This window comes from Sciurus vulgaris, assembly GCF_902686455.1.
Source record: "Sciurus vulgaris genome assembly, chromosome: 5".
Lineage (NCBI taxonomy): Eukaryota > Metazoa > Chordata > Mammalia > Rodentia > Sciuridae > Sciurus > Sciurus vulgaris.
In genome coordinates this window covers 76,379,139-76,514,142 of record NC_136465.1, presented here as the reverse complement: position 1 = coordinate 76,514,142, position 135,004 = coordinate 76,379,139, and the positions used below count along the sequence as shown (strand labels likewise).

Sequence of the window (135,004 nt, the reverse complement as noted above, 5' to 3'; positions counted from 1 at the left end):
GTTTTCTCAGAAATTTCTTTGATGAGCTTCTCTTTTCCCAAGTCAGTTTATAAAGGATTATAGAGATTGAGGGGAAGTTAATATATTACCCTGACATCATCCTGGAGTTCAGTAAATGCTCTTCTGAATGAGTGGATACGTAAAAGGTTAAATGACCTTGCAGCCGAAAATAAACATCAGAAAATCTGGGTCCTCTTCGCTGTTCAGGCTCTACAAACTTGTGTAAGGGCTTTATTCTATGCAATCTTGGTCCGGGAAGAGGGGACCCAGACACCCCTCCTGCCTACCCAATAAGGCTCTTGCAATTACCAAATGAGTTAATTTGAACTATACAGTATACAAAGGGCACGAAATATGACTTGTTCAGTTCACTTGCTAATCCTACAATATCTTGTCCTGAGTGTCATACAGAATGTTCTTTAAAGCACATCCTTAGCTAGGTGTAGTGGCGCACGCCTGTAATCCCCAGGACTGAGCCAGGGGAATCACAAGTTTAAGGCCAGCATCAGCAATCTTAGCTAGGCCCTAAGCAACTTAGACCCTGTCTCAAAACAAAAAATAAAAAGGGGTTGGGGATATGACTCTGTGGTGAAGTGCCCCCGAGTTCACTCCATGGTGCCCAAAATAAATAAATAAAACACATCCTCCACCCCTTACAGAACAATCTATTCAAAGACAGAAAATGCCACTAGAAAGCCCTCTTCAGCTTCCTCCATTCATGATCATGCTACAAACTCTTACGTATTTTATTCTATGGCTTATTAAACTTTTCTCAAACTACTCTGTTCTATTACAAAATAACATGAAATCAAAAAGATTGCCTTCGTTTAATATTTGAATTGCCCGAAAAGACTGCATACACAATATTACAACTTGACTATATTTCACCTTTAGATAGTAAAGGTTTTTTGTCTTCTGTTTAAATATACACTACATAATTTATTTAAATTATAGGTACATATAATTACATTATATTTATAATGTGCAGGCATTAAAGCTAAGCACATAGCTGGAAGCAGTGGTGCAGTCCTGTATTCCCAGTAACTGAGGAGTCTGAAGCAAGATGATTCCAGATTTGAGGCCCAGACTCAGCAGCTTAAGAAAATAAAATTTTAAAGAGTAGAGGATGTAGCTCAGTGGTAGAGTGATTGCCTAGAAAGTGTGAGGCCCTAGATTTGATCCCCAGTACCACACACACACAAAAAAATCAAGCTAAATATTTTATAGGTGTTATCACATTTGATTCTTCTGGCAATCCCATAAGCCAATATAATTATACCTTTTACGGGTGTGAAAAACTATGACTTAGAGATATTAACTGTGTCTAAATTCACATAATTAATTCACATAAGTCACACATAGTTCACATAATTAAGAGTAGTGTTTTATATCAAGACTTACACTTAAATCCAATGTGACTCTTAACCTCTATTTCATTGTCCTGAACTGTGAGAAATAAAAGTCATCCTCAGCCAGGTGTGATGGCCAACACCTATAACTCCAGAGAGTAGAGAGGCTGAGGCAGGATGATCACAAGTTCGGACGACCTCAGCAACTTAGTGACACCCTGTCTCAAAAAATTTTTGAAAAGGACTAGGGAAGTAGCTCAGTCATTGAGCTACTGCTGGGTTCAATCCCAATACTACACACACACAAAATAAATAAATAAATAAATCTTGAAAAGAGTAATTGTATTTAATTCTGGATGTAAAATAGGAGTTGTTTTATTTTTATATTTTCCTAATTTAGGTATTTTGCAAAGACTTTTTTTTTTTTTTTTAAGCATTGAGGATTGAACCCAAGGGGGCTTAATCACTGAGCTATATCCCCAACCCTTTTTATTTTTTATTTTAAGACAGGATCTCACTAAGTTGCTTAGGGCCTTGTTAAGTTGCTGAGACTGGCATCGAACTTTTGATTCTCTTGCCTCAGCTTGCCCAGTTTCTGAGATCACAGGCATGTGCCATCATACCCATTTAGACATAATTTTAATGAACCACTTTTGTATATACTGAATGTATTCCAATAAGAAAATCGAGTTTAAAAAACTTGTCTAATATGATCATATAGTTGTTTTTTAAAATATATATGTATGTGTATATTTTTAGGATGGATAAAGATAAGAACTTGAAGGTTACTTTAACTTCAGTTTTTACTAATCTGTAATTAGTGTTTTTAATGGGTTTGCTTATGTAATTTTTAAAATAAAAATTTAGAAACCTGATAATCTTGGTTCGTTTTACCCTAAAGACAGAAGGAAAGATTTGCATTCATTTTTTTTCCTTTAATTTCTAGTAAGGAAGGTGATAAAAAGCCACTGAAATATGCAAAAAAAAAAAAAAAATGTAAGGATCTACCATTCTTTATTACAGAGCATATTATATAATTATTTTGAGTATTAGTCCACTTTGACCAAAACTCTTCATACCATCTGTGACTAACATGCCACAGTACACACTTTGGAAGTGTTTTTAAAAGACCAGTGTGCTATTTGAAATATAATATGGTGGATAAGATTCGTGCATTCAGATCTCAGCTTTGACCCTTGATAACTGAGATAACTTGGGTAAATCACTGCTTTGCGAACTGCTTTGTGACTCGGTTTCTGCATCAATAAAATGGGGATAATCATGGTATCTACTTTTTAGTGCTCATAGTGACTTCACACATGTAATGCACTTAGATAAATGTTTGAAGGAAGGGAATCCTAGAAATTAAAAGACACGTAAAAGACACCAACAAATTGTAATATATATATGTGGACCAAGAGAAATGTGCATCAAATGCAATATCTGGACTTTTTGGGAGAGCCTGATTAGAACAAAGCAACTGGATGAAATATGAGACAACTAGTGAAATTTCAATACTGACTTGATAATATCAAAAATTATCATACTTTAGATGCATTTTTTTAAAAGTTGTTTGTTTTTTTTTTTTTTTTTTTTTTTGACAACAAGGATTGAACTCAGGGGCGCTTAACCACCAAGCTACATCCCCAGCCCTTTTTTGTATTTTGTTTAGAGACAGTGTCTCACTGAGTTGCTTAGGGGCTCCATAAGTTGCAGAGGCTGGTTTTGAACTTTCGATCCTCCTGTCTCAGCCTCCCAAGCTGCTGAGATTACAGGTGGGCTCTACCATGGTCACCTAAGAATCTTAATTTTTAAAAATATGCATATGAGAGCATATAGGCTTGAAATTTGCTTCAGGATAATTTGTGGAGAAAAGTAGAGATGATAAAAAAATTGGCCAAATATTGCTTATTACAATACTTTTTTTTAAGAAAAATAGTATTCTATGTTTGAGTTTGAAAATTTACAAGACAGACCAATTTAAGAAAAAAATGTTACAAATCCTGGAACATAATAAGGGCTATCAAAGTGTTTACTATTATTATAGGCTTTCTATGTATAAAAATTATCTTAATGTTTGTTTGCACCCACTACATTGTTTTCTTTTACATGACTTTTATTACTCATACCAAACTTAGAAAACAAGGGATTATCATCCTTATTTTATAAAGAAGACTGGATCCGATCCAAGACCACAAGGACCTGAAGTATACCACCATCACTCTTCCAGCTTCCTGGGAAATTGGTAACTGAATTTACTTACAAACGATTTATTTATGATATTTTAAGCTTATATTTACAAATCAGAAAAATTCTGCCACTTCAAAAGGTGATCACAGGGGAAAAGACAATAACAGAAGCGATTAAACCATAAAGGAAAAGTTCACTGCATAATTTATATTTCCTTTACATAGTTTATTCTTTAAAACTTTCTACATAAATTTTATATCCTCCACCCAATCTGATTAATTCCCTCAAATATAAGACTAGCACCAAGGTTCAGAGACTGGAGAATGAGTGACCCCGTGGGAAGCACCATTGGTAGCAGGAGGCCCTCACATCCGGGAGGCCCAGCCACCCAGCTGGTCTGTTCCACCTTAAGAAGCTTTAGCCTCTCCCCAAACCGAACAGGCACTCAGCTCCTCCCACCCCCGTGTCAGCCCGGGCCCGGGAACGTGGAGAAGGAAGGAGAGGCGTGCTGAATGGAAAGATTGGCGCCAAAGGCTGCAGGATCCCTGCTTCCCCTTACTCTACCCCGCCGAAGAGCAGCGTGTGAACCACGCGCCACTGGGATTGGGATTTTCTCCGGAGGATTTAAGGGATGGGGATGAGTTCTACTGAAACGCGGGCGGGCTGGAATGTGAGCCATGGGGCCCATCTTGGGGTGGGGTCGGGCATATGATATAAACGGTTCTGTACGGCAGCCATCGTTAGCAAGAAGTTGTAACTTCACTGGTTCGGGACGCACCTCTTGGAATCATCTATAAAAGAAGGGGCAAGTTTTCCATTCTCCTCCCCAATTCCCCATCATCATTTTAATTGGTTGGCTTTAGGATGGGCTGGGCCCAAGTTTGCTCGTTGATTGGCTACGTAGGCAATCTATCACAGGACGTCTCAAAAGAGGAGCGGCCATTTGGGGAGGAAGTGGAGATTATTTTGGTACCTCCTACCCTAACTGCTGATTGGTTGAGGTTTGCAGTGATGTAAAACTAGGGAATGAGTATGTCCCCTCAAGAGAAAGTCCTATTGGCCATTCTCTCAGGGACGAAGTCTAGGGTGGGACTGGGAAGAGTCAGCCCAACTCTGTTATTGTAGGGAAGGACCAAATTGATTGAAACACGGAAATGGGTTTAGAAGGAAACTAAAGGAAAATGAGGGAAATCCGCGGCACCTTCGTTGCCCGCAAACCAGGTCATTTCCTGTAGGGGATGGATAGTTTCCTGTTTACTTCTCCGAAGTCAGCCGTGTAAGCTGGCTTTTTGAAATATTTGTGGCAATTTAACCTTTATGAACTTTTGGTCCCAAGCTTCCCATTTATTTATGTTACCCAAGAGAATGAATGAGACAGCGGAAAAGAAAAACGGGGAGTTTATCCCTGTCTGTAGAAAAGGATGGGAAAACTGAGCCTCTAATTTAGAAAGCTTAAGATTGACCTTGGGTCGTGGTATCCAAGCAGATAGTTTACTGAAGCGTGACGGAGATACCAGACCTGGTTATAAAATGAAATTATAAGAACATTATAATGAAGACAATGCCCGAGGAAAGGGTCAATTTTCTTATACTTTGTAATTTTCTGACCTCTAAAGAATATAGCTACATCACTTAATTGCTAGTATAAATTGTAGGTTACAATGCCAATTAACTGCTGTCTGAACTATAATCTCATTGACTTAGTTCTTAGAAATATAGCGCTTAGGGAGATAAAGTCATCTTGAGTTACTGCTGCCTGGGGTGAAGGCCACTTCACAATAATACTCCCAGGTGTTTTACGGTCTTTGTTCTACACTTGTGAACTACTTATCGTAAATTCCCTGTGCATAAAGGTCTTTGGTTACTTAGGCCAAGAATTCAAGCCCACCAATGTTGTAATAGTTAAGAAATGTCAAATTTTCTATAAAAGCCCCAAGTAAACTGAGCTCCAGACAAAGAACTTAAGAGCACTAGTTCATCTGGGTCCACTGGAGTTATGCCAAAAAAGTGGAGATGTTAAAAATTTCAAGAATTTAAAAAAATATTTTAGTTGTAGATGGATACAATACCTTTATTTTATTTATTTATGTGGTGCTGAGAATCAAACCCAGTGCCTCATGCATACTAGGCGAGTGCTCTACCACTAAGCTACAACCCCAGCCCCTAAAATGTTCAAGAATTCTTAAGAAAAGTGTTTAAACTCTCTCTCCTTCCTGGTGCGGTGTCCTGAGTGGCTTTCCTCCACCACACTCTTCCTGCATGAGGTTCTGCCTCACCTTGGACCCAGAGCAATGAAGTTGGCCATCTATGGACGGAGATCACTGAAACGGAATGTACTGCAAAAGATCCCCAATTCCTCCACCCTCTGAAAGCATCTCACAGAAAATTCCTTCAGCCAACGAAATTTCTAATTCCAGAAAGCTCTCTTTTGTGGTCTTGCTCCCAGACTGGCAGATGTCACCAGGAAAAATATATCACCATATCCAACTTCTGGACTAACAAGTGAATTCCAGCCATCATGGCCCAAGTGGGGCTCAAAAAGATTCCCTTATCATGCCCCAGATTTTTACCCTCCTTATTATTTTTCTTACTAAAGCTACAGCTGGATCTCTTTTCTTTCTTTCTCCACAAAATGACTTTAAAATAGTCCTCACTTACTGTGTTTGTATCCCCATCTCTACTCCTTTTTGCCTCTCCCTACATTTATTTCTGTAGCCTATTATGTTTGTTTTGTTTTGTTTTTGGTACCTGGGATTGAACCCAGGAGTGCTTAACCACTGAGTCACATCACTTTTATTTTTTATTTTGAGACAGGGTCTCGCTAAGTTGCTTAGGACCTCACTAATTTGCTAAGGCTGAACTTGAACTTGTGATCCTCCTGCTTCAGCCTCCCCAGTCTCTGGAATTACTGGCATGCCACTACCAGGCCTGGCCTATTTTGTTCATTTTAAAGACCACCAATGTCCTCCCAATGGGTCCTTCTCCACCCATCCTATTGAATCAACAGTGTTTTTAGTGTTTTTGAAAGCCCCTTTTCTCTCTTGACTTCTGAGAACTTCTCTATCCCAATTTCTATCCTCACTTTCACCAATCTCTCACAATTTCACTAACTAGCTCTTCTTCCTTCAATCTTCTCTGGATGAGGTATTCTTTAGAGTTTTGTCTTCTGCCTCTACTTATTCTACAAGTGCTCATTCCTACTCTCACACATTAATAACTTCTTTCCTGGTCTCCATAAAAAAAATTTTTTTTAAGTTTTTAAGAGAAAAACCCACTTCATTCCTAGTATTGCTAAATAAGTCATGCAAAACACAAAAATGATTTTTAGGTTGACAATTGATACATTTATAGCACTGTCTCTTTTCATTATAAGACAAAACAAATGTCAGGGATGATGGGGGCCGGGGCATGGGAGTTGATAATGTAGAACCAAGCACCAAGTCTAAGAAAGGAAAAAAAAAAAATATTGTTCCCAGTAACAGATCCAAACCCTCAAACAAATAAAGAGGTGTGTGTTTGTTACTGGGGATGGAATAAACCCGGTGCTCTGCACATGCTAGGCAAGTACTTTACCACTGAGCTACACCCCCAGCCTAGGGGTGGTATCTTGACTGATGACAACACGAGATATTGAGTTAAATAGAACCTTGGGTTTTAGAAAAGTGCTCAGTTGGAGCCTGGCTGCTGGCCTTTTTTGAAACAATGGTAATCATGAGTTTGTTTCATCTATGGAGGCCCAAGAAGCAGCTACAAGACCTCAAAAAACCAGGGATGAAAGCAACATGTTACACTTCATTTGCTATTTATGGAAAAAGGAAAACAGGGAATGTAGGAGCATAGGAGGGACTGGTTGAGGCATGGGGGGACAATGTATTTATTGCTCAGTCAGGTATTATTTGTCAGGGTTGGTTGCACTAAACAAACTCCCTTAAGGAGAAAAAACTTTAATATAGGGACTTAAGTACTTACAATATCTTTGTAAGTACTGGGGAAACGGGATCTCTGCTACATTCCAAAAGTTGCTCTAAGAATGGAATTACTGAAGTTGCCCATGGGCATAGCTTCAGAAAGATGAAGCATGAAGACTATATGGCTAGTCTATGCTTGGCCAGACTATAGTCATATGCATAGTCAAAGCATAGCTATAGGGCTGGGGTTGCGGCTTAATGACAAAGCACTTGCCTACCATGTGAAAGGCACTGGGTTCAATTCTCAGCACGCATAAATAAATAAAATAAAGGTCCATTGCCAACTAAAAAAAAAAAAGGATAGCTATAATATGCTTTGAATTGAAGAGCACATCACCTTGCCTGTGATCCAGGAATCAAGGACCTACTGCTGCTAATGCTGCCTCAACAGCCTTCATTAACCATGAAACCAATAATTAGGCATTGCAACACTGCTACAGAAAAGCCAACAAGGCAGTCATGGTGGCATATGCCTGTAATCCCAGCAGTTAGGGAAGTTAAGGCTAGAGGATCGCAAATTCCAAACCAGCTTCAGCAACTTAGCAATACCCAGTACCAAAAAACAAGAAAAGCAAAGCTGGCCAGCAGGAGCAGCTGGTGTGGCCAGTAGACAGCCTGTCCTGACTTTCACTTTTCAAGTTTCTCCAGTGTGCAAATTATTGATAGATCATGATTTATAGCTAGAATCCTAGCTGTGAGAAAATCTGTGAAATATAGTTTTTGATTTTCCATCCTCTGCAGTACAGAAAGGCATATAAAAAGAAATTGGTGACTTCAGAAGAATTCTTGGGTAACAGACAAGAATAGATACTCTAGTACATGCTAAAAAGAGTTAAATATGTGCCTATCTTATTACAGGTCTATACCTATAATCCCAGCTACTAGGGAGGCTGAGGCAGGAGGATCACAAGTTCAAGGCTGGCCTCAGCAACTTAGAGAGACCCTTTCTCAAAATAAAAAACTAAAAAGGTCTGGGGATATAGCTCAGTGGTAGAGAGCCCCTGGATTCAATCTCTAGCAGCAACAACAACAGAAAGAGAACGTGGATCAACCATATCTACAAGTATATTTGGATCCACATTTTAAAATTTTTCTTGGTAGCAAGTACTGAGCCAGAAGCAGCAAGAGAATGAGGCAAAAGGACTAGGAAGAGGGCTGGGGATATAGCTCAGTTGGTAGAGTGCTCGCCTTGCAAGGCCCTGGGTTCAGTCCCCAGCACCGCAAAAAAAAAAAAAAAAGAACTAGGGAGATAACTCAATGGAAGAGTGTTTGTGGCATGCTTTAGGCCCTAGGTTCAACCCCCAGCACTGGAAAAAAAAAAAAGAAGGATGAAGCAAAAGTCTACACCAACTTTTTAATTTTATAAGCCAGCAGTGAAATAAGGGGGAACATAAAACTTATAATATTAGGATCCGGGAGCGACGGGTCGCGAAGCGCAAGGACGGGGTTGTGCCTCCTGCCCAGAGACTGCAGCCACGGAGCCGGGCTTGGGCCGACTTGGCCGGTCCCCTGTCGCGCCAGTTCCGCTCGGTGGGCGGAGGCCCCGCCCATGAGCCCGACTCAGATGCGCTCTTTTGTGAGGAAGGTGAGGACTCAGACTTGGAAGGTACACTATGGGGGATGTAGGAGGATATCTTTGACCTCCCTTCAAAAAAAGCAGATCTGAGGTTGTTGGCATGGAGCTGTAGATGAGGAACTTCTGAGCAAGGTGTGTCTGGGAACATCCACTCAGAAGTCCTGTGAAACACGCAGCTCGCTTTTGGAAGACATTCTTCATCTGACTGAGCACAGTGGAACACCTCCTGAGCATGAGCTGCACAAGTATTGGCAGGGTTTTACCAGCACCCACAATAGCTGCTTAGAGCAGATCACTCCAGAAGCGAGCAGAGACCTGTATTTCTGAAGAGCCGTGGAGTTCACATAGCGGAGAGGACCTTAACATGCAGGGAGGACGGGAAGGACTTCAGTGCCAACTCATATCTTTTTCAGCAAAGCCCCTCACAGTGGTTGGAAACCACTTGAGGACATCCAGGACAAGGAGGCCTTTAAAGTGGACAAAATGATTATGGCTGCAGATTATGTGGGAAAGTCTTTTGCCACCAACATATGCTGTTTGAGCACCAAAAAAACCACACTAGGGAAAGGCATTATGAATGTAGTGAATGTGGGAATCATATTTAAGTACAACTCCTGCCTTATTAAGCATCAGCGAAATCACACTGGAGAAAAGCCATGCAAATGTAGTGAATGTGGGAAAACCTTCAGTCTCAAATATGATGTTGTTGTACACCAGAAAATTCACACTAGAGAAAGGCCCTATGAATGCACTGAATGTGGGAAACCCTTCATTAGAAAGCCCCACCTTTTCAGCACCAGAAAATCCACATTGAAAGATTCTTTATGAAAAGCTCTGATCTCGTGGAGCACCAGAGAATTTCCAGGCCAAGGTCTTTTGAATGTACTCAGTGTGGGAAAGCTTTCATTACACAGTCCTACCTTATTAGTCACCAGAAAAATCCGTACTGGAGAAAGGCCTTACAGCACAGCCAATGCGGGAAATTCTTTGTGTAACGTGCTAAACTTATTAGACATCAGAAAGTTCACACTGGAGAACAGCCTTACTGTTGTTGTGAATGTGTCAAATTATTTATGTACAGCTCCAGATTTACTATTCATCAGAGAATACACAGTGGAGAAAGACTTTATGAATGCAGCCAGTGTGAAAAATTGTTTAGATACCGCTCCACCCTGATTAGACATCAGAAAGTTCATACTGGAGAAAGGCCTTATGAATGCAACAAATGCGGAAAATTCTTTTTAGACAGCTCCACACTTCTTATTCATCAGAGAGTTCACACTGGTGAAAAACTTTACAAATGCAGCAAGTGTGGGAAATTCTTTAGCTATCACTCCATACTTGATACACATCAGAGTTCACAGTGGGGAAAGGCCTTATGAGTATAGTGAATGTGGGAAATTATTTTACCACAACTCAAATCAAATTAGACACTGGAGAAATCACATTGGAGAAAAGCCTTATGACTATAACAAATGTGGGAAAGGTTTTAGCCAAAATTCCCACCTTGTTCAGCACCCAGAAGTTCACACTAAAGAAAAATATGAGTGCAATGTGGCAAAATCTTTATGAACAGTTCCACACCCGTTAGTTTTCAGAGAGTTCATCCTGGAGAAAAATCTTATGAGTGCAGTGAATGTCGAAAAGTCTTTAGATACAATTCAAGCCTCATTAAACATAGGAGAATTCACATGGGAGGAAGGCCTTAGGGCAGTGAATGTGGGAAGGGCTTCGACCAAAACTCTCACCTCATTCAGTACCAAAAAGTTCACACCAGATAAAGAACTTACAAGTAAATGTGGAAAGACATCAGACAAATATGCTCTGATTTACCATTGAGAACTAGTTTTTTTTTTAATTTCTAAAACGCCAATAACAAAATGTATCATCATTACAATGTTAAAGTTTACAGCTCAGTAATTGTTCACATTGTGCAATGAATGTCCAGAAGTCTTTTCGCCATACAAGATGAAAACTCTATATCCTTTTAACCACTCATTTTTCATTACACCCAGCCTCTAACAACCACCTCTCTGAACTTCATTAGTACTCTCTATAAGGAAAATTGTTTTTCTATTATTTTGTGCCTTATGTCTTCAAAATGATTCAAATTTCCTTTTTAAGGCTGAATGAAATCCCATTATAGGTATATATAAAAAAGAAAAACCAACTTATAATATATTGCCAGGCAAACACATGACCAACTGCAGTCTTCCATGACCACCATTTTAATGCACAAGGCCCCAGGTTCAATTCCCAGCACTGCAAAAAAAAAAAAAAATATATATATATATATATATATAATTACCATCATATCATAATTGTATTAAAAAATTACCAAAAAAGGTAAAAGATTATAGTATCAGAATTTAAGAATTGAATAAATTTAACATCAAGAAAATACTATTTTGTCTTTTGTGGGGGGTACTGGTGATTGAACTTGGGCACTTGACCACTGAGCCACATCCACAGCCCTATTTTGCTCTTTTTTTTTTTTTTTTTATTTAGAGATAGTGTCTCACTGAGTTGCTTAGGCCTCCTTTTTGCTGAGGCTGGCTTTGGTACTTGCAATCCTTCTGCCTCAGCCTCCCAAGTCACTGGGATTACTGGCTGTGCCACAGTGCCTTACTGTCCTTTCTTTCTTTTTTTAAATATTTTTTTTAGTTGTCAACGAATCTTTTATTTTCTTTCTTTATTTATATGTGGTGTTGAGGATCGAACCCCAGTGCCTCACACATGCCAGGCAAGTGCTCTACCACTGAGCCACATCTCCAGCCCTGGTCTTCCTTTCTTGATGAACACTTTATTCCAGTGTGGCAGGGCTCCAAGAACACTTCGCTTATTCCTAGCCCTGCTGAGGACTGGCTGAATAATCATGAACAAATTACTAGGCCTTCACTCATTGCTAATTAATATTAGTACTATGAATAAATATTAACATTTAAGTAGAAGGAAGAGCTGGGTATGGTGGTGTACATTTGTTATCTCAGCAATTCAGGAGGCTGACACAAATTGAAGGCCAGCCTGGACAACTTAGGAAGACCCTATAGCAAAATTTTAAAAAAGAAAAAAAATTAAAAGGGTTAGGAATGTAGCTCAGTGGTACAGCATCCCTGAAATCCCCACTACCTAAGAAGCTGGGGTGGGAGAAGAGGACTAGTGGGAGGTGAAAGGGGGAGAAGAAAAGAGTAAGGGGGAAAAGGAGGAGGAGGAAAAGAAGAAAGAAAAAAATATAGAAGATACTCGTTTTGGGCACTTTACAACTGAGATACATTCCCCATCCTTTATGTTTTGTTTTGTTTTTCAGACAGGGTCTCACCAAGTTGCTTAGGGGCTTGCTAAATTGCTGAGGCTGGCTTCAAACTTTTGATCCTCCTGACTCAGCCTCCGGAGTGACGGAGATTATAGGCATGTGCCTTTGGGGCCAAACCAGAAGGTAAGCATGTGGGCTGGGAATGTAGTTCAGTGGTACAGTGCTTGCTAGCATGCATGAGTGCCTTGGTTTGATTCCCCAGCAACATATGCACACAAAATAAATAAATAAAATATAAATGAGCATATAGTAAGAAAAAGTGTTAGTAGACAAATAAGAAAGGCATTACATTAGATCTCTTGGTTCCTTCTACAGCTTATAAACTCTACTTATGCCGGCTTTCTCTCTCTCTCTCTCTCTCTCTCTCTGAAACTGGGAATTGAATCAAGGGCCTTGAACATGCTAGGCAAGCACCCTACCACTGAGCTACACCCCTAGCCTCAGTGACCCAGATTTTACAAATGACTCCAGATCTTTCTTTTTCACATCACTCCTTTTGTTCAAAAGTATTCCATGAATGCAATATGTCAATAAAATATAATCCATATTATTCAACCTGGTATTCAAGGCCCTTCTCAGCCTGGTCCTATCTATATTTACTGCCATTCCTGCTCTGAAAAAAAACAAACTGGCACCACCTGATTAGGTGTCTTTGCTTTTGTAATTATTTCCCCTTATTTTATTTTGGCAAATATTCACAGAAATTATTAAGCTTTTTTTCTCTATTTTATTTTATTTTGTACTAGGGCTTGAACCTAGGGCCTTATGCAAAATAGGCCAGGGCTCTACCACAGTGCTACACCCCCAGCCTATTAAGCATCTTTTATGTGCCATACTTTGTGTTAGATTCTTCAACAAGTTTGAAGATGCATCTGGCTGAGCTTCTGCTAGGGTAACCAACCATCCCAAAGTTGCCTAGGACTATCCTGGATTTAGAACTAAAGGTTCTACCTCTAGGGAAAACCCTCGGTTAGTTCTTGGAAAACTGAGACAGCTGATAATGTACCTACTGCCCAGAAGAACTTTGTGAGGATCTTAAGATTTTTTTAACTCAGAAATTCTGTCTAGAACTATATTCTTTTTCCCAACCTTCTTCCAAGAAAAAATATTTTGGATTTCCCTAACAATTAACATAATTTCAAAGACCATTCCTATTCCCAAGGAATGACATTTATGTTTGTGCCACCTTCTAAATAACTATGAGCTCCAGGAAAACAGACATTTTTTTCTGGTCTCCACAGTGCCTATCAGTGCCTAATTAGTAATTATAAAATGATTATATGTTTAATTGAATTGAGAATGTATCCAAATTAACACTCATGCTTTTTTTTTTTTTTTTTTTTTCCCAGTACTTGGGATTGAACCCAGAGACCCAGAGATGCTCTACCACTGAGTTACATCTTCAGCCTTTTTACTTTTTTCTAAATTTTTTTTATTTTGAGACAGGGTGTCTCTAAGTTACTGAGGCTGGTCTCAAACTTGTGATCCTTCTGCCCTTGCTTCTGTAATCTCTGGGATTAGAGGTGTATGCCATCAAGCCCCACTAAGACTCCCCCCCCCTTTTTTGATTGGTGCATTATAATTACACATAATAATGGGATTCATTGTTATATATTCATACATGTATGTGATAAAACAATATAATTTTGTCAATTTCTTTAATTAGAAATCTTTCAAAAGCAGTACACATGGAGAGAAATGTTAAGTTGGCTGATAGCTTTTATAAAGTGAGCAGTATCCAAACCAAGTCACAGAACACATCCCAGAAGCCCTTGTGTCCCTTCCCAGTCACGATACCCTCTTATGGTCTGAGTCCACTTTCTGTTGCTGATAACATGACACTACAAACTGAGTAAGTTACAAAGAAAAAAAAAAGGTTTATTTTGGTTCACTATTCGGATGCAAGGTCAATGTGTCACATCTGGTAATGGTCTTTTTGCTGGCAGAGTCCTGAGGCAGCACATGGAAACAGGAAGAGTGTAAGAGACCTAGACAGATGGACTTTTTCGGTAGACCCCACTTCAGATAACCCATAACGCATTAGCCCATTAATCACATCAATGGATTAATTCATTCTTTTTTATTTTTTATTTATTTATTTATTTTTTTTTTTGCGATGCTGGGGATCGAACCCAGGGCCTTTAATTCATTCTTGAGGGTAGAGCCCTAATTACCCCTCAAAAGTCCCACCTGGTCCCACCACTTATAATGGGGATTAAATTTCAACAAGAATTTCAGAGGGGACAAACCGTATTCAAACCAACAGCAGGTAACCACAATCTATACTTAGGACAGAACAGATTGTTTTCGTCTGTTTTTGACCTTAACATAAATGGAATCATGAAATATGTTTTCTATTGCATGTTTCTTTCATATTTGTGAGATTTATTCATATAGTTGCACATGTCTTTAGCACATGCTGTCTCCTTACTATACAACATATTCCATTGTGTAAATATACCACAATGTATTTATTCATTCTCCTATCATTGGACATTTAGCTTATTTCTAATATGGAGCTAGGCAAATACTGCTTAGGTGAACATTCTAGTACCTATTTTTTTGGTGAGCATAGGCATACATTTCTGTTAAACATATGCCTAGGAGTAGAATTTTTGGGTAATAGGGTAGGTATATATTCTGCATTAATAAATATTACCAGTTTTCCAAAGTGATTATAACAGTTATTGCTTTATATCCCCGTTAACAATGTGTGAGAGTTCTGGATGCTTCACATTCTCTCGTTTGTCATTCATCTCCTTCCCCTCCCTCCCTCCAGCCTTTGTTTAGCCATTCTGATGGATTTGTACTGGTCTCCAAGGAGGTTCTAATTTGAAGTTCCCTGATGACTCATTCAGTTGCACACCTTTGCAGGTGTTCATTGTCCATGGGAAATCCTCTTTTGAGAAGTGCAGTGTAGATCTTTTTAAAAACTCAACTCATCAACTCTTTTCCTCACCATGAAAACATGGTGAGACTCGAGTGATTCTAAGTTAGGTCTGACATTATTTGTCTGGAGGAGAGCAACTTCTAAATCGCCTGTGTGTTCTACATATTGAGGCCCTGTTTTAGACACAGGGGTTGACCTTTATTACTTCTAACCCCCAAACTCCACAGTCCTTTACCGGAGGTAAAAAGACAATTGACTTTTTATTATAACTGCTGCCAGGCGTGGTGGCCCATGCTGAAGCAGGAGGATGGCAAGTTCAAGGCCAGCCTGGGCAACTTAGCCAGATACTGTCTCAAAAATGAAAAGGGATGGGGATGTAGTTCGCTCGGTGGCAAAGTGCCCCTAGGTTAAAACCTCCACACAGGGAAGGGAAGGGAAGGGAAGGGAAGGGAAGGGAAGGGAAGGGAGGGGAGGGAGGGAGGGGAGGGGGAGGGGAGGGGAGGGGAGGGGAGGGGAGGGGAGGGGGAGGGGAGGGGGGAGGGGGAGGGGAGGGGAGGGGGAGGGGGGGGGGGGGGAGGGGGGAAGAGGGAGGAGGGGAGGGAGAGAAGAAGAATGAAAGAAAGGAAAGAAAAAAGAAGAAAGAAAGAAGGAAAGAAAGAAAGAAAGAAAGAAAGAAAGAGAGAGAGAGAGAGAAAAGAAAGAAGGAAGAAAGAAAAAGTTACTGGAAGAACTACCTGGAAGCCCTCAGCCTCCTCAGCCGGACCGGCAGGGATATCTGGGGGCACCATCTCGGGGGCGTGGAGGCGCCGCGCCGCGCGGGTATCTCTTAAAGCAGAAATGTTAACACCCTCTTAACCGCGGCGGTAGGGATGGTGGGCCCAGAAGTGTTGCCGGGTAAAGGGCTCCCCGCTTCCGCCGCAGGAAGCCGCCTGAGGGGGCGTCCGGAGGAACCCCAGGCCGCGGCCGGCCGGGGCTGGTCAGTTGGCACTAGTGGAAGGTGAGAAGCAGGACTGGGGCCGGGGTGGCCGCGACCCGCCAACGGGGCGGGACCCCTGCTCAGAGGTGGGAGGGTGCGTGTCCTGCTGACGGAGAGAGCCGGGAGTCACGTTTTACCACCACATCAACGGATCAGTCAAGATAGAATGCTGGGCTTGGCGAGGCAGCGCGGGGGTCCTAACGGCTGCGCGGCGCGGCGGGCGGAAGCGCTGTCACTCCAGGTCGCGGCGGCCTGGGACTAGCGCGGAGGCTCGGGTGGCCGAGAGATGGGCGGTTGAGCAGAGCTTACCCGCGGTTGCCGGTAGGCATGGTCGTTACGCAGCGCTGCCCCTGGGATCTGCAGGAGGCCGGGAACGCGGATCCGAGCTGGGGTCGTGTAGAGGCGGAGGTTACGGGAGCAAGAGGCCCGCGGTTCTGCCGAAACTAGCAAGTAACCTCCTGGCATTGGGAGAATTATTTATTTACTGAGCACCTACTATGCTCCAGCACTGCTTAAGGCGCTGGGATCCCACAGTGAACAGGGTGGGCAAACACCCCGCCCTCCTGGACCTTACATTCAGGCAACAGACAAGAAAATGCATAGGTTTATAATAATATGACATACAGTGATCAGTCTTATTAAGAAAAGCATAATAGAACTGTGAAATAGAGGATTGTATGTTAAGGTGGGACTGGGGAAGAGGTCATTCAGAGAAAATCTTTCCAAGGACGTGTCCTTTCACCCAGATCTGAAGGAAATGAGGATGCCTTGGATGGTCCTAGCAGAAAGAATGGGAGAACTGAACTGTTGTTTAGCCTTGAAATTTGTCTACCTGGAGCTTAAATGTTATGTAGATGGAATTATCTTTGTAGGTTTTAGCAAAAGGAGAATTGACGTTTTCTTAGCAAATTTTGTAATATTCATTCATCTACCACCAGATTCATGCAGTACTTTATTCCTGAAGTGTGAGAGAAAGGTTGGAAGACCAACTGCCTTTGTTATTAGTTTGGCAAAATTAATTTTTAGTTCATTACATATACTAAATGTAGAATTTCCACTGGTTTACAGGAAGTCTTAATCTGAGTTCATTTTTGCAGATAAGTAAAAACCTCACTTTTTAAGAAAAGTGCATTTATTTTAATTAAAGTAATAGGGTTTTTTTGGGAGGGGCCGGGGGCTTTGTTTGTTTTCCCAAATAAGAATAACCTGAAGGCAAGAACTAGTGACAGGAAAGAAAAGAGATGGTTCTAGGAACTGAGAAAGGTAACAGGATATGAAAAGGAAAAAGTAGTAAGGATGATGTGAAATAACCAAAAGAACAATCTGTTCTCATTCTCCTCCTCCTCCTAATAAACTCAGGAAACAGTACTTGTGCTTCAACATTCCACATCTCAACTGATTTTCCAAAACTACCCATCCTAGTCAGGAGACTAGGTAGAAGATAAAACAGACGCAGACTTGATAACTAGTTAAGCAGAATCATAGCTCACTAGCAGTTTAAGCTAAGATAAAACTTTAAGGAGGCAGCTTGTTTCAAATATTTTTAACTTTATATGGCAAAGTAAGCCACATTAAAATCATGGAGTTTTATGGCAGCAAGGTCACCTACTCTAACCCTGTTCATTTTGTGATAGGAAAATTGTGCTAGTTTTTGACCAAGCAATGATTCAATATATAGAGTTGCTGTTTTCGCCATAATCAGCTGTTTTTCCCTTTTCTCTCCCTAGAACCTTTAAATTGATAAAAATCCCACCCCCAACTATTGAACAAATGAAAAGATCTTTGTTGAGGACCCCTGAATTGACTTAACCTAAGATACCATTAGAGTTGTATGAGATTTTGCCTTCCACAAGTATTTGTTGGAGTGTCCTTTGGCCAGGAGACTAAGTCATATCTTCTTCTCTCAGGGAGCCTAATTAGATAGAGTGAATAAATAACAAGCTAATTAAAATTTACAGGAAGTTCCACTTGAAGAGGATTGAAGGGAGAGGCAATTCTTAGTAGAACAGAGAGATGGAGAACAACTAACAGTGTGAGTATTAAGATATCAAATTGGTTTGTCTTGATAACACGTGGGACATACTTAAGTGTGGTTAAAAAGACTTATAGCCAACAGACTTTGTACATGTCTACGTTTTGAAAATTCAGTTAATTAGCATTTGCTATTTGTGGTGTTTTGTGCTTAAATATGTATTATCAGAACAATAAGAACACTCGTGTTCATCATTACGATTGCAAACAGGTTTCATTAAAAATTATACGCAACTGGTTTTGAGGAAATCTTGAACCATGGCATTATAGATATAAAGAGTAACTGAATACACTCAGTTATAACTATTCTTACTGAGTTGACTCTAGAGTGTGAGTCATATTATTTGCAAAACATTGGTATAAAGATCCACAAAAACAATTGAGTAAGATGTCAGTTTTTAGAATGGGATGGGAGTAGGATAGGCATCTTCTAATAGTTAAATTACATGTTTCCTAAATGCAGTGACTAGGGGTCATACTTGGAAACACTTCACATAAACTGCTTCTCTGGAAATTCACTAGTATCTTGAATGGCTTGCATCTCTGACTTTCAGATTGTTTTCTTTGTGGATATTTTAATGGTCATTCTTAGGAAGCAGAGCTGGAAGAAAGGAAGCATTTGTTCTTCTCTCACATTTTCCAGAAGATACGTTAAAAAGTCAACACATTTTATAAGGAGAAAAAAGAAAATCTACAGTATAACAGTCATATAGTAATGAAACCTCCCAGTCTTCAGTAGCCTGATGCATGAGAGGTACCTGACAATGAGCTTCAAGCCTCCAGCAGGCGTCTCAGGATGGGTTTTGCCCCACCTAAAGATCGGAGCTAGGGCTTCAAGGATTATCCAAGATGGCCGCTCTAGCTTCGAAATGTGGTGGCAAATGGGGAGCTGCAGCTCAGGGTGAGGACGTGGTCAGCTGGAGGTCCTGGAGGTGGGATGCGGTTGGTCAGGCAGGGGTCCTGGAGGTCCGGTGTGTTTGGTGTAGTTGTGGGATCCTGGATGCCGGTGCAATCAGTAGGTCTGGGGTCCTGGTGATAGGGTGCAGTCAGTTGGTCTGGGGGTCCTGGCGGCAGGGAGCAGTCAGTTGATGTGAGGGCCCCAGAGGCAGGGAGTGATGGATTGGGCTGAGGGATCCTGGAGACAGGGCTCTGTCAGACTGGCCAGCGGTCCTATGGGGCCTGGCTGTTGTCTCAAAATGGCAGCAGCCACGTGTAATCAAACCTGCAGGTACTGTGACAATGAACTTCCAGGCAACAGCAGGCAGCTGGTGCTCCACTGGTGGTCAGCGATCAGTTTGCTGACTGTTGTTGGACGATCGGGAGGTGAACCTCGTGCATTGGGTGATGGATAGGTGTAAGGCAGGCGATGGACCGGCCAGAGGCAGGCAAATGGTAGATGATAGGCGCCTGACAGTGAGCAATCTACACTCAAAAAAGGCGTCGATATGCTGGCAGACTGCAGGTCATCACAGCAGACAAATGGGGTAAACACTAGGGAATTGATATGCAGCAAAAACTGCTTCACTAAGAAACAGATATCCTCTGCTTGAAACTGGAGTTACCACGGAGCGACAAGAAACGCAGCCTCCCTCTAGTCTGCCATCTTGGATCCCCAAATAGTCAACACATTTTAAAAGGCAGTATATTTATAGCTTGGTGTGGTTGTGCACGTTTGTAATCCCAGCTACTCAGGAGGCTGAGACAGGAGGATCTAAATTTCAAGGTCATCCTGGGTTGCTTGATGAGACTCTGTCCCAAAATAAAAAATTAAAAGGGCTGTGGGTGTACCTCAGTGGTAGAGCACCACCTGTGGGTTCAATCCCTAGCATGTGTGTGTATGTGGGGGGGGGGTATTTATATGACAATTTTAAGATGATTTTGAAAAGATGTTAGAGGAAGCCCCATAAAAGCAAATATGGGACATAGGAATTAGTCAAAAAGTGATCTTTTTTTGTGTGTTCATTTTTTTACCAACCAGGAGTGAAGTCCCTGTATCTTCCACCCACTCCCGCTCCCCACCCAAGTCTCCCTGGTACAGATCCAGACTTATCCTATTTATTTAATTTAATAATTAATCATAGCTATTCTCTGTTATTTCTGGACTTCCTGATTATGCCAAATTTTTTATTATTAAGGTGTCACCTGTTATTGTTGCTTTATATTAAAAGATTTGTATGCCTGTGAATCTCTCAATAATACAGAAATCAAGGGTAGAAATATGGTGAGAATTAAGGATAAAGTTTAAAAGTGTTTGTTGATACTGTTATTAGCAATTTTACTTGACAAAACTGTTTTGACATAGCCAAGTACAACTGATTATAAAAATTTGTCCGATATCATTACTAATTAGACAGATCAAGGGATTCAGAATCAAGAGGAATGAGGAGATATAGCTATAATACATAGTATGAAAAAGATAACCTTATATCATTATTTACCCATTGGATTTTAGTTTAGGTTCAAGAGGGGATCAGGAAAGAATAGAGATTTAGGACTTTTTTTTTTTTTTGGTGGTAGTGGGGATCAAATCAGTGCCTACCACATGCTAGGCCAGCACTCTAGCACTCTACCACTGAGCTATATCCCTAACCCTTTTAATTTTTAATTTTGAGATAGGGTCTCTCAATGTTGTGGAGGCTGGCCTTGAACTTGTGATCATTATGACTCAGCCTGCTGAGTAACTGGGATTACAGACGTGGGCACTTCGCCCATTTTATAGGGATATAGATATAGAAAACAAAACTAAAGATTTTCAAACATCCTTATTTTCTAGCCCTATATAATTCCTCAGCTTCATATGTTAAGGAAGAACATGCAGGTAAATTGACTTATAAATATGATTTGTATAAATCATGATGGGAATCAGACATATTGTTCTTTTATTCAAGCATTCTTCCTCTAATAAAACAACTTATGAGATAATAAGTAGCATTTCTTTTCTGGAAAGATGTAGTAGTCTCGATGACTCATTTATTCATTTGAATTGCTCAGATGACTATTATATGACAAGCCTGAAACTGCCCTCATAGAATTATATTCTAATGAAGAAAATGACAAATTCTAAAAAAAATAAAGCAACACAAGGGAATAGAAAATAGAAGGGCTGGAGGGGAGGAATTTACTTATTCTACTGCGATCAAGGATAGACTCTTTAAGGTGAATTTGATAGGAAACCAGAATGATGATAAGGAGTTAGCCATAAGAAAATCTGGAGAATCTGTGTTGCATCCATAGGGAATGGCATATGTGAAGATCATAGAGGGGTTCTTTCAAAGTTGCAGAGACTGGCCTTGAACTGACAATCCTCCTGGTAATGATTTAGTAGTTTAGAGCAGGGGTCAGCACGCTCTGAGTAAACAGCCAGAAAAAAGTATCTTAGATTTTGTGGACCAAATGGTTTGGTTCACAACTATTCAGCAGCTCTATGTGATATTATTAAAGCAGCCATAGACATTACATAAATAAATTATCATGAAGTCTTACTTATATTAAAAAAGGCAGACGTGACAGCAAAACACAAGCCATAAAAGGAAAAATGAATAAAATGAGGCTTATCAAAATGAAAAGCTTTTGCTCTGCAAAAACCCTGTGGGAGCTGGGCACAGTACTACACACGTGTAATCCCAGGGATTCACCAGGCTGAGGCAGCCTTAGCAACCTAGCAGGACCCTAAGGAACTTAGCAAGACCGTGTCTCAAAAAATAAAAAGGACTGGGGATGTGGCTTAGTGGATAAGCACCTCAGAGTTCAATCCTTGGTACTAAAAAACAAAAACAAAAACACACGCAAAATAAAATGAACTTTTTATAGGGTCATCTGGAAAAGACAAGCAGCAGAGAGAATATTTGCAAACCACGTATCCCCAAAGGACTCATGTATAGAAAATATAAAGCATTCTCAAAATTCAACAGTAAACTGTAATCATACTAGTGTGGTACTGGCATAAGGATAGATGTATAAATCAGTAGAATCAAACAGTTCAGAAATAAACCCCCTGTGTTGTGATATTTATGGATTACTTGATTTCATGTTATTTCCCAACCCCCTGTGTTGATTTTTGACAAGAGTGTCAAGACCACTTAATGGGGAAAGAATAGTGTTTTCAAATGGTACAGGGGCAGATTGATTGGACCCTTACCTCACACTATATACAAAAGTTAATTAAAAATGAATCAGATATATAGATTAGGAGCTAAAAATCATAAAGCTATTAGGAAAAAATATAGATATAAATCTGTGATCTTGTATTAGGCAGTTTTTCCTTAAGAGAAAAAAGCCTGAGCATCAAATGGAAAAATAGATATACTGCACATAATCCCAATTAAAAACTTTTCTTCTTCCAAAGACACCATCAAGAAAGTGAAAAGACAACCCACAGAATAGGGGATAATTATATTAAATCATGTATCTGATAAAGTACTTGTATTTAGAATATATAAAGGACTATTACAATGTAATAAAAATACAAACAACTCAAAGAGCCGAGAATAGAGCTCACTGGTAGAACACTTGGCCGATATGCGCGAGGCCTGTGATTCAATACCTTAGCACCACTGGTGGGGGAAAGAGAAGGATAAAGGATCTGAGAACATGGTGTTTGGAAGAAGATATACAAATATCCAATAAACATGAATAGATGCTCAATGTTACTAGCTGACAAGGAAATGCAAAGTACAACTACTGCAAAATACCACTTCAAATTCACTAGATTTTCTATAATTGAAAAGTCAGACATTAACAATTGTTGGCAAGGATGTGGAGAAATTGATCCTGGTATGACGGTGCATTGCTATAATCCCAGCTACTCAGCAAACAGACCAGAAGATCACAAGTTCAAAGACTTAGTGAGATTGTCTCTAAATAAAAAATAAAAAGGGATGGGGTTGTAGCTCCATGGTTTATACCCCTAAATTCAATCCCTAGTACAAGGGAAAAAAAAAAAAAAAAAAGGTGGACTGAGGTTGTGACTTAGTGGTAGAGTGCTTGCCTAGCATGTGTGAGGCACTGGGTTCAATTCTCAGCACCACATATAAGTAAATGAATAAAAATAAAGATCTGTCAACATTTTAAAAAACTTAAAAAAAAAACCCAAAAAGACAAAAAACTTGGATTCAGGTGCTCATTGCAGGATCATTCATAAGATTGGAAATACCAAACATCCATCAACTTATAATCAGATAAGTAAAATGTGGTATATCCATACAATGAAATATTATTCAGCAATAAAAAATGAAGGAAGTACTGTTACAGCTACAACATGGTTGAACCTTGAAAATATTACTCTGGGTAAAAGAAGCCAGTGACTAAAGACTGCATATTAATGTGATTCCACTAATGTGAAATAGGCAAATGCATGAAGGTAAAAGGTAGAGGTGATTAAACAACTTCGAATATACTAAAATCCATTCCAGTATACACTTAGAGAATGAATTGTAGAGTATGTATAGTATGTGGGTTTATATCTCAAAAGAGCTGTTATTTTTTAAAAATCCTAAAAAATTTAAAAAATGATAGTCAAAAGACATGAGCGGACATCACCACTCTTGTAATCCCAGCTACTTGGAAGGATGAGACAGGAAGATCATAAATTCAAGGCCAGCCCAGGCAATTTAGTGAGACCCTATCTCAAACTTTTAAAAAATGGGATTAGTGATGCACTCAGTGGTAAAGCACATGGTAGTATGTGCAAGGCCCTGAATTCTAAAGGCTCAGGACAGCAAAAAATAAGACCACTTCAATGAAATGTCACTTTGTATTTTACCAGAATGACTAAATTAAAAATATCAATCACATCAATTGCAGGTGAGGCTACAGAGAAACTAGATCATTTATACATTAATATTGAAAATATAAAGTGGTACAGTCATCTTAGTAAACACTATGGCACTTTCTTATAAAAGTAAGCGTATGACTCAGCAATTGCATTCTTGGACATTTATCCCAGAGAAACAAAAACACAGTCATGGGCTAGGGATGAAGCTCAGTGGTGGAGTGCTTGCCTAGCATGTATGAGACCTTAGGTTTGATCCACAGTAACAGGGGAAGGCATATAAACCCAAACACAGTCATACAAAAACCAACGCATAACTGGGCATGGTGGCTTAAGCCTATAATCCCAGCAACCCAGGAGGCTGAGGCAGGAGGATCACATGTTTAAAGCCAACCTCAGCAAGTTAGCTAGGCCCTAAGCAGCTCAGTAAGAATGTATCTCAAAATGAAAAAGTGGGGGCATGCAGCTGGGAACGTAGCTTAATGGTTTAGGGCTCCTGGGTTCAATTTCTGCACCAAAAAAAAAAATGAATGTTCAAAGGTTTATTTGTCATAGCCCCAAACTCCCAAACTGTAAGCATCATAAAGTCCTTTAACAGGTGAATGGTTAAACAAACTGGATACATTCATACTATAAAATACTAAGAAAAAAAAGAAATGAACTATTTATAAACTTAACAACTTGAATAGATTCCAACAAATGTGCTGAATGAAAGGAGCTAATCTCAAATATTGTATTATCCCATTTGTATAATAATTGTAAAATGACAAAATTATAGAGACAAATGACAGATTAGTGGTTCCTTGTGATTGAGGTTCAGGGAGAGATGACTACTAGAGGAAACATGATGGATTCTTCTGATACAGCTGTTCTGTGTCTTGATTATGGCAATATGAATGTACACATGCGACAAAATTGCAAAGAACCAAACCAGGTTTGATGGCATATGCCTGTAATCCCAGCTATTCCCCTGGGGAGCCTAAGGCAGGAGGACTGCAAGTTCTAGGCCAACCTGGGCAACTTGGTAAGACACTGTCTATAAATAAAAATAGAGTGGAACACAGTTCAGCATTGGAGCACTTGCTGAACATGCATGAAACCCTGGGAAAATCCCCAGTAATGGGGTTGAAAAATTGCCGAGAACTAAATAACACTCAAATGAGTGCATATAAAACTGTTAATATCTGAATTTAAGATGGGTGGCTTACATCAATAACCATTTCCTGTTTGTGATATTGTACTGTTATGCAAGATGATGCCATCAGGGGAAACTAGGTGAATATATGAGATCTCTGTATTATTTGTTTTTCTACATGTGGATTCACAATCATCTTGAATTAAAAGGAAAAATAAAACTACGGGCTGCATTTGACCCATGCATTTGCCTGTTGGATTCAAAAACAGGAAGGAGGGATTGTGGTACAGCAAAAAGAGTAGGAAATTCTGTTGGAGAGACAGGCTTGAGTCAGATCACTTTGGGCCTAAAGTTTATGAAGAGCTGTTTTAAGTCTTTATTCTACATATGATAGAAGGTCACTCCAGAGGGTTTTTTTTTTTTAATTTTTTTTAAATGTTGATAGGCCTTTTCTTTTACTCATTTACTTATACGTGCTGCTGAGAATCGAACCCAGTGCCTCACACATGCCAGGCAAGCTCTCTACCACTGAACCGCAACTCCAGGTCCCACTCCAGAGGTTTGACCAAGGGAGAAATATGATCAAATTTATGTTTCTGAGAGATCACTTTTGCTGTTAGTTAGACAATGGACTTTATGGGAGCAAACAAAGGCAGAGAGATGAGTTATCTTATGATTCCAAAGTAGAGATTATGGTGAGTTGGGTGAGTAACAGGGCTAGTAGAAGCAGTTGGATTCAGAAGACCGGACTTGCTAATGAGTTGGGGAGGGAGTGAAGGGAATACAGAAATCAAAATCAGTTCCTGTTTTGGGGTTAAGCCATTGAGATGGGAAAATTGTGGGGAGAACCAGTTAGAGGGGAGAACTGGGGCAGGAGCCTGGAGTGCTCTTCAGTTTGAGATTCCTGTTAGCCATCCAGGTGTAGACATCAAGTCCGCAGGTCAGAGATAAGGTCCAGGTTGCAGACTTGGAGTTGATATGGATAATAATTAAAGCCATAGGCCTTGAGAAAAACCCACAGAGTGAGCGTCAAAGAAAGGTATTTTGAGGATTGCAGCTTGAGGACACAGCAGCATTTACAAATGCTGAGAAAAGACAGTGAGAAAGTAGAAACTAGAACCAGGCACAGTGGCACATGTCTTTAATTCCAGCTACTTAGGAAGCTGAGGCAGGAGGCTCAAAAAAAGTTCAAGGCCAACCTGGACAATTTAGCAAGACCCTGTACCAAAATAAAACAAACAAACAAAAAACAGGATGGGGATGTGGCTTAGTGGTAGAGCAACCCTGGGGTTCAATCCTCTGTACTGCAAAAAAAAAAAAAAAAAAAGAACCAGGACAGATTGGTGTATTAAAAGCCCAAAGCCAAGCAAACAAGCAAAAGAATTTACTGAAACACAGAGGGAGTGGTCAGTTTTGTCACATATAATTGGGTTGAGGAAAAACAGTAGAGAACTGACATTTTGGTAAGATGAAGTTTCTTGACCTTGACTGGAGTTTTCAAACAAAGGTATAGGACAGAAGACATAGGGCATAGATTAAACAGAGAAATATTTAAGGAAATGGAGAAATTTTACTTTAGAAGGGAACATGAGCTTAGTTCAGTAGTAGAGTACTTGCCTGTCATGCTTGAGACCTGGGCTCAATCCTGAGCACTGCAAAATAAATAAATAGAAGCACAGATACAGGGGTTCTCATCTTGAGCAGTGCATAAATCAAGAGAATTATTTTTTTAATGACCATGGAGGAATGTGTGCATTATTATTATTATTATTATTATTATTATTATTATTATTTTTAATGAACTCCTTGATACCCATCACCATGCCTAAAAAACAGCCTTGCCGGGCATAGTAGCTATAATCTCAGCTACTAGAAAGGCTGAAGCAGGAAGATCATAACCTCAGCAAAGTAGCTCAGTGGTAAGAGTACTTGCCTAGCATGCTCGAGGCCCTGGGTTCAATCCCCACTACCACTAAAAGAAATAGAATCTTATAGGATTTGAAGATTTCCCTAACTTTTTGACTATCCCAGAAGTATCCACTTTTCTGCAATGTGAGAGCGAATTGATTTGGGAAGTAAAGCTTTGCAGAGCAGTGCTTAGGGTTTGCTTGAGATTATATCCTAACTTTAGCTTGAAACTAGTTACCTCAGTATGGACTTTTCCCTAGCTATGTTTATTTAGTTAGTAAATACAGGCAAGCAGAATAAGTACGGCTGGATTTAACCAAGGGTTGAAATTTTATCATGGAATATAACAGGAGGGAAGGAGTGCCAGAGAATTTCAATTTTATGCAAGGGAGTGTTAGAGTTGATCAATCAGAAAATTTAAATTGGGTGAAGTGAAAAGTCAAAACAGCAGGAGAGTGATGAGGCATGAAAAATTGATAGGCTTGATAATTTAAAGACTCTGTCTTTTTTTTTTGTACCAGGGATTGAACCCAGGGTCACTTAACCACTGAGCCACATCCCCAGCCTTTTTAAATATTTTATTTAGAGACAGGGTCTCACTAAGTTGCTTAGGGCCTTGCTAAGTTGTTGAGGCTGGCTTTGAAATTGTGATCCTGAGCCACTGGGATTATAGGCATAGGCCATTATGCCCATTGAGACTGCTCTCTATCAAATTTTTGGAGAAGCCAGTGACTCCAGAGACTGAGACTAACCTAAGCAATTTAGCGAGATCCTGTCTCAAAATAAAAATAAAAAGAACTGAGTGTGTATTCGGTGGTAGTGGCCCTGGGTTCAATACCCAGTATCAAAAACAAAGAAAGAAATCTTGGGAGAGGAAGTGATGGTGGTCAGTGTGAGATGCAAAAAGTGGAGTTTTGGGAAGGGTACATTTTTATTAATGACCAGGGCTAGGATGTTGCCATGGAGATAAGATGATTGGAAATGAGTGGACAAGAAACTGAGAGGCCAGTGTATTGTATTGGAGGAACTGTCTCCAGGAATGATGATAGTAGGAGTGGTTTAAAACTGAGAGAATGGGTCAGGTTTTAAAATCTTCAGGAAATGAGGGGAAGTGAGCCAGGTGATCAGCACAATTGTAATATCCTGATGGCATGAACTTCAAAGGAGTTGAGTTTTTGAGGGACTAATGGATGAGAAACAGTTTCAGATAGGCAATGAGGAACTTCATAAGAGTGGCAAATGACATGCTGAACCTGCTCTCTAATGTTTTCAGATGAGTGAGCTACTTGAAAGTATGAAGAAGGAATTCATGGGGTAAGGGGCATTTTCAGTGAATTTTGAAAGAAAAAGAATTTTCAGGGAAATAAACTTGGAAAGATAATTACAGGCAGGGGAAATGCTGTTACCAAAGCAGGAGCTGTTGCGTCCTACCCACGTCCGGTGCTTTTGGGAATCCAACTCCAGAGCCTGTTGCTGTGGTGCTAGTACCATCTTTGGTATTGCAAGATCTATTTGGCAGTAGGCCGCCAGGTGGCGGTGTATATCTTTGTGGCACCCCTCTCAATACTGGCTGTATTGTGGTCCAAGAGAAAAAAATGAAAGAATTAGCCTAAAAATAGCTGAGGTGAGACATGTGCCAAGCGGATTGCTGTATTTCATTAGGTCTAGGAGGTAAAACCCTCTGGAGAAGACAGTAAATTTGAAAAAAATTTAGGGAATAGATCAGGGAAAAAGTAAAAGGAAAGGCAGTGCCTGGAGTCAGGGGTACATGGTGGGCTTTAAGTAGAGGCCAGCCTTACTCCTTCACATCCCTAGTTTGCTTTCCCAGAGGAACTCACAAGTCAGGGAATTAAAGACACCCGTGGAACTAGAGTCACGGAATTAGAATTTCCCTAACCCCCGTAAGAAAGATTCCCCGGAGAAGATATGTGCCAACTTGATCAGAGGCTCAAAGGAAAACAATCTCAATGTGAAGGACCAATTCGGATGCCCATGGAGACTGTGAGCATCACTACAAGAAAAACGTCTTGTGGCAAAAGTTCTAAGACTTGGAATGGTTTCCAGAGGAGAATCCACAAAGGACACTGACTAGCCCAGGTCTTCTGAGGTGGTTCAACAGGTCGCTTCCATTGGTATTGAACCAGGAGTTGAGGATGAAGTCATGAATGCAGATGCTTAAAATTAACTATTTTAATAAATCTTCTAATTGTTTAAAGAAGCAGCAGCAACAGCCAAAAGGAGGAACCAAAGAGAAAGGAAGAGACTTGTAATCTTGTGGTGTAGGGTGGGGCAGAAGCACCCAGGCATTACTGAAAAAAAAGCTAGGAGCAATAATTTTCAAACATTCTCCCCCCATTTATTCCTAAAATAACTGAAAAAATGTGTACCCCCTTTACACATTAAGTTGACATCTAGAAAAAAATCTTTTATGTTTAAATTGCTTCTAGGGATTAACTTCTGCTGTCTGGTATATAGAAGACATGCATTCAGGCCACTGCTAGCCTTTCCAGGGCTTTTGTGCAAATTGGGAAAAGGTGCTTCTGTAGGGAAAAAACAGGTTTTCTAGGGCTGGTGCCCTTATGCAAAGAAACAAGTGCCCCATTCTCTGGCTAAGGAGCAGCCCCTTACCAGTGTGTTATAAACTGTGTTTTTCCTCTTTCTATTCTAAGAACTACACAGAAAAGTTTCAGCCTCCACTTGTTCCCCAGTCGGTGCAGTCATACACAAAGGCATTGCAGACTTTTAATTTTTTTTCTTTAAACTTTGGAATACAGACTTAGTTTATTTAACTTACGGAAATACAAACAGAAGTGTCAGAGCCTTTGTTCATGGCCCATGAGCAGATCAGACTTCTAAAAATGTCAAGTCAGGTGCAGTAGTGCATACCTATAATCCTGGCTACTCAGGAGGCCGAGGCAGGAAGATTGCAAGTTTGAGGCCAGCCCTGGCAACTTAGTGAGACCCTGTCTCAAAATAAAAAGTACTCATGATGTAACTCAGTGGTAGAATGCCTCTGAGTCCAACCCTAGTGCCCCCCACCAAAAGAAATAAAGAATCTCTATGCCAACCATCTTACTCTTTTTTTTTTGTTGTTGTTGTTGTTGTTGTTGTTGTTGTTGTTCCAGGAGTGAGGATGCCAGCCTGGGCAACATGGGGAAATCCTGTCTCAAAATAAAGAATACAAAGGGCTGGGGATGTAGTCAGTGTGGTTGAGTGCCCCTAGCCTCAATACACAGTACTGCCCCCCACAAAAGTTTAAGATGGATTAGAGATAAACCTTTATTTTCCAAAGAAGAAGTAATTAAAAGAATAGAGAATAAAAAAGAGTAAACCAGGCACATTCTTAAGAAAACCAGTTTTAGGAAAGAAAACACATTAAAATCCAAAATGTGGAAAAGTCCTTCAATTAAAAACAGGTATGTCAAGGCATGGTGACCCACACCTGTAATCCCAGTGACTCAGGAGGCTGAGGCAGGAGGATTGCAAGTTTGAGGCCAACCTCAGCAATTTAGTGAGGCCCTAAGCAATTTAACAAGGCCCTATCTCAAAAATAAAGAATAAAAAGGGCTGGGGATGTGACTCAGTGGTTAAGCACCTCTGGGTTAAATCCCTGGGTCCCAAAACAAAACAGGTATGCAAATTTGAAGTCTGTTAGATTAAAAAAAAAAAACTGGTGTCCAAACTAGTCAGAATTTTACATGTCGTATTTTATACTAAAAAAAGTAAAATTTTGAACCCGATATAGCTAATTATAAATCTTAAATTATTAAGTTCATTTTATGCTGTGAGGCTGGTATATGAAGGAGTATTTGTGGATTGGAAAAAGTGATATTTAGGGTAACGGGCATCCCAACCTGATCAAGGAGAATATAAAGCAATAGGTAAATTATATGGCCTGCTTAAATTGCTTCTTACATTCCCAATATTGCTGATCCAGCCATTTGGGCACGGGGAATAGTCATCGGAAAACAAATAGAAACTGAAACTGACATAACTATCTTAAAAGGATATAAAGATGAATTGCCTAGTGTCCAGAGTGGGAGTCATGGAGTTCCCCTGGGAAGTGATGTAGTCATCTAAATGTTGCTTCACTGATTTCCCAAGCTACATATGAAGAGAAATACCTTCTGGAAAGTCTGCCTGTGGAATAAGCTGTTATAAGACCTCTGGTTCAAGGTTCTGTGCTGTGTGAGACTCGGGATAATAATAATTTAGTATTTTAAAGTTTTACAAAGAACTTTAAAATATATTATTTAATCCTTCCATTAGTACAATGCCTATTATCACTCTATGTATAAACCTTAAAGCACAACTTGGCCAAGGTCACACAGTTTGTAAAAGACTTTCCACTTTATAGTGAGTAATTTCTAACATTTGAAGTTGCCCAATGTAAATCCGGTATTTGTACTGAAAAAAGCTATTGTGTGACTAAACCATAATACTTTATAACTTTTTTCAATATCAGTAGCAGATTTCCTTTACTAATTGTTTTATCCGTTATTAAATATTATTATTTTCATAGCTAAGGCAGAGGGACATCAGGGGAAAAGGAACCAGAAGTATACTGGGTGACTAGAGTTTGACTTTTTATGGATACTCTACACATTGATAATTAAAAATTATCAGTAACATATTCCTTATTTTAAGAATTGTGTTAGGTATTTCCTTTACTTTATCTAATTTAATTAATCCTCCTAACAATCTGTGGGATGAAACAGAACTTTATCAACCTCTGTTTAAGATTGCTAGTCAAAAAAATTTTTTGGCATAGGTATATCCAAATCTTTCATGGGACATATTTATGCTTAAAAAAATAGCTGGATATGGTGGTACATGCCTTTAATCCCAGCTTCTTGGGAAAGTGGGGCCAGCCTGGGCAATTTAGCAAGACCTTGATTCAAAATAAAATAAAAAGATCTGGGGGTGTAGCTCAGAGGTAAAATGCTCCTGGGTTCAATCACAAGTGCTGCCCCCACAAATCATCTGAAATTCATCCGAAATTTAAATATAATTGAATATCCTGTTTGTTTTTTCTACATCTGGGAATCCTATCTGTTTTTTTTTTTTTTTTTTTTTTAATCCCTCATATTAAGAAGAAATTACTCCTCTTCCTCTCCTTAGGGGAAAAAAAAACAAAACTTCAAAACACATCACGAGCGCTTGGGATGTAGTAGTAGAGTGCTTGCCTAGCATGTGCCAGACCCTGGGTTCCATTCCCAGTACTGGGGAAAACACACACACATACTCTACAAACTTCCCTAATTAATGCTCTTTTGTTTTACTAATGTTTGGATGGTAAGAGGAGCTAAAAGAAGTTAAAAGTTGTTAATATTTTGAATAACTTTTACAGAAATCTACTGAAGGAACTGTATGAAATCCCAGAAATAGTCCAATCCCAAATTTATCTGTAAATCTCAAATCCTAATCCTAATTGTAAGTAGGATATATTTCTCTTTACAAATCCACCCTGTGAATAGATACATTGGTACTGTCTTGCAGTGAGCATGTAAAATGTCAGAGAACTGAAAAGGACCTTGGAGATCATCTAATCATCTAGAATGTAACTTTTTTTTTCTTTTTCTTTAAATTTTTTTTTTTTTTTTTTTTTTTTTTTTTACAGACTGCATTTTGATTCATTGTACACAAATGGGGTACAACTTTTCATTTCTATGGTTGTACACAATGTAGAGTCACACCATTCATGTATTCATACATATACATAGGGTAATACTATTTCATTCTACTATCTTTCAGTCCCCCACCCCATTTTTCTCTACACCATCCAAATAGAATGTAACTTTTAAATCTTAATCCTGAAGGGTTATCTGCAGAACATGTGAGGACTTTCTATACAGTGCTTTTTTTATCTATTGCCAGGAGATTGTCAACCTGCCTCATTTTTCCCCTATTGTTGCCTATGCCTCTCCCAGACACCTCTCCTTGTCTGAGTACACAACATTCCAAATATCTTTTGTTCTTAGGTCTTAAAGTCTTATCTGTGGCTCCATAGTGGCTGCGATAAACCCTCAGCAGGAGAGGGGAAAATGATATGGAACAATTAGAGATGAATAAAAAGAAACTGAGATTAGCTGAATATTTTCTAAAGACTTCCTCCTACAAGGAAGGCCACTAGCCCTTAGAAAAGCTGTTTTTCATGAGCAAATAGCACATTTTGGATACTTAGCAGTGGCTTTAAACCATAAGAATATAATATCTATGAATATACAGAGAATAGTGTCAAGAGGGTCCGATTGTGTAGAGCTTGATCAATAAATGTTTATTGAATGAATACCTCAAGGTCAGGTTTTGTTACTTTTTCTGCTTTGTTGTAGCTATGCCTTATTTTTCCCATCTGTATTGAAGAAAAGCAAAAGCAAACAAGAAATCATGAGATCTGTTTCTCTAGAAAATTTACTTAAGGGCTTGGGGATATAGGCTTAGTTGATAGGGTGCTTGCCTCACATGCACCAAGGCCCTGGGTTCAATCCCAAAAAAAGTTTACTTAAAAACAAAGTTTTGCATTAGGTATACTTTTTAAGTCCTTTTAATACTTGATATTCTGAACCTGCTGCCAGTATCTCATTCCTAATCATCATCATTTTTTAGTATAACAGCATCCTTACTTGTTTCTTCTTTGCACTCAGTGATCTTTCTACAACCTCATATCTGATCATGTTATTACTGATCTTAACCTTTTAACTTTTTGTGATATTCAGAACAAAGTCCATACTCCTTGACGTGGCATGCCTGTCATATTTGTTCACTTATAATAAGTCCCTCTCTACCTCTTTGTCTCTTCTCACTCCTTAGTCTTGTATGCTGCAGCCCAGCTGGAATTCTTGCAGGATCAAGACACACCACACCCTGTCCTTTGAGGTTTTGGTCTCACTGTACCAGAACCTAGAACACTATTTTCTCCTATCTCCCTTCATCTTACTTTGTCAGAGTAACTACTACTTAGTCTTCAGTGATTGCTCAATTTATATTCTCACAGAGCAAGTCTTTTTACACACTACCACACCCTTGCCTCTTGCTAGAACTGTGTCTCTCCCCAGCATCCCCAGCTGGACTGGAAGTCTGGTACTGCCAAACTTCATGGGGAGCACCATTCGCATACTCTGATGTATACATAATGAGACACAATCTGCAGTCTTAGCAGTGTCCCCACAGGAGTTTAGAAGTCCTATAAATCTGTGCTTCTGACTTTAATAATAGACTAATACCCTACAGTGACATTGCCTGTTGTCGTTCTCTTCCAACTGTAAACTTTATAATGCTAAGCCTTATATTGAACACTGAAAGAAAACAAAAGGAATCAAATATGTATACCATAGGATATGGTTAGTCCCATAATAGAGCTGGTTTGTTTTTTTTTTTTAAGTGTTGTATAAACACTCAAGAAAGCATACTTGGTTGTTTGTGAGAGTTCAAAAGAATAAAGGAATACTTGAACAGGCAGAAATGGTTAAAAAAGAAAAAAAAAAACTATATTTCAAGCAAGAAAAGGAGTGCAGACATAGTTTGGTGTGGCTAGTTAGGGAGAAGTAAATAAGGATAGAAACTAAGATTGTGTAAGGCCCTGAGTGCTATATTAATCAATATGAATTTTATTCTGTTGGCAGAAGTCATGGAAAACATTTAAGCACAGCAATTATATAATCCAATTTGTTTTAAATTCAGTGTGTTTTAAAATACATTTTACTCAATATTATTGAGCATACTTGTCTTCATTTTTGTCTTGTTTTGTTTGCAGTGCTGGGGATAGAACCCAGGGCCTCGCATATGCTAGCCATGCACTCTTCCACTAAATTATACTTCCAGCTATTTGTTTTGTTCTGTTTTGTTGTTTTTTTTTTTACTCTAGAAAAATGTATAAGTGAAAGACTTCTATAATCCCACTCACTAGAATTGGCCACTTTAATAGTTTGTTATATTGCTTCATATTTTCTTCCTGTACACATATGTGTTTCTCTATTGTTTACTTCTTTTTTTTCTGAGGTGAGGCGGGGTTGCATATAGGGGATTGAACTCAGGGACACTCAACCCTGAGCCACATCCCCAGCCCTATTTTCTATTTTATTTTGAGAAAAAGTCTCACTGAGTTGCTTAGCACCTCACTGTTGCTGAGGCTGTCTTTGTACTCTCAATCCTCCTGCCTCAGCCTCCTAAACCGCTGGGATTATAGGCATATGCCACCTCTCCCGACTTCTATAGTGTTATTTCTAATAATAAGATCTTTCTAAATATAACTTTTGACACCACTTTTTTTCCCCATTCCATTCTACCATCTTTGCCAACCCCTGCCCCCTTCCCTCCCCCATCCCCTCCCCTTATTCTCCTCTGCCCAATCTAAAGTTCCTCCATTCTTCCCTTACATGGCCACCCCTACCCGCCAGCATCCATTTATCAGAGAAAACATTTGGCCTTTGGATTTTGGGATTGGCTTGTCCCTCTTAGCATGATATTCTCCAACTCCATCCATTTACCTGCAAATGCCATAATTTTATTCTTCTTTAAGGCTGAGTAATAGTCCATTGTGTATATATGTATATATACCACAGTTTATCCATTCATCTATTGAAGGACATCTAGGTTGGTTTCACAATTTAGCTATTGTGTCACTGCCTTTTGTTTTTTAAAGGAATTGTGAGTATCTTATGTGTGGACAAATCACAAAAATATTATCATCCATAATAAGAATACATGCATATGTAAATATACTCTATTTTGCTAATATTAAACATAGAAATGGTATTCCATTTCATTTACAAGTTTGGACAAATTAAAAAGAATGATTACTATTCAGTTTTGCTGGGGATATAATGTAATTAGTGGGAATAAAAGTTAGTATTTTAGGAGACGGCAATTTAGCAATTTTTCAGAATTTAAAATACACATATCTTTGAATTTACCCATTCTATATATGCAGAATTTTCCTACAAAATTTATCAAACATTTATCCTTGAGGGATAAATAAATGTAAAAAGATGCTTATTGCAGCATTATTTATAACAGAAAAATGATCTAAATGGACAATAAATCATGGTGTCCCCTACCATATTGTGACCACTGTGCAGCATGTCTGTATACTCTAGGAATGTCCATGACTGTTGGGTGAAAAAAATAAATGCTGAAACGATATATGTACTTATATAATTCCATTTTTGTAAAATTATACATGTGTACAAGTGGAGTATGTATATGTATTCACCTGTAATTTATGTACGAAACATAGTATGTGTGCCCATACGTGTGTATTACATATACCCAAGTTTTTAACCATGGTTAAACTTGAAATAGAATTGTGATTCTGTGAAGGTCTTTAACTTTTTGATTTTTACATTGGTGTGGTTTTGATTTTTTTTTTTTTTTTTTTTTTTGGTACTGGAGATTGAACCGAGGGTTGCGTCCACTGAGCCATATCCCAGCCCTTTTTCACTTTGAAACAGGATCTCGCTAAATTTCTGAGGCTGGCTGGCACAATGGTGTACCCCTGTAATCCCAGCAGCTCTGGAGGCTGAGGCAGGACAATCCTCGAGTTCAAAGCCAGCCTCCAAAAAGGCGAGGCGCTGAGCAACTCAGTGAGAGCCTGTTTCTAAATAAAATACAAAATAGGGCAGGGGATGTAGCTCAGTGGTTGAGTGTCCCTGAGTTCAATCCCTGGTACAAAAAAAAAAATAAATAAATAAATAAATAGATACATACATACATACATTCCCTGAGGCTGGCTTTGAACTCACAATCCTCCTGCCTTAGCCTCCTGAGCTGATGGAATTACAGGTGTACGTCACTGCACCTGATTTTTTAACAATGAAAATATATAATTTTGGGCTGGGGTTATGGCTTAGTGGTAGAGCACTCACCTAGCATGTGTGAGGCCCTGGGTTCAAGCCTCAGCACCACATAAAAAAATAAAATAAAGGTATTGTGTCCACCTACAACTAAAAAAAAGAAAGAAGAAGAAGAAGCCAGACACAAAGGAATAAATGCATTATTTAAACAAAAAAAAAGAAAAGAAAAAGAAAAAAGAAAATAGATCATTTTAAAAATATACAGGGAGCCTGGGCGCAGTGGTGCACACCTGTAATCCCAGAAGCTCAGGAGGCTAAGGCAGGAGTATCTCAAGTTCAAAGTCAGCCTCAGCAGTTTAGCCAGGTGCTAAGTAACTCAGTGAGACCCTGTCTGTCAATAAAAAATAGAAAAGAACTGGGGGTGTGGCTCAGTGGTCGAGCCACTGAGTTCAGTCTCTGATACCAAACGCACACAGAAACACACACACCAACGGAGGTACTGGGGAAAAAAATTGACCAAATTATATTATGTGCATGTACAAATATTTAACAATGAATGCCATTGTTATATATAATTATAATGCACTAATAAAGGGGAAAAATAAAATAAATACAATTCAAAATGAAAAATATATAATGAATAAATATGGATCTAGACGTGTTCAAATCAATATATTCAGTCATAGTTCATTTTTTAAATAGTTACATGTATTTCCTTGTGTGGCTACACTTTTTATCCTCTCTACGCTTACTGATAAGCTTCTCTGTAACAGGCACCAGACTGGGTATTGAAGTAAGTAAGCATTTAAATAGAAAGTACCAGAGAAGATCTTCTTTAAAGAAAGGTAATTAGGGAAGATCTTTCTCCTTAGTGAACTTGAAGAGAATCCAAAGGAATATGCTAGCCATGGGGGAAGAGCTTTCTTGACAGATGTAAATAGGGCCCTTCCATACAAAAGAGCTTGGTGTGCCTGAGAAATTGAAAAAACTATCATTGTGTTGGAACCAGTAAATAAGGGGAAGTAATAGTTCAAGGTGAGAATGTTCTTTTTAAAAAAATTCCTGGAGCTGGGGATGTAGTTCAGTGGTAGAGTGCCTGCCTAGCACTTGTGAGGCCCTGGGTTCCAACCCCAGTACTGAAAAAAAAAATTCCTCTAGATATTTAGGTTGTTTCCACATTTCTCCTATGAGGTTTGAATGCTACAGTGATCATTTTTGTACTCTTGTTTTTTTCTTTTGGCCGTTCTGGGGAATGGAAACCATGGCCCTTGTGCTTGCTGGACAAATTCTGTACCACAGAGCTACATTTCCAGCCCTTATGTTTAATTTTATGAGGAACTGCCAATCTATTTTCAAACTTCTGTACCATTTTATACTCCCTCAGCAATATATGAAATTTCTGATTTCTCAATATCCTCACCAACAACATTTTTTTTCTTTTTCTTTTTTGAATTGGGTATCAAACCCAGGGCTTTGCAAATGCAAGGCAGACACTTTGCCACTGAGCTACATCCCAGCCCCTGTTATTATTATTATTATTATTATTTTTTTTTTTTTTTAGCTACTATAGCTTATTTTAGTAGGCATGAATTGATATCTTATTGTGGGTTTAATTTGTATTTCTTTCTTTTCTTTTTTTTTTTGGTTCCAAGATTGAACTCAGAGGCACTCGACCACATCCCCAGTCCTGTTTTGTATTTTATTTAGAGACAGGGTCTCACTGAGTTGCTTAGTGCCTTGCTGTTACTGAGGCTGCCTTTGAATTTGTGATCCTTCTGCTTTAGCCTCTTGAACCACAGGGATTACAGGCGTGCACCACAGCACCTGGCTTCTTATTGGCATTTCTTGAAGCATAAACATGGTTATTATAATTTTTTTTAAGAAATAACCTTATCATGAGATTCCTTTTTTTTTTTTTTTTTAATGGTACCAGGGATTAAACCCAGGGAAGCTTAACCACTTTTTTATATTTTATGTAGAGACAGGGTATCGCTGAGCTTAGAGCCTCGCTATATTGCTGGGGCTGACTTTGAACTTGCCATCCTCCTACCTCAGCCTCCTGAACTGAAATTACAGACATATACCACCAAGCCTGGCAAACATTGTTATTTTTAATAAAGTTCAATTTATCTTAATTTTGTTGTTATTGCTTATACTTTTGATGTTATATCAAAACGTTTTTTTCAGACCCAAAGTCCCCAGAATTTACTACTTTTAAATATGTAGTCTATTTTGAGTTTATTTTTATGTGCATTGTAAGGAAGGAGTCCAACCTTTTTTTTTTTTTTTTTTTTTTGGCAATGCTGGGGATTGAACCCAGGGCCTTGTGCTTGCAAAGCAAGCACTCTACCAACTGAGCTATATCTCCAGCCCCTGAAGGCGTCCAACTTTATGCATATGCTTCTGACTGTCCTCTTGTTATATAGCACAATTTTCAAAAGAAAAATCTTGTGAATAATTAGTTCAGTGTGGTGGACATTTTTTGAAAGCAAATTTGAAAGGACTTGACAGCTAGAAGGTGAAGGAGATAGAAGGATCAAAGTTTACTTGAGGAATAGGATTATTTTCAATGCCATTAAGCAAGTCCAAGAGAAAGTGCAGAAGAAGTTTGGAAGGTCAGTTTTAGGCATGTTGACTTTGAGATGCGTACAGGTTATCTATATGGAGATTTATAGCCATCAACTATAAATTTTGTCTGAAATTCAAAAGAAAGTTCAAGGCTGGGAATGTAGTTCAGTGGCAGAGCACTTGCCTAGCAAGAGACCCTGAGTTCAATCCCCAGTATCAAAAAAAAAAAAAAACCTAAGAGAAAGTTTAAAGTGAAAAAACAGCAGGTTTTAGAAGTCTCCTTTCTCTTTAGGCAAGGTTGAGATCAGTGAGAATCTGGTCACCTGGACACAACATTTAAGAGTCATTGAGGAGAGCTCAGCCCAGTGGTGCATGCCTATAATTTCAGCTACTTGGAAGGCTGAGACAGGAGGATCTCAAGTTTAAGGCCAGTCTACACAACTTTATCTCAAATATAAAATTTAAAAAAAAAATTATTGAGGAGAAAATAGCAATAAAAGAGAAGTGGAATTAGGAATTAAAGAAGTTTAAGAGTACTCAGAAAAAAGTGTGGAAGGCAAAAGGACTCTTTTTTGGTGATGGAGATCAAACCCAGGTCACCAAGCATGATAGGCAAATGCTCTGCCACTGTGCAATAACCACAGCTCTCTGTGGCAGAGGTTTTAAAGTTAACTATTCTTCCACCTTATTGATATCTTCAATCCATTGACCTCTGATAGATTAAAGGTAATCACAAAATCTTGGCTTCTCCACCTTCCTTCCCTATGTCAATTCTGGCCTTAACGACTTACCTGATCTTATGTAATGAACTAGATGTTCTGGAACTTCCAATACTTAAGTCTTCTTAGATCATAAGAAACCTTTCAGCTTCTCTTCCAGCCTTTTGAAACACTTGCTCTTGGAACTCATCAACAATTACATGAGGGAGCCTAAGCAGATCTGTGGACAGGCCCATATGGGAGAAACCAGACCACCCCCATCAGTAGTTCCAACTAAAAGTTTGAAGCAACTAACCAAGGTATGGTAAGTGGAGTTGGTACAGTATGTCTGCCAGTGGGCCAAGCTGGACTACGCCACTTATGTGAATAAGCAGGCTTGGGCTTGGATCCTTGTTACTGTCAAGTCACTCCAGCTAACGTTGTATGGAGCAGAGCAGAGCCATTCATCTGAGTCCCTCACAAATTTCTGACCCACAAAATGATGAGTAAAATAAAAATCTTTAGTCACTGAATTTTGAGTGGTTTGCTACTCATTAATAGATAACTTTTCCATCCCTTTTCACTTTCTTCCCTATTGTTTTATCTTTCCAATATCTTAAATCAGTTTTCAGCAAACTGGTTTATAGATTTGTGAACAATTTTATAAATGAAGTTTTATCAGAACACAACCACAACCACTTATTTTCCTATTGCCTATGACTATTTTTGCTATAAAAACAAAGCTGCAGCAGAGACTGTGTGGCCCCCAAAGCCTAAAATATTTATATATGACCTTATGCAGAAAAAAAATTTGCCAATTCCTGTCCTCCAGTCCCTTGTCCTGTAGTCCATCTCTTTCACATACCTGAAAAATCCCAGGATTGGTTTAAACTTGTTTTGACACTGCACCAGGTTGCTGAAAATGATCAGACAACTGGCAGAGGATTGGTACCATTTGTAAATTAATAGTCACTAATCTCATTGAGTTATCAATAATGCTCAGCAATGTATAATTGTCTAGTCTAATTTTGTGCCCAACGTAGAAGTAATTATCCAGCTTGTCTATATCATTATTTGGTTATTATTTTATTAAACAAATATTGCTTGAGGATCTAGTATACATCAGATTCCTTCTAGACATTAAGAATGAGACAGCTGGGCATGGCACCTGTAATCCCAGCATCATAGGAGACTGAGACAGGGCTGCAATTCAAGCTTAGCAAGAACCTGTCTCAAAATAAAAATAAAAAAGAGCTAGAGATATATCTCAGTGTTAGAGTCTATGCCTCTGGGTTTACAAAAGAATATGCGACAATAATGTTGATAGAAAAAGACCCTTCATCCATTTACCAGCAAATGCCATATTTTTATTCTTCTTTATGACTGAATAACATTCTATTGTATATATATACCACAGTTTCTTTATCCATTCGTCAGTTGAAAGGCATCTAGGTTAGTTCCACAGTCTATTGTGAATTGAGCTGCTATGAACATGGGTGTGGTTGCATCACTGTTGTATGCTGATTTTAAGTCCTTTGAGTATAAACGGAGGAGTGGGATAGCTGGGTCAAATGGTGGGTCCATTCCAAACTTTCTGAGGAATCTCCATACTGCTTTCCAGAGTGCTAGCCACATTCCTTTTAAGGTAGCATGCTAAGGACTAAAGTGACCTGAATAACACCCATAAAATGTAGGACTTTTATCCCCTTGATCTGCAATTCTTTCAGAAATATGTTCACCTTTTATAATATATATGTTTTCTTTCCTGTTATCATTAGTGTGTCAGGGTCTAACTATGGCATTTGACTTCTAATTTACTTCTAATCTGTTGTTGGGATTAAATATCAAGTAACCAATTTAAGTTTGGTAAGGAATGTTAGCATTTTGCTTTGTGTTTTTGGGACATTTATAGTTTAAAAAGAGACAGTATAAGCCTCCTGAGAGAAGGGGGGGGGGGCGCAAAGGAGTTCTTCTGTTAGTAAATTAGTAAAGGTAAATGAGTAAGGCTCTGAATTCTAGTGAAATAATTTTTGGGGGGAGGGGCAGTGCTGGGACACTTTACTACGTAGCTACATCCCCAACCTTTTTAATTTTTATTTTGAGACAAGATCTCTCCAGGCTATCTTGAACTGGTGATCCGGTTGCCTCAGCTTCTCAAGTAGCTGGCATGGGCCACGGTACTGGACTGTTTTTCTAACCTATCTTCAAAATAAATGAGTTTTTCAAAAAATTGAGTTTCAGATGGGTAGGGTATTTCAGTCTTTAACATAGGGTCTCATTAGAGATTTTCTTCAGAAATCTTGCTGAAATCAAAATTTCAAATGCCTTATTGAAATTAAGGTGTACAATTTTGAAGATAGTGATTCTCAACCAGTAGTGATTTTGTTCCCAAGGATATTTGGCAATTTTTGGAGATAGTTTTGTTGTTCCAAATGTGGCAAAGGAAGTCCTGCTATCTAAAGTTTAGAGGCCAGGGATGCTGCTGAATAGCCTATAATACACAGGACAAGCCCCATAACAAAGAATTATCCAGCACAGATATCATTAGTACCTAGATTTGGAAACCCTGGACTCTACAACTTCCCTGATTTTATTAACCTTATGGGAAAAGCTTGACATGTTTTAGTGAATTAATTCTGCTTCCAGTTAGTCACAACTTCCTCTTTTTTTTTTTTTTTGCGGTGCTGGGGATCGAACCCAGGGCCTTATGCTTACAAGGCAAGCACTCTACCAACTGAGCTATATCTCCAGCCCCAACTTTCTCCTTTTGTTGCATGCCAACCGTCTGTTAGTAATCCCTCTAGAATTTGGTGGGAAAATAATGAAACACTACTTTTTTTCCACTTAAAAAAAGTTTTTAAGCCAGGCATGGTGGTATATCCCTGTAATCCCAGTAACTCAGCAGGCTGAGGCAGAAGGATCGCAAGTTCAAGGCCAGCCTCAGCAATTTAGCTAGACCCTGTCTCAAAATGAAAAACAAAAAGGTCTGGAGACTCAGTTTAGTGATTAAGCACCCCTAGATTCATTCCCTAGTACCTCCGCCCCCCAGAAGTTTTCATTTTTGTCATCTCTCCCAGCCTTCATGTTTTTCAAAAAATTAACAGTGCCCAGCAATTAAATATGGACATTCTTTCCGTATGTTGTTATTGACAGCAAAATTATACAAAATCTCTTATCTCATTGCCCCTCTGGCCTTTAGCTTCGTTCCCCATGTTTTACTCATTCTTTCCAGTTGAAAGGTCATTTTTCTTGAGAAGGTGAATAAACCTTCTCTTTTTCTGTCATCTTTTAATATTAGGTAAATACAACTTAAACTAGGAGCTCTGTTTTTTGAGGTGCCACAACCAGGCATGTGGCTATTTTAGGATGCGACTGTACTAATCATGTTGACTCGTTAGTTATTGGTGAGATAAGTGGGGCAGAAGTCACTGTTCTGCCCCTGATTGCATCTAGAGGAAGTGTGCGAGGCAAAGAGGAATGCTCTTCTCTGCACGTCCTCCATGGTGGGAATAAGTGACTCTTTTCCTGGGGCTATTTTAGTATTTCTTTGTATTGACTGTAGCTGTCAAGATCAAAGCAACAACTAAGAATTTCATTCTAAGAGTACCTGAAAAGAGCAAGGTCTGATAGAGTTTAAAAGGTGAAAGGAGAGAAATAAATTCTTTCTCAGCCATACCCAGAAGCACCTAAGTAGATCTTTTCAGATACTTCTAATTCTTCAAGTTTCAGCTGTTACCACTCAGACTCTTAGGGTAAAAATCATCTTTCTTCAGTACCTTTATGTTTAGAGCTAAAGATTCATTCAGTCAAATATTTATTGAATATAAGTACCAAGGAAATCTTTCAAAAATTTGGAAATTTCGTGTGTGTATTTGAAAGAAAAATGATAAGTGAATACTTGTTTAGTAATTGAAATATTTATATAATTTATCATCTTTCAGATGTAATGATTGCTTTGCATGCATGAATCACTATGTATCTGTGTAGAAGGTGTATTATAGCACCACTGAGATTGCAATAAATAAAATGGCTAGAGTCCTTCTCCTTTGACAGTAAGATCACCTTTTAGAAATAGAGAACTGAGACAGGTTTAATGGCTCAACAAGTTTTAACATAGTCTGTAGCATAGCAAATCAATGCCCACGGTCTGTGCTGATGCCTGGGTTTTCTAACTTACAACCTTTTCTTTGTTCCAGAACTAGAAGCGAGAGCCAGTTTTGATTTCCACCATGGGGGCAAGGGAAGCAATGAAAGGAAAGATTAGAAAAAACAGAGGGGATCAAGCCCAGGACTCAGGAATGAAGGAGCATAAATGGAAAATGCACTGCCATTGAGGGATATCTCCAGCCCCCTGGCTCTTTTTCTTTCATTTTTTAAAAATAGTTCAGTAATCTCCCATTGTGTAGATATAAAAGTTTATTGGGTCATGGTATTGATCCCCAGCACTGAAGGAAAAAAAGTGGGGGTGATAGGAAAATTTTTGCTCTGAACCTGCAACTGCTTTACAAAACTGAAGTCTATTTTCAAAAAAATGAGCTAGCAAACCACTAAAATACTTGAAGGTATGTTAAATGCATATTGCTCAATGAAAGAAGCCAGCTGAAATAGCTAAATGTTTGGTGTGATGCCAACCATATTACATTCTGGAAAAGCAAAATTATAAGACAGTAATAAGAATAAGATCATTGATTCCAGGGGTTCACAGAGAGAAGGAAAAGAGGAATAAATACATGGAACACAGAGGATTATTAGTGCAATTAAGCTGTTGTATGTGATGCTATAGTGGTAAATACATGACATTTGTCAAAATTCAGGGGAGTATAGAACACAAAAAGCAAACCCTAGTGCAAACTATAGACTTTGGGAAATGTTAATTTTTCAATAGTAGTAGTTCATCAGTTATTAAAAAGGTACTGCACTAATGCAAGATGTTAATAATAGAAGAAACTTCATGTACATGAGGAAGAACAAGGTGAAGGGGAAGGAGATATTTAGAGTTTAGCACAGTTTCTTTAAAAACCTAAAGCAGCTCTGAAATCTAAAGTCTGTGTTTTAAAAATAAGAACAAATAAAGAAAAAGCAGAGGGGCTAGGGGTATAGCTTAGTGGTAGAACACTTGCCTGTGTTCCATCCTTAGCACTGAGAGGGTGGGGTGGGTGGGCATAGAAAATGATGAGTTTGGGGTTTTTTTTTGCAGTACTGGGGCACTCTACCACCTGAGTAACACCCCAGCCCTTTTTTTTTTTTTTTTATTTTGAAACAGGTATTGCTAAGTTGCCCAGGCTGGCCTTGATTTTGAGATTCCTGCCCCAGCCTCCCAAGTAGCTGGGATTACAGGTGAACACCCCTACACCTAGCAAGAAGACTTTTTAATTGGGGCAGAGCATATGAGATAAAAGTGACACATTTGACATATCTGGAGTACAAATAGGATATAGTTTCTATAAAAAAAATAATCTCACATAATGGGACAGATATATAATCTCAGCTATTTGGTAGGCTTAGGCAGCAGGATTGCAAGTTTGATTGCCGTGGCAATTCAAAAGGGATGGGAATGTAGCTTAATGATAAAGTGCCCCTGGTTTCAATCCCCAATACCTTGCTTCATTCCCCACCAGTGAACTCATGAAGGAGCGCCACTCATATTCAAAGACTGTTGCAGCAAAGGTCAAACTTGCTTTACCAGCATTATTCCTTACTAGACCCCATAAGAAGCCAACTCCTTAGCTAAAATGGACTAAGCTATTCCTCAGATTTCCCCACAAACTTTCTTTTTCTGTTTTTTGAGGGGTGCTGCTGGGGATTGAACTCAGGGGCACTCAACCACTGAGCCACATTCCCAGCCCTATTTTGTATTTTATTTAGAGATAGGTTATCACTGAGTTGCTTAGCACCTCACTTTTGCTGAGGCTGGTTTTGAACTCGCAATCCTCCTGCCTCAACCTCTTGAGCCACTGGGATTACAGGCATGGGCCATATGCCTGGCCCCACAAACTTTCTATCATAGACATTTCCCCAGGCCATCCCATCTTACTAAAGTACCCCTTTCTAATCTCTGTCTCCTATCTCTTAATCCATTAAGTCCCAAGTTTTTAATTTTGCATATCTTTCAATGAGATTGATAGGTGCATTAAAATAAGTAGGAAATCATAATACAAAACATATATACATATATAAATATACATACATAAATGTTAACATGATGGTTATATTATAATATAGTTTTTATTATATAATTATATATTACATACTATATTTAAGTTTTTATGGGTGGTCCACATCTGGATAATGGACAAAATGGATTAATCTATCATTCCAAGATCTATTCCAAATACAGTAGTCCCACTTTGCCAGTGGTTTTAGTTTCTACTGTTTCAGTTACTCACAGGCTCCTGTGGTCCTAAAACATTAACTGGAAAATTTCAGAAATAAATAATTCAGAAGGTTTAAATTGCAAGCCATTCTGATTAGTGTGATGAAGTCTCACAGTGTCCCATTTCATCCCGCTAGGAATATGAATTATCACTTTGTCCAGCCTCTCACACTGTAAATGCTACCCACCATAGTCAATTAGTTGGCATCTCCATTATGAAATTGACTCTCATTGCAGTGTTTGTGTTCAAGTAATCCTAATTTTACAATTTAATAGTGGCCTCTAAAGTACAAAAATAGTGATATGTCAACCAAGCATGGTGGCACACACCTGTAGTCCCAGCTACTCAGGGGGCTGAGGCAGGATGATTCCTTGAGCTCATGAGTTAGAGACTAACCTGGAACGTAGTGAGACACTTCATCGCAAAACAAACAAAACAAAGAATGCTATATGCCAAAGAGGAACTGTAAAGTGTTTCTTTTAAGTGAAAAGGTGAAATCATATCATAGGTATGTATATATAGGAAAAATATAGTATATGAAGGGTTCAGAACTATCCACTGTGGTCTTTGAATCTATCCTTTGTGGATAAGAGGAGACTACTATACTAACCACATGAAGTCTAGATTGTTCCCACATGAAAAATATCATTTGACTTACTTTGGCTTTCTTCACACTTTATCTTCTCTTCTCCATTACCAGATTATTACTTGAGGGCAGGGATTTAGTTTTCTGCATTATTCAGCAGAGTGCTCTGCATTTTATAGACTTTTTTAATATACACAAGTGTACATGTTGTATTTTTTCATTATCATCTTTATAAGAAGCCTCATTCAAATCTTCATGAACTTGAAAAGCTGTTCTTTAGGTCTTTTTTTTTTATTATTAAGATGTTTTCTCATCCAAAGATTAAGATGTCCAAGTATGAGCTTGACTAATGAGTGAAAATAGAAAGTAGAATTAAAAGAAGCAAATTTCTGATTAGGATGGGAGGGGTGGGGCAAGAATACCATTAGGTAGAGAGACATGAAAAAGAATGAGATAACCATAAGGAGCACTAAGTTAGTGGCTTTATAACACCATGAGAAATGGAGGGAAATAAGAAAGAGGGAATTGTGAAAATTTTAAGATACAAATATTGAAGAGAATCGAGAATAATGAAGAGATAAGAGAATAATGAAGACAAGGGTCATGTCTAAGGGAAATATTCCTAGCCTTTGGTTGTCGTAGGGAGGTTTCTTTCTATTTATATCAGAAGACCACTGACAAGGAAAGAAAGTGGAAGACAGCACAGAAGTGAAGGTACCCTCTTTATAACCTCCCACTGTTCCTTCCTTGGAAATAAGAATGACTCATAGAGGCAAATGAGAATAAATACACGTTCCTAGGAACTGTCTGCTCTCAGCCAGGATCTATCTGCAGCAGTTTTCTGCAGAATCTTGAATAATCTGGTTCATCATCTGACTGGTTTTCTCCTCTCCTGTGTCTCTACATATATTTAGGTTTCTGGGTTTGCTTAGGTCTATTTTCTTAGTTCCTCTACTCTGTGTTCCCCTAACTGTGGGCAATGCCTTTATCCATTTCTGTAAGGATGTTTATTTATGGCACTTTATCACTTGTTGTAGTTTCTTTCTTGACTATCTCTATCTCATCTATGTTAGTGCCTATTCCTTTTGCCTTAGTCTTTTTCCTTTTCCTTTCTTTCTATACTATTTCCTATTGTGCTTCTGCCACTGCTTTTCTCTACCAGGTATTTTGTTATGACAATACTCTCCCCATAGTAACCCTTACTGTAGGGGAAAAAATGAGGGAAAGGAAAAGGAAGAGAGGGGTAGAATAGATGGACAAAGAAAGGCTAGATTGGAGTTGGAGGGTGAGTATTTGGATTGAGTTCTAGAACAGAGTACAAACTATGTTGATTGATACCGGTCAAAAACCCTAGGACCCAAAAGGGACCCAAAGCTAGTTCCTGTTGGCAGAACTCATTCAGCAAATCCTATCTGTTACATGTTTATCTGTCTCCCTCTCTGTGATCCATATGAAGTATTCTTTCTTTCTGTCTTAGGTTCCTTGGTTCTTATACATGTATGGTTTCTGATGTACCATGAAAAATAATTCTCAAGGTTTATTAATATTCACATTGTAACCACAAGGTCTTTCTTTTGATTCTCTACAGTTCTTTTTACTAAGATTAGTTCTGGACACCATAATTTAAGCATACATGACTGACTGACCTCTGGAAAGAAAAAAATCATGATAGTTCCACTCTCACTTAGGAATAGAATGTTAGATAAGAAATTTCATAAATAATAAGCCAGCCACAGTGGTGCATGCCTGTAATCCAAGCAGCTTGAGAGGCTGAGGCAAAAGGGTTGCAAGTTCAAGGCAGCCTAAGCAACTTAGTGAGGCCCTAAGCCTCAAAAATAAAAAGTCAAGAAGGGGAGGGGATGTGGCTCAGGGGTTAAGTTTAATCCCTAGTACCAGGAGGAGGAGAAGGAGGACTGGAGAGCTCAATAGACACAAATTCATTAGCTTCACCCTCAGTGATCCCAATTCTGTAAGTTTAGGGTGATGGAGGTGTGGTGGGGCCTGGATTTGCACTTATAACCGGCTTTCAGGAAATGCTGATGCTGTGGTCCATGGACAGTGATTTGAGTAGCAATAGTCTAGCTGATCTCCACAGTCAAGGAGTACAAGTGATATATGTAGTACATATATGTGTGAATATTGCATTGTTCCTTTGATTAAAAAGACTTTTTTTACCTCTGGGAATAAAGAAGCATAAATGGTTTAAATCAGGTAGGTTTTGGTTTTTATCTGCCCATTTGCAAGCTTTGATATCCATTTTACTCCTTGTATCACTTTGTAGAGTGACTAACCATCCCGGTTAGCCCTGGGCCTTTTGGTACTAAAGCCAGGACAGTCCTGGGCAAACTAGATAGTTGTGTTACCATTCACATGAGGCCAATGAAATAGAAGGAATATATAAGGAAAAATACGCTTTAAAGTATTGGGAAATGTGATTTCTAGTCCTAATTCACAACTTATTAATTTTGTGACTTGAACTTAGGCATTTGAATTCTCTAAGTTTCACTTTCTATACATATAAAATGGAGATGGTAATACGTAGTCTATTTACTGCACAAAAATGTTTCGCAGATGAACTAAAATAATATATACAAAAGGTTTTGTGTTTTGTTTTGGTTTTGCTTTCTTCATTGCTGGGGATCAAAACCAGGAAGTACTCTAACTACTAAGTTACACCCGAGCCCTAAAAGATTTTTATTAAAATATCATATCCATATAAAGACAAAGATGTAGCTCACTCACTTATTTTTGTTTAGAATTTATTGTTTATTGCCAAAGGTAATAAGTTCCATTAATCCCATTCTTAAGTACATACTCAAAAGAAAAGCATTCATATACAGTTGACAAATAACTGGAATGTGTTTAAAAGCTCAAACGTAAAAGCAATATGTACATCAAAGGAAGAATGGACAAATTTTAACATTGATGAGTACTACAGCAACAAGCAATGAACTGATACATACCAATAATATTCAGACAGTATGTTCAATGAAAAAAATTCTAGTACAAAATAGTATATACACTATGATTCCATATAAAGATCAAGAACGACAAAATTAATTGATGATGATGATGGAAATCAGTGTAGTGGTTTCTCTTGGGATGGAGGCTATAGTCTAGAATCTGGCATAAGAAGACTTTCTGGGAGGTAGAAATATTCTAGAATTCAGATCTGGGTAGTGGTTTTATAAGTGAATACATTTAAAAATCATAAGTTTTTTACCTGCTTTATGTTTTATATATATATACATATATAATTATATATATTTATTATATATATCTGTCAGTTAAAAGGGGAGATAAATTCTTTTGAAATATTTCAATTCTAACAACCCCAGCACTATGAAAAAAAAATTTTTTTTAAAGTTGAACATTTAATGAGTGGATCTAGAGTTTATCCCCTAATTCTAAGTTGATGACCAGATGTCTGGGTTTCTAGACTTTAGCAATGTGACAGTAAAAGGAAGTGGAAACCTTGTGTCACTGGTTCAGGAAGAGGGCCAGGTTCACATCAACATTGCGACAAATCAGAGTGGGGTTTTTTTTGTTTTTTGTTTTTCCCTAACTGTTCTTTTTTCTTATTCTTTCTTCTTTATGTGCTTCCTTCCTTCTTCCTTTTCTTCTTAATTTTCATCTTTGTGTCCTTGTGCTTACTGTTTGTCTTAGGTTTATTTTTCATCCTCCCCCACGCACCACACACCCTTTGGGAAGGAGAGGATTTCTACTTGCCATTAACTTTTCTCAGTAGCCTACTTTCCCATTGTTTTTAGTGTGTCTCATTAAACTCAATGGTCCGTGATGACATTTTCTTTTATGAGTCTATTCCAGGGGCTCACATCCTGTCCCCCTGCTCAAGGAGCCTTCCAGTGGCATTTATAGCTACATTCCCAGACTTGTATCCACTTGTTCTTGAAACATTGCCTGTTATAGTCTCACTTTCATTAGGGCAGGCCCCCTCGAAAGCCTCCAGGAAATTCTTCCTACATTCCCGCCCAGCTTTCTACTTAACAATTCTGAGTCTCAGCCTTCCTGAGGAAAAAGGAAAAGAGAAAACCATGTTTTTCAGGAAGGATTAGTCAGCTTACCAAGTTGTCTAAGGGTCTAATAAAGGCAGTGTTGGTGTTGGGGTAATCAATATCAGAAATATTGCACATAGGTTAAGAGAAAAACAAAAAACAAAATAAAACAAAACCCTATACCTCCACAGGGCATGGTGGCGGCATCTGCCTGTAATTCCAGCGACTCCCGAGGCTGAGGCACTAGGATCGCAAGTTTGAGGCCATCCTCAGAAACTTGGGAGACCATGTCAAAATAAAAAATAAAAAGAACTAGCAATGTGGATCACTGGTAAAGCGCCTGTGGGTTCAATCTTAAGAGAAAGGAAAGAAAAGAGGAAAGAAAGGAGGGAAGAAAAAGAAAAGTATGCCTCTCCATATATGAGTCTTCCCTTTTAAACTTAATTGGTCTAATTTCTTCTTTCTGTAGTTCTAGTGTTTGGTTCATAGAAAGTACTTAGTAAATATGTTATAGAAAAATGATCTAGCAAGCGCAGCCAAAATCAGGGTGCAAAGGGAATTTTTAAAGATGAAAACCTAGGTGCTGATTGAGGGATGGTTACAGGCATGAAAGACGAGTATCCGTCAGAAGTCGCCGACTTGTACACCTAAAATGTGCGGACGTTACCGTATACATTTTATACATAAATAAAATTAAGGAAACGAATCACCATGTTGCAGGGCATTACGAAGGGAAAGATCTGGCTAAAATACGAGGCTACGTGGAATCCTGAAGCGTGGAGTGTATGCTGGGGACGTGGGGGTGGGGGACCTGCGCTGCAGAGGCAGTGCGGTCAGAGTAAGGAAACAGATTGACACTCCTGAGTGATGCTAAAAGGATGTTGGAGAGTGAGTACTCTTGAACAGAACCATCTGCCCTTAAGGCAAGACTCTTGCGTAACCTTTTGCAGCTCCCTAGAGATGCCTCCGATTCCTGAAAATTGCGACTTTCTCTGGCCAATCGGGTGGGTGCTCCTGCCGCTCCTCCCAGCATCTGGCCGGGGCCGGGCGCTGAGGCGTGCTAGCGTTGTCCGCGGGCTCCGCGTGATCAGCGCCTTCCTGTCACTGCCGAGGACGTGCAGCATGGCACGGCGCCCGCTGCAGGCTCGCATCTTTTCCCCGCCCTAACAGCCCCCGGAGAGGGGCGCGGAGGTGTGTTCACTTCTCTTGCCCTACTTACTGACTCACACGTGCGCAGATTTTTTTCTGTTTCTGCACTCGAATTCTACCTCGGGCCAATTTGGGGTCAATTGGCCAAAGAGGGGGAGAGAAAAGTGAAAAGAATGGAAGTGGAAAGGCATGCAGAGAGTTTAGAAGAAAAACAGTGAATGGAGCTCAGGATACAGGGAAAGCATATTCTTAGTGTAGTGGTGGACCGAGAAAAGACGGAGGAAGGGCTGTTTTGAAGTAATCAAAACGCTAAGATAAGATTGGGATTGAGGACTGAGGACGTAGCTCAGTGGTAGCATGTGTAAGATCCTGGGTTAGATCCCCAGCCCACGGGGAGCAAAACAATAACAAAAGATTGGGGATGGAAGAGTAGTAAGAGTAAGGGCGTCAAAGAAGAGAATTGTATGAGGAACTGAGGAAAAAGCAAATCGCTGGCTAATTCGGGTTGGTTTTGCACGATGCCTGCCATTGCAGAAGTTCCTGAGAAGGGAAAGCAGGGCAATACAAAATCAAGGACTTTCCTGTTCCTGCCTCATTTTCCTTACTGTTGAGATATGAATAAATTTCTCTGTAGTTATTCATCTTTTCCTTTTCACATTATGTTGAAAACTATGGAAGCTTGCCACATTTAAAGAATGAGGTGATTTATTTATCATAACCTCCTATGTATGCGTTATATTTTAGTTAAGCACTTAATAGTGCCCGTCATGTCACTTGCTATAAACATTTTAGGACTTAGAATAGACGTATTCAGCATTTGACTCTTGTCTTTGGAACAGCATGTGGCATAAGTCAATATTAGGAAACCCAACCTTTAAACTACCCTGTTGCCCCCCCCCCCCGTCTGAATTTGCAAACAAATGAATAAAAACAATCATTTATATTATAGAATTATGTGAAATTTCAAAAAATCATGTAGGGCTTGAATTTTATAACAGGATCTCAAAGTATATTTAGAAATACGACTCAGCATCTAGCAGCCATAGTAATCAGTTAAGTGTAAACAAATGACTAACATGTTTAGTAATGTACTCTATACTTATTTATTCAAGGACTAATTCCACTGAGGTCTTTATTGCTATGCTGTTACCCACATCCCATTTCTTCCATCACTTCCTTAGGTAGATGGGGGGGAAATGATGGTAACCCTGAGGCTCCAGTTTGCATTTCCCAACTTTTCTCCAAAGTTGGAAATGGAGACTTCCATTTCTTCAATTTGTAAAAGAAATATTTATTAGAAGATGAAGAAATCCCTGGTGACAGTCTTTTTAGTACATTACCGTATACTTACATCCTTACATCATCATCCTTACAGCCCTCCTGCCTGTATCATCTTTGGTGGTTATATAAAAATGCAGTGTGCTTGCCACTTTCTGAGGGGTCACAGAAAATACCCATGGAGTTAAGGTAGACAGACAAGGAGACTGGACTTGAAGATGAGCCATCAGCCTGTCTTTTCTTTAGCCATTCTCTAGTCCATTCCTAACTGTTCCTCTTCCTAATAACATGAAGTACAGCACTGTGTTCAAAGTGACCACTAGGGATTTAAGCGATAGAATATCTATACTGTGCTTTTAAATAAGTAAAAAGAACTAGGGGAGTCTATGGTCTCTCAGTAACTAGGAAACCAGTTTATAGAGCCAATGTCCTGAGGTAGAGGTCACCCTCAACACTGGCATTTCTCCCATTCCCTGTTATAAGAAATTAGAGAAATTTGGAGGAAAAAATTTTTTATTTCCTAATCTCAGGCTTTTGGCATTTCATTTTAGTAGGCCTACTTTTTTGGATTTTTACAACTCAAAATGTGTGTATCCCACCCTGGTATGGTGGCACATGTCTATAATCCCAGCTACTGGGGAGGCTGAGACAGGATTGCAAGTTGGAGGCCACCGGGGGCAATTTAGCCAAACCCTGTCTCAAAATAGTTTAAGCTGAGTGCAGTGGTGTACACCTGTAGTCCCAATAACTTGGAGTTCTGAAACAATTGCACGTTCAAGATGAGACTAGGCAATTTAGCAAAACTATTTCAAAATTAAATTTTAAAAGTTGGGGATGTAGCTTAGTGGTATAGAACCTCTAGGTTCAATCCCAGTACCAATAAATAAATAAATAATTAAATTAAAGATAAAAAGTTTCAAAGGACTGGGTTATAGCTCAGTGCATAAAGCCCTGAGTTCGATCCATAGCACCGCAAAAGAAAAAGTGTGTCCTTTAGAAATATGACTCCAAGGTTGGAAATGGAGACTACCATTTCTCCAATTTGAAAAAGAAATATTTATTAGAAGATGAGGAAATCTTCTTTCTTTCTTTATTCACCCTTTGCTACCACAGTGCCCAGTCCTTCTCCTGACTTGGGGCTAATATGACCCTATCACCTCAGAACTTTGTCATGCCATTTCACTTGATTCATCTTCTAACTCAGGAGTTGGCAAATTTTACTATAAAGGGTCAGATGGCAAATATATTAGGATTTGTGGACCATACAATCTTTGTTATAACTACCTCTGCTGGTATCATGAAAAAACAGCCATTGTGAATATATAATTGAATGACCGTGGTTGTATTCCAATACAATTTTATTTGTGGACATTGAAATTTGAATTTTATAAGTCATGAAATATTATTCTTATTTTGATTCTCCCCCAATCATCTAACATGTTTAAAAAATTGGTTATGGTGGTAAAAAACAGATATGAGAGGGCCTAGGATGTAGCTCAATGGTAGAGGACTTGACTAACTTGTGCAAGGCCCTGGGTTCCATCTTTGCCCCCCCACCCCGCCCCCGCCGCCAAAAAAAAAAAAAAAAAGAAGAAGAAAACAAGTGTTAAATTGGATTTGGCCCTAGTGCCATAGTTTGCAGACCCCTTGTCTAACTGAACAGAAAGGTAATTAGCTTTCCAAAGCCATTAGTCCTGAGGAAGACTCCCATTTCCCCTTGTGTTTCCTATAAGCAAAGAGAACACTGATAAATTTCAAGAGCTTTCCTTTCCTCTTCCTGCCATCCTCATTTTCTCTCCACCTATGAGGATCATCTCTCCTAGCCTAAGAATAAAATTTTCATTGAACCATTGGAGAAAGATGTCTCCCTTTTCCTACAACTTTTGAACAGCCACTTATCGTCTGCCTCCAGATTTCTTGCACCCAGGCCATGTTTCCTGTTTATGACAACCGTCTTAAAAAGGGAGTAAGAACAGACTTCACTTCTAAGGATGAAGGGGTGAGAGTGAGGATAAAAATATAGTGGTTGTCTCAAGCATTTTTTCCTTTCATTGGCTTTATCTTTCTCTTAACCTACAGAAATAGAATATAGTACAGTTAGAAAACTTGTTCTGCCCAGAACTGTAGGTTCTTGAGCAAAATACTTTGAGATTTCTTGTAAGAAATCAAGATGATAATACCAAATTTACAGTATTGTTAGCCAGGATCCTAGCTACTCAAGAGGCTGAAGCAGGAGCATCCTGGAAATAGCAAGATGTTGTCTTAAAATAAAAAAATGAAAGGGGTTGGGATGCAGTTCCCTGAGTTCAATCCCCATTGCTGCAATAATAATAATAATTCTTTAAAAGTTGAAATAAGTGGATGAGGAGGGTGAACACAGGAAAATAAAATAGAACTAAAAAGTTAAAACGTGGGGCTGGGGTTGTAGCTCAGTGGTGGAGCACTCACCTAGCATGTGTGAGGCACTGGGTTTGATTCTCAGCACTGCATATAAATAAATAAAAATAAAAGCCCATCAACAACTCAAAAAAAATTTTTTTTAATTAAAATGTATATGCAAACTCAGCCCACAGTTTAAGATCCATGCAAGTAAGAAATGGAGTTTGCCTACCACCTCCACCAGTATCCCAATGGCTAAAACTAGGCCTGGCAACATGGTACATCTATATAATGAATGAATCCAGACTTATATCCTCTTGCAGATTTTTTAGGCCATTTGTCTTTATTCATTATTGTTGTCAATGTTGCTCTATTGCTACTTTTTAATAGTACTGAAAGGTATCAGGACAGAGAATACCAAGGAAAGGCCCCCAAATCCTTTAAGGGCCACTTTGTCAGGTTAGAGGATTTAATGGATTATCTCTTTCCTCTGAATTTTGTAAAAAAGTTTATAAACTTGCTTATTCCCAGTTATCTTTAAGAAGTCCACTTACTTATAATTGGAATTAAACTGGATTTAAAAGTCTGCCTTGAACCTAGTATTTTTTTTTTTTTTTTTTTTTTTTTTTTAGTTGTCAACGGATCTTTATTTATTTATATGAGGTGCTGAGAAACAACCCAGGGCCTCACACATGCTAGGCAAGCGCTCTACCACTGAGTACAACCCCAGCCATTGAATATATATCTATATATTTATATATCTAAAGAATATAAATGTACCAGGCATGGTGGCACATGTCTGTAATCCCAGTAACTCTGGAGGCAGAGGCAGAAGGATCACAAATTCAAGCCAAGCCTCAGCAATTTACCCAAATCATCAGCAATTTATGGAGACCCTGTCTCAAAACAAAAAATAAAAAGGGCTGGGGAAGTTTATCAGTGGTAAAGTGCCCCTGGGTTCAATCCCCAATACTGGGGGGGGGGGGGGGGGGGGAGCAGAGGATAAAATATGATTGCAATTAAAATTATTTCCCCAAATTTAACATCTAAACAGTTACAGGATTGTAGGGTCAAACCATTGATGTCAACACACCTTCCACACATTTTAAAAATAGGTACATATTCATTCAATAAATTTGCATCCAACCACGTGAGAAATGCAAGACTTTGCACACCCATGAGATTTTGCAGATGCATGCCAAATAAGGACGGAAAGCCAAAGGATGAAAACAGATGATGAGGGAGATACTGGCTGCATCTCTAGGCAGCAGCAATACAAAAGTAAATTCCATAGGAGGAGGAGGGGAGAAGTAGAAAAAAAGAATGGACAGGAGCATTTGGTCAGCTTTGAGTGATGGAGCTGGTTGCTTCGGAGATTCAGCTGACCAGCCGACGATCTTCAGTGCACGTCTACACTTGCTTACGCAGTCTCTTAAAAAAAAAAAAAAAAAAAAAAAAAAAAAAAAAAAAAAAAAACCGTAGGCAGGCGGTGCTAACACCTACTGGGGAGACAGAAGGGAAGAGATTCTTTGGTTTCTGGGCCCGCCTCATCCAAATATTTCTGTTTGTCTCATTCAGCTAGAGGAGCAAAGTAAGAAGGGTTCTTTCTGAGAAAGATGTGTATTAGGGAGGGTGATTTTTTGCAACACAGAAAAATTACATGGCGCTTGTAAATTAAGCATATATAGTAGAATGGGCACCAAATCATACAATTATTCCAAAACACAGTGGCCCCAGCCACTGCTGTATATCAGGCAATAGGTACTCAAACAAACAAACAAACAAACAAACAAAAAAACAACTGTTTCAATACACATAGTATGCCAGAACAATGGCTTATGCCTGTAATCCCAGCTGCTCAGGAGACTGAGGCAGAAGGATCAGCCAGCATGGACAATTTAGTAAGACCCTGTTGAAAGTGAAAAATAAAAAGGGCTGAGGATGAGCTCAGTGGTAAAGCATCCCTGGATTTGATTCCAAGTACTCACCCCCATAATGCACATAATACAGAAGGTTTTGATAAGGAGAGAACACCCATTCTCAATTTAGTTTAAGAGAACTTTGCCTCCACTGGTCACATCTCTTCCTCCAAGAATTACTAAAGGCAGATGCTAAAGTATTACAGTGACCATTTTTGGACAAGTGGAGGTGAAAATTTCAGTTTCTTCTGACTATGGCCTGTTCTGAGGTTGTGTAATTCTTGCTGAAATACCCTAATCCTATTTGTGCACTATCCCTACACTCAGAGGGAATGCTTACTTACTCTTAAGCTCCCCTTTGCTAGGAAGGAATTGGGAGTCTGTGATTTATACAGAACTGTGCCTGGAGAGGAGGCCAGACCATCCTGAAAGGTGGGAATAGAAGCAAACAATGCCTGAAATTTCCACCCTCTAGTTTTCCCTGAGCACCCAGGGAGAGGTGGATTTCTCCCCCTTCCTCTACAGCTTTCAATGTTTGGCAGCCCCTCCAGCTGTTTCTTGGGTGTTATACTACTTTTTGAGACTGTGATAAGACATTGTGACCCCCTGTTCTCAGAAAAGTACACTGAAATACAACATTTGCATTTACTTTTGTGGAAGTGTTATGTACTTGTCTAGTCCTTTTTAGAACCCATGTTAATAAACACCACATTGGAACTTCAATAGTCTTTTTCCCTCTAAAGAACTTGATAAATCTCTCCTGAGAGGTTATGCTTTACAGGGCTAGAGGGCCATTAAAATTAAGGAAGAGCCCTGCTAAAAGAACATAGGCCTTTAATTATGAAACATTGCATTGAAAAGTGCCCACAGACTGGCATGTGGTTATGGTTTTTTGAAAGGGTGGATGTGAGTCAGCATGAGCACTTTAGTTATCATGTAGCTATTTTCCTGTAAATTAGCCAGGCAGGGGTATCCTGCTGATAGTGGCTGCAGAATAGCTACATAGAGAAGGAAGGGCAGTCATATTTTAGAGAATTGCTAGGGTAAATTTAAAGAACCCTCTTTACTTCATACTTTATTAAAAATAACAATGTTTGCCAGGCTTGGTGGTACATGTCTGTAATCTCAGTTCAGGAGGCTGAGGCAAGAGGATGACAAGTTCAAAGCCAGCCTCAGCAACTTAGCCAGGCCCTAAGCAACTTAGTAAGACTTTGTCTCATTAAAAAATAAAAAGGGCTGGGGATGTAACTCAGTGGTTAAGCTCCCCTGTGGGTTCAATTCCTAGTAAAAAACAAAACAAAACAAAAATTTGTTTGTGATCACCCTTCTTGGTATTTACCCAGATGAGTTGAAATCCTCCATCCATAAAATGCTTATAGCAACTTTATTCATAATTGCTAAAATTTGAAAGCAACCAAGATGTTCTTAAGTAGAGAAATGGATAAACTGGGGTATGTCTATGTAGTGGAATATTATTCAGCAATAAAATGAGCTATCCACAAAAGACGTTGAGGAAACTTTAGTGCATGTATGACTAAGTGAAAGAAACCAACATGCAGAGGCTACCTTACAAGTTCAACTATATGACATGCCGGAAAAGGAAAAATAATGTAGACAGTAAAGGGAGCTGTTTGCTAAGGGCTGGAGGAGGAAAGAAAGGAGGACAAAGCATGAGATTTTTAGGGCAGCGAAATTATCCTGTATGATACTATCATGGTGGACATATTTCATTACACATTGATCAAAACCCACAGAATGTAGAACACAAAAGAATGAACTCTGATATAGACTATGAACTTTAACAATAATGTTGCCCATATTAGCTCATCAATAACAAATGTTCTACACTAATTCAAGATGTTAAAGATAGGGAGAACTCTATGTGCTTTATTTTTTAAAAAATTTCATTTTGTTATTTAATTGTTTTTAAAAATGTTATTTGTTCTTTTTAAAGATACATGACAGTAGAGTATATTTTGACATACGTACATGGAGTATAACTTAATCTAATTAAGATCCCATTCTTGTGGTTGCATATGATGTGGAGTTTCACTGGTAGTGTGTTCATATATGAACATAGGAAAGTTATATCAAATTCTCTATATGCTTTCCATTCAATTTTTTTGTAAACCCAAAACTACCCCTCCCCAAAGTAAAGTCTATTAGTTTTGTTTGTTTGTTTGTTTGTTTGTTTTAATATGGTGGTGCACACCTGTAATCAGCAACTCAGGAAGCTGAGGCAGGAGGATCACAAGTTTGAGGCCAGCCTGGGCAACTTAGCAAGACCCTGTATCAAAAATAAAATTTAAGAGGGAGGTACTAGGAAGTGATATTGGCCAAATTATATTGTTATATTGTATGCATGTACAAATATGTAATAAATTCCATCACTATGTACAACTATAATGCACCAATAAAAAATGTGGAAAAAATGTAATAGTGAATCTTGAGTATGTCCAATGGAGAGAGCGAGAGGTCTCTGCATCAGACCCACATGTTCCTACCACCTGTCAGTGTTAAATGCATTAGATTCATGTAACTTGATGAAACCAGCCACTAAAATCATTCTAGTCACTGCCTAAAAAATTGAAAAAGTGATGAGCAAATAGTTCAATGATAAGAGTGTTTGTCTAGCACCTACGAGGCCTTGGGTTCAATTCCCAATCTGAAAGAAAATAAAAATGAATAAAAACTACCTACTTGATTACATGTCGCTTTCCTTTCATACCCACCATTAGAACTTAAAGGCAGAGAATGTATCTTTTTTATCTTTTTGTTCCAAAAATCTGGATATGAAGAGAATGGGGGCATTCTTACCCTTATCAATGCATATCCTGACAAAATCCTAGACTTAACACATTTCAAACAAAACTCTTAATTTGACCCCTCAAATCTATTCCTCCTTGCATCACGATTGAAGTAAATGGCAACTCGTTCTTCCATAGCAGGGACCATACCCTGTAAGATCATTTTTGACTCCCTTTCTCATTTTTCTCCCCCTCTCTCATGCCAAACATCTAGACCATCAGCTAATCATGTTGGTTCTACTTTGCAAATATATTTAAATCCATCAACAACTCACTATCACCCTGGTTTAGGCCTCTGTCATTTCTCACCAGGACCAGAAACCTCCTAACTGGTCCCTGTGTTGTTCTCTTGCCCTCTGTCTTAGGCCCCCCTTGTGGTACTATGACAAAATACCACTGAACAGGTAATTTATAAATAATAGAAGTTTATTTCTCACAGTTCTAAAGGCTGGGAAGTTCAAAATTAAGGCACTGGCAGACTTGGCATCTGGTGAAAACTACTCTCTCATCTTCCATGATGGCTCTTTCTTGCTGCAACCTCTGAAGGGAGAAAAATGTCTCCTCACACGGTAGAAGGTAGAGCCCCCCCCCCCCAAAAAAAAAAAGAGCGGACAAACTGTCTGGAGCCCCTTTTATAGGGAATTAATTAACCCATTGTTAAAAGCAGAACCCTCATGACTTAATTTTTTTCTCCACACTTGGGCCTTATGCATGCTAGGCAAGTGTTCTAACTCTGAACTACACCCCCAATCCCTTGGTCGCTTCTTTTTGTTGTTGTTTTGTTTTTTGTTTTTGCTGTACTGGGGATTGAACCCAGGGCTTTAGCTTACACTAATTCAGTCCTGTACCATCAAGCTGTATCCCCAGCCCCCTTGGTTACTTCTTAAAAAGTACACACACACACACACACACACACACACACACACACGTTTTACAGTATTGGGTGTTAAATCCAGGACCTTGTACAGGTAACAAGCACTCTACTACTGAGCTACATCCCCAGCCTTAGACCACCCTATGTTAACCTTTCCTACACTCCAACTCTTTATCACCCTTCCCTTGTTATATTCTTCTTCGAAATGCTCACTTACTGTTTTTTAACTGACCTTTTTTTTTTTTTTTGGTACCAGGAATTGAACCCAGAGGTGCTTAACCACTGAGCCACATCCCCAACCCATTCAATATTTTATTTAGAGACGGGATCTCACTGAGTTGCTTAGGGCCTTGTTAAATTGCTAAGCCTGGGGACTGGGGAGATAGCTTGGTCGGTAGAGTGCTTGCCTTGTAAGCACAAGGCCCTGGGTTTGATCCCCAGCACCAAGAAAAAAAAAAAAAAAAAAAAAATTTGCTAAGCCTGGCTTTGAACTCTTGATTCTCCTGCCTCAGCCTCCCAAACTGCTGGGATTACAGGCATGTGCTACCACACCCAGCTACTTAACTGGGTTTTTTTTTGTGGTGTTTTTGTGTTTTGGAGATTGAACCCAGGAACTTGTGCATGCTAAGAAAATGCTCTACCACTGACTGAGCTATACCCGCCACCAGCCCAAAAGGCTCACTTATCATTACTTGACAACTAACTCCATACATGGTTATAGAGTTTCAGATGTGTATATTTGTTTATTATCTGTTGTATTAGTCCACCAAAGCTGCCATAACAAAATGCTACTCACAGGTGACTCAAACAACAGAAATTTGTTTTCTCACAGTTCTGGAGCCTGGAAGTCTAAGATAAAGATACAAGCAGCATTGTTTTTTCCTGAGATCTTGCTCCTTGTGTTAGTTAGCCATCACCATAACAAAATATATGAGATAATCAAATTATAAAGAGAAAAGATTCGTTTGAATTTGTAGTTTTTGAGGTTCAAAAACTTCATGTTTGGTTGCCCCATTGCTTTGGGCCTGTTATGAGACAGCAGATCAGGCAGGAACAGGTAGCAGTGCAAAACCATTCACCACATGGTCAGGAAGAAAAAGAGAAAGAAGGAGGAACTGGAGACCCACAGTCCCCTTCAAGAGCATGCCCCCAGTGACCTAAGGACCCCTCAGATAGCCCATTTCCCCACCTCTCAATAATGGCACTCTGGGGAATCAAGCCTTTAACTCATGGACCTTTGGAGGCGTGCAACATCCAAACTACAGCACTTCCTGACTTGTAGATGACTGCCTTCTCTCTGTATCCTCACCTGGCCTTTTCTCTACTCATGCACATGCCTATTACCTCTTCTTATAAGGACACCAACCATACTGTACTAAGGCTTTATCCTTATGACTTCATTTAACCCTATCTCCCCCAAATGCCCCCCCCCCCCCAAGACCCATGTGCTAATGACTTGGTCTCTAGTCAATACTGTTGGGAGATGGTGGTACCAGTGGAAGAGGGCATGCCCTTGAAGGGAATAAAGGAACCCTGACCTCCTTCCTCTTCCCTTTTCTCTTTTTTTTACTGGCTACCAAGAGGTGAACAAACATCCTCTTCCACATTCTCCCAACTAGGATGTGCTATGCTGTTCCAGGCCCAAAGGCACTGGGACAAGGGGACCATGGATTGGCAACCCTGGAATCATGAGCCAAAGCAAACCTTTTTTCCTTATAAGTTAATTATCTTAGACATTTTATTATAGTGATGCAAGGATGACTAATACAGTTTTTAAATATACAGTTCAATAGTGTTAGGTATATTCACATTGTTGTGAAACAGATCTCTAGAACTTTTTTATCGTATACACATGAAACTCTGTGCCCATTAAACAATCACTTCTCTTTCCTACATTCCACATGCCCTTGAACCAGCATTCTATTTTCTATGAATTTGAGTAGTTTGATACCTCATAAGTGTTCTTGTACAGAATTTAGCTTTTTGTGACTGATTTATTTCATTTAGCATAATGTCCTCAAGATTCAGCCACTTATAGCATGACAAGATTTTCTTCCTTTTTAAAGGCTGAAATTGTATTCTGTTTTATGCATATACTGTAGTTTGTTTATCCATTCATTAGTCGATGGACATTTGGGTTTCTTCTACCTGTTGTCTCTTGTAAATACTGCTTCATGTAAATACATGGATATACCAATAGCCCTTTAAGACTCTTACTTTAAAATTAAAAAAAAAAAAAAAAAAAAAAAAAGACACTACTTCAGATCTCTTGGAGATATACCCTAAAGTAGGGTTACTGGATCATATTAATGATCTTAATGTACTCAGGCGCATACTGGGTATAAGATGTTATCTTGTAGTTTTGATTTGCTTTTCTCTGTAATTAGTGATATTGAGCATTTTTTTCTTTTTTGGTACCAGAGATTTGGTACCAGAGAGTGATTAAGAACCCAGGGGTGCTTAACCACTGAGCCACATCCCCAGCCCTTTTTATTTTTTATTTAGAGACAGAGTCTCACTAAGTTGCTTAGGGCCTGGCTAAGTTGCTGAGGCTGGTTTTGAACTTGATATCCTCCTGCCTCAGACTTCTGAGCTACTGGGATTCTGAACTGTGGGCTACCATGCCTGGCGTGGACATTTTTTTCAAAGCTTAATTGGCCATTTGTATATTATCTTTGAAAAAATGTCTATTAAAGTCCTGGTGCTTCAGCCTCCCCAGTAACTGGGACTACAAGTGTGTTCTACCTCACCTGACTAGTGTTGTTGTCGTTGTTGTTGTTGTTGTTATCTATTTGCCATTTTATAGCAAGGATCCCCTTTCTTCCAGTTTCCAGTAATGTGTTCCTTGTTTCTACCTGAGAATGCACCAGAATCATCATTAACTTCCATATTACAACCAACAATCTCTTCAAACAGTCTAGGCTTTTTCTAGTAAAATTCTTCCAGTCTCTTCCCATTGCCCATTTCCAAAGCTACATCCAGAGGTTTAGTATTGTTATAGCTGCAGCCCACTTTTTGGCATCAAAATTCAGCATTTATTTAGGGTTCCCCTAGAAGAACTAATAGGTTGTATTAGATTTATTTTAAGGAATTGACTTTCACCATTAGAGCAGCTGGAAAGTCCAAAGTCTGCAGCCACTGTGTTTCAAAGGATAATCTACTTTATTCAGAGTCCACAAATTTAAGTTAAATCTCATCCAAAATGCCCACACAGAAACCTCCAGAACGTTGACCAAATATCTGGGCACTCTGATCCTGCCAGTTGGACACATCATAAAATGTCCAGTATGTCTGTTAAAATGTAAGCTCTATTAAGGTAGCCCTATCAGATTTTTTAGTGACATCTGTATTTCCTGTACTTAGAACTGTATCTAGTGTAAAGTAGGTATTCAGTAAACAGTTGATGAAAATGCATAAATGATCAGCTGAACAAATCAGTATTTGCGATGTCAACAGAGCTGATCAGGGGTCGAGGTGTAGCTGTGTGGCAGAGTATTTACCTATAATGCATGAGGCCTTAGATTTGATCCCCAGCACTGCAGACACAAAATCAAAAATGAAAACAACCCATAATTTATCACATCTGTAATCCCAGTGACTGGGAAAGTTAAGGTGGAAGAATCACAAGTTCTAGGCCAACCAGGGTCATGCCTGAAAATAAAAAATCAAAAGGGCTGGGATGTCAGTACCAGGAAAAGGAAAAGAAACCACTACCACAACAACAGAAATCAGATGATCCTGTATTTTTTCATTTTCATTGTTTTAATTTTTTCAATAATTCTGCAAGATGGATGGTATTATTGTGGGGCGCAACTTAAGAACCGACCGATCACCCCTGAGATGTACAAATTTGAGAGTCTTTATTAGCTGAGGAGTTGACTGTCCCACACAATGCCTCCAAAATGGCTATTGGGAGAACAGCCCTGAGGGTAGGGTTGCAGGGGTTCTTATACCAAAAATCACATCAATCATAAGTGTCTGTTCTATGATTCAAAACTACAAATGAAACACCATGAGATCTAAAATCATAAGCAGAAGGGGAAGTGGGTCAAAACGACCTTAGTTGGGTACAAGTTAAAGAATGGTCACCAACATCTAGACAATTGTTCTCTGACAGGGTACATGGTCCAAGAAAAATAGGAACCAAAAAGAGAACAATTTTACATTATATAAGAATCACCATTTTGTGTAATTAAACGTTGTTGATGGACACAGAGGTGGGGTGTTCCCCCCAGGGAGAAGCATTTCCTATATGACATGGAGTCTCAGGGTAAAACGGAGTCATTGCCCATATAGCCTGGCCCCTAACAGTATGACCTCCAATTTAATGTTGGAGTTCAGATATACAGAAATTAAGTGACTTTTTAAAATGTCTGAAGTCTACTTCATGTTCCAAAACTGATTTTTCTTTTTTGACTTCCTCCCTGTGTCCAGTTAACTACATTAAACTGAAATAATTTTCTCTCTACCTATTCTTCTTGGTGTTGACAGTAAGAGGAAGTAGATAAAGTAATAACGCCAAGTCACAGGATGTCATATGTCTTTTCCATCCTGCTAGGTGTTAAACAATATACAATGAGTAAGGAGGATATTTGCACCAACTCCGCCCAAGGTAGCAGCATCTGTGATCTGTAAGGGCAGGAGTCAGAGGAAACTTCTGCTTTAGGGCAGATCCTCATTTCAGGGAAACACTAAGGTACTCTGCAAAGAGATGGTTTCTAATCCTGGAAAAAAACCAGCTAGGAAAACACTTGAGGGAGTCTGTAAATGTAAGCACAAAAGATTTTTCTCAGCGCTGTTGCTCTTTCTGGATTAGTTTGGTATATGGGGATTGGTGAGAGCTTTGAGCTAAATTATGGGTAGCCATTGTATAATATAGTGGTTTCATGCATTTGAATTTTGACAAGACATCCACTTCCCCCTTAGTGACTTGTTCTTCCTTTTTCCTCAGATCTTCCTTTATCAACAGTAATGACCTACTTATATTTCTAGATCTTTGTTATCTTTGTTTAGAGTATACTCTGACATATTACTGATTATTAACAATAAGGACAATGTGCATGATGCTTAGTACAGTAGAATCTATTTAATTTCTCTATCAAGTACAAGTATTAAAAAGTACTTGGGCTGGGGATATAACTCAATTGGTAGAGTGCTTGCCTTGCATGCACAAGGCCTTGGGTTCAATCCCCAGCACCACAGAGCAACCAAAGGATGAACAACAAGAACAAAAACAAACAAGCAAAAGAAAAACAAAAAACATAAAATGAAGGTTCTAAGGAGATTATTTGTTTGGTCATTGTCTTTTTGTTGTTGTTTATTTTGGCTGTCCTGGGGATTGAACCCAGGGCCTAGTGCATGCTAGGCAAGAGGCAAGCCTAGTTGACTGTTCAGTCAGAGTTTAGAAGATGAATTTTGCTAGTAAAACTGACAAGAGACTAGTTATAATTTTTTTCGTGGAAGTACTAGGGATTGAGTTCAGGGCCTTGCACTTGCTAGGCAAGTGTTCTACTACTTAACTACATTCTCAACTCTTTCTTTTTCTTTTTTTTTATTTTTAGTTTGTTCCTTTTAGACATGACAGTAGAGTGTATTTTGACTGTCCCCCTCCTTTGGAGATTTGGGGATCCCTAAGTTGCTCAGGCAGACCTTGAACTTGTGATCTTCCTACCTCAGCCTCCTGAGTCATAGGAGTTACAGGCATACACCACCTCACCTAGCTAAAATAGATTATAAAATTTTAACTGACACTCTGGTTTATGAATGCATTAATCAAGTTAGTTAGTTTCAAAGGATATTCAAGATGGAAGAGTATGAAAGAGTGAGTCTCAAATGACATTGGTGTTATATGGTAGATTGTATAACCTAAAATTCATCACTACTACCACACTGTATAAGTCAAAGCTCACCACAGATCCTGGCAGTACAGACTAATGATACAAATATTAAAAATAAAGTAACTACTGTAAGTGAAATGTAAAGAAAAATTTTCTCAATAGTAAAATATCTACTTTAATATTATTTATTATTATTATTATTATGTTTAATATCTTTTAAAATATCATTACAATTATAAACAGTGTTCTAAATGCTTATAAATGACAAATGTGTCTGCTCTAAAATGACCTATGACTAACGGATTTGAAGTTCAACTACAATTTATTATAAAAAGGAAAAAAGATGCAGATTGTTTCTGTGTTAATCTGTAATTAATTCAACCACCATTAAACTTTTCTATATTGAAGCACTTACAAACTTTTTTAAAAAGATCATTTTTAATTGGTATATTATAATTGTATATAATAGTGGGCTTTGTTGTTACGTATTTGTGCATGGTCAGTTTCATTCCCCAGTACCACCTCTTTCTTTCCCCTTCTCCCTCCCTGTTAACCCCTTCCTCTACTGGTCTCCCTTCTTCATGAGATCTCCCCCACTCCCCTCCCCTCTTCCCCTCTTTTTCCTCTCTGGTTTCCACATACAAAAGAAAACATACCACCCTTGACTTTCTGAGTCTGGCTTATTTTGCTTACTATAATACTCTCTGGTTCCATTAATCTTCCTGCAAATTGTATAATTACCTTTTTTATGACTGAGTAAAACTGCATTATGTATATTTACGCCACTTTCTTTTCTTTTTTTGTTTTTTAGTAGTAGGGGAGCTTTGCCACTGAGCTTTTTTTAAGTACCCCCCTGCCCTTTTTTTAATTTCGAGACCGGGTCTGGCTAATTTGCTTAGAGCCTCACTAAGTTATTGAGTCTGGTCCCCAACTTGCAATCCTCCTGCCTCAGCCTCCTGAGTCACTGGGATTACTGGCATGCATTACCACAGTTTCTTGATCTGTTCATCTGTCGGTGGACACCAGGCTGGTTCCGTAATTGACTCTTGAGAATTGTGCCGTTATAAACACGGGTATGCATGTATTGCTATAGTACGTTAATTCTTTTGAATAAATACTGAGGAGTGGTCTAGCTGGGTCACAAAGTGTTCCATTCCTAGTCTTTTGAGGAACCTCCATACTGATTTCCATAGTGATTGTACTCACGTAGAAAGTACTTACAAACTTAAGTTTCAAAATTGTACAGAGTTGATAAAAAAAAATACTATACTACCTGTATTAGTCCATTTTCTGTTACCATAATATCTAAGGCTGATTACTTATCAAGACATTTGTTTAGCTCACAGTTTTGGAAGCTGAAATCCAAACAGCATAGTGCTGGCTCTAATGAGGGCCCTTCTAGCTGTGTCACTTCATGGCAGATGGCAATCAAGAAGGCGTTCAGATAGCAAGAGGGACTCCAAGCCTCTGAAAGAAGGCTGTGAGTACACCTCCCCATGACCTACTGACCTCCTAGTAGGCTTCATTTCTTAACAGTCCCATCACATTGTTACACTGGGACCAAGCTTCTGACAGAGGAACCATTGGAAGGCACCCTTAAATCATATCCACACCATGACATACAATGACCAGATACTCAGATTTTCCAAGCCAATTCTGATGTCAATGTTTTGTTCCAGTTTCAGACGATGTAGGATTTTATTTTGATTGTTTTTGGTACCAGGGACTGAATCCAGGGTTGCTTAACCACTGAGCTACATCCCCAGCTCTTTAAAAAAAAAAAAAAAATTATTTTGAGACAGGGCCTTGCTAACGCTAGCTTTGAACTTATGATCCTCCTGCCTCAAATTTCAGAGCCACTGGGATTATAGGTGTGCACCACCATACCTGCCATGTAGGATGATCTTAATATATTAGTTATAAGGATGATGAATTTGTGGATTGAGTCTTCCAGTAGTACTATTGTATTTATTCAATGATAGCTTTATAGACATGCAGAGTAAAAGAAAACCTTCATAATGAGTTAATATATACAATAACCTTGCTTCTACTACCAGTCTTGTCCTGTTTGTAAGGTCTAGCAGCATGACTACATGAATGCTTTAGTGGACTCTATTAAATAATTTAGTTTATTCAGTCATTCATTTGCCCAGCATTATGTAAAGTACCTTGGGATAAAGAAAAGGCACAAAATCCCTGCCTCTGAGGGATTCACTTGCAAGTCAGAGAAACACAAGAAAATTTAAAGACATAGGAACAATGTGAAAAATCAATTTCCTACACAAGGACATACTTCAGTCAAAACTGGAAGATTTTCCAGCCAGGTGCAATGGCACTTATGGCTGCTTTTCTGGCTACCCAGGAGGTGCCCAAGGCAGGAGCTCAAGAGTCTAGGCCAGCCTGAGCCATATAGCAAAATCCCATCTCAAAAAATACAGACACCAGTGTGTGGTGGCTACAAACAGCAATCTCCTTTGTAGCATAGACAGCCTGTTGCTTGTATGGGTTGTCCTAAGTGAACTTGGAGACAGCACTTTAGAGTGGATCTTTGTATTTCTGATCTCATGATGTCCCCAGTCTAAGCTTCAGACTGGTATGAGGGTTGCTTTTGGGAAACCCAAGGGCACTGTGACCAGGGGTCACATTGGCCAAGTCATCATGTCCATCTGCAGGAAGCTACAGAACAATGAACATGTGATAGAGGCCCTATGCAGGGCCAAGTTCAAGTTCCCAGCCTCCAGAAAATGGGGCTTTACCAAGTTTAATGCTGATGAATTTGAAGACATGAAGACTGAGAAGAGGCTCATTCCTGATGTCTGTGGGGTCAAATATATCCCCAGTTGTGGTCACCTGGACGAATGGTGAGCTCTGCACTCATGAGGGCTTCCACTCTATTGTGCCTGTCTTAATCATCAGTAAATCCTGTATTGTGAAAGAAAGAAAGGAAGAAAGAGAAAGAAAGAAAGAAAGAAAGAAAGAAAGAAAGAAAGAAAGAAAGAAAGAAAGAAAGAAAGAAAGAAAGAAAGAAAGAAAGAAAGAAAGAAAAAGAGAAGAAGGGAGGGAGGGAAAGGAAAGGAAAGGAAAGGAAAGGAAAGGAAAGGAAAGGAAAAAGGAAAGGAAAGGAAAGAAAAGAAAAGAAAAAAGTTAAGGATGTTCCTTTGCATCCCCCTGATAGATCTTCCTTAGGTTTTCCATCACACTGCAACTTCCATATATTTCTACAACTTCTACATACAGCCATTGACTGATTTAACTAACATACATGGGTACCCTGTTTTATTTGGGGCCCAACAGAAACAACCAAGCTAGATCATACTTCCATGGTGTACCAAGTTAGAGATAAAATGGAGTATCCTAAGATATGTATAATCTTCATGTCTTTCTTTTGGCCAAGAGGATTTGCATTTAAATTGGGAAATATTTTTACACAAAAGAGTGAAAGATACTGTTTTAAAGGCAGAGTAAGACTATAAGGTAGGACTCAGGGTTTGTTTTTTTGTTCTTTGTTTTGTTTTTGTACTGGGGCGGGGACTGAACTCAGAGGCACTCAATCACTAAGCCACGTCCCCAGCCCTATTTTGTATATCATTTAAAAACAGGGTCTTACAGAATTGCTTAGCACCTTGCTTTTGACGAGGCTGATTTTGAACTTGAGACCCTCCTGCCTCAACCTCCTGCCTCCTGCCTTAGTCACTGCGCCCAGCATAGGGCTTGTTTTAAACGTGAGGAATAGTTTGCTTTGACTGGGATACAGGATAGATATACTCCCAATTTTTATTTCCTCTGATACATATTGTAAATTCCAGATAAGACTGAACTAGTCACATGTGATCTAAAGCACATGAAATATGGCTTGTGCAACTGAGGGACTTAATTGCTAATTTATTTCCTTTTTAATCCATTTATGTTTGTGTAAATGTGAAGCACTACTGGGAATGTGGATCAGTGGTAGAGCACTTGGCTGGTATGTATGAGACCCTGGGTTCCATCTCCAGCACCTGGGGACAGGGAAAAAAGAAAATGAAGCAGAGTGTGATAGGGGAGACTGAAGCCAGGCTGGGGATGGAGCTCCACTGTGAGGTGCTCGTCGAGCATTTGTGAGGCCCTGGGTCAATCCCCCGTAACACACACACATACACAAACAGGAAACTGTTTAAAATACTTCTGTAACAGTTATTGTTTTAAAAGGGGTACATTTCACCTCGATCACTGAAAATTTAGTGTTCCAATTGAAGTGTACTATGTCAAATAACACATTAAAATTTGAAGGCCTAACTCATAAAAAGTAAAATGCTTATGAATAATTTTTGTATTGCTGGGCATGGTGGCACATGCCAGAGGCTGAAGCAGGAGGATTGCAAGTTCAAGGCCAACCTCAGCAAATTAACCAGACCCTCAGCAATTTAAAGAGACCCTGTCTCAAAATAAAAAAGTTTAAAAAAGTCAGGCATAGTGGGGCATGCCTATTATCCTAGCAGCTTGGGAGGCTGAGGCAGGAGGATCACGAGTTCAAAGCCAGCCTCAGCAATTTAGCAGGCCCTAAGCAACTCAGAGAGATCCTGAATAAAATTATAAAAAAGGACTGGGGATGTGGCTCAGTGGTTGAGCACTCTTGGGTTCAATCCCTAGTACTAAAAACAGAAAAAGTTAAAAAAAAAAAGGGGTGGGGTATAGCTCATTATTAAAGTACCCTTGGGCTCAATTCCCCAGTATTAGTAGTAGTAATAATAATAATAATAATAATAATGTTTTGTATAAATAGATTAGGTATTAAAATATTATTTAAATTATTATATATTAAAATGAGAAATGTGAGAGCTGTGAATATAGCCTGGTGGTAGAACAGAAGAATATGAGATATATTAGGTTAGACAAAATATAATATTAAAATTAACAAACTTTTTTTAATGTAACTACTAGAAATTGTTAAATGATACATGTGGCTTACATTATATTTCTTTTGGACAGTGTTGGTCTAAACTTTTATTTAGGAATCATTGAAGATATTTGATTAAGAGATTGATGTGCTCAGAGGGGCTGGGGTATAGCTCAGTTCATAGAGTACTTGCCCGTTAAGCACAAGACCCTGAATTCAATCCCCAGCACCACAAAAAAAAAAAAAAAAAAAAAAGAAAAGAAAAGAAAAAGAAAGAAAGAAAGAAAAGGAAAAGAAAAGAAGAGAGAGAGAGAGAGAGAGAGATTATGTGCTCAGAATTTTAATTTAGGGTAATTCATCTAGCACTACTCTGAGATGGAATAATTCCTGAAGAAGAGATTATAGGAGAGAAGATCCCTTAGAAGGTAATAAGGGCATGAGAGTTGGAATTAAGTCCTTCAGGATTGATGGAAGTAAGGAACGGTTTAAACCTAGTTTAGACAGGAAAATCAACATTTTTCAAATTTTTTCTTTCTTCACCCGAGGTTTTGTTTTCTAGTGTTTTCAGATTCAAAGTGAACTCTGCTGACACATAATCTGATAAAGAAAGCTTTAAAAATAACACACCATGACAAGTTATTTTTACGAAGAATGTTATAATGTAAGCAAAGAGTAGAATTAATGTTAGCAGTCTTTAGAGAAGTCAGTAGGTTTTCTGCGTGTCTTGAAATGCCATTTATGTTGTTCTATGAAAAGGACAGTTTTCCCTGTCTTTACCTTAAACTGGTTAAAGCCTTGGATTCTCTGATTTTAAGATTGTTTGTTTATTGGGTTTTCAACCTGGTTATCACAAAGTGTCTGATGGCTAGGATTGATATTTACATTCCCCAGACTTCTGTACTTTAGAGCTAAGAAATCTTAGACAAGATTTTTTTTTTTTCTAAATAAACTTACATTAAACTATTAGCTCACCAACATATTCCATTTCAAAATGTACCCATTTCCTCCTTTCTAATTTCTCTTAAAGACAGAAGATCTCACAAGTAATCAAATCGCCAGGATAGGTGCGGTAGGCGTCTTGCCTTGGTGACCCACCCTAGCATACTCTCTCCCTTACGACTGGTCATAAGTACTGTGACCTGAACTCAGAGGGCCTTGGAATCTAGTGGGGCCTCATCCAAAAGGACACAACCTTAGTCACCCAATTAACCTCCACCAAACATTTAATTGAGCAACTGTTATCTGTTGCCTAAGGTGAGGATTTATCTAACTTGAACTCTGTTATATAAGGCTAAGGTCAGTACTAAACTGATCTTTGAGCTTCTTAGGTCCCCCACTTGTTCAAAAGAGTATTTGTTCAGCACACTTTTTAGATTCTTGAGATTCAGCTGAATTCCTGTTGTAACCCCTAAGATAGGCATATTGCTAGAAGTAGTACCTGCTCCTTCATTACCAAGCAAACCACTTAGCTTTTTCCTTCTTTTCTTACTGTGGCTCAGGGGATCTAACTCACGGTCTCATGCATGATAATGCAATCACTTTGTCACTGAACTACACTCCCAGCCCACCTGGCTCTTCAAAGATAATCTCAGATTGAGTTCAACCAAAAAAAAAAAAAAAAAAATCTCAGATCTGTTTCCCTTTCACCTCCCTTCTTTCTGGTGAGAAAGAAAATATTCTATTTGTTACAAATTTCAAACATCTAAGACACAATTTTCAGTATTATCTTTCTCCATAGCAATTTTATACAAATTATTCAGAAATAAATATAATCCTGGGCCTTCACAATTATTTCATTTGTTCCCATTTTTTGGAGCCTGCTCTGTATCCTGAATGGAATAGTTCAGATGTATTTTTTACTTTCATACTCTTCTAAAACATTAAAAAATGCCAGGTATGCTGAACACTGTGGTGCATGCCTGTAATCCCAGCTGCACAGGAAACTGATGCAGGAGGATTCCAAGTCTGAAACCAGGCTGGCAATTTAGTAAGACCCTGTCTCAAAATAAAAAAAATTAAAAGGGCTGGGGATGTAGCGAGTGGTAGAGTACCCCTACTTGGGTTTTGTGATACTTGGGTTCAGTCCCCAGTATCACAAAAACATTAGAAAATAATTTTAAGACTAGAAAGAGGGAGAAAGAAAAGACAAAGTGATTTGGAACCAAGAATGACTGTGTAAAGGTCTGGGGGGTGTAGCTCAGTGGTGGAGCACTTGCCTAGTATGCATGAGGCTGAAGGTTCAATCCCCAGTATGGGGGCGGATGCATTTTGTGACAAAAAATAATAAATAAAAGTCAAAAATAAAAAAAAAAAAAAAAAGAAGAAGAAAAATCTAGAGGTAAAGAGGGCATCGTGGTGTTCCTACTATAAGCTACAGCTGTGATTCATGTGATAATATACATTAATGTGTGGCTAAGTTTAATTTTAAAATTGAAGGAGTTTTAAATATTGTTCTATTAAATACAACTTTGTTATTCTGGTAGGACTACATATCACTCTAACTTTTAAAGTATACACAGGATTTCTAAGACATAAAAAAAAAAGTAAACTCTCATTAACTATTTTTCATTGATTACATGCTAAAATGATAATATTTCAGTTATATTTGGTTCGATAATTATTGTAATTTCTCTTGTTTATTTTAAAATTTTTAATATGGCTACTAGAAAACGGCTTGCATTATATTTCTGTTGGACAGTACTGCCCATAGGGATATTCTTTTTTTCCTTTGGCTGCTCAATTTAGTTGTTGTGGTAATTAATGGGACTTCTGGCTGCCTATTTCCTGGAAAGGAAGGATGAAATGGGGGAAGAGAGGTGTGATTCCAGGGACAGTTTTCTTTGATGTCATATTTCACTCATCCTCCTTCTCTCTCAGCTAAGGATCAAATTTAGAAAATATCCTTATTTAAGGAAATAAGAAAACTAATCTGATTGGCTTTAGGTCCAGTGGTATCAGTTTGGATCCTAGGCCCAGGACCAAAACCCTGAAGGAAGATGAACTTTCCCCATCTCCCATCTAGAAAAATTTTAACTCTTTTACCAGGTTGCTTCTCCGCACCTCTCACCTCAGTCTCCTGTACTTCGTTGCTTGGCTACAAATTAATGGGCATTAGGAATTTGACCATTGATGTTTCCCCTCCAGTAAAGCCTTGATATTATCTCTCACTTACACAACTGTTTAACCACAAACTAAATTGTTTGCTTTGTTTACTTGCATTCTGGAGCCACTTGTCTCTCCCCTTCATTATCCTTCATCTTCTTCAATTCTCATTTTTCTCATTTTTTTCCCATTTGTCTTGTTCAGTTTTTGTGTATAGTGTAGTAATCAGATATTTATCTCAAACTTTTCTTTCAAGAAATTCACAGCCCATAACTAATAAGATATCAATAATCCTTTCCAGGTGTGTGAGAATCATTTACCCTTGTCCCCTTTTTATTTTATATATTTATACACACACACACACATATCCATATATTTTAGTTGTAGATGGACACAGTACCTTTATTTTTTATTTATTTATTTTTATGTGGTGCTGAGGATGGGGCCCAGTACAAATGGACAAGCACGCCACTGCTGAGCTACCCCAGCACACCCCCCCCCTTTTTTTCCACTTTTATTTTTTTAATGGAAGAAAGGAAACACTAAATTCCTTGAGGGCAGAACTTTTTGACCCTATTCACTGAAGAATCACCAACTTCTTGGAAAGAAGCACATAGCATGTGCTCAGCAAATGTCTGTTTAATTCAATGTGATATTTATTGCATTTCTAGATGCTATAAGAGCAAGACTAGAGGCAAAGCACTGCAGAATTCAGAAGGGGTGATGTGGTCAATGTTATTAAGGAATTTGGGTTGTATCATAAGCAGTTGATCTCTCCTTCCTACAGCCCAAGAGAGTTGATCTGGCTTCTAGAAATTCAGGTTTCATTCATCCTAGTGAGATCATACTAATCTGAGGACAAGTAGAACCAAAAACTGGTCAAAATTCTTCTCACAATTTTTTTCGTGCTACACTGTCATTCCTTCCTTTTCAAGACTGTCTACCCAGCATTTAATTTTAAAAGCAGCTAAGTTATAGGATTATGAATTCTTTCTGCTTACAATCCTTTAAACCACTTTAAATCTGATAGGCGTGCCCACTCAGCTTTGCCTTATGTAGATAGATTTATTTTCTCTTCCTAGATTGATTCAATTCAGAGCAGATTCAAGAACTAAAAGTAATGTATTTGCCCTCCCTCCAGACTTTTCTGGTAGCGTTTTGTCCGTGAAACTAAGAAGCTGTAACTGCTATTAGAAAAAGAAGGGATCTGGATGAGCTTTGAAAAAAAAAAAAAAAAAGAAAGAAAACAGGAGGCGGAGAGTGACAGGATGTGGTTTTAAAAGGGTGGGGTGGGGGGTGATTGCCTGGAAGCGGGAAGGGGCCGAGGGTGTGGGGAGGAGTTCTGAAGTTCTGATAATAGAGGTCGCTAAATTCCTGAGGTCACAGATTATTTGGGGGCGGGTGTAGGGCGGAGGGCGGAGGGCGGGGATGGAGTGGGAGCGGGGGGGGGGGGGGGGGGGATGGTTTAGAGGCTCCACCCTTCGCAGAGATTATAAATAGGCTTGCTCCAAACTAGAGCTAGAGATGCTGTATTGGTGAGAGTGAGTGCCCATCGCTCCTGAAGACCTGAAGAGAACTTGGCTGCCGAGAAGGACATTTTGAAGGTTTTGTTGGCTGGAAGAGGTGTCTCTGGAATTCCATCCCTAGATCTTTCTTCGGGATTTGAAGAAAACTAAATTAGGACCATGGGGACACAGAAGGTAAGGATGATACAGTTACTGTTATTTTTGGTTGTTTGTGGTACTCGGAGGACGGCAAATCTAGGTGCCGATTACTGTGTTCTGTTTTTTTCTGACTCACTAAGTCATCTTGAGGCCTTTCCATTTCTCCTCCAGCCTGTGAAGCAACAGTTTAACCTGTTCTCTTTGAATGTCACACCTGATAAAGAGAACAGCCCGCTTCCATTCACCTTTCTCTCATAGCAAAATCACTGCAGAAGTTTTGTTTGCTTCTCAATTTTATTTTACATAACCGTACCATGTGATTGTTGAGTAGTCAGAGGATTGGGGCTGCTGATTGTGTGGCTTAAAGTGTGGGTCTCAGATCCAGCATAAAGACTTGGATAGGTACAGGTCAGCGTCCAGCGTCTATAACCTATGAAGTTCCTTGGATAATGAGCAAAATTCCAATTGTCCTTATTGTTTTGATTGTGAGTGCAGAATATATTAATATATTCTGTGTTGTGTATGCAGTATTTGTAGGGGAGAAAAGCATTTGCACTAAGAAAATTATTTGAAAATAAAGGAAATTAGGAAAAAGGGTTGAAAGAAAATGGGACCAAAAGAGAAAAGACCCCCAACGTTGGTGAGTGATGAGAGAGGAAGGATGGGGTTTTACTAAAAGGAAAAGGATTTAACAGAAAAAGCTTCAGCAGTAGAGTCCTGAGGGGTGCTTCTGCTGACTTGGAACTGAGGCCGCTGCCAGTCATGGGAAGGTCACCTCGCCTACAGAAGTTCCCAGCCTGTCACCTTGTCTAACCTAAATAAAAAGGAGTTTAAAATAAGTAAAAATTGAAGACATTGTGAGGGAGCCACAGAGCATGGCCTGACATGTAAGAATTGAAATGCCCAAGTGGAAATCTAAGATGACACCCCTTTGCCCTCTTGAATGATTTCCCAGCTAGATGAGAGATGATTCCCCTACTAAGAGATGTCTCCTAATGTTGGAAGTAAGCAAGTATCCTCCCCTACTGTAATGTAGCAATACAGTATTTAGTAACCAGGTCAACTTGGGGCCAGTATGTAGCACATATCTATAATAGATTACAAGATCAGAGGCAAGAGCCGTCCAGTGGTGAACCCACTACCACTTCTGTGTTTTTATTCTAGGTACAGCTGAGACTATACTAGATCTGTTTGCAAAATAATCAGTTCTTAAGAATCCTAAGGGTATCTTTTCCTCTGCCCTTCCAGTTCTCAAGTACAGCTCTGTGCTTGCCTTTTCATGGTGCAGTTTTTTAAAATGCTTCCAAACCAAGTAACCCAGGTCCTCTAAATTTCTTCCATATTTTTCTAAATCTTGTATTTTTGTCCTATTCATATCACTCATAAGTCAGGTTCTCCTGATAAATTTCCACAACTAATGAGAGACAATCAGTCAAAAGTTTTAAAGATAGTTTCCTCCCTGTCTTCTGCTCCTCAGGTGACCCCATCTCTGATCTTTGCTATCTCTGTGGCTACAATCGGCTCTTTCCAGTTTGGCTACAACACTGGAGTCATCAATGCTCCTGAGACTGTGAGTATCAGCCATTTAGATTCTGAGTTGGAATAAGAGAAGTGTTCGTTTAAGTAGGGTTTCAAAAAATTCAGAATCTAAGACAAATTTCGTGTCTTCCTCAAGAAGGAAGAGGGAGAGATAGAAATGTCTAGGTGAGTCACTTAAGGAAAGCAAAAAGCTCATATGCTCCACCATACCCTGGGCTGGTCCTTCCTCTTACCCTCTTGTGATAACACTTCCTGTAGTATCCCTTAGGGATTAGTAACAAAGAAGTGGTGGGGGGGGGTGTGAGGAGGGGGGTCGGGGGAGGGGGGCTCCTAGGGTAAGACTGGGGCAGACCATATCAGTGCTGCCACCTACTGGGACTTTTAGGACAAATTTTTAAAATTGCTTTTTTCAGAGTTAATAACATTTAACTCCAACTTGCTATTGGTCTCTTCCAGCCCCATTATTAAGTCCCTTGATTCTCTACCTATAAAGTCATAGCAATGCTGTCTTAAGGAGGAAACAGTCCCTATAATTTTTCTCTTGTTCTCAACCAACTGTAACAGTCTGTTCTCCTTCCACCCACTTTATCTTGCAGATCATAAAAGACTTTCTCAACTACACTTTGGAAGAGAGGTTAGAAGACCTTCCCAGTACGACATTGCTCACAAGCCTTTGGTCCTTGTCTGTGGCCATCTTTTCTGTTGGTGGTATGATGGGCTCCTTTTCAGTTGGACTCTTTGTCAACCGCTTTGGCAGGTATTGACCAGAAACTGGGAAAGGAAGTGGGCTATACAGGTTGCTTTGAGGAAAGCATAGAAAATTAGATTAGGGAGGTGATGATCCATCTGAATGAGACTCATCAAATTCTAATCAGTAAATATGTAGTCTGCCTGGCTCTGAGTATGACTGCTCTTTCTTGAAGTTCTACTGCATTGAGCTCCCACTTGGCCTTCAAAAGATGAAGATCATGTGAGTGGGCCTTTGCAGTCTCACTTAGGTTAATTCAGAATTATTCTGTAGTAACTTCAACCCTGAAGTTTCCCAGAGTGTTTTATTTATTTATTTATTTATTTATTTATTTATTTTTGTGGTGCTGGGGATCAAACCCAGGGCCTTATGCTTGGAAGACAAGCACTCTACTGACTGAGCTTCTCCCCAGCCCAAGTGTTTTTATTTAAAAGGTCAGAGTTATTTGCTTTTCTAAAAATATTTGGGGTTTCATGGAAATCAGTTTTTGAGGGATACGTTCATTTTATTAATGTCATTAGTTTTTTGGTTTTGGGTTTTTTTCCCTTCTGTGCTAGGGATCTAACCACAGAAATAAAATAATTTAATGGAGATCAAATCCAGGGTCACATGCTTGCTAGGCATCCACTCTACCATTGACCTATACCCCAGTCTCTAAAATCATTCAAATTTTGACTTATTCCTGTTATTGATTAGAAAAAACAAACAAGCAAACAATACTAATAGGTAGGGACCAGGGAGAGGACTGCACACTTAGAATTCCTGGGGGAACTTTTTATGACCAATGCCAGGTTATACCCCAAACCAGTTAATGAGCATGTCTGGGGATGAGATCCACGTATCAGTATTTTTGAAAGCTCTCCAGATGTTCAATGTGGTGGCACATACCTGTAAACCCAGCATTTCAGAAGGCTTGAGGCAGGAGGATCACAAGCTCAAGGCTAGCTTCAGCAACTTGGTGAGGATCTGTCTCAAAACAAAAAGGGCCAGTGAAGTGAAGTTGCTCAGTGGTAGAGCGCTCCTGAGTTCAGTCCCTGGGCTACCTCAGTCTTTTTTTGTGTTGACCCCAGGGTGCTTTACCACTGAACTATATTACCAGTCCTTTTTATTTATTTTTGAGACAGGGTCTTGCTGAGTTGCAGAGGGTGGCTTCAGACTTGATCCTTTCAGTACCATGCCCAGCTCTCAAATATTTATTGTTAATAGCATTACCACAGTATAGTCTCGAGACTCTTTGAATATAATTTTCTATAACACAGGGCTGGGGTTGTAGCTCAGTGGTAGAACTCTTGCCTAGCATGTGTGAGGCACTGTGTTTCTCAGCACCACATATAAATAAATACATAAAATAGCGTTTCATCAACAGCTAAAAAAATGTTAAAAATTTTTTTCCGTAATACAGAAAAACTTTTTCCTGATATAATTTCCCATCATTATAATGTTAGTGATATCTATACATTGCATAAAAGGCATTAAGAAGCAGTTAATGGGGCCTGGGGGTGTAGCTTGGTGGTAGGGTGCCTGCTTAACATGCATGAGGCCCTGGGTTCAATTCCTAGTACAGAAAAGAAAAGCATTTAATGTGACTGGGAATGTAGCTAAGTGCTAGAGCATTTGCCTAACATGCCCAAGGACCTGAATTTGATCCCCAGCAATCAAAAAAAATGAAAGTACAAGATGATTAACAGTGATCCAAAAATGTCTTGAGTGTATACCAGCTATATCAGAATTGCTGCCCAAGGTAATCGTTCTCCAAGTTCATTTTGCATCATATCACCTGGAGGGCTTTTTATAACACTGCTGGGACATGTCCCCAGAGTCAAATCTAATGCTTAAATATTGATGAGGTGGAAGAATTTTAATTTCTAGCAGTTTTCTAACTGATGCTGTTAGTTTGTTGAATCACTTGAGAACTACTTGGTAGAATGCTTACTAAAATCCTAGGTTACAGCTGAGACTTGCACAAAGTCTAAAATGTATTCTTTCAGTGAGTTTTATATATGAAGAGGTGCAAAAACCATTGTTGTTCCAACTAGAAACATTCCAAGAATAGAAAGTGGAAAAGAATTTAAGCCAAAAGAGAAAATAAGAGCCTGCAGAAGGACAGAACAATGAGGAAAGAAGGGGAGAGATTAGGATCTTCTCACTTTACTAACTTTACTTTGTCTTTGGTTAACCCCATAGGCGTAATTCAATGCTTATTGTCAACCTGTTGGCCATTGCTGGTGGCTGCCTCATGGGGTTCTGCAAGATTGCTGAGTCAGTTGAGATGTTAATCCTGGGTCGCCTGATTATTGGCCTTTTCTGCGGACTCTGCACAGGTTTTGTGCCCATGTACATTGGAGAAGTGTCACCCACTGCTCTGCGGGGTGCCTTTGGCACTCTCAACCAGCTGGGTATCGTCATTGGGATTCTGGTGGCTCAGGTACATTAGAATTTCTTACTGAATGAGTGTTGATTTCATGTTTGTTAATGAGTTAACATAGGTAAAGAACTCAAGAATGACTGGCATATATTCTATTATATATGGTGTATGTGTGTACACATAAAGTTTCAGTTATTGCTATAGCTCATAGTTATTGCTATAGCTCATGAAGCAAGCAAGACAAAAAAGGATGAGACAATTTATCTTTTTTCTATGATAAAGAATGAATGATTTTTAAAACTTTAAAATGAACTTGTGGCCTAGGAAGTATGGAGTTTATAGCATTATCTTTGGTTTCTAGATCTTTGGTCTGGAATTTATCCTGGGCTCTGAAGAACGGTGGCCTGTGCTGTTGGGCTTAACAATCATTCCAGCTATCCTACAAAGTATAGCTCTTCCATTTTGCCCTGAAAGTCCTAGATTCTTGCTCATTAACAGAAAAGAAGAGGAGAATGCTAAGAGGAGTGAGTATCCTTCAGACTTCATGATAAGAATTATGGTTATGATTTGTTAAGGACTAAGGTATTGGATCTGTTTTTTTGTCATCCCCTCTCCCTGCCTCTCAGAACCTAAGGGAAGAGTTTTCTGATTTATTACTATTGAGTGAGACTTTCAACCCCTAAAGTTAGGTAAGAAGGCAATTAAGGCATGGATATTTACTTATCCCTGGGTGTCCTTTCTGTCTCCATGACAAAATAACTGAGAAAGTCAACTTAGGAGAAAAGATTTATTTTGATTCATGATTTCTGAGGTTTCAGTCCAAAGTCAGCAGGCTCCATTGCTTTGGGCCTAAGTTGAGACAGAATATCATGGCAAAAGGGTATGACAAGAGTTGTTACCTCATGGTGGCAGGAAGCAGAGAAAAGGACCTAGGGCTGGGGTGAAAGGCAGTGATGGAATACTTGCATAACATGCTCAAGGCCCGGGTTCAATCCCCAGCACCACATACACTTGAACACACAAAGATATACTCCCCAAAGTCATGCCCCCAATGACTGGCTTACTCCCTTCAACTACTTCCTGCCTTTGACAGTTCCCACCACCTCCTATTAGCCCATTCACCTGTAAGTCCATCAATTAACCAATCCTTTCAGATTAGAGCCCTTATGAGCTAATCACTTGAACAGTGTTCCTTGGGGACCAAGGTGTCAACTCATGAGCCTTTGGGGGACACCAAATCCAATCTTAACAGTTCATTTCAAATGACTTCCTAGCTTTGTAAAAGGGAAAAATGATTTGGGGGCAGTACAGTAACTTTATCCTTTCTATTTCTTTTTACCAGTCCTCCAACGGTTGTGGGGCACACAGGATGTGAACCAAGATATTCTGGAGATGAAAGAAGAGAGTGTTAGAATGTCACAAGAAAAACAAGTCTCTGTGCTGCAGCTCTTTAGATCATCCAGCTACCAACAGCCCATCCTCATTTCCATCGTGCTCCAGCTCTCACAGCAGCTCTCTGGGATCAATGCTGTGAGTATCTACTTTGGGCTTGAAGGAATCCTGCAATATTTCACTTAACAAAGTCTGAAGTTTCTCGTAATGCATACAAGGAACAGCCACTCAAATACTGATTATTATCTAGTTTTTGATGGAGTTATATTTTTATCAAAATTTTATCTGTGTTTTACAAGGGTGAAAAAATGGGTAGAGTGAAAATTTTGTTGTCCTTAGACTTGGAAATGACAGTTAATATTTGTCCTCTTCCAATTTTTTTTCAATGTATAGACATCACATATTTTATCTTTCCCTGCTAATTTTTTGATGCTGAGGCTAAGGATTGAACCGAGGGCCTTACACATGCTCTACCACTGAGACACATTCCCAACCCTCACCACACATTTTTAAATTTCCATTCCTCTTTAATCTATCTTATGATGTCATCAAAGATAATGTTGATAATGTAGGCCATACAACTAAATAACATCCTAGAATTTGTACATCTTGGCTTTTTTCCCCAGGACTTTATAGTCTAAAATCAGAGTAAGACTCTGGGGGCGAAGTAGAAATTAACAACAGAAGAGTGACTTTTAATTGTCTAAAGTGGGGCAAGATAGAAGTTGCCGTTTGATAGGCAGCCTCTGTATACTGAAGTAGCAATGATGAACCAGGCAAAATGGTGTGTGCATGTAGTTCCAGCTGCATGGGAGGTTGAGGCAAGAGGATCACTTGAGGCCGGCCTGGGCATTGTAGCAGGACCCAGGATCAAAAAAATAAAGGATATAACAGCAGTAGTGCTTCTTGTGAGATTCTTCAGAATCTGGGAAGAAACACGGCTAGAAAAAGCCTCCCAAGTGATTTTAATGGATCCCAGTCTCAAATTTCCTCATTTGAAAATGATGATTGGCCATATTATTGGAATAAAATATGTTCCCAAGACTTTCAAAGCAGCAGGACTAGAGCTAAAGTGAAGGCCTTACATATAAGCACAGCCCTGGGAATAAAGAATATACCCAGTGTGCCTCCCTTGCTGCCTCATCCTCGTATCTGCCCTGCCAATAGGATCAGAAAAGCAGTAAATGACAGCACTCTGCAGGACTGACTTGTCCCACTTCAGAAAATGGTGTGTAAATTCCATATTTTTGAACTAAGATGGCTCTCAATTGAGTCAGTGACCAGATTTTACCCTGGTCTAATTAACCCAAAGCTGTCTGCACTGGAATTATAGGGTGGGAATCCTGAGCCACTGAATTGAGAATATCATATAAAGGGCCTGGAAATTCTTTTGTCTGGAAGGAAATGACACAGAGTAGGCTTGGAAATCACTTTTCCAAACTACTTTTGAACAAACGGATGATGTTTTCTAATTTCCCTTGAAGGCAGTTGGGTAAAGTGGGATAGTCTTTGCCTAGTAGCGAGCTACTTATTTAGATCATGATGTAGGAGCTAGCTTACTTAGCTTAATTATACTAGATAATCTTACTGAAAGAAATTTGCTTGAGATATGTGTATCTACATTTTGGGTTTTCATTTCATTTCTTTTTACTGAGGACTGAGACAGGGTCTCCAAGTTGCACAAGCTGGCCTTGACTTGTGATCCTCCTGCCTCAGCCTCCAGAATCAATGGCATTACAGGAATATGCTACAGTTCCCAGTTTGTAATTTTATTTGTCTTTTTTTTTTTTTTTTTTTTTTGCGGTGCTGGGGATCGAACCTAGGGCTCTGTGCTTGCAAGGCAAGCACTTTACCATCTGAGCTATCTCCTCAGCCCTGTAATTTTATTTTAGAACATATAAATATGCATAGTTAACCACTTTAGGTACTAGGGATTTGAAGAGTTGTTACTTTGAAGGAAAATCCCATTGTAGAGAGATATATCCACCCAAAAGACTGGGGAATGTTGCTCTAGCAGCAAATACTATGGGTGAGATCATAAACTCCACAGTTGGACCTGAGGGATCTAGATGTTACCTTATTACCGTACAGTCTGAGTGCAATATTTTGATAGTTTTTTAAACTAAAGCAACCCTATATTTTAGCCCAGTGGTAGAGTGCTTGCCTACTGTGCAAAAGGCCCTTGGTTTTGTCCCCAGCACAAAAACAAGAATAATGTATTTCATAGTGTGTAGTAAATAAAATTAATAGCTGATATTACTTCTTAATCACTTGGCAAGGACTAGGGTCTAGGAAATCCATTCTAAACTCTATTATTTGATGAAACTAAGGTTTTTCAATTTTTTCACTATCAAAGTAGGACATCAATGTTCATATCAATATCTTAGGGTTTGGGGAAGAGTCCATTAAGAAAGTTCTTAGCAGGACTTAAATCGTTATGTAAATTAATAAGTTAGAAATGATGAAAAAAATAAAAGGAATAGTGGGAATGAGCATTAGAAGAAAAATACAAATGAGTAACTCGAATGGAGCAAAATTAAGAGAATGGAATAAGAGATGATAATTCATTTGCAGAAAAATATTGTGCACAAGAACCAAAAAGACCTCCTAGGACTTTGAGTTCAGTTTGAGAGTTCTGTCTGTTATGCATATCAAAGGTGTGTCTTTTGTTTCCTGTTAGGTGTTCTACTACTCAACAGGAATCTTCAAGGACGCAGGTGTTGAGGAGCCAATATATGCCACCATTGGAGCGGGTGTGGTTAACACTATTTTCACTGTAGTTTCTGTAAGTTGAATAGTTTGAACATTTTGGAGAGGGGAGAAAAAAAGGAAATCTTGCCACAGATGTTCAGAGGCAGTTTGCATGTTCTTCAACTGCCATACCATTAGTTAGCTAAATCTCTTTATGTTGTTATTGTTTAGTTCTCTTTGAGAAAAAGAATATCATGGTAGACTTCACCCTTCAAGCAAAGATGGAATGACAAGAAAGGGGGAGGTATAGAAGGGTCATATATGTGACTGGAGAAGGATAGTTGTGGCTATAGCAAATATCCTACTGTTGGCAAAGCAGATGTCTAGTGGCTCTATGGGTTTTCATGAAATGGAAAACAGAAGTTTATGTTATGTTCTTTTTTCAGCTGTTTCTGGTGGAAAGGGCAGGAAGAAGGACTTTACATATGATAGGCCTTGGAGGGATGGCTGTGTGTTCCATCATGATGACTATTTCTTTGTTATTGAAGGTGAGTATTCTTTGAGTGAAGGAAAGGTATGGAGAGATTACATTTGACTACCTGGCAAGGGGGTGGGTTGTTGAGGTTGAAGGTCATCAATAAAGTCAAATTTAAGAGATACAGGATACCCAGAGTTTTTAAGAAAGGTGGATCATCAGATTTTTAACCTGATATTACCCTTAATGTGTGTATGATGTAGCTTATAAGTAAGATCACAGCTGCGATTTCAGAAACCCAAGGTTTTGGATTCCAAATCCAGTAATTGCATTGTGCCACAGGACAGAAGGAACTTCTCATTTTAATCAGCACTCATCTCTGCAAAACTAGACCCCTGGATCACACTTTGTTAATACCAACTTTCTTCCATTTCTTCTTATAGGATGAGTATGATTCGATGAGCTTTGTCTGTATCACAGCTATCTTGGTCTATGTGGCCTTCTTTGAGATTGGACCAGGCCCCATTCCGTGGTTTATTGTGGCTGAACTCTTTGGACAAGGACCACGCCCAGCTGCCATGGCAGTGGCTGGTTGTTCTAACTGGACCTCCAACTTTTTAGTTGGACTGCTCTTTCCCTCAGCTGCAGTAAGTAAATTAAAACAAAACTCAACCTCTCTTGAAATCAGCCCATTTAGGTCAACATGTTTTAAGATACACCTTAATAATCATTACTGACCCCATGAAGGATTAGATCTCAAGGGCTTTAAACCAGCTTTTCCTTATTTTCATGAAATATAGAAAAATAAATAACAAAAGATTGAAGCAGGAGGATAAAACTGGGAACTTTGTTTTTGTGATACTGGGGATTGATCCCAGGGACACTGCCACTAAAATACATCCTTAGCCCCTTTTATTTTTTGAGCCCCTTTTATTTTTCACTAAATTGCCCAGGATAGCCTCTAATTTACCATCCTTCTGCCTCAACCTTCCAGGTTTCTGTGATTATAGGCATGCATTGCCACGCCAGACTTAATCTGAGAACTTTTAAAGACCCCTTTCCCAAGATGATGTTTGCCTAAAATCAGAATGATACTGAGCCTCAAAGGGTTCCGAATCCATTCTTAATCCATAATTTGAATTAGCATTAATGATTTCATGATCTTAAAATGCTTAATAGGAGACTGGGTGCAGCAGCAAACATGCCTATGATTCCAGCAAATCTGGAGGCTAAGACAGGAGGCTAAGTTTTGAGATCTGCCTGGGAAATTTAGGAAGACATTTTCTCAAAAAAATAAAAAGGATTAGTGGTGCAGCTCAGGGTAAAAAACCACAAGTTCAATCCCCGGAACTGTAAATATAAATAAATGAATAAAGCAAATGCTTAGGAGGTATTTGAAAGCAGCTAACTCGTGAATAGAAAAGGAACAATAAAAAATTGCAGAGAAACATAGGAAATAAGCAATGGCATCATGAATGAATGTCTGAAGAAACATTGCTATTTCCATTAAATATAGAGGTGTTATAGCTTGAGGCCCTTTGGAGACATAGATATGAAGGAAATGTCAATGACCAGATTTTGACATGAACCTTCCTTTTTTTGTTTTTCTCTCTAGGTCTATTTGGGAGCCTATGTTTTTCTTGTGTTTGCCACTTTCCTCATTATGTTCCTGATCTTCACCTTCTTCAAAGTCCCTGAGACCCGAGGCAGGACTTTTGAGGATATCACACGGGCCTTTGAAGGGCAGGTTAATGAGTCCAGTAGATCTGGGAAAGGCTCCGTGGTGGAGATGAACAGCATCCCACCTATTAAAGAGAACACCACCAATGTCTAGTCAGACCTCCTTCCACCTCCCTCCCAACATAGAAAGCAACCGCTCCCTGAATAGGGAGAGAAACTTCATCAGGATGAACCCAGGACTGCTTCCGAATGCTGCTACTTGATTCCCTACTCATCCCACACACTCCTGAACACTCAGATGAACCCAGTGCTGGGGTTAGTCATATCTTCAATGCTTTTTAAATACTTCATTTCTTGGACATTCTCTCCTGTTTAGGAGAGACCAAGTGAAACTACCTTCATTTCAGGAGGGATTGGCTGCTGGCATATGACAACTTTGCCAGCTCTTCTTCCCTTAGGTTCTGAGAATTGCCTCACTGGGGCACATAGGGGTGCAGTTCCCCCAACGTCAGACTTGTCAGGAAGCAGTTATACATAGAGTGTGGAGGGTTGTGGGGAATTTGACAAGAGCACCTTCCTCATTTTCATACAGCTCTGCACAGCAAAGTAACTTGAGTTTTATTTATCTTCTGGTTTTATTGCATAAATATTTATTTTTTTAAGTATAAAGTAATTTTACCAAATAATGAAAACATAAGGAAATAAAGGTTAGAGGGAGGTGTTTAAAGAGAGGTTACAGGGCAAAGAAGATTTGATATTAGAGAGGTTAAGGTACAAGAAGGAAGAATGGAGGAAGAAATGTTTGTTGGTGGAGGGTATGTGATATGGTGCCTGAAGTCTGCATGTTGTCTAATGACAGTGTGTTTCAGATGGAAACTTAGTTTAATTTCTCAGAAGAGTCATGTGCCTATATAAAAAAAGCTACTGGTTTCCTTTGGGACTTTTCTTTAAGATTGTAGTTTATAGTATTACTTGAAATCTAATGGTTACTAAGATGGGTGTTATAGTTAATGGCGGTTGATGCATTTTAATTTTGGATGGAGTCCAGAGAAGGGAGGGGTATTTGCAGAAAGCTTTCTTCCCTTCCCAACCACTTCCTTAATCCAAACAATTCCTTCTCCTGATAGTGGACTCATGTTTTAAGTAACTCCATTACCTATCTGGTGGCAGAGCCCTCCAAATGAAAAACCTAAAAAAATTGGTTCCTGCTGAATTGGTTCAGTATTTCTCCATTTTGTTAAGATTTTATATGTTTTAACTTTTTTTTAAGGGATTCAAAGGAAAATGTTTATAGCTAACTTGGAATTTGTAACCTCAGCTCTGGGAAAGGGTTTTTTTTTTTTTTTTTTTAAACGATTATTATCTAGTTTCAGTATGTTGTTGCTCTAAGGTCATGGCATGCCTGTCTGTGTCTGTTACATGTCAAATTACCCTTATTACCATGTTACCCTGATACTATATCAGGTACCCTTTGGGGACTTGAATCTTTCTGATAGACACATTTGAAATAGTACGAGTAAATGTACAGTGTAGCCCACACTTGAGAATATGAATGTATGTGCACTGTCACTTTGCTCTGGTTGAAAGTAGTTTATTGTTTGTTCCTATAGCCTTCTTTGAATACATTGTATTAAAACTCATCCCTATGTACATAGGTAACACTGCCTCAGCTGGGTGGAACTTTAGATTCAGGTTCACCTGGCTACCTTTCCCTATTGGAGTTGGGGAGAACTTCTACATCTTGAGATTGAGGATGTAGGGCTCAGCCTCACTACACATGGGAGGGACAATGGGAATAGGAAAGAGTGTAAGATCAGGGCATTTGACTCTTGGGGACGTTGGATTTGGGGACTTGATTCTAACTGGAGTATTTCAGAGGGTTATACGTGGTGAGATTTACTCCTGCCCCATTACAGGTCCTGGACACCTCCACAACCATCTCCTAATTCCCCAGTGCATTTCTAAAGTGGAGATTGACCCTGAGGACATACCCTCTCTTCCCTTTTTCATACGTTGCCTGATCCCCCCCTTGTCCCATGTTGGTGCTTACACGTCAGATCCTTTAGCCAAACCCCTGCATATAACAGTATTTTATTCCCCAGTTCTCATCAGTCCCTCTGGTCATTGAACCTTTGGATGCAAACTCACATAACTATGGAGTCGCCCTTTGTCGGAAAAGGGGACTTCTCAGACTTCTGGCTCCTCTGTGAGTTAGCAGTTATGCAGGGTAGAACTTTTCCCACTTTTCAGTGACCAGATTGTGAATATTTCCATATGGATTTTCTATTCATGTTATTGTGGTTCTTTGTTTTGAAATAAAAATTCTGAATGTACATATGATATCACAGGCTCATTTTCTTTGTTTTCTATTTGTAATATTAAAATCAGCTTTAAATCCTGGCTTTGCCTACTTGCTACCTGTTGTGACATTGAGCTAGTCTCTTGGAGTATCATATGAAAATATTCATACTTGTTTATTATGTGGATTAAAATTTAAAAAGCCTTCCTGCATTACTTCTTATACCTAATAAATTAAGTTGCTTTCTTTCTCTAGTGAGAATAATTGTTGGATTCTGCTTTTCTCTCATGCTTATACTTCCTCCAGTCTTTGCACTCAAAATTCATCCCATACTTCTCCATGTTGATCAATGAGTCACTATCCTATTTAAAATACATCAGTCACTTCAATAAAGAGCAAAAATTTAAATTTACTTAGACTGAATTATAGTCCTCAAAATGAACTTTCTAGGACAGTAGTCCCCACTTCTGAGGATACTTTTCAAGATTCCCAGTGGGTTTCTGAAATCACAGATGATATCAAACCTTATACGTAGGAGTCAGCTCTCTTAGGTTCTGCATCCTTGTATTCAACAAATTGAAAATAGAAAGTATCTGAAAAACAAAATGAGTCTGTATTAAACATGTACAGACTTTTTTTGTCATTATTTCCCAAACAAAGCACTATAGTAGCTACTTAAATTAAAGTTACATGTTAGGTATGAGTACTCTAGAGATGATTTAAAGTATATGGGTTATGCATAAATGTTATGCCATTATGTAAGGGAATTGAACATCTAGATTTCAGTATCCATGGGGGTCCTAGTGTTCTGGGGCACAACTTAAGAACAGACTGATCACCATTGAGAAGTCCATACTTGAGAGTATTAAGCCGCCGGCTGACTGTCTCACACAATACCCCAAAAAATGGCTATTGGGAGAACAGCTCTGACCACAGGGTTGTAGGGGTTCTTATACCAAAAATCACATTAATCATAAGTGTCTGTTGCTATGATTCGCAATTACACATTAACATCATGAGCTCATCGACAGAGGGGGAAGTGGGTCAAAATGACCCTTACCTAGGTACAAACTAAAGAATGGTTACTAACAACCACATAATTACCGTTTACATGGTACATTGGTTAGGAGCAATAGGGATCAAAAGAGAGCAATGTTTCATTACATAAGAATTGTCATTTTGTATTGCTAAACATGTCACGCTAAGTAACATGATGAGGACAGAGGCGGGGTGTTCCCATGGGAGAAACTTATTTCCTACATAACATGGAGTCTCAAGGCAAAATGGAGTCTGTTTAGACATTTCCCTTAGAGTCTGGCCTATAACATTCTCATGGAGTCAGATCTGTCAGCCCATTACACTAGAACCTATTCCCCCCAGATACTGAAAATGATTATAGTATGACCTCCCTTTCCCTTTTAGGACAAAGTGTTTGTAGGGTAGCAAAAACCTAAAGGTTTCTTTTAAACTTTTGCCACCTTAAGTGGTGTCTAATTTGCAAAAGAGTCAGACTCATTTCATGTGGGGGGATGCATTTTGCTGTATAAGCTGTGTGTCGTTCTTCAGCTTTTGGTTTGTAGTATGGATCGGGCTTGCAATGAAAAGCTTGTATCCATAAAGGTGGGCTGCATGGACGTGGGGCTGAAGAGCACCGTCTGGCAGCATCTGGTAAGCCAGCGCCAATGTGTCTCCTTCCAGCTGCCATCAAGATTATCTCCCAAGATTTAATGAGCTGTTCTCTGACATTTTACATAATCTGGAAGATCACAGATGGCTGTGCCTGGTGGAGATAGTCAATAGGACAGAGGGTAACACTGATGCTCATTGGCAGGCCCCAAGGGCTAAGGGACTAAAAGAACAGTGATCATGGGTGTTGATATTGTCCTGAGCTATCACTTGCAAGAAACCAGCTTCACAAAAGAAACCTATAAGTGCATCAAAGATTGTATGAAATCAAAGAAAAATTTGTAGGGCAGAAGCTAGAAAAGGTTAAAACTCTGTGTTGGCGGGGAGGTATTATTAGGGATTGAAATCAGAGGTACTCTACCACTGAGCCACATCCCCAGCTGTATTTATTTATTTATTTATTTATTTATTTATTTATTTATTTATTTATTTATTTATTTTTGGTAGCAGGGATTGAACCAAGGGGCGCTTAACCACTGAGCCACATCTCCAGTCTTTTCTATTTTTCATTTGGAGAGGGAGATAAGGTCTCACTAAGTTGCTTAGGACCTTGCTAAGTCATTAAAACTGGCTTTGAACTCTTGATCTTCCTGCTTCGGCCTCCTGAGTCATTGGAATTACAGGTGTGCACCACTGTGCCAGGGACACAGACAAATCAAGCACATCCATGCTACTTTTAAGAACTACCAGAGGCTGGGGAGATAGCTCAGCTGGTCGAGTGCTTGCCTTGCAAGCGCAAGGCCCTGAGTTTGATCCCCAGTACCGCAAAAAAAAAAAAAAAAAAAAAAAAAAAAAACTATCAGATCAGCGAGGTATGGCCATACATACCTGTAATCCCAGAAACTAAGGTGGCTGAAGCAGGAGGATCTCATTTTCAAGACCAGGGCCAGCAATTAAACAAGATTCTCAGCAACTTGTTGAGAACCTACCTCAAAATGGAAAATAAAAACGAATGGAGATGTAGCTCGATGATAGAGCATGTCTAGCATGCACCAACCCTGAGTTCCAATTCTTAGTATCACACATACACACAAATTGTTAAGTTTTTCTTTACACATGTGAACATAACAAAGACCCACTTTAATATTTGCCACATGGTGAGTAGAGAAAGAAGGGTTTCATGACATTCCTTATGGGAGAGTAGTCATTTAGTGCTTAGCAGGTAAGGGAAAGGTGGACCTTATCGTAAGTTAGCAAACACCAAAAAGGTTATTGGAAAAGTATACCTAATATACATATGAAAAGTGTACTGATAACATAAACTAGAAAAAAGGCCAAATGTACATTTGAAAACAAAAGGAATAACAATGTTTAGAAGAACAAAGAAGAGTATAACATTGATATCTATAAAGGTATTATGATGTTTGTCCAAGGGAGTTAAACATTAAGCATCTTTTCTGCTAGTTGAATTTGTATTTAATACGTGACTTAGAGTTATTCATATAATACAAGTTGATTTTCTTCTTACAGTCAAGTAAGATAAAGACAAAGATTTGCCATTGTATTTATTTATTTATTTATCTATTTATTTATTTAGCTGTCCTGGGATCAAACTCAGGAGTGCTCTACCACCAAACTACGCCCCTAGCCCTTTGCTTCTTTTATTGAATTAAAAAAAATTTTTTTATTAAAATCTTTTTTATTTTTACAGATTGCATTTTGATTCATTGTACACAAATGGGGTACAACTTTTCATTTCTATGGTTGTATATAATATAGATTCACACCATTCATGTAATCATACATATACATAGGGTAATACTGTCTGTTTCATTCTACTACCTTTCTGTCTCCCACCCCCTCCCACCCCATTTTCCTCTACACCATCCAAAGTTCCATTATTCTTCTCTCCCCGCCCCCCGCCCCCTCCTTGTTATATATTTTTTAGTTGTAGGTGGACAAATACCTTCAGTTTTACATTTTTATGTGGTGCTGGGAATCAAATCCAGGGCCTCACACATGCTAAGGGTGCATGCTACCACTGAGCCACAACCCCAGCCCCCATTTGTTGATTCTTGATTTTACTTCTTGCACTTTAGGAGTCTTATTGAAGAAATCAGATCTTGAGCCAATATGATGGAGAGTTGGACCTACTTTTTCTTCTAGTGTGCACAGGGTCTCCTGTCTAATGCCAAGGCCCTTGATCCACTTTGAGTTTTTGTGCAGAGTGAGATATAGGGGTTCAATTTCAATTTACTACATATGGATTTCCAATTTTCCCAGCACTATTTATTGAATAGGCTATCTTTTCTCCAATGTATGTTTATGGTGCCCTTGTCTGAGATAATTGTATTTATGTGGGTTTGTCTCTGTGCCTTCTACTCTGTACCACTGGTTTACCTGTTTATTTTGGTGCCAATACCATGCCTTTTTTGTTATGGAGCTCTGCAGTATAATTTAAGGTCTGGTATTGTGATGCCTCTTGCTTCACTTTTCTTACTGAGGATTACTTTGGCTATTCTGGGCCTCTTATTTTTCAAAATGAATTTCATGACTGTCTTTTCTATTTCTGTGAAGAATGTCATTGGAATTTTATTGGGAATTGCATTAAATCTGTATAGCACTTTTAGTAGTCTGGCCATTTTGACAATATTAATTCTGCCTATTCAAGAACATAGGAGATCTTTCCATTTTCGAAGGTTTTCTTTAATTTCTTTCTTTAGTGTTCTGTAGTTTTCATTGTAGAGGCCTTTCACCTCTCTTGTTAGATTGATTCCCAAGTATTTTATTTTTTATTTTATTTTATTTTTTAATTTTTTAAATTTTTTATTTTTTTGCAGTGCTGGGGATTGAACCCAGGGCCTTGTGCTTGGAAGGCAAGCACTCTACCAACTGAGCTATATCTCCAGCCCTATTTTTTATTTTTGAATGTAATTTTTTTTATTAATTTTTTATTTTTGCAGACTGCATTTTGATTCATTGTGCACAAATGGGGTACAACTTTTCATTTGTATGGTTGTACACAATGTAGATTCACACCATTCATGTAATCATATATGTACATATACATAGGGTAATACTGTCTGTTTCATTCTACTGTCTTTCCATCCCTTCCCACCCCATTTTCCTCAACACCATTCAAAATTCCTTCATTCTTCTCTCCTCCCCCATCACCCTTGAGGAATAATTTTCCTGATTTCTCGTTCAGATGGTTTGTCATTGGTGTATAGGATGTTGATTTATGGGTGTTGATTTTATATCCTGCTACTTTGCTGAATTCATTTATGAGTTCAAAGAGCTTTATGGTGGAGTTTTTTGGGTCTTCTAAATACATAATCACGTCCTCAGTAAATAAGGATAGTTTAAACTCTTCTTTTCCTATTCCTATCCCTTTAATTTCTTTCCTTTGCTCTGGTTAGGTCTTCAAGGACTTGTTGAATAGAAGTGGTGAAAGAAGGCATTTCTATATTGTTCCAGGTTTTAGAGGGAATGCTTCCAATTTTTTTCCATTTAGAACAATGCTGGCCTTGGGTTTAGCATATATAGCTTTTACGATGTTGAGGTATATTCTTACTATCCCTAGTTTTTCTTGTATTTTGAGTATGAATGAATGCTGAATTTTGTCTAATGCTTTTTCTGCTTCTATTGAGATAATCATGTGGTTCTTGTCTAGAAGTCCGTTGATATGGTGAATTACATTTATTGATTTCCATATGTTGAACCAAACTTGCATCCCTGGGATGAACCCTCCTTGATCATGGTGCAGCATCTTTTAAATATGTTTTAGTATGCAATTTGCCAGGATTTTATTAAGTTTTCTTGCATCTATGTTCATATTGTGGGATATTGGTCTGAAGTTTTTATTCCTCCATATGTCTGGTTTTGGTATCAGGGCGATACTAGCTTCATAGAATGAGTTAGGAAGGGTTCTCTCCTTTATTATTTCATGGAATAATTTGAGGAGTACTGGTGTAAGTTCTTCTTTGAAGAGTTTTGTAGAACTTGGCTGAGAATTCGTCTGGTCCTGGGCTTTTCTTTGTTGGTGGGTTTTGATGGTTTTCTTCTATTTCACTGCTTGAAATTGATCTGCTTAAATTTTCTATGTCTTCCTGGTTCAATTTGGGTTAGGCCGTATGTCTCTAGAAATTTGGTCACTGTCATCATGACTCTTTATTTTATTGCAGCATAGATTTACAACGTAGTTTCTGATTATCATCTGTATTTCAATAGTGTTAGTGGTGGCATTTCCTTTTCCTCACAAATATTAGTCATTTGAGTTTTCTCTCTTTTCTGGTTAGTTGGGATAAGGGTTTATTGATTTTATTTACTTTTTCGAAGAACCAACTTTTTTTTTTTGTCCATTTTTTGAATTTTTTTTATGTTGTTGTTTTGTTTGTTTCAATTTCATTAATTTCACTCTGATTTTGATTATGTATGTACTGGATTCTACTGCTTTTAGTGTTGATTTGTTCTTCTTTTTCTAGGGCTTTGTTAGGGTTTGGATGTGAGGTGTCCCCCCAAAAGCTCACATGTAAGACAATGCAGGAAGATTCAGAGAAGAAATGATTGGGTCGTAAGAGTCTTAACCCAACCAGTGAATTAATCCCTGATGGGATTAATTGAAGTGGAAGTTGTGGCTGAAGGATATTGGAATTGGGGCATGGCTTTGGGGTATAATATTTTTATTGGGGAAGTAGAGCTTTCTCTCTGCTTTCTGATGATGTGAGCTGCTTCCCTCTGCCATGCTCTTCTGCATGATGTTCTGACTCACCTGGAGCCCCAAGGAATAGAGCTGGCCTCCTATGGACTAAGACCTCTGAAATCGTGAGCCCTCAAATAAACCTTTCCTCTTTATAATTGCGCTAGTCAGATTCTTTTCGTCATAGCAGTGAAAAAGCTGAGTAAAATAGGCTTTGAGATATAATGTTAGGTTTTTTTATTTGGTGACTTTCTATTCTTTTAAAGAAAGCACTCGGGTACAATTCAATGAACTTTTCTCTTAGAACTGCTTTCTTAGTGTCCCAGAGATTTTGATAAGTTGTGTTGCCATTTCCTTTACCTCTAAGTATATTTTTATTTCATCCCTGATTTCTTCTATTATCCTTTGATCATTCAATAGTGTATTATTTAGTCTCCAGGTGTTAGAGAAGCTTCTGTTTTTTGCTTTATCGTTGATTTCTAATTTCATTCCATTATGATCTAATGAGAATGCAAGAAATTATCTCTTTCTCAATGCTTACAGGTAATTTCTTTTAAATTTGTACTAGGAAGTGCACCCAGGGGCGTTTTTAAAAATAACATTGATCTACATCCCCTGTTCTTCTTAATGTTTATTTGAGACAGTCTCACAAGTGGATGAGGCTGGCCTTGAACTTCAATCCTGCTGCTTCCTGAATCGCTGGGATTACAGGTTGTGTACATACCAGCATAGGTTAATAAGTTCACTTTTTGTAATAGAAGCACTTAATTGAGGATCTACCATACACTCCATTTCTGTGCTGGAGGAACCAGATTGGAGTAGCGAACACAATTCAATCCTTAAAAATTTTTTTCCTTACCATTTATTTATTTCTTCATTTAACATAAATTTAATTGGGGAAAGAAACTGAGGTGTCAGTCTTGTCACAGCCTCTGTCTGTTATTTGGGCAAGTACTCAATCTTACTTTTGCATCTCAAAACTAATGTTGATTTCTTTGATCCTTCCCAGTCTAAAAATCTAGACTCCAATTTAATTAATCAAACTTCTTGTGTACTTTCGATGTCATGGACTATGCTAGGCACGAGATACGCACTGGTGGAGATTCAGCTTATGGAATTGTAATGCAGTGTGATGGTTGGTTCCGAGCACTGTCATCTAGGTGCTTTTGGGAGAGTTTTGCCTGGGGAACTTGGGGAAAGACTACAGGAAGTAGCATGTGAACAGATTCAGGAGAATGGGCAGAAAAAAGGGTATTGCTAAAAGATGAAGTCACAAGTTAATTTTCTTGGTGTTCTCCATTATAGGATTCCTGGGGAAATATATTGGTAAATTAGTATCAGTTTGGTATTCAAATTATGGGGCTTATTGTTTGTGTAGTGTTTTTTTTTTTTTTTTTTTTTTTCAGTACTGGGGACTGAATCCAGAGCCTCAAGCATGCTAAGCAAGCACTCTACAACTGAAGTACAACCCCAGCACAAATGTTTTAAAAGTCCCCCATCATTCCAAATTCTCCCTACAAATTATTAATTAGCTCCATATCTTTTCTTTTTCTTTGTCATTTTTTTCTTCTTCTCTTTCTAAGTATTTAACACAGGGGTTAAATCCCCAGTCTTTTTTATTTTTGATGAAGGGGAATTGAACCCAGGGACACTATACCACTGGGTTACATCCCCAACTCTTTTTTAATTTTTTAAATTTTGAGACAGGATCTCACTAAATTGCTGAGGCTGGCCTCAAACTTATGGTCTTCCTGCCTCAGTCCCCCAAGTCTCTGTGATTACAGTTTGCTTCACCATCTCTTGCCTGATTTATTATTTTAAAGGAATGGACAGGGCCTTTTAAAATTTTTTTGGTACTGGGGTTTGAACCCAGGAGCACTTCACCACTGAGTTACATGTCCAGCTCTTTTTCTTTCTTTCTTTCTTTCTTTTTTTTTTTTTTTTTTTTTTTTGTGGTACTGGGGATCAAACTCTCAGGGCCTTGTGCTTTCGAGGCAAGCACTCTTCCAGCTGAGCTATCTCCCCAGCCCACATGTCCAACTCTTTTAAGTTTTAAATTTTGAGATAGGGTCTTACTAAGTTGCTTGCTAGGGCCTTGTTAAATTGCTGAGGCTAGACTTGAATTTGAGATCTTCCTGCTTCCACCTCCCAAATTGCTGGAATGGATGCACCACCATGCCTGGCTAGACAGGTCTTTTTGATTGCAATGCTAAAAGGCAACCTCTTTGCTTGTCAGAATTTAGAGATATCTATTTGGAATAATATGAAAATATAAATAAATATCAAATAATTGGGTAATAACTTTATTCAAAAACAGTAAATTTCCTATTTTCTTTAAGTCTATTAGCCAAGGTTGAGATGGTTTCTTTCCTATCATTAAACACCACTAACCAGACTATATACCACCAACCCAGCTTTTTCTACTTAGTATATCAATATTTTTTTACATCATTAAATTTGAAATCTGTTACATAGTATAAATTTAGATGTTACAATTACAGATGTAATTCAATTTATTTTGTTGATATTTGTTTTGGTTATTTGCCATTCCAAATAATGCTATTAACATCTTGTCATTATTTAATTTAAATGTTAAGACAGATGTTTTTAAACATGAAAAAAAATGTTTTCATAAACAGAATAGAAAATTGCCCCAAAACTGCAGTATTTTTGGACTGGTCATTCGTTTGATCTCTCTGATTTCATGGCCAAATGAGAACTCATCACTGGCTACTTTATCAGAGATTGTTACATAATTAAAAGAAAAAAAAATAGCCTGACAAGATGGTTCATGCCTATAATCCCAGCAGTTTGGGAGACTGAAACAGGAGGATTGCAGGAGGCCAGCCTATCAAATTTAGGGAGACTCTGTCCCAAAATAAAAAATAAAAAAGTTCAGGGATGTACCTCAGTGGTAGATTGCCTCTGGGTTCAATCCCCAGTGCAGATGTGTGTGGTTTTGGGTGGGGGTTGGTGGAAGAAAAAGAAAAAGGCACCTAAGATATCCATGCCAGGCATGGTGGTGCATGCCTGTAATTCCAGTCATTTGGAAGACTGAGGTGGGAGGATTTCATATTTGAGAGTTGTCTCAGCAATTTAACAAGGCCCTAAATAACTTAGTGAGGCCCTGTCTAAAAATAAAAATAAAAAGGACCAGGGATGTAGCTCAGTGGTTAAGTGAATTGGCTTCACTCTCTGGCACCAAAAAAAAAAAAAAATTATATATATACATATATATGTATATATATAATTATATGTATATAATCTACTATTTTATGTTACAAAAACTTTGCGCTTAATATTTAAAGCAGTAGGGGCTGGGGAGATAGCTCAGTCGGTAGAGTGCTTGCCTTGCAAACACAAGGCCCTGGGTTCGATTCCCAGCACCGGAAAAAAAAAAAAAAAAAAAATATATATATATATATATATATTTAAAGCAGTAAAAGATCCACTAAGGGGCTAGAGTTGTGGCTTAGTGGTAGAGTGCTTGCCTAGCATATGTAGCATATGTGAGGCATTGGGTTCGACTCTCAGCACCACATAAAAATAGATAAAATAAAGGTCTATCAATATCTAAAAAAAAAATTAAAAAAAGATCCACTAAGAATAAAGTAAACGAACATTAAAACAAAATTCACTCTCTGTGTAAGCAAGTCACCATAAAAAACCTGAAAATGTTATAAAAATTAGGACAGGCCAGGTGCAGTGGCGCATGCCTGTCATCCCAGCCGCTTGGGAGGATGAGTCAGGAGGATGGAGAGTTCGAAGGCGGCCTCAGCAAAAGTGAGGTGCTAAGCAAATCAGTGAGATCCTGTCTATAAGTAGATTACAAAAGAGGACTGGGGATGTGGCTCAGTGGTCAAGTGCCCCTGAGTTCAAGCCTGGGTACAAAAAAAAAAAAAAAAAAAACAAAAAAACAAAACAGGAGAGGAGCAAACTTAATTTAAAACTTTTTATCGTATCCCTTTTCTTGGTCACAGGATCACCAAAATTTATAAACTAATATGACAGACTGGAAGGTGAAAAGAAAGTTAATTACAAATTCACTTGCCAACCTCAGTCTTTTTTTTTTTATTTTTTGGTACTGGGAATTGTGTAAGGAATCCCACGGAAACCACGCTGGACACAGGAAATCACATAAGGGAGTTTATTAAGCAAACAAGAGTGTCTTCCTGCAGGGTAAGAGAGAAAATGAGAGGAAAAGAAAGGGAAAGAGAAAGGGTGCGTGCAAGAAAGAGCGGGAAAAGGGAGGAGGAGAAAGTAAGCAAGTGTGTAGGAGAGAAAAGCAAGAGAAAAGATGGTGGGGTAGCTACCCTGAAGCAGTTGAATTCCGCCAGTCTAACAGGGGACCAATAACGGAGAAGGATACTTGCAAGCTGACTAATGAACCAATAGCTAGCTAGGATGTTCACAGACTGACAAGCGGTTGGGAGGTGGGGAAAATGGCTGCACCAGAAAGGGCAGAGAGAGCAGCTTTGTACATTACAAATTGAATGGGTGCTTAACCACGGTAGCCACATACCCAATCATTTTTATTTTTTTATATTTTATTTTGAGACAGGATCTTGCTAAATTACTTAGGGCCTCCGTAAATTACCAAGGTTGACTTTGAACTTGCAATCCTCCTGCCTTCAGCCTCCTGAACTACTGGGATTATAGCAGTGTGCCATAGCACCCAGCCAGTTTCTTTTTGCATCCCTTTTCTTCTCTTAGAAAATTTCATTCCCTGGGGGCTGGGAATGTAGCGCAATGGTAGGGTGCTTGCCTGGCATAAGTAGAGACCCTGGGTTCAATTCCCAAATTCCCAGAACCATTAAAAAAAGAAAGAAAGAAAGAAATTGGCCAGGCGTGGTAGAACACTCCTGTAATCCCAGTGCATCAGGATGCTGAGGTAGGAGGATCACAAGTTCAAAGCCTAGCTCAGCAATTTAGTGAGAACCTGTCTAAAAATTAAAAAAAAAAAAATAATAATAATAATAATAATAATTAAAAAAAAGGGCTGGGGATGTGGCTCATTGATTAAAGCACCTCTGGGTTCAATTTCTGATACCCCAAAAATAAAAGTAAAAAATTTTTTTAAAAATGTACTTTCCCTTTTTTCTTCCACAAGGAGGTGGATATTACTTCCAATTATATAGTTTAATTATTTTATTAAATTTTAGAAACAAAAAATTCTGACCACAAGAATATGATCCTAATTAGAATGATATACTCCAAGTATGTAAAATATGTCAAAATATATTGTCATGTATACCTAAAAAGAACAAATTAAAGAAGCAAAAAACATTTAGTGAATGCAAAAAAAAAAAAAAAAAAGAAAAATTTTAAAAATTTAATGTTTTGATCCTTCAGCTTGCATTTCCACTTCATTTTGAACCTACTGGAAAAAAAGACTATGTTGGATTCTGTTTTGAATAATCCCACTGATCATAAGACCTGGTGTCTACAGCTAAAAAACATGAAATTCAAACAGCGGCAGACAGGTGCAGGAAAATGGGGGAGGGTTGTTGTTACATTGCTTGTCTTCTGAGGCTAAGTGGGCTTTTGCATCAATCAAGAGATTTGTTACATAAAGAAGTCAACTGGGAGCTGGTGCAGTGGCACCCACCTGTAATCTCAGCGGCTGGGGAGGCTGAGACAGGAAGATTACAAGTTCAAAACCAGCTTCAGCAAAAGTGAGGTGCTAGCAACTCAATGAGACTCTGTCTCTAAATAAATACAAAAGAGGGCTGGGAATGTGGCTCAGTGGTTGAGTGCCCCTGAGTTCAATCCCCAGGACGCCCCACTTCGCCCCAAAATTCAGCTGGGACAGACAAAAGCTTCTGGCACAGGAAGTTAGCTCCTCTAAGGATATCAAAATGTAGGCATTTGCATAGGTTTCTTGGTGTGAGGTTGTAGTGAAACCTGATGTAAAAATAACAGCTGGTAGAGCCTCAAAATTATTCCTGGTCCCTGGGGTGGTTGATATAAATTCTATGATCTTAGAAAAAGTTGTCTTTAAGAATTTTGAGGGGTTGGGGTTGTGGCTCAGTGGTAGAGCACTTGCCTAGCACGTGTGAGGCACTAGTTTAGATTCTCAGCACTACATAAAAATAAATAAATAAAAGTGTTGTGTCTATCTACAACTAAAAAAGTATTTAAAAAAATTTTTTTTTGAAGGGTTAGGTGTCTACAAAATTAGTTCTATGTAATGGTATCACCAGCTCCAAACGTAGTTATCAAGACACAAATCTAGATAAACTCAGGGGAGAGGACATAGCTCAATGAATACTTGCCTGCTGGTTTAATCACAGCACAGGGAAAATAGGAATCACCTTAAATCAATTATAAAGACAAGGCACAAAGTATGGTGGCCTACCTTAATACACTTAGGATGGTGCCATGTGGGGTGGAAGGGTAACAATGTTTATATGACCTGCCTACCTGCTTCTCCTACACAGCAGCCATCAGAGTGATGGCGTGGAATGAAGGAAATGAATAGGACCTAGAATGAGAATTTGAGCTTAAATTAGCCATGACTGCAGAAGAAACATGCCTGAACCATCATATGAATATGCTGTCACTGAAGGACGGTAATACTTCTGGCCACAAAAGTGGCTCTCCTTAGCTTGATGAGTAGCTATGGAATTTACTCACGAACATCCTGAGAGTGCAGGACTGCAGGACTGGATTGGGCATCGTCAATCAGTGGCCAATTTAAGATTTATGGATGTCGTGTGTCTCTAAGTACGTATATATGGTATAGACTGATAAGAATATTACGTGCTTCTTGATTCCTTTTTGTGTTGTTATGCTCTGCATATATAAATCTGCTAAGTCTCACCAGTTACTAACTTATCTATAATTAATGTCTTATGAATTACATAAATTTCATGTTATATCTTCCACAGCCAGAGAACATTGTAAAGCAATGTGAGACACAGCAAACGTGAGACACAGATTATTTTATCTTTTCTCTTTCCTGCAACATTTCCCTTCACCCTCCACCCACTACTGGGGATTAAACCCGAGGCCTCAAGCAGACTAGGTGCTCTACCTCTAAGCTCTGACCCCAACCCCCTAAATCTTATATCCGCCCCAGCCTCTTCATTAATCCTTAGCATCCATTCTTAACATCCCCCAAGTGGTGAGACTCCTAGATTCCTTTGTGCTGCCCACAGAACTGCAACTTCCTGCCAGTGTGTTCCTTTTATTTACTCATACCTATGTTTTACACGTGCTAGGAAAAGTGCTTGTTTTTTTTTGGTTGCTGGGTTGTGTGTTTTTTTGTGCGTGCAGTGTTGGGGATATTGGGAAGTCCTTATTTTAACTGTTACTAGATGAGGTCCTTTTTTTTTCCTTTTCTCTCTTTTTTTAAGGTACTGGGGATTGAATCTGGGGGTGCTCTATCACTGATCTGATAATAACCCTAGATCTTTTTTTTTATTCCGACATGGGCCTTAGCTAAATTGCCCAGGCTGCTCTCCAGACATGGCACTCTTCATAACTGCAAATAACCAAAAATTTAACAATTTTCAATAAAATTACACATAAAGGGAGGAAACAAGTTTGCTTGTCACTTAGCACTGTATATTTGGTTACCTTTCCTTTCCTTATTTATAAGATTACCCAGTTTTTTAACCCATCATCAAAAAAATGTAATGAACGGGCTGGGGTACAGTTTAGTGTAGAGCACATGCAAATTGTGATAAAGAGCCAAGAGTGGTAGCACACACCTGTCATCCCAGTAACTGGGGAGGCAGAGGCAGGAGGAACACAAGTTTGACACCAGCCTCAGAAACTTAGTGAAATCATCTCAAAATTAAAAATAGGGCTGGGGCTCTGGCTCAGTGGCAGAGTGCTTGCCTAGCACGTGTGAGGCACTGGGTTCAATCCTTAGCACCACGTACAAAAATAAGCAAATAAAATAAAGGCATGCCGTCCATCTACAACTACAAAAAAAATTTTTTTAATTAAAAAAAAAAAAAAGTAATAATCCCCCCTACCCCCCTGCCATTTGAACCGAATGCTTACTAGTGGAATCACAAAGTGAAATCAAAGCAGAGACAGCTAAAGGTAAAGTAGATCTTTTATTAATTTGTACTTAAATTAACCAAACTGGTACTGATCGATCAGAATGCAACCAAGTATAACATATCTTAAATATTTTTCTACAAATATTAATGAGCAAATTAGGTGGTATAGTAAAATCAAAGTCCAAACAGGTAGAGGAAATCAATAAAGCACATTATGCAGCTTAACCCTTCACCTCAACAACTGACTTTTTTGGTGGGGAAAGCAGGGGTACTGGGTAATGAACCCAGAAGCACTCAAACACTGAGCCACATCCCCTCTTTATATATATTTTATTTACAGACAGGGTCTCACCGAGTTTCTAAGGGACTTGATAAGTTGCTGAGGCTGGTTTTGAACTCTCCATCATTCTGTTTCAGCTTCCTGAGCTGCTAGGATTATAGGCATGCACTACCACACCCAGAAGCAACTGACATTTTAATAAGTAAAACCTCCCAATTGTGGAAAATGAAACTAATTCTTCATATATTTCTTTGTACTTTTTACTTCCTAATCTTAAGGTGAAGATTCTACATCCTATAGATATCTAAACTATAATAGTTCTTCTTATCTATAGCTAGAGACATCTTGTCTGTAGCAAGCAAGGCTCTTAAAACATTGAGGACTGGGGATGTGGCTCAGTGGTGGAGTGTTTGAGCCCCAGGACCACATACACACAAAAACACATCTTTGATAAGTTTCTAATCATACTCCAATTCCTCAAACTGACACCGAGGTCTCAATGAGAACCAGGATATCAAGCAGAAAACTACACAGCTCCAAAGTTAAAAAAAAAAAAAAAAAAATCCTATGTGGAAGGAATTGAGCCTCTGCCCAGACTGAAAATGAATAATACGCCCATCCTCACACATCTTCAGACTGCCTATTAAGAGAATAATTTAGGAATAAGTCCATGGTTTGTGGAGCACTAAAATACATATGGCTTTCACCAGTGACTGCCAAGGTGGCTTCTAAATCACTGGCAGGAAAATTTTGTTGGAACTGCATATAGGGCTGCAGAGATTCCTCTCCATAGTTATAGAATGAACTGTTCCAGGCCTGATTGTTCCAGGATTGGGTGTACCAGGTCTGAGTGTTCCAGGAGTGGTTGCTCCAAGACTGGCTATTCCAAGACTGGCTGCTCCAAGACTGGCTGTTCCAGGTCTGGTTGCTCCAAGTTGAGTTATTCCAGGTCTGATTGCTCCATGGAGGGAGGTTTCCAGATGAGTTAGCCTGGTACCCCTGGTTATAATTAGAGTAGAGGCCTGGATATTCAATGGGTACTGAGCCCTTTGAAAAGAAAATGGTGGATTTAATCTCATGAAAATCGAAGGGAGATCAGTACAGTAGAGCAAAGGGACTAGGGGGAGGGAGAAGGGGAGAAAGGGAAAACACTAGGAAATAATAGTGGCTAAAATTATATTGTGTGCATGTATGAATATGTAAGCAACACATCCCACCATCAAGTATTAGTGTAACGCACCAAAAGATGTGGAAAAAAAAATAGTGGGTCAACTCAAAAGGTATAAGGAAAATAACTATGACTGGAGTTGTATGATTGAGAAATGGACAAAACTAAAAGATCATCAAAAGGAAAGACCAGCCAGGTGTGGTGCAGCACACCTGTGATCCCAGTTCCAGAGGCTCAGTAGAGGCTGAGGCAAGAGGATCTTGAGTTCAAAGCCAGCATCAGCAACTTAGCAAGGCCCTAAGCAACTCAGACCCTGTCTCAAAATAAAATACAAAAAAGGGTTTGGAATGTGGTTCAGTAGCGAAGAGCCCCTGGGTTCAATCTCCAAAGTGGGGGAAAAAAAAAGGAAAGACCAGATAAAATATCCTGTTACCTGAGTCACACTATTGCCATTCTTTGGCCAGTTGTTTTTCTGCCACCTCTTACATTTCATTCTTTGGTTTTGGAACCAGGTCTTAACCTTCAGAAAAAAGAAAAAGAAATTTCAAAATACAAGCAATGCAGATGTACTTTGGATCGAAGAATATAGTTAATTTTTCCTCCCGATAGCTATAACTATCTAAAGCTCAGGAACAAAATTTGAATTTTTAAAATTCTTAAATGTTTACTTACTGGTGCTGGGGAATAAGTTCAGGGGTGCTTAATCACTTAGCCCAAGCCCCGGCCCTTTTTATTTTTTATTTTGAGACAGAATCTCACTGAGTTGCTTAGAAATTCACTAAGTTGCTGAAGCTAGCTTTGAGTTTGTGATCGTCCTACTTCAGCCTCCCAAGTTGCTGGAATTACCAGCCTGGGCCTTTCTTAAATCTTGAACCAATGTTTTATGAATGAATTTCTAAGCCTTTCAAATCAATTGGTTGGTTTTGTTTAATCTAGCCAGTTACATAAGGCCTGAAGTATTTAAAAGTCTATTGACCTCCCTGCTCATAGGTTTTGCCAATGCAAACCTTTTGGAATACCTTACCACTTTATGAGCACAATTATATCTGGCACTAGAAATGGAAAACCAGAAAACATTTGATGAGTAAACATCGCCTGTACTTCAATGATGCACCACACACACACACACACACACAAAAAGTTGTACACTATTAAGTAGGATAAAGAACTTTATAAAAATTTTTTATTCTTTTTTGGGCAGTATTGGGGATTGAAACCATTGCCTCTCACATGGTTGGCAAGTGCTCTGCCACTAAGCTAAATACCCAAATCTTTCTGACGCAAGGTCTTGCTTAGTTGCCCAGACTGGCCTTGAACTTGCCATTCTCCTGCCTCAGCCTCCTGAATAGCTGGGAACACAGTCCAGTGCCACTGCGCCTGGCTGCAAATTTGTTCTCAATATAAGTGAACACTTGGACTGAAAATAAAGGATAGAAGAGGTTAGAACAACTAGAGAAAGAAAATGGCCAACAAATGTATGAAAAGTGACTGATCTTGTTAGTAAGCAAATGCTTACATTGTAATATAATGAAAAAAAAAAAATTCCATTTTCATGTTAGAATTAAATTATTTGTAGAGGGGCGCTTTTACATAGTATACATAGAGGTAACCTGCCTAAAATCCAGTAACTCAGGCACCAAGGTAGCAGGATTGAAAGTTCAAGGCCGGCCTCAGCACCTTGGCAAGGCTCTAAGCACCTTGACGAGACTGTCTTTAAATAAAAAATGAAAAGGGCCCAGGATGTGGTTCAGTTGTTAAGCACCCCTGGGTTGAATCTCCTCTACCAAATAAATAAACAAATAAATAAATAAAAATAAATAAATAGGTCTGGGGTGGGGAGTACACACAGAGGTATATCCAAAGAGATGTTAGCCACAGTTATCTGCAAGCTGACCTCATTTTGTTTATGTTATTGCAATAACAAAACAACCCTACCTGTTTGTAGCTAAGGTTCAGAATGCTAGAAAGTTCCTGCATCTGCTGGAGGCTGAGGTATTTTTGTCTCTGAAACCTGTCATTGAGTACACACAGCTGGGTCTGAGAAAACACTGTTCGAATCTTCTGTTTCTTGACCTGGATCTTACTGTCTTCCTTCTTTACAGTGCTTTCCTCTTCAGAAGTGGATGGTTTTACTTTGGGACTGGTAGAAGAATCAGGGCTATCCTGAATAAGCAGGTCCAAGGAGGACGGAGGAGGAGAGACTACTGGGAACAAAACAAATTTGACACTTTTCTCTATATCTGTTTTTCAAATACTTAAATCTTAAATTTATTCTTTTCAAAGTACTTTTATAGGGGCTGGGGAGATAGCTCAGTCGGTAGAGTAAGCACAAGGCCCTGAGTTCGATCCCCAGCACCCAAAAAAAAAAAAAAAAAAAAAAAAGCACTTTTATAAATCATCACAACCTTAGATGTTGAGAGAATAAGGAACAATTAATTAATTCTTTCTTTTTTTTTTCTAATCCAACCCTTAACACTCTACCAACCTGTGAACAACAATGCAAAAAGTGTTGCAAGTGACTGCGGAAACATTTCAGTAGCAGAGTGCTTGCCTAGAACGCATGAGACCCTGAGCTCAATTCCCAGTAGCCCCACAGAGATAAAATTTATAAAATTTATATATTTATTTATGTTGCTGGGTGCTGAGGATGGAACCCAGAGCCTTGCACACACTAGGCAAGGGCACTACTGAGCTACACTCCGGCCATTATCTAGACTCAGAGCCACCTGATTATTTATTTGCATTGAAGTGTTCTCAGTGGTTCAACACCAACAGTTCAACACCAACATTGCTGGTCTTGCAGAAATGCACACTCTTCTCCTTCTTACATGTAATTTTAAAATCTTCAACCAAGCACAAGAAATATGTCATGTCCTAAAATTTAACCCATCCACACACATTTGTGCATGAACAATGCTCAAATACAGCAGTCGTCACACTAGGGTTGTACCCCACTGTAGAATGATTATCTGCCTAGTGTGTTCCAGAGCCTAGGTTCCATCCCTAGAACCCCCAAAAGAAAAATACATGTAATATATAGTGGTCATTTTATTTACTTTTCTTTTTTTCACCCCCCCAATCCCGCCCCGTGATAGTGGGTATTGAGCCCAGGGACGCTCAACCACACTGATCTACATACCCAGACTTTTTATTTTATTTTTTTACTTTGAGATAGGGCCTCACTAAATTGCCCAGGCTGGCCTTCAACTTGCGATTCTTAGTCTCCTGAATAACTGGGATTACAGGGGTATGCCATCATTCTGGCTCCACACTGTTTTTCAGTTATAGTCACAATGTAAATAGTTTTTAATCTACTTAATACTGTAAATGTTGGTACCCCTTAAAAGAGGAGAACTAGGAACAGGTGTTTTTTGTTTTGCAGTGTTGTGGATGGAACCCAGAGCCTAGCCTAGATAAATGCACCACCACTGAGCTATATCCCCAGTCCTTTTTATTTTATTTTGAGATAATGTTCTTGCTAGAATTTGTGATACTTCTGTCCCTGCCTCTACCTTTCAAGTAGTTGGGATTTTAGGCATGCACCACCCTACCTGGCCTAGGCATATGTTTTAAAGCTCAAATGGATTTCAAATCTGAGTTCTAGCCTCATTCTGTTTGACCGTGAACAAATTTAAATTTTTACCATAAAATTAGGTCAACATTTGTTTGGAATTTAGGACAGGTGAACATAGCAGATGCTCCCAAACTCAGAACTGCTCATTAACATCCACACATCCAAAGGTTGTGAGAAGAACCAATCACTACTGTGGTAGAAAAAAAAAAAAAATGCATCTATATAAATCATATACTAACTATAATCTCACCTTGACTTGACTTGCCATTTTTGGCTAACCAAAAATGTGATGCTCACCCCCAAGCTGGGATGTTAGTTCCTCTGGCAAATGATCAATAATATTTACTGTAACCAAGTGCCCAGCACTGTTAAGATTTGTACATCTCTTCATTTAATTTGTACATCTCTTCATTATTTTTCCACAATGCCTAAAAGCATATAGGTTCTCAAAAAAACACACAAACTGCTCAATTCTGTGTCCCTTGTCTTAGTCCATAATTCCTGAGAACTGCAGCATAATTGAAAGCACCTCCAAATTACAATTCAAGAGGGCATTCAAAGGATTAATAAAGACACCTGTTTATATTAATGGGCTGTAATTCCTCAAGAGGGCAATGGACTCTTAACCCCTTTTCTTTTCTCTCTCCTAAGGAACTTAGCTATTGAAGGATTAAATATTTCCTTACCACTCTCTGTGAGGTGCATCTCGGCAGATGACATTTGAGCAGATGGATAATTTTCTTCAGGACCATTAATCACAGGTATTGGTGAAGAGTCCCTAGAATCAGATGCTTCCAAGCAAGGCAAACTTTGGGGACAAGCCGGATCCACACTCATGTTCCTCAGAAAGAAAAAAATAAATAAACTATAAAGAGAATAAGACTTTAAGACTTAAGTGTCTAGGTGGAAGACCTTAGAAAAAATGAAGACCTGATACAAAAATATCAAGAAGCCCGGATGAAGCCAGCCTCTACCTCAGCAGGCAGCCCAATCCAGTAAAAGGTTAAAACTTTAGTTTCTGGACTTGTAATATAGACTCTATCACCTTTAGACACGCCCCTCCCAACAGCCCCGCCCCTCCCAGCAGCCCCACGCCTCCCCACACCCTTGTGAATTCCCAGTTAATTCCGTCTGCCAGTCTCACCAAGGCCATTGTAATGCAGAAGTGGCTGTGGAGTAGCCCAGACTGGGTGGGGAACCAGAAAACTGGGGCCACAAAATCTAGAAACGAAATAAATTCAGCGATTAAATACTTTTAGGTTCACTATGTTTTCCACCTTTAAATCAAGGATGTACCTCCAAGTTCTAGAAATTTCAACCCATTTTCATTCTTTCATTTACCCTAAGGGTAGAATAAAAATATTAAAAGATGTTGCCTAAGGGATCAGGTGATGTTAAACATGGTACTTGTTTTCAACACCCACCTTAGTTCCTTGTTTTGTTTAGCTTTTAGAAAGACTGGAGAGTTTTTCCACCAGGACTGTTGGTTTTTAACAAAAACCAGAGGAAAGGACATGTGACCTACTCACATGACACTTTAGTACCCTATTAAATATGCATCTACCTTTATGAGAAGATTTTCAATTAGTTTTTATATACATGTTACTGGATAGAATCCTGGTTCAGTTACTTTTATGTCTCAGTGTTTTCATTTGTGTTTGTGTTGTAGGAATTAAAGAAGACATGCTAATGATTTATATTTGTTCTGTCAGCGATCTACATATGGTGACTGTTAATAGATCTTGTGCTTGATAAGGAGCCTGTGCTCCAAACCACCAAGTTTGAAATGGTCTTTTCTGTGATTATCATTTTAATCCAGTAAACATGATAGAGTAAAAGCAGCGGCGTCTTACTTAATCCAGGACATTTCAAGATATTTCTAGACATAAACTGCATAATCTTACTTAATCTGGGATATTTCTAGATATAAAATGAGATTTATTGAACTCTAAGCCAGTCCAACTGGAAGGAGGAAGGTATAAAGAGAAACATCTTGTAGACTTCTTCTTCTTTGACTTTTTAGCTTTTCCTCCTCAGGCCTGGCATGTTGTCATGTCCTTTAACACCACCCCCATCCCTACTCCACCAATTTTTAGGGATGAGGAGTATATTTATCAAAGAAACACAAATTTCAGAATTAAGTTCCAGCACTAACATACTCAAGGACAAGTGTCACAACCCATAGCTTTCCATTTTTCTTACCATTTCTGAATCCAAGAAACGTAAGATTTCCTCCTCTTTTCCAATCTTCCACTTCCCAAAGTATACCCTTAGCAAAACCCAAGTATATATTTTTCTGAGACATGATTCTAATCCTCCCCTGCAGCTGTGCTACTTGGGTCACCACCCAGAGTTGCTGGCTTTGCTGCCACACAAGCTGATTTTCATTTACAATGCAAACGATGATGCCTTTTTGTGAGAGTAGGTTTGTGGCTGGGATCAAACCAAGGAGGTATAATTCTGTGTGGTCTTTTCTTTGTCTTCTCAGACCATCATCTTGAGGGAAAAAGTAAGAATAGAGGCCTCTGGGAGAAGGTGAGTGGAACTGGATGATTTGTGCTTTGAGCAGATAGTCACTGTCTCATTAGAAATAGAATATGATAGCATGTGCAAGGCACTGGGTTCAATCTCCAGCACGGAAAAAAAAAAAAAAAAAAAGATTTCTTTGAAAAGAGAAAAACTTGACTTCTGGTTCTCAATCAGCACAGTTTGGTAAATGGGCGCTGTCAAGGCCAGCAAATATCTGAGTTTATCCGCAGCTCTCTGAAAGGCTGGTATGAGAAGTTTTGTTCTTTGCTGAAGGATCTTTGCATAAGATCCTGGATGAATTCCCCTGCCCCCATCCGGGTCTCTTTGTGTCTAGGGTGAGTCTCTGGGGTGAAAGACCAAAGAGTAGGGGGCTGATAGCTGGAAGGCAGGCTTGTTACATTCTTTGCTGAGGAAAGCAATTTGAATAAGGTTGAGAAAGTTTCAGAAGCTGTTGGAGACTTTGTTGGAGTGAGCTGTGTGGGTGGAGGAAGGGTATGTTAAATGAACTAACAATTGGTAGAGCAGATCAAAATAGACCAAAAAGACAATTGCAAAGTATGTGATAAGTGCTGAGCAAGGATGAGGTATGCACTGCATGCTAAGAGTACACACTAGCGGAGGAAGCGGGACGGGAGGGGGTGGGGATCACAAGACTGTAGAGGACCTCAGGTGAGCTGAAAAGGAAAAATAAGGAAAGAACAGGGAAGGGGACTCCAGAAAGTTAACAAATGAGAGAAAATATGGGTTCCAATACTGATGTTTAAAAAAAGCTCCAAGGTAGGGATAGAATAGGAGGGAGGAGCAGGAGGTAACAGGGTAATATGGTACGCTCTTGCTATGGTAAGATATGGTGAACTCTATTAGCATCTAGCCCAGTGCCTGATACATGTACATGCATGTTTGATAATTATGATTTTAATAAATCAGTACAGATGCAGATGTCAAATAAGTCATTGGAAATTAGGGACGAGAAACCTGAGGTGGAAAGAAGTGACCACAGGTAGTAAAAAGACAGTGTGTTTTGAATTAAATCTTTTATTTATTCTCTCCTGGTATTCTGTCTGTTATCCTGCTTCTCTCTCAGTCTCCTTTCTGGTTTTCCCTTGACCCCTGTATAATCTAAAAGTTAAGAGTGAGCCAGGTGCAGTAGCACATACCTACAATCCCAGCAACTTGGGAAAGGATTCCAAGTTCAAAGTCAGCCTCAGCAATTTAGCGAGGCCCTAAGCAATTTAGCAAGACCCTATCTCAAAGTCAAAAATAAAAAGGGCTGGGGATGTGATGCAGTGGTTAAGCACCCCTGGGTTCAATCCTCAGTACCACACCCACACAAAATAAAATTAATTAATTAATTAATAAAAATAAAAGCTAGATTGCACCGAAATTTAGTTCTCAAACCTTTTCTAAAAAAAAAATTGTTATTATTATTGTTATTATTATTAGTGCATAATGCTCATACATAGTTGTAGGATCTGTTGCTATATATTCATACATGAACACAGTATACTTTGGTCAATTTCATTCCCTGGTACCTCCTTTTCCCCACCTCCCTCCTTGCCCTTGGTCCCCTTCTTCGACTGATCTTCAGACTCTTTCTGTTCACACTTCTGATCTTATTCTGTCTTGTCTTTTTTGGTACTGGGAATTGGACCCAGGGATCTTTACCACTTGGCCACATCCCCAGCCTTTTTTCTTTTTTGTTTTGGGGCAGGATCTTGCTAAATTGCTTAAGTCCTCATTAAATTGTTGAGGCTGGGCTCAGCCTCCAGAGTGAGTCTCTGGGATTAGAGTCATGTACCACTGGCTCACAACTTTGTTTTGTGATTTTAATAAATGCTTTTGACTCTAATGTGTATCTTCATTCCAGGCCTATTCCCCAAATCAAATCTCTTATATCCACTGCCTACTTAACATCTCCAGTTGGATCTCATCACAAAATTAATATCTCCAACACCAAATTCCTTAAATTCCTTGCTGGACAGCCTCCTCTTGTCGTATTTTCCATGTCAGTAGGTAACAATTCCATCTTTTCAGTTGTTTGGGCCAAAATCTTATTGCCATCTTTGTTGGCTATATCTCCAAAATATATCCAGAATCCAATTTCTAAGAATCTAGTTACTTCTTTCTTTCAATTTTTTTCTTCCATATGTTTCCACAGCTGAGCAAGTTTTTGATCATCATGTGATTCACAAATTGGTGAAACAGCAATGTCAAGAAATGGTTATTTTTTACATTCTTGTCTTTTTTCTTTATTAAACCCAGGGGTGCTCTACCACTGACTACATCCCTAGAACTTTTTATTTTTTTTTTATTTTTTATTTTTTTATTATTATTTTTTTTTTTTTTGTTTAAGATTATTTTATTGAGGAGCGAGAGGCAGGGAGAGGTGGGGGCGACTACAGCCCCCAAGCCCCACCAGGGGGAATAGACCCTCTCCCTGTCTCCCACCCCCCAAGTGGCTCCCCCGTACTCTGGGGGACTGTGCAAACTCTGCCCCAGGGGGAGTAGGCAGGGCGAAGGGTGGGTGTGAAATGGCAACAGCTAGGGATGGTGGCGGTGCTACTGGGCACTGGGGGACTTGTAGGGCTCCAGGAGCTGGGCAGAGAAGGCGTTGACCTTGTCTGCGCCCCGCACCTCGTGCGGCAGCAGCGGGAGCTTCACGATGTGGAAGTCTTCGTACAGGTCCTCCATCTGGTCCAGGTACTTGGCCTGGATCTCACACATCTTGCAGGGCTTCTCAGGGTCAGGGAAGACGAGCTGGTTGACAATGATATTGTGGGTATCGATCTTGCACTTGGCCAACTCCTGGATAAGTCGCTCTGTCTCAAACAGTGACAGGAACTCAGCAATGCACACGCAGATGAAGGTCGTCTGTTCAGGGTCTTTGAACTGTTCACTGACTGAGCGAATGACGGGCAGCGTCTCCTCCAGCTTGGAGGCCAGCTGGTCTGTGTTCATGTCGCCCAGGCCTAGCATGTTGCACATCTGTGAGATGAAGGGGCTGATCTGGTTCTTGATCTGCATGAGGCGACCCAGGCCCCGCTCAACGATGGTGGGGAAGTTGAGTAGCCTGAGCGTGTGGCCCGTGGGCGCCGTGTCAAACACCACCACCGAGAAGTTCATGGCCTTCACCAGCCTCATGACCTCAGCGTAGCTCATGGCCTCATCGATGCCTGGGAAGGCGCTCATGGCCTCCTGCATCATCTTCTTGCCCATGCTCAGCATGTTGTCCTCCTCAAAGAACTCATCAGGTAGCTCCGCCACACCCAAGCTGGGGTCGATCTCCATAGCAAAGAGGTTGTCATAGCCTTTGACCTTGGTAGGCACCTTAGAGAACTTCTGATCAAAAGCATCTGAGATGTTGTGGGCTGGGTCTGTGGAGATGATCAGAACGCTCTCGCGCCCCTTGGAGAGTTGAACTGCTAGGCTGCAGCTGCAAGTGGTCTTGCCTACACCACCCTTGCCCCCGACAAAGATCCACTTAAGGCTGCGCTGCTCAATGATGTTGCTAAGCGTGGGCTCCAGCGGCTCCACATCAGGTGCATCCTCGAACTCCTCTGCTTCAACCTCCCACCCGGCCACCACACCGAACTTTTTATTTTTTATTTTGAGACAGGGCCTTGCTAAGTTGCTTAGGACCTTACTAAGTTGTTGAGGCTGGCCTCAAACTAGCGATCCTCCTGCCTCAGCCTCAGCCTCCTGAATCATCCCGAGTCACCTGTGTATGTGCCACCACTCCTGGTTGTTTATTTATTTATTTATTAGTTTATTTCATGTTGTTGGGAATTGAACGCAGGGCCTCAGGCATCCACTCTACCTCTGAGCTACATCCCCAGTTCTTTTTATTTTGAGATTTTTAAATTTTATTTTGCTAAATCGCCCAGGCTAAACTTGAACCTGTGACTCTCCACCCTCAGCATCCAGAATTTGTTGGGATTACAAGTGTGCACCACTGTGACTGGTGTGATGATTTTTTTTTTTTTTTTTTTTTTTTTTTGTACTGGGGATCGAACCCAGGGACTTGTGCTTGCAAGGAAAGCACTCTACCAACTGAGCTATCTCCCCAACCCATGATGATTCTTTTAAAGCAAGTATTTCTTTCTTTCTTTATTTCCTGTGTCATGGGGAAATTGGGGGTCTGAGATGACCTGTGTCTCTTGGCAAAAGTGTAAGTTCACATTTGGCACGTATGCTCACCTATACTGGTGCTGACCTTTCCTAAGTATCTCCAAATCTACTGCCCTATCCAAACCACTATCCATTCTTTTCTTCTCATCTATCATTTGGATTATTCCAAGTTTCCCAGCTATTTTTTGTTTGTATTAAAGGAACTTCTTTTAATCCGGTCCAAATGTATTGACCAATTTTTCTTTTTTTTTTGGCGGTACTAAAGAGCAAACCCAGCAGTGCTCTATCACTGAAGTACACTCCAGCATTTTTTTTTAATTTATTTATTTATTTATTTATTTTTTATTGTAAACAAATGGGATACATGTTGTTTCAGTTTGTACATGGAGTAACAGCATACCATTTGCATATTCATACATTTACATAGAGTAATGATGTTTGATTCATTCCGTTATTTTTTTTCCTTACCCCCCACCCCTCCCACCTCTCTTTTCCCTCTATACAGTCCCTCCTTCCTCCATTCTTGCCCCCCTCCCACCCCCCATTACGTATCATCATCCGCTTATCAGTGAGATCATTCGCCTTTTGGATTTTTGAGATTGGCTTATCTCACTTAGCATGATATTCTCCAATTTCATCCATTTGCCTGCAAATGCCATAATTTTATTATTCTTTATGGCGGAGTAATATTCCATTGTATATATATACCACAGTATCTTTATCCATTCATCAATTGAAGGGCATCTAGGTTGGTTCCATAGTCTGGCTATTGTGAATTGAGCAGCTATGAACATTGATGTGGCTGTATCTCTGTAGTATGCTGATTTTAAGTCCTTTGGGTACAGGCCGAGGAGTGGGATAGCTACACTCCAGCACTTTTAAAATGTTGAAACGGGGCCTCACTAAGTTGCTGAGTGCTGACCTCAAACTTGCTATCCTTCTTCCTGGGCATCTTGAGTCACTAGGTTTACAGTCAGGAACCTCAGCCTGACTAACTAGAAGTCTGTTTTAAAAATTCTTGGATGAGGTGCAATGGTACATGCCTGTAATCCCAGTGATTGGGAGGCTGAGGCAGGAGGATCAAAAGTTTAAGGCTAGCCTCAACAATTTAGCAACATCCTGTCTGAAAACAAACAAACCAAAAAAAAAAAAAAAAAAATGGAAATAAAAAGGACATGGAACCAAAATGATAATAATTAAAAATAACAATAATAATTATAATCATAATCATAATGTAATACATGAGGCTGAGGCAGGGAGGCAGGAGTATTGGAAGTTCAAGGCCATCCTCAGCAACTTAGTGACTCAAAATCAAAAATAAAAAGGACTGGGGTATAGCTCAGTGGTAAAGCGCCCCAGGGTTCAATACACAATACCAAATATAAAAAGAAGTCCTCCTTGGTAGGGCACTTGCCATATCATAAATGAGTACTTGGGTATAGTCACCAGCACTGCAAAAAGAGAGAAAGTTCCCTCCGCAAGTTTTTTGCCTGCTATTGTTTGACAACTACTATTCTATGACAGAACCAGGCAAAAATATCATAAAACGTATCATTTTTTGTTTGATAAAGGAGTGGGCTTAATGAGAACTAGGGCTTTGTATGTAAATTAAAGGAAAGATCCATTTTACACATAATATTCTTTTTCTTTTCTTTCTTTTTTTTTTTTTTTTTTTCTTCTTTTGGTATCAGGGGCACTTAACCATTGGGCCACATCCCCATCCTTTTTTTTTCTTTAGAGATGAAGTCTCACTAAATTGATTAGGGGTCTCCTGAGCCACTGGAATGATAGGCACCTGCCAAGCTCCAGCTTAAATACTTCTTAATTGACATATTTTTTTCTAGTATATAGGGGACTCTGGCTTCCATCTCCAGCACTCCAAAAGGAAAACAAAAATAAAAACAAAAGCAAAAAAACCCAAGAATGTTCTTTGCTGGAGGTCCCCTCAACTGACAATTCAGTAAGTCTTGAACAAAGAGTCTTTCATTTATAACAATCAATCCTTTCTCTAAGAAATAGATTACTCTCAAATTACCTGTATTTTAAAGAGGAACCACACAATTATGAAAACTGCTAATTTAGAGATTACTAATGAACTCGCATAGTTCATTTCTCACTTATTTTGCTCGTTATCCCTGTAAGTGCAGCAAGCACATACATTTTCTTCCCCCAAGAGAACTTTTTTTCCAGCACTGGGGATGGAACCCAGGAGCAATTTACTGCAGAGCTACTTCTCCAACCCTTTCTATTTTTTATTTTGAAAGAGGCTCTCGGTAAATTGCTGAGACTGATCCTGAACTCCTGATCCTGCTGCTTCAGCTTCCCAAGTCTATGGGATTACAGGTATGTACCACCACACCCTGCAAAAGAACCTCTTTATTATGAAATATTTAAAAACTTCATTATTGAACAGTATGATAAACCTTCACATATGTATGTATCATCTCCTTTAAGTAATTGAACTGTGGCTACTTTTGTTAAATATCTTACCATGAGTACAAGTTTTGAAATCCAGTAAGATTCACTCAACCCTTTTCCCATTAACCCAGTCTTTGCTTCAAAATAAAATTTAGAAAGGGCCGGAGATATACTTCATGATCCACAACACTGAAAATTAATTCATTAATCAGTCATTTCTTAGAGCTGAACCACACTTATAAAATTCTTGAATTACCAGGGTTCTTAAATAAAGAACAACTAAAACCCCCGAATTCCTGACTTGTGGGTCAGTTTTGGATTCGTCAGATCTTAATTAAAGGCCTTTAACATTCAAAGACTGAATTATTACTTTTATTGTACCAAATTCCAAGGTCTCCAAGCAGGGGAGTTGGGAAGGGTAAACCACCAAATTGAATTGTCAAGAGTCCTGGCGGTTATTACAAGGATATGTATTATTCCTTCTTTCCCACCCTACCCTCAGGGGATCTTTGACCCAAGGTAAAAAAGGATTTTTTTCCACTTCTGCTAAGTCTAGCCTCCAGGAATGGGAGGAGTACCAAGAAATGCCTATCCAAGTTTAGTAAAAACTAATACTAAAACTGCTCTAAAACAGTATACTATTGGCCCAGAACCTTCTTAGTTGCTCTGTAGGTATTAGAGAAAGAGGAGTTGGCTAAAGCGAAGTGGAGATGAAGATGGTAATAGTGTTGGAAAAGAAAGTAAAAGTCTAGCGCTTATGTTGATTTTATTTATTTATTTTATTTTGCAGTACTGGAGATTAAACTCAGTGGTGCTCTACTGTTGAGCTATATCCCCAACCCTTTTCATTTTATTTTGAGAGAAGTCTTGGAAAACTGCCTAGGCTAGCCTTGAACATGTGATCCTCCTGCCTCTGCCTCTGGGCTGATTATTTTATTTTGACTTCAGCTGTTGCTTTAATTAGATGGTAGTATGATAAAACAAAGTTGTTGACCCCAATAACATGTATCTAAATATTATACTTAGGATCTGGGAATGTAGTTCAGTGATAGAGGGCTTGTCTAGCATGCTCAAGGCTGTGAGTTTGGTTTAATCACCAATGAAAGAAATGTTAAAATGTTTCGGAGTGGATGCGATGGTGCACATCTGTAATCTATGCAGTTTCAGAGGCTGAAGTGTTAGGTAGTAGCTAGAAATGAGCAGGGAAATACATGGCAAGGTCACAGTTACCCTAAATTAAAGTTTTTTTAAAGTTTCTGCCAAGACAAATCAGTAAATTGTAGCAGATAACTTGTTGCAAAACACCAGTACAAAAACCTTGAGGATAAACAGACAAGGGTAAAAGAGATAATGGTTTGGGGGTGGGTGCCTCAAGAAAGAAGGACTTATGGGACTAACTCTTAATAGGACCCATAAAGGTCAAGATAAAACTAGAAGTTATGGTGCCAAGTTCAGGAGTAGGGGGGGAAGTCTTTAGTGACACTAACATCTGAACAGCTATTGACCCCAGCGCCCACATTAACATGGAATTGACTTGTAGATGAAGCCCCCCTAAAAAGGATGGCCACAGGACAGTTTTGGAGGGGACAAACTAAGGTCAAAAACTCTACCGCCTGACATGAGGGAGGAGTTGAACACCTGTTTGGCAAAGAGTACAGAAGGTGAACCCCAGTTCTCTTGGTAAACATCAAACAGTAATAAATTTGGAGACAGCATTGGCTCCTTTGTCATTACTTCCTTGGAATCGGCCCACTTGTTTCTTTGAGCCTCGCTTTCTTTGCTCGCTTTGAGCCTCACATTGCTTCTACTTTACTTTCACCTCATTTCCACTCTGCCATCACTTGTAAAACAGTTCTTTAGTATGGCTTTTGGTGTTTGACTTTAAATTTTCTTTTGTTGGAACACAAGAACAGAAATTTGAAGTTTCAGCTTCTTGCTTTCCTATGACAGAAGCAGGAAGATCCCAAGTTTGAGGTCAGTCTCAGAAACTTAGCAATACCCTGTTTCAAAATAAAATATTAAAAACTGGACTGGGATTGTAGCTCGGTGGTAAAATGCCCCTTTGTTCAATCCCTACCACCAAAAAATAAAATTCAGGATATCACAGTATTCTAGTTTTTGTAAAGGGATTAGAGGAAAAGGAGCAAGAGGTACCTATTTCCAAGAGTAATTAAGAAACTTAATCATATTATAGAAATCGAAGCTAGGGCACACAACGTGCAGTTGAAAAGAAAATTCACGGTTGGTCAGGTTGAGCCTGTAGTCCCAGCTGCTCAAGAAGCTGAAGCAGGAAGATCTCTTGATTCCAGGAATTCAAGGCCAGCTTGGGCAATACAGCAAGACCTGATCTCTAAAATTTTACTTTTTAAATAAATAAGGAACAGAAAATTCATGTCAAAGGAAATATCTAGGCCAGGTACAGTGGCCCACACCTGTAATCCCAGTCACTTGGAAAGCTGAGGCAGGAGGATCATAAGTTCAAAGTCAGTTATTTAGTAAGGCCCTAACCAGCTTAGACCCTTAGCAAGTTAGCAATTTCTCAAAATGAGAAATAAAAAGGGACAGGGGCTCAGGAGGATGAGGCAAGGAGGATTACAAATTCAAAGCTAGCTTCAGCAACTTAGTAAGGCAATGAGCAACTCAGCAAGAGTCTGTCTCTAGATAAAATATAAAAAAAGGACTGGGGATATGACTCAGTGGTTAAGCACTCCTGGGTCTAATTCCTGGTACCAACAAAACAAAACAAAACAAAACAAAACAAAACAAAACAAAAAAAACAGAAACATTTATTGATAGTACTAGAAAGGGTAAGGGCAGGAAGATGAAATAAGCCAAAACTTTTTATTTAAATTGAAAAATGTCTTATATGCAGTGAATGAATCTCAAGAGACAGCTTAATGAACTTTTACTGAATGCATACAATTCATGTAGACACATCCAAATGAAGACTGATGGCATTTACAATAGCCCAGAGGCTTGGCTTGCATTTTTTGTTAAGGCCCCCAAATCTCAAAATCCAACATTCCTTAGACTTCCAAAAACCATGAGAAGGCATTTGTGTACAATATGAATGTTCATGAAAGACTGACCTTAGCAGAGAAGGATTTTAATAATCAAGTGGATAGGATGACCAGTCTTATGGGTACAGTGAGATTCTTTCCCCAGCCACCGTGTTCATTGTCCATTGGACTCATGAATAAAGTGGCCATGGTGGAGGAACAGAGGTTGTGCTTGAGCTCAGCAGCATGAACTTGAACTCACTAGGACTGACTTGGCCACTTACTGCTAAGCCCCAAACCACCAGCAGCAAAGACTAACGCAGGCTGGGGATGCAGCTTGCTGGTAGAGTGCTTGCTTAGCGTGCAAGAGACCCTGGGTTAGATCCCCGGTATAATGAAAAACCCCAAAATGTATGGAACCATACACCTGTAATCCCAGTGACCAGGGAGACTGAGATAGGAGTATCCCAAGTTCCAGGCCAACGTTAGCAACCTAGTGAGGTCTTAAGCAACTTAACAACACCCTGTCACCAAATAAAAAATAATAATAATAACAAGGGCTGGGGTTGTGGCTCAGTGGTAAAGCACCTCTGGATTCAATCCCTCGTACTAAAAAAACAAATTACATATAAACAAAAACTAAAAAGGGCTAAGATATAGCTCACTGGTAGAGTGCCTCTGTTAAATTCCAGTATCATCTAAATAAATAGATATATTTATATATTACATATATGCATACACATATAAAGATATAAAGTGTAGATGTTAGAGGGTTCATCCATATGAATTATGAAAATCATGTCTATGTCTAAATATTTGATGGAATTAGGGAGTAGTAGGAGATAACTATGATCTGAAGTTTCTTTTTTCTTTGGTGTCGGGGATTAAACTCAGGGGCACTGAGCTACATCCCCAGTCTTTTTTAATTTTTTATTTTGAGACAGGGGCTTCTTGGCATCAGATCTGCTACTTTGCTGCTGCCATTATTCTCCCTCCCCCACACCATTTTACAACCCAGATTGTCAATCTGTGAACATCCCAGCCAGCTACTGGTCCAATTGTCAGCCTGTGAACATTCTCAGTAGTCATTGGTCCAGATTGTTAGCCTGCAAACATCGCAACCAATCATTGGTCCAGTCATCAGCCTGCAAACATTTTTGGTAGTCATTGGTCCAGATTGTCAACCTGTGAACATTCTCATCAGTCATTGGCCTGTTATTAGCCTGCGAACTACTTAATAGCTCCCCCTGCCATTTTCTGTCTCTCCTCCTGGCTTTCATTCTCTCCTACGTGCGTTCTCTCTCCCTCTCCCTCTCCCTCCCCCTCTCTCTCCCCCCCCCCCCCCCCTATTTTCTCTCTCTCACCCTGCAGGGAAACACTGTTTGCTTAACAAAATCTCTTGCGTGAGTTCCTGCATCCACAGTGGTTTCTGTGTGCTTTCAGTCTTGCTAACTTTCTAAGAGTTTCACAAAGTTGCTGTAGCTGACCTCAAGCTTGAGATTGTCCTGTCTCAGCCTCCTGAGTCACTGGAATTATAGGTGTGGGTTGCTGAGCCTGACTTTAAAATTTCCTTTTCAATCATTTCCCCTATTCTTATTTGACTTCTAATTTATTTTATCAGTCATTCTCATATCCATTGGTGTCTTCTTGTCTTCACTTCCCTCCTTATTTCATCCCTTAACTTGCTCTTGTAAAAAACTAATTTGGTCTTCTAATTTATTTACACACACCAAACAAAAATCAGGAGCACTATCATGTTTACAGAGAATAAGGCAGAAAGGTTTGCTTAGAGATGTATTAACAGTTTTCAAAACGCATTAAACCCATTAAATTTATTTCCACAGAGGTTGGTAATTTCTTTATTGATTTTTTTTTTACCTCATCTAGTTCTTTACCTTGATTTCTTGTTTGTTCTACTACACAGAATTAATTAGATATTTTTTCATTTATCTTTCAAGTACTCCATTTATATACAAGAATGGTGTCAGATAAATGTTTCATAACACCATCCATGTATTTAACATGTATCAAAAGATATTAGATCTGGAAAATAATTTCCATTGAAAAATGATGAGCTCTTCATAAAACATATTTGAAAATGTCAAAGAGGTAGGCTGGGGATGCACCTCAATGGCAGGGCACATGCCTAGTATGCTGAGGCCTGTGTTCCATACCAAGTGCTGTTAAAGAAAAAAAAAAAAAAGTCAGAGGTAAGTAAGGGTATAGAAAAGATACAAGAGCATTTTATATATATATATATATATATATATATATATATATATATATATATATATATATAAAATAAACTCACACCAGAGAACATTAAGGGTGTATAAACACTACATGTGAAACACAAATTGATGGAGCCTAGAATATTTCTCAGATTATAATTAAAAACACAGCTTTTGAATTGAACACAATAGAGTACAAAGTGAGGCTCAGACATTAAGGAACTATTCCTTGTTGATGAAATCACATTATTTCCCAGCAATTCGGCTTCCTTCCTTATGGTTTAGGGTAATAATTGTTGGGAAAGGTGTTCTCATGTACACACAGGAATAGACCTTGGGCCTGGACCACTTCCTTAACCAAAGATGAAGAGCCCACTCAACCTGTGGGCTCCTACCTTGAGTGGGCACATCTTTCCTCGAGGCAAATTCAATGCATGCTCCTTTGTTCTGCTTAAGTGTATGTGTCAAATGCCATAATAATCCTCTAAGGGGAGGGGGTGGGGTCCTTTTATTGGGGTGCACATAATTAATTGCCCTGAGCTGGCTGCCAGAGCAACTGCTGGCCTTGGCCTACCAATGCGCACTATTTTTTTTTTTTTTTCTTATTTTATGTGGTTCTGGGGATCAAACCCAGGGCCTTGCACATGCTAAATAAGCATTGTGCCACCAAGCTATACCCCCAGCCCTCAATGCATGAGATTGAAGCTGATCTTGCTGTGCCTCATCTCATTATAAGTAAAGTGTTGATCTATCCTGTGTCTGTGTTGTGTTTCATGATACTCCAATACTGAGGTGCAAGGGGTGGAAGGGTCTGGGCTTCCATTCCTCATATTAGCATACTGATGTTTGCAGTTGTTCCTGTACTGGGAGTCTTCCCCTGAGATTAGTAGCCAGTATTTTGTGTTCTGCTCCCCTGGGATTGAGAAGTAGTACATGGTATTCTGCTCAAAATTTATCATTGAGATAGTACATAAATATATATAAATAATATATAAGAATTCTGACTGGGTGTGATGGCACAAGCCTATAATTCCAACTACTCAGGAGAATGAGGTAAAATGATTGCAAGTTCGATTCCAGTCTCAGTAACTTAGCAAGTCCCTGTTTCAAAATAAAAAGGGTCGTGGATGTACCTGATAGTAACTGGACCACCTCTACCAGTACCTGGTAGAGACTCTCTGGGTTAAATCCCCAGTACCAAAAACAAAATGAAATTTAAAAAAAAAAAAAAAATGAAAGGGCGGGGATATAGCCCATTGGTAGAGTGGCCTTGGGTTCAATTCCCAGTACTGGGGGGAAAAGTTGATATTGTTTCTATCTTAGTTCCTTTCAAAATCACATGAGGCTCCCACAAATAGAGAGGGAAGACAATCATCAAATATGTATTTGGCATATAAGCAATAGAAAATGCATACTGGTTTAATTTTTTTTTTTTTTTATTCAGTACTAGGGATTGAATCCAAGGGTGCTTTACCATTGCTTTATATTCCCAGCTCTTTTGAAAATGTTTTATTTTGAGTCAAGTTCTTAATAAATTGCTGAGGTTGACCTTGGCCTTATTATCCTCCTGCCTCAGCCTTCTGAGTAGCTGGGATTACAGATGTGAGCCACAGTACTGAACCAAGGTGTTTTTTGTTTTGTTTGTTTCATACTGCAACCAGGTGGGTGCAGTGGTGCATGCCTGTAATCCCAACTGCTTGGGAGGCTGAGTCAGGAGCATCTCACGTTTAAACTCAGCCTCAGCAATTTAGCGAGACCCTGTCTTTAAATAAAATACAAAAAAGGGCTGGGAATGTGGCTTAGTGGTTAAGTCCCCCTGGGTTCAATATCCAGTACCAAAAAACCCTCAAACAAACAAAACACAACAAAAAAATGCAATGAATAGTTTATTAATATTACAGGGGAACAGTTGCACACATCAGTAAATGACTCAATAAGGGTAAAAATAAAATATTCAGTAATAGATTAAAATGAGAGACAAAATGAGACTACCAAAATTTACAGGATAATCAAATTAAGTTACAAAGTTAAATGACCATAAGTCTTATCTTGAATTCTTTGACAAAAACCAGGAATTATGGCTCAAAATAACAATATTGATCTGTGATAATACAAGGAATAAAAATCCTTATTATCACTGTGATATTGCTAAATTTTTTTAAAGGTAAGGAACTATCATAAAGTTTTTTCATTTAATTTGAAAACTGCTGGAAACAGCTCTGATTCAAACAAAAAACACCAAGAACAGCTCAGTTCCATAGAGAGAAAAGAATATAGAACGAATTAGCGTAGGGCTAACAGAATTTTCCACATAATCACTTCGGTCAGTTCTGAAACTGTCCCATAAATAACTCAGAAGACTTTTACTTGGTCTGCTAGAGGAAAGCTATGGCATGAAAGCCTCTATAAATCCTTCCCATAAATTGCTCCCTCAAACTTTAAAGCAGTGAGTTCCTTCTTAGCTTCTTCAAAGGCTGCTATGCAATTTTCCTGGATGTCTGTTACTGTAAGGGCTCTACCCATCTTTGAGTCTAGTGCCTGCATGGAACATCTCTAATTCCTAAAGCTTGAGCCTCAAAAAATGTTATTCCCACACTTTCGTTGTAGGCTCCAGGATAGCTTGTACTTGCTTAGACAGTTATGTCAGTGAGGTTTTCTAACCAAAAGGATAGAGATGTGCACAGCCGGCCATCTAAGGTAGATCACTTTTCAGAAGTGAAGGAAGCTGGGCTCCATGGTACACTCCTGTAATCCCAGTGGTTCTGGGTGGCTAAGACAGAGGATCCCAAGTTCAAAACCAGCCTCAGCAACTTAGGGAGACCCTATCTCAAAATAAAAAATAAAAACAGGCAGGGGATGTGACTCAGTGGTTAAGTGCCCCTGGGTTAATTCTCTGGTACAAAAAAAAATAAATAAATAAAAGAAAATAAAAGAAAAAAAAAAAAGCGAGAGGATTATTTGACATTCTGGTTTACCAAAATAGCAATTAAACTTCAGAACTTTGGGACTTAAGCTGGTTTAATTCTATACTACAATCAATAAAAATCTAAGGTTTGGGGGTGTAGCTCAGTGGTGCAGCACATAAGTGCCAACCAATGTATAAAGTCCTAGGTACAATCTCCATCACAGCAAAACAATAAAAATCTAACGTCTATAGCATACATATGATAATGTGATTACATGTAAAATGGTGGCATGAACAGGAGTGTGTTTTGAGTAGAATGAAAAATAAGCAGTAAATTGAACTGGTTTTGTGTCCGTGGGCTGGCACACAAAAGTTACAGGATCCCCAGTAACTACAGAAACTCAAATAGAACTAAAAGTCAACGTATCCTTTCTTACTTCCTTGCAACTTACAAGTTTTATGTGTAGAAACTTTTTTATTTCTTGAGTCTTTTGCTGTGCCTTTGCTTAGACATTTCTTTCTGGTATTTCTTCCTCATTTTACAAAACCATTGTTGTATCTGCAAAAAATGAGGCAGGTGAGGTGATTAATACAGGAATCACGATACTGGTTACGTGCATAATAGTACTGCAGAAGTGACTTCGTCTATCTGTGAAGAAATAGGTTGTCATACCTGTTTATCTGTCATGCTAAATTCAAATGAGAGTGAGAAACTATCTTGTACTGTGGGGTAGGCATTTAATTTAAACTTTGCCCAAAGAGTGTCCATGAGGGATTTGCTGACTGATCTTTTCTTGGGACACAGCTCCTCATCTTCCCTTTTCTCTTCGTTTTTCAGGTCGTCGTCTAGCTGCATTTCCTCTTCCTCTTCTTCTCTTTCTCCTTCTTTTGCTGCTTCTCTCCAGTTCTGTTCTCCCTTTCCTTCATCTTCGTTCGGATTCCTGTGTGATAGCTCTGGACTTTGGTTCCACGGCATAGCTGGTTCTTTGTGTGTAACAAGATCTATGGGATAAAATCAACAGATGCATGAGAACATATTTGATTTGTGTATCAATGTTGTGCACTGATGGAAAGAAGAGAGGAAAGAAAAAGTACATTATCAAAATTGTGGAATATTTTCATAAAAGGTACAAATTAAAATTATTATTATTATTATTTATTCTTTCCCTTCTTTTTGGTTGTGTGTGTGTGTGTGTGTGTGTGTGTGTGTGTGTGTGTATGTGTGTTTTATGTTACTAGGGATTTAACTCAGCGTCCTGTGTATGCTAGAAAAGCACTCTACCACTGAGTTTCCCCCTACCACACCTTTTTAAAAAAAATTTTCGGGGTGGGAGGGGTGGGGGGAAGGGAAAAAAATAACAGAATGAATCAAACAACATTGCTCTATGTAAATTTATGATTACACAAATGGTATGCCTTTACGCCATGTACAAACAGAGAAACAACATGTATCCCATTTGTTTACAATAAAAAAAAAAAAAAAAAAAAAATTTTCATTTTGAGACAGAGTTTCATTGTTGCCCAGGCTGGCTTGGAACTTGCTATCCTCCTGCCTCAGAATCCCAAGTAGCTGGGACAATAGGCACACACCACCTCACCCAGATCTTTCTTTTCTTTCTTTTCTGGGGATTGAATCCAGGGACATTTTACCACTGAGCTACACCCCTGGTCTTTTTTATTTTTATTTTGAGACAGGATCTTACTAAATTGCTGAGTCTTGCTAAATTGCTGAAAATGGCCTCAAACTTGTGATCCTCCTGCCTTAGCCTCCTGAGTCCCTGGGATTATAGGCATGTGCCACCATACCAGGCTGTTGTTGGGTTTTAAACTAATGTTCATAATGGAAGAATGCATACGTATTTTATACTTATTCTATAAAATGCTATGTTCTATGTAGATTACAAAATATTTTAGTATAATCTCATGGATGTAAAAATTTTGAATAACATGACTGAATGAGTGTAGAAGGAGATTCGAATGACATCCACATAGCTCTAACAATGGTTACAAAGAGGGAATCAAATGAAATGGGAGTGACTGAGAGACACTGTTGTACTGTATGCTGTACACTGTCATATGGTTTAACCCACACACAATGGCAGTGCATTTGACTTTAGGTACATTAAGGAAAACTATCATATTAACGAACCCCATAGAATACCTGAATGTTGAGAAGTATCAGAGTGATTTAGAAAATCTTTTCCAAGTGTCTTTGTGCCTTGGAGATGTTGCAGGCAGTCCATATACTGTGCATCTTGAGCTAAAAATTGTAGAACTGAACTCAGGGTCTCTTCATAGCTCATGCTTTTAACAACATCCTCCATAGGTAGATTTGCATTTTGGTTCCAGCCAATCCAGTTATTCTGTGAGCTGGATGTGCCTGTGTAACCTAAAACAAGTCAGTAAAGCATTTCTGTCATTTGGCTCTTTATTATTATTATTGTTATTGTTATTGTTATTATTATGGGTATTGAACCCACTCCCTCTCACGTGCTAGATAAGTGCTGTACACTCCTACTGAGATATACTTGCAGCTAAACCTTAAAAAAGTTTTAAAAAAGTTTTAGCGGACTGGGGATATAGCTCAGTTGGCTGAATGCTTGCTTAGCATGTACAGGGCCCTGGGTTCAATCCCCAGCACCACCAAAAAAATTTTTTTGTATTCATATTTATTGCAGTACTGGGGATTGAAACCAGAGATGGTCTACCACTTAACTATTTTCCAGCACCCCCCACACCTTTTTTAAAAATTTTGAGATAGGTTCTTTGTAAGTTGCACAGGAAAATTTGCAGTCTTCTTGTTTCAGCTCCTGAGTCAATGGGATTACACGCATGTGCCACCACATCTGGCAGCTTCTCTTTTCCTTTTCTTTTATCACCTATTTTGTCATTTTGATTTAAAAGATTTGTAATAAAACCTGGGAAAATAATCAACTCAGGAGGCTGAAGCAGGAGAAAAACAAGTTGGAGGCCAGCCTCAGCAACTTGATGAGATCTTGTTTGAAAAAACAAAAATAATAATGGGGGTATAGCTCAGTGGTAAAGTACTGCTGGGTTCAATCCCCAGTACCAAAAGATAAACAAACAAACAAACAAACAAACAAATAATATAGGTGTGGGGATGTAGCTCAGTGGTAAAGTGCTGCTGGGTCTTTCCTTTTTTTACTTACTCCAACTTTTTGATTTTATGAAATTGTCATCAACTTCCAGCCCTTGCTGATATTCATTCATGATTGTTTTGCTTTGGAGTCTTCTCTCCTAGGAGCTCATTTTTTAGAGATAAAAATATTCTTAACACCAGATGACCTTACCCAAGAAAAGTCCTAAAAGAGATAAAAAGTAAAGTAAATAAGTAAATTTTTAATTTTCCCAAACATCTCTATTGGAAAACAATGAAAATCATTGAATTTACTGAATTCCAAACTTGAAATTCATTTCTCTCATTTTGTTCAAAATATGGAAAATAAATAGTTTTCCTATGGTTGCTGTTGGTGCTGGGGATGGAACTGAGGGCTTTACACACAGGAAAACTGTGCTCTACCATTGCACTAACACATCCAGCCCCTGTATATTATGCCTTAAGTATTTATTCATTCACATATTCTGTTTCACAGTGTATATTTGAATAATTGGTAGTTCTTATTCTGGTCAGGTATGACCCTATGAATTCTATGGTCAAAGTACCATCATGTTAGAACATGCACATGTGTAGTCATAGATGTCATACACACACACACACACACACACACACACACACACACACACACTGTGGATTGAACCCAGGGGTACTACCATTTAGCTACATCCCTATACATCCCTAGCCTCTATTATTTTGAGAAAGGGTTTAAGTTATTGAGGATGGCCTTGAACTTGGGCTCCTCCTGTCTCAGCCTCCTGAATCATTGAGATTAAGGCCTGTGCTACTGGCCCCAAACCTTTCATTTTTATTTTTTTAATTTTGAGATAGGGTCTCACTAAATTACCAAGGTAGACCTAGAACTTACAATCTTCCTGCTTCAGTTTCCCATGTAGCCGATATTGCTGCACCTGGCTTTTCTTGTCATTAAAATTTACATGTGGAAGCATGGTGCAAGCCTGGGCAACATAGTGAGACTCCGTCTCAAAATGAAATAAATGAATAAAGCAGTTGGGGGTGTTGCCCAGTGGTAAAACATGCTGGGTTTGTTTTTCAGTACAGAAAACAAATGTTTTTACATGTTGACATTTCTCATTCTGTGGAACTTATTTTTTCAAACATAATAAAGTCATTTTGATCAACAAACACTTGTTAATCCTACACCAGCTAAGTGAATAGGGAGTTTCACAGAATCTGTCTGAGAAATTGGCTTTTGTGTGTGAGTATACGCTGGACCTGACATCTGATTCCAGCTTGTTAATGCCTAAAAGAGAGAAACAACTGGGAGCTGTCCATGGTAGCTGAATTTGTACAATTCGCTGAGGGTAGATGCTTTGCTGGCAGGCTGATCAGGTAAACCAGGTGTGCAATCATATGAAAGGAGCTGAGTTGGGGCTGTCACTGAGCATGTCAGAGTTGCTACCTATGGTGTCATAGGCTATTCATCCCAGCAGCTCTTCTGTTGTTTCTCATTTTTTCTTTCGTTTTTTTTTCAGTACTGGGGATTGAATCCAGGAACACTTACCCACTGAGTCACATCCCCAGCCCTTTTTATTTTGAGACAGGGTCTCCCTAAGTTGCTAAGGGCCTCACTAAATTGCTGAGACTGGCCTCCCAACTGGTAATCCTCCTACCTTAGCCTCCTGAGTTGCTGGGATTTCAGGCGTGTACCACCACACCCAACCCAGCAGTTCTTGAAAGGGTCACTGACTTGCAGAATCCTGGGTTTGAGAGGAAGTTCCACAGGTCACCGTGAGTTTTGTAGGGGAAGGGATTGGGATTGATAATAAATTTGAATTGACCTGAGATTTTCCAGGTTTGGGTTTTCTGAAAAACAGAAGCTGTCTTCCATACTTTAAAAATACATATCCAGGGTCTGGGGTTGTGGCTCAGTGGTAGAGCACTTGCCTGGCATGTGTGAGGCACTGGGTTCAATTCTCAGTACCACATATAAATAAAGTAAAGGTCTATCAATAACTTAAAAAAATATTTTAAAAAATAGATATATCTGGCTAGGTGTAGTGGCACATGCATGTAATCCCAGCAACTTGGCAGGCTAAAGCAAGAGGATTGCAAGTTAGAGTCTAGCTTGGCAACTTAGTGAGTCCTTGTTTCAAAAGAAAAAAAAAAAAAAAAACAAAACAAAAAACAGGAATTGGTGGAAATGTTGCTTAGTTGTAAAGCACACTTGGGTTCAATCCCCAGTATCAGGAAAAAAGAAAAAAAAATATATATATACACACACACAATACATAATTTATTCATTTCCAGGGGTTAAATTTTAGGAATTTAGCTCAGTGGCAGATCCCTCATCTAGTACTCACAAGGCCCTGAATTCAATCCTCAACACTGAAAAAAAAAAAAAAAAAAAAAATTCAAGTGGGGTTGGGTGGCATGCATCTGTAACCCCAACTACTCTGGAGCCTGTGACAGATCACAAGTTCAAGGCCAGCCTGGGCAACTCAGGGAAGCCCTGTTTAAATAAAACAACCAAACGAACTTTCTTTCCCTGGCAAAAGTCTAGAGAAGTTGATACAATTTAATGACTCTCTTTAGAAAATTTTTTTTACCCTGGACACTCAGATGGACATATACTATCAGTCCTGAAAGGAGGGCTATTTATTGTGCCTGGCAGACTGATGAGAATAAGTGCTCTCAGAGTTTCTTGCCAAATTAATATAGAATTTTAATATATATAACCATATTTTAACAGTTTGAGTTCTGGTGTTTCAATGTGTGGTAACATTATGGTGCTAAGTCCTGATCATTGGTTATATGCAAGGTAATAATTATTATCATGGTTTTCCTGAAATAGGCTTGGTTTTTGCCTTTTATTTTGGTACAATTTTAATAATGCCTCCTTTCACTTTCAAAAATCCCATTTTGTATATATATTATGTGGTTACTCAAGTTATGTATATTGTCTCTAATTTTTCCCTATCAGGAACAATACTTTAATAAATATTTTTGCTTAAATTTCCATTTTAAGTTTTTGATATATGTTACTTTTCTTTCTAGAAAGATTAGATAAATTTACTCTCCTACCAGCAATTATAAGGAGTCATTTTCTAAAACCTTAACAAACAGTAGTACCATTAATTTTTAAGAATCTTTGCCAGTTTAATAAGTGAAATTGCGATTTACTACTATAATAGGAATTTATTTCATTGATGTTGTGGGTGAGCATTTGGACAGATTAGTGTCCTTCCACACAGTAAGCAGCAAGCAACAATTTTGGGTGGGTTAAATCAATAGGAATGCAGAGAAAGGAAATCAGAGACATCTTAAATATTTAATGAATTTCAGGAGATATTTTTGAAATTGCTTTTGATTGTAATAGAAACTTGATTCTATGACTGACAAGTCTATTATTTGAAGAACATATAGACACTCTTTTATATGACTAGGGATGTGGCTCAGTAGTTGAGCACACCTGGGTTCTATCCCTGGTACCTCCCCCACCAAAAAAAAAAAAAAAAAAAAAAAAAAAAAAAAAAGTCCAAACAAACAACTTAGCTGGAAGCTAACCATGGTGCTACTTGCCTGTCATTCCAGCTATGTGGGAGGCTACGATGGGAGAATTCCAAGTTCAAGCACAGCCTCAGCAATTTGGCAAGGCCTTAAGCAACTTACTAAACGCTTTCTTAAAATAAGAAATAAAAAGGCCTGGGTATATGGCTCAGTGGTTAAGGACTGAGATTGAACTCTGGGTTCAGTTGGTACTGAAGGTGAAGGGGGGACAACTCAACTGGAGCAAATAAAAGGGGAAGGACAACTCTTATGGGAAATTGACTATCAGAGAGGACAATGGTATCAGGAAAGTAGTCAGCTGCCTAGTGAAGTCCTGGGGATTTCAAAACCTGAAGGGGACGGCTGGGAGTTAATGGTAGAGGGCCTATCTAGCATGTAAGAGACCTTGGGTTTGAAACCCAGGGCCACAACAAACAAACAAAACAAAACAAAACAACCCTGAATGTTCCCCTATTGGAGGACCCAGCACCCTACACTGGTCCCCATCATCCCCCAGGAGAGCAGGCTAGGAAAGCACCAATATTACCAGCTTGCATTCTGAATTTGGGGGATGTTTTCTACTGGCATTTGGTAACTGGCCTCCTAAGAAATCACAGAGTAGTTAACAGCAACAAGTGGGGCACAGGACTGAACACAGAAGTGGAGGCGGCAGTGAGGGGAGCAGGGCTTCAACATGAGAACGAAACACTCTTTGCTTAGAAGCCTCCCTGCTCCTCAATGTGGCACACCTGCTCTTAAGAGGGTAGGAGCTGGGCACCCTGGCGTGTGCCTGTAATCCTTGTTACTTGGGAGGATGAGGCAGAAGAACTGCTAGCTTGAGGTCAGTTTTGGCAACATATAGAAACTCTGTTTAAAAAAAAAAAAAAAAAAAAAAAGACAGGCCACACTGGTGGCACAAATCGCAACAGCCATGGAGGCTGAGGAAGAATAATTGCAAATTCTAGAGTTTGAGGCAGGACTGAAATTTACCCTCAGTCATTTAGCAAGAAACTCAGCAACTGAGTGAGACCCTGTCTCAAAACAAAAAGGACTGGGGATGTAGCTTAGTGGTAAAGCACCCCTGGTTCAATCCCCAGTCACACGAAAAATTTAAAATTAAATACATTTTTTTAAAAAAAGGCAGAGCATGGTGGTGCATGCCTATAATCTCAGTAATCTCAGTGACATGGGAAGCTGAAGCAGGAAGATATCAAATTGAAGAACAGCCTAGATAATTTAGCAAGACCCCGTCTCAAAATAAAAAACAAAAGAGCTGAGCATGACCTAGCAGTAGAGCTCCCTGAATTCAATCCCCAGTACCAACACACATGCACAATAAAAAAGAAAAGAAAAAAGGTAGGAGTCATCCTCACTTCAGCCTTAGGGAGCCAGGACTCAAAGGAGAAATAAAAGGACAAAGAAAGCTTTTATGTAGATACACTTGGACCTAAAAGGTGAAGTCCCAAAAAACCTAGTGACTGAGAGTGTCACCACTACAAATTTCTAAATTTAGCAAGTAGACTGGGCCACATTAGAATTCATCAGTAATTCATTTATCGAGTCCTTCTGATGG

General features: G+C 39.0%; 3 protein-coding genes across 5 annotated transcripts; 1 reads left to right on the top strand and 2 right to left on the bottom strand.

The window, feature by feature from the left end:
* The first annotated feature begins 16,223 nt into the window (after positions 1-16,223).
* On the top strand, positions 16,224-89,367 carry SLC2A3 (solute carrier family 2 member 3). Of its 2 annotated transcripts, XM_079143147.1 has the most exons (12): positions 16,224-16,283; positions 18,221-18,294; positions 76,877-77,060; positions 78,502-78,594; positions 79,160-79,320; positions 81,496-81,736; positions 82,038-82,200; positions 83,019-83,206; positions 85,749-85,853; positions 86,206-86,307; positions 86,678-86,881; positions 87,850-89,367. In XM_079143147.1, the coding sequence occupies exons 3-12, from the start codon at positions 77,046-77,048 to the stop codon at positions 88,066-88,068; spliced, it is 1,491 nt and encodes a 496-aa protein (XP_078999273.1). In that variant the 5' UTR covers positions 16,224-16,283; positions 18,221-18,294; positions 76,877-77,045; the 3' UTR covers positions 88,069-89,367. The 2 variants fall into 2 exon arrangements, with proteins under 2 accessions (XP_078999273.1, XP_078999274.1); XM_079143148.1 differs by lacking the exon at positions 85,749-85,853.
* Positions 89,368-105,454: 16,087 nt separating this feature from the next.
* Positions 105,455-110,635, bottom strand: NANOG (Nanog homeobox; the record flags this gene model as incomplete). Of its 2 annotated transcripts, none has more annotated exons than XM_079140020.1 (4): positions 110,265-110,635; positions 107,937-108,205; positions 106,435-106,521; positions 105,455-105,880 (listed from the first exon to the last, which is right to left on the bottom strand). In XM_079140020.1, the coding sequence occupies exons 1-4, from the start codon at positions 110,410-110,412 to the stop codon at positions 105,455-105,457; spliced, it is 930 nt and encodes a 309-aa protein (XP_078996146.1). In that variant the 5' UTR covers positions 110,413-110,635. The 2 variants fall into 2 exon arrangements, with proteins under 2 accessions (XP_078996146.1, XP_078996147.1); XM_079140021.1 differs by having other exon boundaries at positions 105,455-105,832.
* Positions 110,636-114,469: 3,834 nt separating this feature from the next.
* On the bottom strand, positions 114,470-115,529 carry LOC306663053 (ATPase GET3-like). Its single transcript, XM_079143397.1, has one exon. The coding sequence runs from the start codon at positions 115,390-115,392 to the stop codon at positions 114,664-114,666; it is 729 nt and encodes a 242-aa protein (XP_078999523.1). The 5' UTR covers positions 115,393-115,529; the 3' UTR covers positions 114,470-114,663.
* Between the last annotated feature and the right edge of the window lie 19,475 nt (positions 115,530-135,004).

Excerpts from the sequence above, each read along its gene's own strand:
- LOC306663053 (XM_079143397.1), bottom strand. The coding sequence starts at position 115,392 with ATGGAGATCGACCCCAGCTTGGGTGTGGCGGAGCTACCTGATGAGTTC.
- SLC2A3 (XM_079143147.1), top strand. Across the intron at positions 79,321-81,495 it reads TTTGTCAACCGCTTTGGCAG|GCGTAATTCAATGCTTATTG; the intron begins GTATTGACCAGA and ends TTAACCCCATAG. Across the intron at positions 82,201-83,018 it reads AGAGGAGAATGCTAAGAGGA|TCCTCCAACGGTTGTGGGGC; the intron begins GTGAGTATCCTT and ends TCTTTTTACCAG.